Below are 144,179 nucleotides of genomic sequence, written 5' to 3'. Positions count from 1 at the left end.
CGGGACTGGGACTGAAAACCAGCCCTGGACTCTGGTCAGCCTGGCCCAAATTAGCGTAAATGTGACACTTCCACAAATACATATGTTAACCTCTTTTTTGTCATGTTTTTGTTGCTTTTTCATCGCTTTGTCGTCACGTTTTCGTCACATTTTGTTGCTTTTCCAGCGCATTTTTTGTTTTTGGATGCTTTTCTTTTAACCCCCTTAACGCCCCACCTGAACCGAGCACATTTTCTCCAGTTTGGCTTTACCCCAATCCAAAAGCTTCTGGGAAAAAAAAGCTGTTGAAAGAGCAAAAAAAACGGAGAGGAAAACAATGATGGAAATGTGACAAAAAAGTGAGAAAAGTTTGACAAAAAAGTGAGGAAAAATTGATGAAAAAGTGGCAATAATGTCACAAAAATGACAAAAGAAATGACAAAAATTTGATAAAAATTTGACAAAAAAATAACAAAAAAAAAGACAAAAAGTGACAAAAATCTGATAAAAATCTGACCAAAAAATGACAAAAAAATGACAAAAAAGTGACAAAAAAATTACAAAAATGTGACAACAATTTGATTAAAATTGGAGTCTGGTGTGGGAGTCTCTTCTCTTTTTGTGGCTTTTGGAGCCTGTGATTCAGAGGAAGTGCTGACTGTGGCACAGATGGGTCATTATGCTGCCACACCCTTCATTCTCTTCACTAAATCGGAGACGCACAAAGAACTGGACTTTTTGAGGACACTGACATATATGACATTTACACTTTCATTGCATTAGAATTTCAAGAAACCAAATCAGCAAATCCTTGAAAAAGCTCCTCTGACTCCTGTGCACTCGACTGCTGTACTGGAAAGCACCACAAATACTCCGCCTCCTTTTGTTCACTACATGGTTATTAAATATTCATTAAGAGAACTGTACTACAGCAAACTTTCACTTCACAAAATTAAGTAATCATTTTTTATGTGTATTATCAGGCCAGAGCCGTGGGAAGATATTTTAGTTAGGGGGCGCTGAGGGACAAAATTTCCCCCCAAAATACTTTTTCTGTGCATCAATCCTATTTATTAACCTCTTAACTCCCGCCTGAACCGAGAGCATTTTCTCCAGTTCAGCTTTACCCAAATCCTGTAGGCCAGTGTAACGCCTCATTTGAAAGATCTACAAAACTAAATTGATCAGATTTTTTTTCCATCACTTTTTGTTGTTGGGCAGTCATCTCATTTTTGTCAAATTTTCGTGACTTTTTTCGTCACGTTTTCGTCAAATTATTCACATTTTTTTGTCAAATTCTTATCACTTTTTCGTCCATTTTTTTCAATTTTTTGTCCATTTTTTGTCCATTTTTGTAATTTTTTTGTACATTTTTTGTCACTTTTTCGTCAAATTATTCACATTTTTTGTGTCAAATTCTTATCACTTTTTCGTCAAATTTTTCTCACTTTTTTGTCAAATTTTTGTCACTTTTTCATCAATGTTTTCTCACTTTTTTCACATTTCCATCCTTGTTTTCGTCTCAGTCTTGTCGCTATTTTCACACCTTTTTTCCAGAAGCTTTTGGACTGGGGTAAAGCTGGAGAAAATGTGCTCGGTTCAGGTGGGAGTTGAGGGTTAATATTGCCTGCAGTTCACAAACTATCCACTATCCACCCTGGGTTCCCACAGCCTTGTATCAGGCTTACAAGTTGTTATCATTGCACTACTTATTAAAATGGAAGTTTCAGTCTATTTTTAAACACTGTGCCAGGTACACTGCAGCAGGATTTTGTACATCTGAATGCATCGTCTGTCTGAGTCTGTGTGTGGGGGGGGCGCATGCTGGCTCTGCTGCATCAACAATTCAGTTGCTTTGGTCAAAACAGTTTTAGATGGCATAGGCTACAAGTGTGTGAGAGTCAGAGTCCACTTCCTTGTTTCTATCTATTGGCCCGATCTACGTGCTGTTGCTGCACCCAGTGATCCAGACCAATGACTGATACGGATTAACTAGACTAACTCTCCTGTGGCTTTGTCCTGAGCATCAGACCATTCCCAGGGTTTAGACCGCACCGTGACCTCTCATGTTAATGCTTGAATATATATATTTGTATTTAGAATCATCAAGTTCAGTGATACATTGCCTCCCTCTTGTTACCTGTTTGCGCGGACCCCTCCTCACCCGACTGTGGAGGCCCCCCTGTCGGTGCAGCCCCTCCCCTCCTCACCTGTTTGCATAGGCCCCTCCCCTACACACCTGTCTGTTCAGGCCCCTCCCCTACACAACTGTCTGCGCAGGCCCCTCGACCACAACTGTCTGTTCAGGCCCCTCCCCTACACAACTGTCTGCGCAGGCCCCTCCCCTCCACAACTGTCTGTTCAGGCCCCTCCCCTCCTCACCTGTTTGCATAGGCCCCTCCCCTACACACCTGTCTGTTCAGGCCCCTCCCCTCCACAACTGTCTGCGCAGGCCCCTCGACCACAACTGTCTGTTCAGGCCCCTCCCCTCCACAACTGTCTGCGCAGGCCCCTCGACCACAACTGTCTGTTCAGGCCCCTCCCCTACACAACTGTCTGCGCAGGCCCCTCGACCACAACTGTCTGTTCAGGCCCCTCCCCTCCACAACTGTCTGTTCAGGCCCCTCCCCTCCACAACTGTCTGCGCAGGCCCCTCGACCACAACTGTCTGTTCAGGGCCCTCCCCTCCACAACTGTCTGCGCAGGCCCCTCGACCACAACTGTCTGTTCAGGGCCCTCCCCTCCTCACCTGTTTGCATAGGCCCCTCCCCTACACACCTGTCTGTTCAGGCCCCTCCCCTCCACAACTGTCTGTTCAGGCCCCTCGACCACAACTGTCTGTTCAGGCCCCTCCCCTCCACAACTGTCTGTTCAGGCCCCTCCCCTCCACAACTGTCTGTTCAGGCCCCTCCCCTCCACAACTGTCTGTTCAGGCCCCTCCCCTCCACACCTGTCTGTTCAGGCCCCTCCCCCTCCTCACCTGTCTGCGCAGGTCGTCGATGATGGGCTCGTACTTGCTGTAGTCCCTCAGGTCGGGCCCTCCTTTCTCCAGCGCCTGGCGGATCTTGATCTCCAGCTCTTTGTTGGCCTTCTCCAGGTTCCTCACGGTCTCCAGGTAATTGGCCAAACGGTCGTTCAGATTCTGCATGTGCCCCTTCTCGTTACCCATGATTCCGCCTTGGTTTCCACCAGCCATCCCTCCTCCACCGCCCCCCATACCTCCACCCATACCTGAAAGCGTAGACGATCGAAGTATTAGATCAAAACTACAACGAACATTGTAACAACTGGTAACACTAAACTGTCTACCTACAGGATCTGAGACTTTAGACACCAGAGAAGTAACATTTAGTGCTTTTGCTGACTATTGACTAAATGACGGAAGCCCTTAAATCTGCTATTTGCAAATATTCAAAGTGTAATTTGAATCACATGACTGGGATATACTAGAAATGTGCCCTCTGTGTTTTCAGTTTGTGCTTTTTTGCATTGAAGTCAAATCTAGGTCAATTTTAAACCCTTTTCCAGAAACAATTTAGCCCTGATTTGATCTTGACATAGGCTTTGTGATACTTTAAAGATCAAATATTTAATCAAGTGGTCCTTAGTGCTAAAGGTTTGAGTACCACAGCGCTACACAGAAGTGCCCCACCCAGTTTGAGAGTCGAACCTGGGACCTTCAATGACTTTTCCACAGCTATAACTAAGACATCTTTCATCCCCGACAAGAACAGTTTGATACAGAACAGCTGGATAGTTTCTGAGTCTTACCTCCTCCCAGTCCTCCTCCCATGCCGCTGCTGACTTTGTAGCTGGATGTTGCAGAGATCATCGGAGCCCCGGAGCGCAGAGTGGAGGCTGTGGACATCCGAGAGCCCCAGCCCCCGGCCCCTCCATATACGCTAGCCGCTCTGTACTGGGGCCCGGACCTGGTGGAAGACATGCGGGTATTGGTGGTGCCGTAACTCATTTTGGAGAGGGTTCGAGCAGGGAACAGAGAGGTGCAGTCAGAGCTGGTGGCGGTGGCAGCAGTCCTGGCTGAGTGAGGCGGAGAAGAGCAGGAGGGAGGAAGTGGAGGAACTTATAGTGAGTTTTTGGGACCAGCCCACTTCAGAGGAGCCGCCTGCCTGCGCCTCCCTCCTGCCCACTGCAACACGAGGCCGAGCCGTTTGAATATCACCAGGCAACATATGCAAAACAAGCAGCAGGCAATAAGCAAAGCTGTTTAGAACCAAACAAGATCACTTTGAATTTGCAAAAGTGGCAAAAGAAAGTATCGAGGTTAGACTTTACTGACTGTTGAAGCTTTTAAGTGTTGCCCATTGAAGAGCTGCTCTACTTCTGCTGGATTAGAACGGAATCTTACAAAGCAGCAAAGTAATTGGAAACAATAATCATTTAAACCCAGATTAGTTGACCCGCTATGAAAATTACAATTTACAATGACTAATGGTGCGTTCAAGGCGACTGGTACTGGTTAATTTCCCACCTCCCACTGAGAAAAAGGCCTTGTAAAGTCGGGGACCTCGAGAGAGTGCGAGATGAAGACAGTAATGATAAAACTGTAACAAAACCACGGCGTCAGTGAACATTACTTTTGGTCACAGATTTCAACATAACATGTTTTTAATGATATGTGATTTGGAGAAACTTTCATACAACGTTAGCATCGTATGAGCTAACGGTTGTAGAAATTAGCCTGCTTAGTGCACATACGACTTTGTTCACCTGGGACGCTCTAACGTTGTAAGTCGTAATTTTCAAGTGGCACCGTAAAATCACTGCAATAGATAGATACAGACGGCAGCTCTGAAATCGCCCATATATGGTCATGTTTGAAGCAGCTGAGGGATTCCAATCAATCCAAAACTACTTAAACAAATGCTGATGTGTCATGTTAGCATCATGCTACATGCTAACGTTAGCTATGACTACCGTTTTTTTGTCTGCTGTGAAAAAACACCCATGTGGACCTGATTTAGACTTGACTTTTTTGTATGAGATAAATCTGTTAACACTCCACCAGAAAATGGCTAAAAAGATATGTAGCATGTTAGCATCATGCTACATGCTAGCGTTAGCTATGACTGCCGTTATTTTTTTCTTTTCGCTTTTACGGACCAATCTGCTGTAAATAAACATCCATGTGGACCTGATTTAGACTTGACTTTATTTGTATGATAAATCCGTTTACATTCCACCAGAAAATGGCTAAAAAGAGTAAAAAACTGTGTTTCCCAAAACATACTTGTATGACGTGATGCCGTCTGTAACTATAGATAAAGACGGCATCTCGTCATAGAAGGGGGCGTGGCTTCGCCGAGGGGGAAAATAGAATCTTTAGAGAAACACAATTTTTCACTCTTTTTTGCCATTTTCTGGTGGAATATCAACTTATTTATCACACAGAAAGTCAAGTGTAAATCAGGCTCATATGGATATTTTCTCACAGCAGATTGTTCAGTAGAAGTGAAAAAAACGCAGTTGTAGCTAGTGGTAGCTAACTGCTAGCATTAGCCTGATGCTAACATGTAGCATCAAGTTAGCATTCTCCATTATTTATGTATTTATGGGCTGTTGAACCACTTTGCTCCTCTCCATGTCTTTGTATCTTTATTTAGTAGAAAACTATATTCATAATTCAGCATTTGTTAAAGCAGTTTTTGAATAATTTGAGAAAGTTTAGATTTTTTCAAAATTGTTTTCCCCCTTAACTGTTTTCAAACATGACCATATATGGGCGATTCCAGAGATGCCGTCTGTATCTATGCTCAGTGCTGTAACTATACACTAGAAGATGCACGAGGTGAACATTCTGGTTAAAGATGCATAAGATGCATTTTTCTACAAATAAAAAAAAGTTGATTAGTGACCCAGTGGCTGCATGGGTGGTTAGCGTGGCGCCTTTACTTTCAATCCCGGTGGCCTTTGTGATTGTTGTTTATGTTTCCGGAAGGACATATCTCCATGGCTACATGTAGATTCCATCGAGAAACCTACCAGAAAACCTAAAAAAGCACTAATATTGCCTTTTTCTTTGCATAAAAAGTTGCAAAATGGACCTTTAAGGTGTTTTTAGTTATTATAAATACTTGAAACTGTAACTATAGCTTGCACTTTGTACAACACTACCACTGATTTTCTGACAATTGCTACCACTGCTGTACCAGTGCCTTGCATATCCCTGAGCAACATATGCAAAACACCAACGAATCATAGGCAAAGTGATTCGTAGTCGGCCTTTCTCAGGATTCTGCAACCTTTTGGAAACAAAGAAACAACTCCTCCCGAAAATACCCAATTCTTTCCGCACACTAGATTAGTGTGTTTACAGCAAACCCGTGGCCCAGTGTTACACCAGTACTAAACCAGGACTTACTGTAAATGAGCAGAGGCCGGCTCCAGATGGAGAACAGACTGACTTCACCAGGACTTCACCAGGCACCGTTTACTAAAAAGCCAAAGAGCCACAAGAAAAGGGCTTAAACACAGCCACGTGGGTCTGAAACTAAAGGCTCTGGTCTGGATCAACTAGACAAAATAAGACACGTTTTTACCACTGCACATATACAGTAACTAAAACATGCTGATGAAGTTTCAAGGTTTTATAGAGTTCAGGTCAGAATATTACACTTTTTTCGGTTACCATGGAAAAACATTACGCGGTACTACTGTCCAAAGACCAGCATTAGCTAAACACAACATATAAAGCAGAGAAAACAACTCGTAGTATTATTCTACAATGGAAAATCTCCACTGGTTTATTATGGGATGTGTCAGGAATTCCAGAAATCACTTTACCTCAAACTCTGCTTGGTCCAGTATGTTTATTTCTAGTATGAAAACTGTAGTCAGCACTCTTTCCTTATCACGTGGCCTTCAGCATGTGCATCACACAGATGATAGGGGTTTGACAGAAAGAAAAAGACTCACATAGTAAATCATCAGATCAAATCATCTCAAATGACTGATTTCTGTTGAATGGTCTGTCTGACTATTATACTATATCATACAATACTTAATTTTCCCTAATAAACGGCATACACTGGAGTGTGTTTTGTTTCGATATTAGAACCTCAGTGTAGCTCACTTTGGCGCTGGTATGAAGACACAACACATAATGGGCACAGGGTTCATGGCACAAATACAACATTTCTCTGGTTTTTCCCTAAAAGGCAAAGCCAATTACTGCATAGCTCAGTCTGTGGTCACTTCAGCCCAAAACAAACAGAAGCAGCTGCCCACTTTTTCTAAAATGTACGGAGACCCATTATCAAATTACTGGCAGTAAGGACAAATCCTAATCCTAATGTTATCAAAACTTGTAAAAATTAGGATAAATAGACAGATTACGGGAACATGTTGCTACTTCGCTCCAAATATAAACATGCCAGTGATGCCAAACATACTCCTAATGCTTACGGAAATAAAGCACAAGACCGGCTTTAGCTGCCAGTGGTCAATCAAAGCCAAGCAACAGCATCTCCATGGAGACGAGGCCCCTCACAGAGGCCCTTTATCACCAATAACATGCGTACTGAAATCAATGCTTTATCTTATTATATCACACAGAGTAAACATTAATATATATAGCGGTGGTCAAGACACTGCAATATCCAAATAGAAAAGCTCTACCATAGTATAGATACAGACGGCATCTCGTCATAGAAGGGGGCGTGGCTTCGCCGAGGGGGAAAATAGAATCTTTAGAGAAACACAATTTTCCACTCTTTTTAGCCATTTTCTGGTGGAATATCAACTTATTTATAACGTACAAATAAAGTGAAGTGTAAATCGGGCCCATATGGATATTTTCTCACAGCAGATTGTGCAGTAGAAATGAAAAAACGGCAGTTGTAGCTAGCGCTAGCTAACGTTAGCATTAGCCCGATGCTAACATGTAGCATTCTCCGTTATTCATGTATTTATGGGCTGTTGAACCACTTTGCTCCTCTCCATGTCTTTGTATCATTATTTAGTAGAAAACTATATTCTTAATTCAGCGTTTGTTACAGTCGTTTTTGAATAATTAGAGAAAATTTACATTTTTTCAAAATTGTTTTCCCCCTTAACTGTTTTCAAAAATGACCATATATGGGTGATTCCAGAGATGCCGTCTGTATCTATATTGCAAAAGTCAGCCTTCAATCGTTACATTACAATGTTGTAAAAATGTGCAAAGGTTCAGTTTTGTCATTGTTTTCAGCCCTGATTTGGTCCTGATGTAATATTATTGTGTCTTATTTCACACAATTTGATAAAAAAAAATGTTAAGCCTTTATTCTACCAGGTTGGTGCCGTTTTACATGAGAGACCATGACGAGCAGCAACACCGTTTCCGTAACATTCAAAACATTTACACACATTATGTACTGGAGATACTCTTGAATTCCTTCACAATACTTATGGAATATTACAAGTTCTGTTATTGTACAGACCACTATGACTGCACATATTTCTTCTGTTTTTATTACCTAGAATGAATTACCTTGTTAATCCACCAGATGTTTTACAATATTTAGCATCTAGCTGCATTTCTTCTCTGCGCAAAAAATATATACAGTAATGCAACACAATAAAAGCAAACCTGCAGGGTACGAGGCGTATAAAAACAATGTAACGTGATCGTAGGGTCCTGCCCTTCATGTCTTTGGCAGACGGAGAAAAGATGACCCAGTTTTCTATCACTTATCTCCACTGGATCTCATTGTATCCTGATAGTACGCTCATTTACAAAAGACGACATCAGCTTTACCACAATCTTCTCACAGTGAGAAACAGAGGGCCAGCCGAGGTCACGTGAAGTATGATGATTGTGGATTAGACTTTATCAGCTAAGTAAACAAGAAAACATAGTAGCCAGATAGAGATTACAACACTGCTGAAGACGGGATTTGCAAATGAACCAATGGACTGTTGCCCGACTCGTTGCTTTCAGTCACCGTTAAAGGAACAGGCCACCGTTTTTCCATACTGAGATATGTTTTTATCTGAGCTTAGACGAGTTTATGCGTACCTGTCTGGTCTTTGTGCGTGCGCTCAGTCACGCAAAACAACCAAAGATGTTGTCAGTATTCGACCTCTCCCAGTATATTCCTATGGCTCCAAACGGGGGTGAAGTTGGAAGCGACCACGCTCTTCCACGGGCACAAAGACCAGACAGGTGCGCATCAACTCGTCTAAGCTCAGGTAAGAACGTATCTCAGCGTGGAAAAACGGTGGCCTGTTCCTTTAAGGACACAGCTGGGAAAGTGGGGAGTCTGGAGAACTACAGGCCAATAGCCCGAGTGAGTGTGTTGTCCAAAGTCCTGGAGAAAACACTGCTTGATCGTCTCGGTCGGTTTATTGGGACAACAGAAAAAACAGTTATGATTCAAAGCAAAGCTGGGAAGTGATTTATGTATCTTTGGATTAAAGGAGACCCTAATTGGCTTGTTGCACAATGTGGCTATGCTAGTTCCTCTGAGCTGAAGCTGTGGGCGCTAGTACTTCCTGTCCGTATTAATTTCCATTAAGATTAGCTTAGACTCGTTCGAATCATCGGATTTCCTAAAGAATCTTTGGTGGACGGTGAGTTTCTGGTTGATGATCACTTCCTGCAGGTGAACGAGTTGCTGTACAGAGTAAATATTTCCGTGGAGGAGACGTCTGTGTTTATAAGGATCAGTGAGTTTGTCTTGAAGCTAAAGGCTAACATTCATTTCATGCATTATACAATTTGAAATAGTGCCTCAAATATAAATTAATACTTTAATTTTTTTAGCGCTATATATTTTTACTCCATTTTTCCTTGCATGTTAGCCTTTAGCTTCAAGGCAAGCTATCAATCCTTTATGATCACAGGTGTCTCCTCGGAACTCGTTACATCCTACATTAAGATTTGAACACACAGTAAATGATCATCTACCAGAAACTCACCAACTCGCCCTCCACGTAATCTTTAGAAAATATGATTATTATCCGAGGTCCGAGCTCATCTCTATAGGAAAAGAATACAGACAGGAAGTCCAGGCGCTCACAACTTCAGGTCAGAGGAACTAGCATAGCCATACCGTGCAACAAGCCAATTGTACACAAGAAAGAACTCTTCTGTATTAATGGGCTTTTTAGACGCATCGAAGGCGCAAACCATATGCTTTTTTTTTTTAAACTTAAAGGGATGTTTCATGATTTTTGACAAAGTGCCTCATTTCCTAGTTATCCAGAGTGTTGCTGATTTCTGGAGATATTTTTTTTTTGTAATTCATGCAGTTCTTATATTTGAAGAGTTACATGGTGCTAGGCTAGTGCATGTCTATGGTATCAGCTAGCCTGCATTAAAAACAGTCTGACCCGCTCCACAGAGCACCTGAGGCAAATCACTTATAACACCAGACTAACCATATAAATGTCTGTGTTGATAGAATAATTTTTGTAATATAACTGACCTGCATCACATGAATGATCGCGGGGGACTATTTTCTAGCAGATCACTCCGTCGCCGCGTAGCTTATACAACCACGAAGTTGATGCTGCTCAAATATAAGGTCTTTTAAATGCAAAATGGTTCAAATTACTCTATTGTAGAAATGCGCTAGCCTTGCATTAGCCTAGCGCCACATAACTCTCCAAACAGAAGAACTGGATGAATTACAAAAAAAATATGTCCAGAAATCAGCAACACTCTGGATAACTAGGAAATGAGGCCCTATGTCAAAAATCCTGAAATATCCCTTTAAGCAGAGGGATGTACCTGACAGCATCTACTAGTACTCTAACTAGAAGATGTAGGTCAAACGGGGAATACCACCTCCGCCTCCTTTGGGGTCAGCAATGGAGCGCTCCAGGGTGGACTGTTGCCCCCGGTTCTGTTTAACCTGTACATGGATGAGCCGTCCCGTCAGCTAAACCACTGTAAAACAGGATGTGTGGTCGGTGATACCCTGGTCAGTCTTTTCATGTACACCGGTGATTTAATCATTGTTTCTCCCACTAGTGCTGGATTTCAACAGCTGCTGAACGTTTGCTCGGATTATGGACTCAAACATTACATCACATACAATGCAACAACAACAAAAAGTGCTGTATTGATATGTCAGACTAAAGGAGATAAGTTTCCCACATTCCTACTTGTCTGGGCAAAGTCTTACTGCGTGCAATTGGGTCACTCCATTACAATCCAATCCAATCCACTTTATTTATATAGCACATTTAAACAACAAAACGTTTCCAAAGTGCTGCACATGCAACAAAATCAATAAAACCAAAACAATACAAATGAGCTCCACCGCTATACGGGTGTAAAACAATAAATGTGAATAAAACAGTTTAAAAGAATAAATATAAATAAAAACACATTAAAAACTATGAATAAGAATAAAACTCAATAAAAAATTTAAAAAAAAGACACAGGGGACCACACAACTTAAGCGGTGCTAAAAGCCAGAGCATAAAAGTGAGTCTTAAGACGAGATTTAAGGCGAGACACTGCAGGTGAATAGGGATTTTTTTTTAATTTACAGATATTCATTTGAAACTTCTGCTGTAGATCACTGTCAGATTACAGTTAGTTTTCTGTCATTTTATCTTTTCATATAAGAACAAGGTGTTTTATGCCTAAAAATACCCCAAATTTCCCATCTTTTTGGCGACGAAATCTGAATAATGGATAGAGCTACATTCAAATGTATTTTATTGATAAATGAGTCACCAAGACTTTCTCAGAGGGGATTTTGGATATTTTGTTTAGTTTTAAAATAAGCTGTTTTTTAGAGGAAAATTTTGTAAAAATGTAATTTTCGCCTTATTTTTTGACATTCAAAACTCAATAAATGGGGCTTAAGGGATTAGATAATAAAAAATCCCTCTGAAAAAATCTTCCAAATATTGTTCAGTCCAAGGCTGGAAAATGTGAAGTCTTTAGGTCCGACGGACGTGGACATAGTGTCGCCACAATGACAGAAAAATGTGTTTTGAGAAAAAGGCCCTTGAAATTGCATTCTCCCATATAAGTCTATGGGGGAACATTGAATCAGCGCAATATTTAAACATCTTTTTGTGAAGATTAGGCATATTTTTCGATTCCGGGTGAAAGTTTATATGTTCAGAGACCCATTTGGCCCAAAACCTGAAAACTGAAAAAAAAAAGAGTTTTGCCTGTAGTGTCTCGCCTTAAAACACTCCGCGGTGGGGGCCGTGCGGATGTGGGGGGGCAGAGCGTTCCACAGCTTAGGGCCGACAAGGGCGAACGCTCTGTCCCCTCTGGTTTTTACGGTTCGTCTTCGGAACCACGAGCTGGAGCTGGCCCTCAGACCTCATTACAGGCCTTTGTGATGACGAATGAAGTGAAAATGAATGAACCGTGTCCACAGCTTTCAGGCACTAATGAGAACTTTGTATTTCTAATGTATTTGTCGCCTCAACGTCTTCTTTATGGAAACATATATATATAGCTGTCTTGGGTGTTATATGTCTTTCTTATGCTATGGTGATGAGTGATGATAAACCAAGGAAAGGTTTGACAGGGATTTGGACTCACCAGGGAGGTATTCATGAGGTTAAGTTGCAGACAGGATTGCACCATACGTAAAAGGAGGGTCTTAAGTGATAAGGCTCACACCAGCTGAACAGACTGATGAACAGATCTTTAAATCCTGGGTGGGCGTTGGAAAGGATCATGGACTGTTTTCGTAACGTCTGAAGAGACAGATGCATATATACATCTTCAAAACGTATTTGCGAGGACAGCACAGGGTGAAAGCGGGTGAAGAGGGGAGAGATTCAGGATGTTATGTGTGTGATGTCATTATGTAACAAAAGTGTGTGGCACGGTGGCGCAGAGGTTAGACAGAGAGAAGGTCCCGGTGTAACAGGCCAGAGTATACCCCCATCTGGACTACACCCGGGGTTAATGGGGCCTAGGCCATTTCATACCCCGGGTATAAAATAGCCTAGGCCATAATATACCCCGGGGTATATTATGTCCTAGGCTATTTCCTACCCCCCCAGGCCAGATTATACCCCCAATTATAACAGTAGCTTAGCGTGATAGAGTGGGTTGTCCTTTAACAGGAAGGTTGGCAGTTCAAATCCATGCTCCTGCAGGTACAGACTGTTGTTGTATCCTTGGGCAAGACACTTTGCCTGTCTGTGCATGAATGAAGTATGACTGAGTGAGTGAAGGTAGTGAGTGAAGGTACTGAGTGAGTGAGTGAGTGAGTGAAGGTACTCACTACGGGTTAATGGGGCCTAGGTCATTTTATACCCGGGGTATGAAATGGCCTAGGCCCCTTTAACCCCGGGTGTAGTCCAGATGGGGGTATACTCTGGCCTGTTACTCCGGGTTCGATTCCTGGCCTCAGGTGTTTTTGTGAAGTTGGCATGTCTGCGTAGGTTAACTCTGCGCACTCTGGTTTCCCCTACCACTTAAAACAGAGGGGCTGATGGCGCATATTGACAACCTCGACTCCGTCAGTCTACCCCAGTGTGGCTACAATCATAGCTTACCACCACCTCTGAGTATGCTGTGAATGTATAATGACTAGTAATGTTATTCATTGATTTGTCACTCAATATGTTAAATGTTCTACATCTCTTTAGATTTACCATGTGCAGAAGACATTCAACTTTAAAGGAACTGGCCACTGTTTTTTCATATTGAGATATGTTCTTAACTGAGCTTAGACGAGTTGATACGTACCTCTCTGGTCTTTGTGTGTGCCCTCAGTCACTCAGAACGACCAAAGATGTTGTGGAAGAGCGTGGTAGCTTCCAACTTCACCCCCGTTTGGAGCAATAGGAACATACTGGGAGAGGAAAAATGCTAACAACATCTTTGGTTGTGCGTATCAAGCGTATCAACCACAGTTTATGCAGTTTATGAACCACAATAACATTAACACTCACTAAAAACAGAAAACAAATGGGGTAAGTTGATCAAGGAGGTCATTTTCGGAAAAGCTCGGTTTCTATAGAGCTTTAGAGCTTCTACAATTTGAAGTTGGTCTGTTAACAAGGTGGGAAAAAAGCATGGCATGAATCCGAATCAAATGCGTGTTTGCCTTGTTTCATGCTAACACGGGCTAACTGCTTCAGGTGCTGCTCAGGCTCCGCTGTGTCTGTATTTGGAGCCTTTATTCTTCCCATATGGACATTTCTCCCCTGCATTTGACCCATACTTCAACCAGTTCCTCAGGCCAAGTTATCAGAAGCTGTAAGTAAGTTAGGCAAAAACCTACGCAACATGGAAACTCTTTGTCGGCCTTGGAAGACCATCAGACCTGACTCGGAAAAGCAAATCCTTTCTTTGGTGGTATGAACAGTCCATTATAATGTTTACAATATTCACCTTAGAAAACAAAGCAGCTCCGCAGTATAGCTTTGAAAACGTTGGCCTATAAAGCGATTTATGAACTCCCTAAGGCTTTCCGAGTCTCTATTACGTGTGCGGTGTAGAACATCCTTTATGCACGGAGAGCAAAGTGGTCCGCGGGGATTTAACCAGCCTCACATAACTGTATTATAGCCGACACGCCCGCCGAACCACCCAGTCTTGCTTTTCTTTGCCCGCTCGTCTGAGGCAGGAACTGGTCAAATTTCACTCTTTTCTCACAGTTTGCACAATCACAACTCTTTATATTTAAACACTATTGTCCTCCACTGCTGCTGCTATGTCTTTTGGGAGGGATAAGCTGCACACAGGAGGAGGAGGAGGAGGAGGAGGGAAGGCCAGTAAAACTCAGCGAAAACTCGGCCCGGGACAAAAGGGGAAGCGAATTGGAAGGGCATGACTCATAACACATGATGAAGAGTTTATAGTTGTGTTTGTGCGAGAAAACATTTGTGCCAACAGGCGGAAAGCGCAACTGTTGAGCAACGCACCGGGAGACAGTTTTAAATCACGCTCTAATGCCTTAATTTGGGTGTCATGCCACGGTAAAGCTGTGATAACGCAGAAATGGGTGATGGGAAGGGGGGGCGGGTAGACTGGCTGTTGCCATAGAAACAAAGACAGGAAGTTCACAATGCAGAGAAGAAACCCACAAGACTTTTTTTATTGCAAAACGTGGATGAAGAAAAAACTCCTACCCACTCTTAGGAAAACATTTGCACAAGAGCGATCTAAAACATGCACAGTAGGATAACCCCCCCCAGCCGGTTACTCCTGACCTGGCTCACATCTGGAGTCATTTTGGGGGTGCCCTTATTTTGGCTTCTCTTCCCGACCTCGGATTAAAACACTTTTTGAGGACAAGTCGGTGAACTTCATGAACGGCCCCTCCCCCCTCGCTGCCTCGCTCTGATTGGTTTGGCCGAAGAACCCATCGTGGGCGAGCAAAGGAGGGGCTTATCCGACCCTGCTGTAATCTGATTGGCTGCCGGCCCGTCGTTCATGTGTCTTTTTTTTTTTCGACCCTTGTGACCAGCAGAAATTGAGGTCTCTGGTTTCTTAGAAGACGAGCTGGGATTGACTTGGATAAGAAACTTATTTACAATTCAAAATGATGATGCTTTTCCAGGTTGTTTGAGTGTGAGCAATGTGCTGTGTTTCAGAGAAGGATGGTCTGAACTATCCCTTCATTAATGCTATTGTAAGCACATAGAATTTCACACACATTTTATACAAAAAATATAGTTACGGTGACGTTAAGTAAGGATTTTCTAATGCAATATCTCACTAGGTTACACGTCTACCATGTTCTGATCCAAGACTTCTGACTCCAAACTGTGTCTTTTGCTTAATGTTTTATTCATAGTTTTCAGTGACACTGCTTAAAAAGAGAAGTAACCATGGTAACACAGCACCTCGTAGCAGTTAGTTTTAGAGGTTGACCGATATGGGTTTTTCTAAGGCCGATGCTGATATTTCAGCTGATTTTTCCAAATGTCTGGTCTAAACTGTCGAGCTGTGTCAGTGTTGAACTGTGACAGCAGGGGGCGCTTTACTAGGGGCATAGTGCTGATTTACTAAAAACATTCCTGTTTAGTAGGCACCAGAGATGCTTTCTGCTTTCGACACTATCTTGCAACATTAATTTACACAAAAGTGATGTGACCATTACAAACAGATCAGTTATTTCATAAACTAAAATACAAACACTCCAGCAGTGGCCGATTTGATTGTATTTCTTTATGTGATTTAGTCATAGTTTCTCTCCAAGCCTTGATTAATTGCCGTTAGCATTAGCATGCTGCCGCTAGTTCTAGCAAACTGTTGCTAGTCGCAGCATTTTGTGATCAAAGAAAGACAAAGGGAGAGAGGGATATTAAACATCCAATTACACAATGGAGATCATTTTGTTAACTCAAAAATTGGCTGTAAATACCGCAGTTAGCTTTGCCTGTTAGCCTGCTAGCTTCTTCTTCGTGATTCCGTTAGTGTATATTGGTGACTCCGACACAGTGCACGAAAGCTGCAAGTGTGGTTTTCTGGCCAGAGACACCAGGGGGAGATGAAAGACCCTCCAATCATCCCATTAACACCTGTATTACCCCCAGAGGGACTACGGAAAGTATTTATTAAGGTAAACAAGTTAGTTAGTGCTGCTTTAAAACTAACTCAGCGATTGAATTCTCTGCTGCTCTGTGTTTCAGAATGACATGGCGCATGTCCATATTGACTGAGGTTTAGTTGGTGAAACTGTGTTTAACAAACTTGTAGCTAAACAATTTTTATTGCGATGCTTCTCTGAGGCCTAGGAAGTCATGGAGGAACTCAGTTCGAAGCCCTGACTTCACTTTAGATATATACATATATCTCATATATATACACTATAAAAACAATGAAATTACATTAGATGAGAGAGAGCATCAGGTGCTGCAAACTTTTTTGCACACCCCTCGTTACTTCGAAGTTCCAGTGAAGCTACAGTAAGGCATGACACAATACACACATACACAGTACATAGATGGGATAACACAGTACACGTGGATACACATTTTCTACGGCACGAGAGGAAGACCGGTCTGAATGCACCGAGAGGGGGTAGAGAAAAAGAGATGAGGCAGACACAGAGGGCGTGGTCTCGGGGCTGGTTAGGGATGGGTCATGTCTTGTTTTGCAATATGATCCTATTCACAGAGACCTTGAGTAGTGACATCAGTCCTTATCTGGTTTAGCCCCGTGGTTTGGCCTTGAAGGGAAAGTGTTGACTGCATCGGTTCAGCTGCTTCAAACCTCCTTCCAGGAGGTAAATTATTACAGTACTAGTTAAACATTTATAATGAATTATCTTTTTCTTGGTCCAGAGTTTCTCCAGAGTACTTGCAAAAAACGTGACTATCACTTTCAGTCCCAGAGATATCGGCCGATAGCCGATATTGTAAAATGCCCAAATATCTATTTAGTTTTAAAGACTTCTGATAAGTCCAGCAAAATCGATTGGATCGATTGGTATGTAGCTACATACCTAACCTACCATCATCGAGTTTGGTGTGAATGAATAATGCATGACATTTTAAAGCAAAACTGAGAGTCTGGAAAAACGCTATATAAAACTAATGCATTATTATGAGTATTATGATGATAAAGTTGTTATTATTTGATTTTGATTGAGATATGAAAGTATTCAGCCACATTCCATAGTTTGGAATGATCAGGGTTCCGATTAGAATGAAATGAACATATGTGCATACCTTCTATTGGTTGTTTTCAAGTTCTACAATGTGATGATGTCACATGTGTGGGGGCAGGAGCCAGTTAACGGCATTACAAGAACATTTATGAATTACAAAAAAGATCATTAATATCACTGACAAAAAAACAGCAACAAAAGACCATAAATGATTTCAAATTCGATTAGAATAATAAATGTACCATTTTCTCCAGTCCAGAGGAATAGATCTATATATTTAATACAGATCTATATATTTAAAGTAAGCCGTCACTGTGTGTGGGAAAAAATGTGATTGTTTTTGTCAGAAAAGCATTGCCAAAGAAAATCCAGGTTAAAATCATCCAATTCCCATTATCGTGAATTAAAGTGCTTATGACAGGTTTTAATCCTTATGACTTAGTTTGATAGAATAATATCTGTTGTAAGTAATACTTTTTTTCAGTGAAGCAGAATTTTAATGAAGAAAAGTTCTTATTATTTTAAGTTAATGACAAAATAGAGGCAAAGTTCCACCAGAGAATTCTGACTCACTCATTTCTCATAAGTATAACATGGTTGCACGGCAACAATTACATTTGTTTATGTTTACGTATTTCACTTCCCGTCCGTGTCCAATAAGGAAGTGAATCAATAAACAGCACAAAAAATGTCAAACTAATGAAAAGTGGGTAAAATCTTCAATATTATTGTGCTGTCTATGTTTCAGCAGAAATGTCATATGCACCTCAATCAGAGTGATGACGTTACCCCCATATTAATATCAATTTACTCATTATTTTACTGCTAAAATTATGTGGAAAAACAACATCTACGACTGCAGCTAAAGACTGATTTAAAGTATTACATTTTAGCATTAAAAGTACTGTTCCGTTCAAAAGCTGTATTTTTTAATGTACTTGTTTTGTAGACCAGGTTTGGGGGCCCCCCTGCAGGGCCTCTGAGGCCCCTCCATGGGGGCCCCGGACCCTACAGTCTTAACGACTGTTTCTTGTCCGATGGAGATTTACCCATTTTGTTGAAATAAATACTTAAATAGGAGCAGAGAAATGCAGCTGTTGGATAATTATAAAAACGTTTTATAAAATTGTTATTATACAATTGTACAACAAACCTGCGCAGATCAGATGCTTATATATTATATATGAACATATAAAGAACTTTGCACAGATGTAAATACTTCACCAGAGCCTTGAAATACTGATGGTCAAGCAGTGCTGAACTAATCTGAAACGGAACTCATTTTTATGAAACACACTTGGCTTGAAGTCTTTGTTCTATCTTTTTTAATTTACATTCAAATGTGGACAGTAAATCGTCATTACCCTAAACTGGCCAACAGGCAGTTAGCAAAAAACAGTCCTTGCAACCTGTGTTGAATTAAACTTTTAATAAAAGTTTTTCTGTAGTTTATCCACTTAAAAGGAGTGTGAGGTGAAATGCAAACCACTCTTATATAAAGTTAACTTAAAGTGATAGTCTGTAAGTTTAAATGTTTTACAAATTCAATAGATTATGTAAAATGCAGTTTGACGTACCATAAGAAATATAATTTCATTTTTTTTTTTTTCATTTCATTTATTCATTTATTTCAGGCAATGGCACAGAAAGTACAGTATACAGTATGTAAACATGATCCATTTCTACCTGAACGGGAGGGGGAAGAAGATAACTTATTTATCTTCTTTACCTCTTAATTATCAAATAATTAATGAGTGGTGGACTTTATTGTCAACTTTTGAAATCTCTCTCTCTCTCTCCCATTTGTGGTCGTATCTCTTCATTGTTTATTATTCAGAATCCTGCACATACGACACTGTAAATCATAAACATCGAAACACTGCTTTAGTGTCGTGCCTCCATTGATTTAAACACAAGACTATAAAGATGATAATTCAGGATAAACCTATTCTCAAAGCTTTCATTTCTTACATCGAAGCCCCTTTGTTCAAACCAATCCTAAATTTACGGCTTCTTTTTGAGGCGGTTGCCCCGGCGCTGAGGTCACCCCTCGGCCCCGCTGGCTGTGTTGATTCAGCTCTGAGGCATTCCCCTGCAGCTTCGGTGAAACATATGAAACCAGGAAGTGTTTGGCTCACCCTGCTGTTGTCATGGAAACACACACAACAGGAAGTACAAAAACAACCACAAGAATCTATGGCTGGACAAACACTGCACAAGTTTATTTATGCCCCTGGATTCCGCCCTTCCCCCAGTGCCCGAGTGAAAATGAGGAAAGATTAGTCACATTAGGAAGTGAAGGTGAAGCAGTTCGTGTGTTGGCCAGGAGAGGGTGCTGGAGGAGCTTTCTTGAAGAGGAACACAGCTGGCTCACTCAAACACTTGAAATGATTGTTCTTTCTTTCGGATCTTGAGTTTAGGAATACAGTATCACTTAAGAAGCTCTGCCACAGATGACTAAATACTAAAGACTGGATTAACATGTTCAAAAGCCCAATGTTTAGTCTTTGTGCCAGTCCCAAAGCCAGACAAATGGAGAGGGGTTGCTTCAGCAGTCACACTGAACAGTCAGGCGAAAAGCATTTGATCAGCGCATGACCCTGAATCACCGCTCTTTTTTGTCCACGTTGCTCATCGCTCCCGTCCCACTCTTTGATGTCATTTACAGCTGTGACCAGGGCAGAGGTCGCGCGTCGAGCCTCAGCGAAATGTTTCAACTCCCGAGCATTTTCTCTCAGGCATGTCATGTCTAAAAACAGGCTCCAAAAACATCTAACACCGACACTTCAAACCTGCGGCAAGAGACGCCCACCTGTGGGGCTTCGCACGATATTATATATGATCACTCGCGCAATATAACTCAGGTCTTCTATCGGATGTTTTCTGGACACAATTTGATAAAAGAAAAAGAGAAAAAAAAGTATATGACAATCTGCTTTCTTCATCAATGAAGCTGAGAAAGTGGCCTGTGAACATGCAGGGACGCCTTTCAACCACTAGAGGGTGCAAGATACAAAGTTCAAATGGCCTTAACCTGCTACCTGCAGTCCCCCCTTGAGCAGGGGGCTAGTTAGGGTTAGTTAACCACGGCTTTCATTCCATCCAAAAATGTGCTTGAAATGACTTCACCTATCCACAGGCCCATGGGCTAACCATGAAATATTGTGACAAAGTAGGAGGTTGCTTTGTTCCCTTAGTTTATTTTGTCACGTTATTTAGTTATGTTCAGGTATTTATTGTTTCACATTTGTCCTTTTTTTTTTTGCAATAACCAACTAAACAGTTAAGCTAAACTATCCCGGGTTTGTTTTGGTTATTTGTTTGGTTGACATTTTCATTTAAGCATCACACACACTCTATTTAGTTTAACATCTTTTTTTGTGTGTGAAATGTTAAGTTTGTAAAGCAACGCATCAAATGGGTAATACTTACCACCTGGTCACAAAGAGGAGGTGAAGCTTCTTCTTCTTCTTCTGTTAGATTTATTGGCAGTTGGCCACCAGCGTCGGGGCTTTACCGCCACTTACTGGGCTGGAGTGCGAGTCATTAAGTATGGTCAGAGGGAAACAGAAGACACTGATTATGCTTTTAAATTCTATAAATCAACTTAGTATCTATTAAATAACGCAAAAGCTCTTTCTTAACTCTTTTACTGCCATCTCCAAGAAGATGGAGAGAAGAAGAGACCTTTTTCTCTTTATCCAGAACTGAACACAGTCCACTCCTCCGCTCTGCATATTGATGACACTCCACTAACACATGTTTAACCGTTTCAGGCTGGCCACAACCATCACACAACCCTGACTGATGTTTCCCAATCCTCCAAAGAGAATAATTCAGGCCTGTGTGACCAATCCTCAATCGCGACACAACAATTTCTTTCCTGCGCTTTCCGTCTACAATTTTCTTATATGCAACTCTCGCTTGGATATTATACAGATGTCGTCCGGTATCACTAATATCCCAACACTCCTGCCACAACTGTAAGATTTTGGAATTAATGAGCGACTTCCCTTCTGCTCGACGAGGAGGTGTAGCCTCGTTGGGCAGCCATTTTAAAATCTCGGGGCATCCCATGGACCAGTCCGTGTGCAGGGGGGGGGATTGGTTTTTGAGTTTTGTGTTTCTTTAACATTTGTTTGCTTCTGTTCAGTATTTTGTGTTTGAGTGGGGGCCAAAGCCTAGACACATTAGGGGATGAACGCCACGAGTGAGAAATTGTCTGTAAAAGAAACCTAACCTGTGAATGTGAAAGGTTAAACTTACCTCCAGGTAGAAGGTGCCTACCAGGGGAGGGGCTTCCTGCTATAAAAGGGTCGTGCAGTCAGTCAAGAGAGAGACCATGTAGCCGTGTGGATGGGGAGTTTTTCCTGAGTTCAGTTAAGTTCTGTCGTATGATTTTGTTGAGTTTTTTTGACAGTTTTTTTGTTGTAAATATGTACAGTTTGATTTTTTCCCCACGGTGCAATAAATTGGGCTACTACGGAAGTTTTGATTCTGCCTCCTACTTAACCAAAATGAACACAGACGCACAGAGGGAGGAAAGTAGGAGACATCGAGCTCCATAACAGCGTTCTGTGGATCACAAGCTGCAAAACGCTGCTTGTTTTATGAAAATCCGCCGGACATTTACGCCAAAAACCTGCTCTAAAGATGACGGAATAAGTTGTGACTGAAAGATCTTCTTCATCTTCTTCTTCTGCTGCTGTACAAGAGCATCATTCAGTCCATCCTGCTGCACTGCTCGCCCTGTTTTTACACCATGCTGTCAGTCTCCCTTAAAATCACTCACACTGCATCTAAAGTCATCCCCCACACCCAATATCTCACTCAACTCAACGACCAAGCAACAGCCCAGCTCGCCAAATCAATAGTGTCGGACGCTGAGCACTCTCTCCCCTCTGGACGCAGATACTGGACACCGTTCTCAGCTAGCTACCTCATTTATTTGTCATACCTTGTTTAATGTTGTCCTTTGTGCACCCCTTTTGTGTTCAATGCTAAATGTGATGGTGTTGACTCGATGGGCTGTGGGGAAAAAATTCCCGAAAGGGACAATAAAGAATCTCCTCTTACTGTGCACTGTGGTGTAAACACATGGTCAACATGTTATTTGTTTCAGGGAACCAGGGACTTTTACAGCTGGTTTCACTGATAGGACTGGGCTTGGCAGGACCTTCCTTACAACAAAGTCCACAATGCTATTGTGTCTTTACTCCATCGAAAATGAAGTTGAAGAACTGTATGAGCAATACCTATTCTTTCTTTCTGTCTCTTCTTCTGCATCTTTTACTCTCAAACCAACTGAAATCCATAAATCTCCTCTTTGGACTTCCTCTAAATCAGTGGTTCTCATCCAATATGGCACCAGGACCCACCACCACGTAAGGATAGACTCAGACGGCATCGTGTCATAGAAGGGGGCATGGCTTCGCCAAGGTGGAAAATAGAATCTTTTGGGATTGTTCAGTAGAAGTGAAAAAACGACAGTCGTAGCCGAATGCATTAGCACGATGCTAACATGAAGCATCATGTTAGCAATCTCTGTTGTTTATGTTTGTATGTAGCCTGGGAATCCCCATGCTCGAATCATTTGGAACTGCACAACAGTCTGGGGACCATGACCGGAATTTTGGCATAGATTTGAGACCAATCACAGAACAAGGAGGGACGGTAAGACGAAGACGCACTATTCAACATACGCTTGCAGTTTTTTTACGGATCCAACATGACAACAGCGACGCCATCTTTCGATCAAGCTTTAGGCCGTGTTCTAAATAGTTTAGCTCGAAAGTTTACAGCGGGTACGTAATCCGTCATCTGATACGATGATACGATTGGCTGTGGCCTCGTGCAGACGCATGATAGACATTCTTGGTGCTCAATAAACAACTATGAACCAAACCAAACCAAACCTCTCCTACGAGAAAATGAATTGGTGTCCCCAGACTAAGTATAACTTGTGATATTTAGTCTGGCCATAGCCAGACTAGGATTTATGGGCTGCTGAGCCACTTTGCTTCTCTCCATGTCTTTGGACCTTTCTTTAGTACAAACTACATTTATAATTCAGCATTTGTTAAAGTAGTTTTTGAGTAATTAGCAAAAGTTTAGATTTTTCTCCAAATTGTTTTCCCCTTAACTGTTTTCAAACATGACCATATATGGGTGCCTGTATACTGCGACCCCAAAACATATGTAATTTCTCTTATATAATGCAAAATATTGTATTTTCCTCAGATTTTAGTAGAAAAATGGAATCACAATGAAAACAAGCTGAAAACATACTGAGTTGGCCTCAGACTCAGTTGTTATACATTTTTAGAACCCCCTGTTTCAGGGCAGCTCCTCAGCATCTTTCGGTCCATGTACCATGAACCTCCTCTGCATGAGCTGAAACATCTCTGCTTGGATATTGTGGTAGGGAGAGCACAGCCAAACTCTGACTGCTCATGCCGGCAGGTTTTAGGCTTTCCACTGCCAGAACTGTGACGTAACAAAGCAGCAGCTCCTTTCTCGTCCATCTTAGTCATTCCACTGATGCACTGTCATAGACCCAGAATAGGAGGTCGATGCTCCATCACTGACAGGTCTTCACCACTTTAACACTTTACCGCCATTGTTCACATGCATCTAAACCCAGTCGAAACCAAACTTCCCTGACAATGGAAAACCAGGACCAGCTCTGAACCAAGTCCAAACAAGGACTCATCTCACAGAACGGACCAAGAAAACTTGGTATCTGAACCCAACCGGGGACAGCGAGTCAAAGCAGAGCGCCATGGGACGTCTCACAGCTTTCACCTGCTCTCAAAAGTAAACACTCTTAATAAGAGGAGTGGAGTTTTCAAAAGTGTTTTAGTTTTATCGTCTTCATGCCTCTGCGGTGATTGACAACCGTCTCCATGGAGACTCATGGGAAAGGGGCGGAGTCAAATGGTCCGCTCAGAGCAGAGTGAGAGAAAGACACAGGAGCAGACCGGAGGAAAGTGGGAAAGAAAACTCTGAAAACACAACACTTTGGCCTTTGAGAAGCAGCAGAGATGGACAGAAAGTCGCTGCTTCTCCGCTGGGGTCATTTAGCTACGGAAAAGCTAATAATCTGTTTTTAAAAGCATGAATTAGTTGAATTAATTTGATTAATCGCCCAGCCCTACATTATGATGATGATATTAAAACTGAGGAGCTAAATAGCTAAATGCATAGTGTAGGCTTCATAATAATCATACAAAGGTATTATTGCTGCTCTGTTGTGTTGAAAGGTCAAAGGTTGGCAGTGGAAAATACCAGATAAGGCAAGTGGTATTTACCATAACTACGAGAGCACATGAAGGCAGCTTAGCTTTCGATTGAGGCCTTACACCTAGAGGCTGTAACCTTTTAGATTTGGGTAAAGCTGGACTGGAGAAAATGCACTTGGTCAAGGCAGAGGTGAAGAGGTTAACCCACTCCTGCTTCCGACCATTGATATGATGACAAAAGATGTATGAAGTCATTTTCTAAACACCAATCATTCGCCCTGCTGCCTGCAGAGGGCGCTCCAACCTCATTATGAAATGCAGCCAAAACAGTCGATGGAAATGATCATTATCATATTTGAAGTTATAAAAAGTACTAATGGTGAAAAGCTGGTATACGAGGTGCAACTATGCATGAAATGTCCACTTAAACTCTTTCCCTCCAGGAGACCCTGGAACATGGCCATCTCCCTTATATAGCCCTGATACTCGGGCCCGACTCGTCACCACTTGTACTCTGTGTCTCACACTTGGGGACTTTGTGAAATAGTTTCCTCTCGTTGCTAATTGGGACGCTCTCTCCACCCTTCGCCCTCCGCAGCACATTCCCCACCTCTTCAGTAATATCACATCTTCACACAAACCAGCGCAGCACTGGGCTCCTAAGGGACTCAAGGTCACAGCGTGACCTCAGGCTCGGTCTACAGTGGTCAGACACGCACACAGTCTGAACAGGATCTGCTGCAAGAGGAGAAAGTGCTGAAAGTTAGACCGAGAGAGACGGGGTGATGTCATCAAACAAGAATTGCTAAATTTAGCCCAAAAGTATAACAATGAGTCTATATGAGTGAGATGGGGGTTCATGAGAGGGAGCAGGCGGGTACGGTGCACAGACATTTAATCAAGTTGTAATAATGTATTTAAGTGAAGATAATAGTGTTTTTTGATAGAAATGACTATGAGCTAAATATGCATAGTTGTCAAGTGAGATCAATGCATCAGCAAGCACAAGTTCCTACACTGTCTGAAGCATAGTCTAGTCAAGTTGAGCCAAAGTCTGGGGTGTGGTTTGCAGTGTTAATTTTGATAACTTATTTTTAGTTTTAGTCTTAGTCTTTTGACTAAAAGGTAATTTAATTTTAGTCAAGATTTAGCCCCAAAAAAACTTTCCAACTTTAGTCTAGTTTTAGTCGACTAAAATTATGACTAATTTAGTCGACTTATATTTATAATATTCATGATAATCATATTTAATCTTGTTCCTCTGCTTCATGTTTCTGCTCCACATGAACAAAGCTCAGACCTGTTCGTTTGGCAGAGAATTTACATGATCTGAGGCTCTTTCAGACGCTCAATAGAAGTTTGGATGATTTTAGTCTCTCCTTTTCATTTTTTATTTAGTCTTATTATACGGCTCTTCACAACGTAAGTAGAACGCTCCGTTGATTTGAATGGGATTTCCCAACGTTCTACCGGTCATTATTTTCTGATAAAGGACCTCTGAGAAAAATAATGACGCTGCCAATGGCAACGGAGTTCGTGCTTTCGTATCACTCCGCGCGTACGTAGTAGCGGACACTATCTGTCCCCGTCACTGCGAGAGAAGTCGGGGAATCGCTCGTGAAGTTAGCGTGAGTCTGACTTTCAACTTATCCAGAGATTCACCACCATTTCTCCACTCCAACTGCGCCTTCAACTAAGTAGCTAGGCTAGCTATTAGCCTTGCTGCTTCTAGCCTAGCAAAACGTTGCCTAGCAATGCGCAAACTTTTGGGAACTATTTGTCGCGGAAGTCATTAAATAAACCTTTCGACCTTCATAAAAGCGTACGAAGTTTATGTTTTGTGTTCAGTTGGCAAATGGCCGTATAATAAGCGGGATAATGTATAGAACGCTGGTCATTATCGGGAAAATAAGCACCTTCAGGGCGAAACAAGACCCCTCCGCTTCGCGTCGGGGTCCGGTTCGCCCTGTCGGTGCTTATTTTCCCGATAATGACCAGCGTTCTATACATTATCCCTTACTTATTTTAGTCGACTAAAATATCTGGACATTTTAGTCATAGTTTTAGTCTCATGAGAAACTTTTAATTTAGTTTTAGTCCAATTTTAGTCGTCAAAAATAACACTTTGACTAAAATTAAGACTAAATATTTTAGTCGACGAAAGTAACACTGATGGTTTGTTTATGTATATAGGGACAGTACATATACATGAACATATGAGATACAGTGGGAGGAAAAAGTATGTGAACCTGTTTGAATGTTCACATGCTATGGCCAATAACATGTCATTGTTTGGGTGGTGTTAGTTTCTTATATAAAGAGCGTGCACTGTAAGAAATTCCAAAGGGTTCACATACTTTCCCCTCCCACTGTATGTTAATATGTCAGATTTTAGCCGTCTATCGTCCCTGGACAGGCTGATGTGACACTTTACACTGAATGATAAAGAGCAAGACACATCAAAGTCACAAAACAAGACGACTACAGGACAAGGAACAATGGGACCACAAATAACACCAATGATACAAGGAACAATAGGGCAGGCAACAGGGACACGAGACGAGGCAGGACAGAGGACAGAGAAGGGGAAGGCAGACACGGAGAGTGAAAGCGGTTTACATGTCAACAGCAATAATAGCTTTTAGATTACTTGAGAAAATGTGCTGGGTTCAGGTGGTTAAGCGCTTGATGTGGACAACCTTACTGGCCCCCCTGACCTCACCATAGGAACAGAAGGAGTAGAAATGAGAATGCTTAAACGCTCCTTCAGGGCTCTTCTACCTTTCCTTGAACAATATTATTCCTTAAAAGTGTGTGTGCGGCTCCAGGGGATGACATAACCCGATGACCAAACCTGGGCTTGTGCGTTTGACTCCAGGTCGAACACAGAAAGGCCTTTGTGAAAAATGACATCAGTGTTTTTTCTAGATCAACCAAGCAACAGCGCTACACAGGATCAACACGCACTACCTGGCTTCGGGCCTCCACTGCGGGGCGTTTACACAGCTGACACGGGCCGAGCCGGACACTAGCAAAACAAATGGGGGGGATTACATTTTAGATACAGATTATCTACTGGCCCAAGGGGGGGAATCAAAGGGACTTACCGAGGCGTAGGAGGGGTTTGCTCTTGTTCTGCAGCTGGATTGACAACACTATCGCCGCAATTGCAAAGTAGTCGCATTAGTAGTAGCTGCAGTAGAGGTACGAGCGTTAAAGGAACAGGACACCGTTTTTACATACTGAGATATGTTCTTACCTTAGCTTTGACGAGTTCTTTAGGACCTGTCTGATCTTCCCCTGTGCCTTCAGTCACGTAAACACAGCGCAGACGGCGTTAGCATTTAGCCTCTCCCTCTCTCCTCTATAGCTCCAAGGTCAAGATAGAAGCTACCAAGCTCTTCCACGTTTTCTATATTTAAAGCAGTACTAAGTAACGTGTTTACCTTAATAAATCGTTTTCGTAGTCCCTGTGGGGGTGATACAAGTGTTTATGGGATGATTGGAGCGTCTTTCATCTCCCCCTGGTGTCTCTGACCAGAAAACCATGTTTGCAACTTGACTGCCACCGGTCCGGAGAAAGCAATACACACTAATGAAATCACGGAGAAGAAGCTAACAGGCTAACGGGCAAAGCTAACTGCGGGTTAACGTCACTTTAAACAGTATTTACAGCCAAGTTTGAGTGAAAAAAAATATTTCAATTGTATAATTGGATGCACAGTAACCCTCTCTCCCTTCGCCTTTCCTGTCAGCGTAGTATTTACTCTCCAAGACAATTAATAAGTTAAAAAATCGTAACTTGCTACTACACCTGCAGTTGCGCTTATGGCCTCTAGGGGGAAGAGTCTGCACTGTAAAGTGAAGATTACTGCGCAGTAATCTTCACTTTACTGTGCGGATGCCAAATTACTCCTGGTATTATTACGCCTTACAATATAGTTCCCCCTTTTATCTGCTTAGAAAATCCACATTGTTTAATTTTGTGTAATTATACTTTGTAGTGGAACACTTCACGTAACCATATTTAAATAGGGAAAACGTGGAAGAGCTTAGTAGCTTCTATCTTGACCTGTTTTGGAGCTATAGTGGAGAGAGGGAGAGGCTAAATGCTAACGCCGTCTGCGCTGTGTTTACGTGACTGAAGGCACGGGTGAAGATCAGACAGGTCCTAAAGAACTCGTCAAAGCTAAGGTAAGAACATATCTCAGTATGTAAAAACGGTGGCCTATTCCTTTAACCGCCTTAACCAAGTGCATTTTCTCCACTTTTGCTTCGCCCAAATCTAAAAGGTTACAGCCTACAGGCCTCATTCGAAAAGCTAAGACCTACAAAACTAGGGATGCACCGATACCGGTACCAGTATAGGGCCGATACCACGCGCTTGTACTCATGCTCGCACTCATTCATGAGGGCCCGTTACCAGAAACCAATACCACTTGACATGTGGCCGTCGCTCCTACGGGACACACCTCTCAGCTGAGGAGAGAAAATAACAACAATCTGGAGAAATCTTCAGTGTAAATCCAATAATCCACATAGAGCTGACTTTATTACAGACGACACTCCCTGAATCAGAGTCTGTGCTGGATTTAACCAGAACTAAATGTTAGTGCTGCAGCGTGGAGTCTGCAGTGTTTACAACATACAGGCTAACGTCGCTAAATTAGCTAATAGCTAACTAGTAGCTTCTCTTAAAAGTGTAGCCTACTTTACTTAGGGAAATGTAAATGAGTAAATTAACTAATCACTAGCCAATCTGCTGTAAAAAAGGAAGTATGTTGAAGAAAATGCCTTGTACTCGGTATTCGGCATCAGCAAGTACTTAAGTCAAAGTCGCATCGGTTTTAGAAAAAGTGGCATCGGTGCATCCCAATGGCCGCTGGCTGCCCTGCTTTTTGACCACAAACGTGGGGGCTGCCATTGCTCCGCCGTTGCTGCAGTACCTCCATATCGCCGCTAGGCCCCCATTGAAAAGCATTGGAGTTTAGACACGTTAAAAACTACTTTAAAGCCTGGTTTCAATTGTTTCAACACTAGACTAGGCTAGATCTTCCTCCTGAGATAACGCTGGGTTAATAACAATATATGAAACCAGGCTGGTTTTCATAATATGATTTTTTGAAATCTCGTACTTAATGAGGCTCGGACTGTTAGCATTGGAGCAGCGCGAGCTACACGTCACACAAGGGCCGAGTCTACGGTGAAGATCCCGCCCGTATGTCCTTTTTAGGAACATGCTTCGTCAGAGCTGGGGAGGGGGAGTCTGTAAATCCGCCATGAATTGCCCCACGGCCGTGGTCATTCTGGTAAACGGGGAGGAGTGAGCATAAGACGTCCATTATTTTTTACAGTCTATGGTGCATCCCTGTCCCCACATCTTTGCCACATTTTCATTGCTTTTTCTCACTTTTTTGTAGCTGTTTTTTTTGCCTTTTCGTTCAATTTTCATCCTCATTTTCGTTGCTATTTTGACGCTTTTTTCCAAGAAGCTTTGAGATTTGAGTAAAGCCGAAGCTGGAGAAAATGTGCTCGGGTCAGGTGGTGGTGAAGAGGTTAAGCAGCATTATGATCTAAAAGCTTCTTGACCGAAGAGCTACAGTGTAATGCCTGATTTGAAAGCGAAGACCTACAAATGTGACTGAAACTTTTTGTCAAGTTGTCGGCGCATTTTTGTCATGTTTTTTTGTTGCTTTTTCATGACTTTTTCGTGTGGCTTTTTAGTGTGTTTTCGTCTGTGTTCTTTTGTTGCTTTATCATTGCTTTTTTCATTGCTTTGTCGTTGTGTTTTCGTCATTTTTTTGCAGAGCCGTGAGAAGATATATTAGTTAGGGGGTGCTGAGGGACAAAATTGACCCCAAAAACGCTTTTTCTGTGCATATTTCCTATTTATTAATAGTGTTTTTGTAGCTTTTTTATTGCTTTTTTTCATTGCTTTGTTGTCATGTTTTTTGTCACTTATTTGTTGCTGTACGGGAAAACACTTTTCAAACACGCAGCTTCTATTTGACGGAAGTGAGCGGGGAAGTCTTTAGGAGTTACTGCACGGACGTTGTGCTCCTGTATCATTACGCCTCACAATATAGTCCCCCTTTTTATCTGCTTATAAAATCGACATGTTACATTTCTGTGACAATATATTTTACATGAAAACACTTCACGTAACTTTATTTAAATAGGGAACACGTGGAAGAGCTTGGTAGCTTCTATCGTGAGCTTTTTTGGAGCTATATGACATGTGGGAGAGGCTGCGTATGTGCTCCGTTTGCGTGACAGAGCGCACGGACAAAGACCAGACGGGGATATATTAACTCGGCTAAAGTGAGGTAAGAGCATATCTCAGTATGTAAAAACGGTGGCCTATTCCTTTAAAGTTTTTAGATTTAGGTAAAGCTTGGTTAAGGCGGGGGATAAGAGGAGAAAATTGAGAGGCCAGACCGGCCCTAGAGCCAGTGGCCCTTCTGTGCTCTTCCAGAATGGACATACGACCAGTGATAATGGGATTGAAATGGAATGATACCAAGAGTGTGAACACAGTACTTGAGATATTGTTATGGAAACAGAGTGCTTATCTGATTGATTTCACGGTTGCATTTGCATGATCACTGTTTGAAATCTGAATTAACCTCTTACCCCCCCCCCCGCCAGAACCGAGCGCATTTTCTCCAGCTTCAGCTTTACCCAAATCTAAAAACGTCTCGACTGAAAAGCAACAGTGTAATGCCTCATTTGAAAGCTAAGACCTACAAAAGAGTTCGTAACTTTATGTCACGTTGTTGCCGCGTTTTTTGTCACATTTTCATCCTTGTTTCCGTCACTATTTTCACTATTTTCATGCCTTTTTTTTTTTTTTTGAGCTTTTGGATTTGGGTAAAGCCAAACTGGAGAAAATATGCTTGGTTCTTCTGTTTGACCAAACCAGCCGTTTTTATGAAGCCCCGTCAGGCAGCTGCTGTCTTGAGACTGGGCTGTATAAAAAGCGAAAGACGGATTGTCCTTCTGAGTCACTGTTACTTACAACCTCTCACTAGCACTGCTTATAGTCATTCGGAGCGGCTGCATCTGTGTTGAAATTTGGAAGCACATTGGTGAGGGGCGGTGTGGGGGGGCGTCTACGGCACAAATGAGCAAACACTGCTGGTTCTGTTCAGGAAAAACTCTTGAGTCACAACCAACAAATAAATCACAATTTCCACAAGTTGCTACAGAGGGTGGGTTAATATTTGCGAGCGGACTGAAATGATAAGGCTTTTTTACTCCCTATACTTAGTCCTTACAATGAGCTCCGTATGTGTCCTGCGCTGTGCACGCAGGAGGTATCTGTGGAAGTCAAGGGTGGGGCCGATTAACAGAATAGACACAGTTTGTTTGCTCTTCACGGCTGATACGTCAGGAATGTCCATCAATAATGTGAATGTGTGAGCACATGCAGAGCACATGTATGTGGCTCATAGGGTGCGTGCTTTACTTTCAGAAGGGCTTATATAAACAGAACTTAAAGAGAGTGAGGAACGACATGCACTGCTTAAATCCAAACTGCCAGTCTTCAAGAAAAGAGTCATGGCGACGTGTAAACAAGCAGCAACCTGCCGCTGTCATGGTACAGCTGCATTTTATTGCCTTTTTCTGGGAACTGCGTTTGTAGTTTCTGTGCTCCACATTGCTCTGCTGGATGATTTTGTATGTCTTTGCCGTGTTTTTGTGGAGGTTCAGTGGATTTCACTGCTGCAGAGAGTCCATAATGGTTCTGAAGAAAGCGGCTTTTTAACCCCCACCTGAACCAAGCACATTTTCTCCAGTTTGGAATGATCCAAAACTAAAAGCTTCTTGAGAGAATGCGTCAAAATAGCAGCGAAAACGAGACATAAAGACGACAAAAGAAGAAAACGCAACCAAAAAACTATAAAAAAGCAACAAAAACGAGACGAAAAAAGCAACGAAAAAGGGTCGAAAATACGTTAAAAACAACATAAGGAAAAATCTTAGATCACTTAAGTAGGTCTTAGCTTTCAAATGAGATGTCACACTGGCATGTAAGTCTCCAGTCAATAAGCTTTCATTTGGGTAAAGTCAAACTTCAGAAAATGTGTTCAGTTAAAGAGAAGTTTGAGAAAGAAAGTTTGATTACAGTATGTTCCAAATGATTATGCAAATTGTATTTCAGTGACATTAAATGTAAAAAAATGAAACAATTCAATTAAAGTCAACCTTAACCCCCAATACCATCCATGAGTTTCACTGAAAAAGTTTTTTCTGAGTGCTGTGTAACCCTGGATGGTCAGATGGATGGAGTAGTGGATGGTTGGTGAATGGTCACAATGTCCCAACAAGGCTGTGACGTCAGTAAGGAGGGGGCGGAGTCATGGGGAGAGAGCTGGTCGGCCCCTTTAGGATGAATGACCTCTGAAAAATATGTGGAGTTTCTGACTCTCTGCATCACTGGCTGCTATGGGCATAAAAGGAGAGAAACTCATGATGTGGACCCCCTCCTCCCTTGACCTCAACCCTATTGAGAACCATTGGAGCCTCAACAAGAAAAACATCTATGAAGGTGGGAGGCAGTTTTCATCCAAACAGCAGCTCTGGGAGCTCCAGCAAAGAAATCCAAGCAGAAACTCTCCAAAAAATGTTTTATGGATTTAAGTATTTTGAAGCTGCTATCAAAGAAGGGCTCCTATACAAATTAAAAAAAGACAATTTTCAGTTCTTTACAACATATGCATAATCATTTGGAACAGTACATTTCAAGTTGTTTATTATATTTATCAAAAATAATCTCAATCACATTCAAATGATCCTCTAACAGAAAATGATCCTAGATAGAAAATCTGAGAAAAATATCATTTGCATACTAATTTCAAACATACTGTATGATGTAAAAATATGTTGTTTTACGCAGAATTATTTTTGTTAACTTTTGGAAAAATGGCCATGAAATTAGGCACTTTTACAATCACAAACATTGCCCACGGAATACTGGAGGGACTGACCTGATGGCCCCTAACCTTTAACTTATTGCTAACTTTTAACCACAAACAACTTATCAACGTTCATAAGCCACAGAAACCCGGGACACCACGCCTTTAAAGGGAATGGGTTTAAAATGCAGAGGTGTGCTCCTGGAGAAAGTCGGACCCAGCTCATAATGAAACTTACTCATGATTTTACTGCCGTGCTGTGGTTTACTGCGGTTCTCGTGGATGTGCCATATTACACAGGAGTGGCCAGAGCTGCAGGTCTCAGGACCATGGCATCGCTAAACCCGGGCCAATGGAGCTGATTACTCCTATAATACAACTGTTTCATCTATGAATCACCTCAGGGAACCATATTGTGCAAGAATAGTGTAAGAATAGTGCTGAAAGAAGCGAAGATGCTTTAAAATAGGCGCTTTAAACAGTTGTCTCATCGACAAAACAGAGGCGAAGTTTGCGTGAAGCAAACAAAGCACCTCGCTTCAGTCCGAATGACTTGATCCCACGGAGACGGACACTAAGCCCAAATATAGCTGTTATTAGATGTAACTGATCAGAAACTCACTTTAGCTGCAGGGCTTGGATTAAAACACAAATAAAAAAGTATCAAGAGAGCGATAAAAAGCAGCAAAAACAACAAAAATGCAGCAAAACGGGTGACAAAAAAGCAAGAAAAATGCAAGAAAAAAAGAGGTTACTAAAAGTTATAAAAAGAGACAAAAACACAACAAAAATGTGGCGACGTGAAGAAAAATCTTTCAAATGAGGCGTTAGTCTGGTCTACCGGCTGTGAGCTCCAATCGGGAAGCTTATAGATTTTGGCTGAACTGGAGAAAATGCCTTCGGTTAAGATTTTAAATCACATTGGTGGATAATTGTGATGGGTAGAGTAAGGGGTTCAGAGGAGTTCCAGAAGATATAGTGACAATTAGGGTTGTGGCGATGTACGATGTCATCGTCCATCGTGATGAATGAGCAACATCACGATGGAGAGCCACCATCGTGATGCCACGCCCCCTCCTGTCAGAAACAGGTACTGGTCTTCTGTGGGCCTTGTAAACCTTCAAACTTTGCAGGGATTGCACTGTAAATTAAATCACGAATATAACTAATATACACGCTAGTGTCAGTAGCTGCCAGAAGCCAGAAGACATGATGTGTTAGCCGTAATATCAAAGTAAAGACGCTGCGCTGCTCTGTTTGACGCGCGGGTCTCTCTCTCTCTCTAATAAGCTTCACTTTAACACCGCGTGGTCTCGCTTTGCCTCGTACGAAAACTAAACTAGCTAGCTGAGCACGCATGGGTTTCACGAAGGACCGAGAGAGGAGAGAAAGAGGCGGTGCAGGAGTTACGAGCACACGGACCGGGCGGCGCGTGGAGCAGCTTCAAAAACATAAGCTACGACGCAAACTTGTAAATATTGTCCCGCTCACCCACTGTTTCTTAAACATTACGTTAACATTGAGCAAATGCAAATAATAAGCTCCGATTTACATTTGTATTAGAGTGATAAGAGCCTTGGTATTGAGGAGCAGACGACGCTCTAAATCGTTCTCCTCTCAGACTTTACGAACGAGTTTCAACACATTTCTTTTGCAAAAGTCGTGTTCCATGACTGTGTTCAAATCATGTTTAGTTTAAATCCATTTATCCTGCAATCTCACATTTTTCCTAACATAAATAATATGCAGCTTCTATATAGGCTATGTAAATGTCTTTAAAAATGCTTATAATGAGAAATGGACGATATCATCGTCCATCACGATGGTTCACTGTAAACATCGTCAACGACCAATTAAGGGGACATCGCCCAACCCTAGTGACAATATCTCTAAGTACTAGAGCAGTGGTTCTGAAATCTTTCACAGCAAGTAAACATAAGTTTGTTGCTTTATTGACTATACAACGAAACTTGTCCTCTGCATTTGACCCATCCCTCGACGCCACTGGATGACGATCATGTGGAACCAGGCTGGTGGTCAGAAACACCTGGCTGGAGGAGTCTCCTATTGCACATGTTTTCAGAGGTAAAAAAAAACCCAGTGTAACTGGAGGAAACCTATGCACTGGGAGAACATGCAAACTCCACACAGAAAGGCCCCGTCCAGGTGGGAATCCAACCTGGGACCTTCTACACCAACAATACTGCATTACTAAAGGATAAGTCAAATAATGAATGATTAAAGTCTAAATGTGCAGATGATCCTGAGAACCACTTGAAGGAGTTCGAGATCTACTGGGATTGTGTTCTCAACAGGACATTTCTCCGCAGCGTTCGACCCAAGCGCCGTTCCTTCAGGAGCAACCTGTCATTGTTCTCCTGAGCCAGCAGCAGGCTGGAGGCGTGTTCTGTACATTCTAGATTAGGGAATACTAGGAACCTTTGGAGAAATCTAAGCCAGGAATTTGGTAGGTGTTACGGGAAGATAAACTGATATTTTTAGTGAAAATCCTCCTGGACAAACCAAATTGCAGACAGCGCAGATGATTCAAGCAGCAGATTTCGCTGGTCAGACAGGAAGGTCTTTCTGTGGAGTTTGCATGTTTTGATTAAACAAGCTAATAAGCACTCATTTCAATCTGGAATGGCTCCTGTTAAAATAGTTTGTGAAGAGGGTGGACTTTTAGAGGAATGTTTGCTGCTGATTGGATCAAGCACCTCATTGAAGTCAATCACAGCCAATAATGTAGCAAAAGGAATCAAATATTTACTTCATAGCTTTCGTTTTTGTTAATGCTGTGTTGTTAATTGCAATAGATAAAATGCTCAATGTTTTCACCAAATGTAAAGCCGACGTCCTCACAGCAATACTGATACGTGATTGGTCCAATACACCAATGGACTCGAGCGTCACATGAACCGAAAACATGCACAAGCTAATCCTCCAGCTAGGTACTCCTCCTGTTAGCTACGACCCCTTTCACTGCTTCTGATTGTCCCAAAGGGGACCTCGATAATATAACTTGATATTTTGCGTCGATGTCCTACCTGCATCAATACTTTTGATGACATCATGCACATTAATGCTTGATGTCATCAAACAATCAATAATACGTCATAGGAAATATGTGATTTCACAGTGAAGAGCGGTTTAATAGAGGGAGAGAATGCTGTCTTTACAAAGTGCATTATGCAACTTTTTATGTTGATTTTAGTGCGCTTTCCAGTGACCCATGCTTGTATGGGTGGTCAATTTGGCGCCTTTGCTTTCACTGTGGCCTCTAGGACTCTCCAGAAGAGTAAGTCAGTAAGTAAGTGCTATATTTGTCATTGTACAACCGTACAACGAAATTGTGTTGAGGTGATAGTCCTGAGCCACTGTGGGCCAACCTGAGCAGCATGTTTTTGGAGGTGAAGGAAACCGTTGGACCCGGAGGAAACCTGGCTGCCTTCAGTCTCCTCTGATCTTCTGAAACAGTGCAGCGTCTCCTGGGTTACAACAGGGACAAGCTCCACCTCCTCCTTCCTCTTCCTCCTGCGCAGCTCCCTCCGCCCCACAACAGTCTTTCACCATCTTCTGGGAAGAGCTTAGCAGATAATCTGTTTTATTCCCCAGTGAACGTTAGCTATAACAATAGTTGGGATAGAAGGCATGCATGGCTTAGCTGCGAGTCTTGCCTGGATACCTCCTTGTTTGTCCCTTTCTTGTTTCCTGTAGCTCCTCTTGTGATGCCTCCACTGTGCTGCAGGTGTGGGGATTCATGGTGTCTCTACAGTGTCGCACAAAAGTATCCAGTAAAACAATGTGCAACACAGAAGCCACAAATGCAGCTCACAGAAAAATGCCCAAAAAGCAGCTGTACCAAAAGAGAGGGAGGTTGCATTGTCTGTAGTTTTTCTGGTGAGAGTCAGTAGTGAAAACTCTGAAAACAATTGGTCCTGGAGCACACAAGAGGCACCATGTGAACAACCCATACAGCCGACTGAAATGTCAAATACGCATTGATATTAAAACATTTTCCCCATGAAAAGTTGCATAATGCACATTTAAATTATATTTATAAGATTTACTGGTAAACAGGGCTAGAAGTTTGAAAAATGTAGGCTATGTAAATTAATGATGCGCCACTAAAGTATCACCACTTGCATTTGCATATCATATCTACGCATCATATCAAATTGTGGCACCCAGAGGTTCCCCGAGATGCCCATCCCATAACTTCTCTTTTGCACTCGCAGCTTGCTACGCCCTGACCCACTGGCACAAAATCACAGGTACATGTTTCAGAAAGTATTTAAGGAAGGAACATTTTGTTCTAAATACCAAGGTATAGTGTAAAAGCCAGTAGCAGGCTGTCCCTTTCCACTGAGCGGGACGTGCACTGTGCCAGTTTAGTCGCTATAACAAAAGAATGATGGATTTGTCTGTGGCTACAGTCAACACGCGGAAACACTGAGTAAGACTGTGGATACTACAGTGCAGAGTACAACAGCAGGATACTACTGTGGGCTGCAGCTTGGAACAAGTCCATTCAGTGGCAGACAGGACCCATACTTTAGGGAACTGGCACTTTCATGTACGTGTATATTATGTAATCACCACACTCCCTGCCAAGAGGTGTGTATGTAGTCTGTGTGCTATAGGGAACAAAGTGGTGGTAGAATGAGTAGAAAGTGGTAATAATGAGTACACAGTTATAGTAGTAGTTATTGTTGTCATATTAAAATTGATAGTAGCAGTAGTATTGGCAGCCTCATGAATCTTACTCGTGGTGCATGTAGCAGTACTATAAACACATAATGTATTTGTAGTAGGAGTAAAGGTAATATACCAGCTGAAGTAGAAGTACTAGTAATAGTCATAAAAGTTGTAAAGTTTCTAGTCGTGGTACTAGTTGTAGTGTAGTAGTAGTAGGGCTTGCAGTAAATGATTTATTGACCAGGCTCCCAGAGGAGACCCTATTAAGCATGTTTTAGTGATGGGGGAAACTGGAGGACTTGGAGGAAATCCATAGGAAGAACATGCAAACTCCACAAGAAAGGCTCCACTCAGCCTGGGAATCAAAGTAGTAGTAGAGAAAGTACCAGTAGTAGTAGTAGTGCAGTAGTATAGTAGTAGTAACATAAGCAGTGTCAGCAGTCGCAGTAGTTGTAAAAGTACTTGCAGTACTCCAGCAGCAGTACAATGGATGTGTCTGTCCTAGTGGCACTGGCACATTGCATAGTCCTATTATGTAATCACACTCCTCCTTCGCTCCAACAAAGTCAAGTAAATCTGTAACTCGATGCATTTTCTTCTCTCATCCTTACACCGGTCACTCCCCCACCACCACCCTCACCCCCTCTCCTAAAGTGGGCCGTGTCTAACCAAGCCCCCCCTGCAGCTACAACCAATCCCAGCCCAGCTCGGCCTCTCCCCTGCCTTTATAAAAGCGGCTGTCTCTTAGGGAGGCTCTACCAGCCTGCCTGTGCTATCCTCTCTGCCACCACTGGGAACGATGTCTGTCCACGCTGTGAAGACCTCCACCTACTCAACGCGGGCCTCCTCTAGGGGCCCCTCTCAGAGCTTCAGCAGCCGCTCCTTCTCTGGCTATGGGGGTAACGCCGGCCGAGTGGTCCCCAGGCAAAGCTATGCAGTCAGGAGCTCATACGGAGGTGGCATGGTTGGCGGTGCCGGCGGGGGCGCGGTGGGCGGGTTTAAGGTGGTCGGTGGGTATGTTGCAGGCGGGAGAGGGGCAGCGGGCGGCGGGGCGGCAGAGTTCGGATATGTGGGTTTCGGAGGTGGCATGGGAGGGGGCATGATGCACGACATGGCACCTGCGCCCATCACAGCGGTCACGGTCAACAAGAGCCTGCTCGCACCCCTCAACCTGGAGATAGACCCCACCATCCAGGCCGTCCGCACACACGAGAAGGACCAGATCAAGACTCTCAACAACCGCTTTGCAACATTCATCGACAAGGCGAGTATGAGACAAGAACAACAAATAACGCAATGGAATGATATATGATATGGTAAAAGCTAAAAGTAGAAAGTAAAAATAAAACTAGTCGTTGTTGCGGTTTAGATGACTGAAATATACTGTGCTTATGAACTAAAAGTGACTGTTTCATATTGTTCATCAACTGCACAATCACACTCTGGTGGTGTTTAACGGTACTACAGCAGTTCTCTCCAGCCTCCCGTAAACACACAATCAGCCCAACACATTTAGCTTGTACGGCGACATTATGCAATGTTAGTCACGGTGGCTGAACCAACAACATAGTAGTTAATCACCGTTGCTCAGTGTGCCAATTATTTGCCTAAATAGTGGGGGTTGCACTACTATTAAACAACCCGACACAAAAAGGCATCATCAGAGACCCCAAATGGGGCGAGTACCCAATGGGGCGTGGCCGTGTCAGTGTTTAGAACTGAACTTTTAAGCAATTTGGTGAGGTCATATTGAAATCACGCACCCAAGACGCCAAATGAACAATGTTGCCGTGCATGGGAACACCGAGATCGGCAAATCTGATTAAAAAGTCTACGACCATGCGGAGAAATGAATTCTATGATAGGATATGACCGCAGTATGTTCCAAAATAGCTCAAGGTGACACAAATCTGGCAGGCTTGTTCTTGAGAAAATCCTTGTGTGCATAAAACAAAAGCAGCTCCCAGCCTGATGGTGCTGTTTTGAGTTAGCCCCCTCCCTCCTGGATGACTTCAGCGCTCAGATAAGAAGGATCAGGGGAGGTCTGGGGTGGGCCGGGGTGCAGCTCTATGTAAGCAATATCCTGCACAAAAGACTTCTAAAGCCACTTTTTATTGACTTTTCAGATGCCCGAGAAGTTTGTATGAAAATGATTTGGCAAATGAAATCTACTCAATGTGTTGCAGTAGAGTTGGTCAAACATTCCTTCTCATTTGGGTGGGAGGTCTTTGCATCTTGTTGCAGCTTAAGCATCATCATGATTCATAACATATTCCACATAGTGTTTAATATGTTTTTGTGATGTTAAAGTGTTGTTACCTTGATGCATCTTCAATAACGATGGGACACTAAAAAAATCACCAGTTTGATCTTAGGAGAGTCCCATTGAAATTCAGATTATTTTTTAAGGGGAGGTCTGTCCCGATAAGCAGCCAATTGTACAGTTTTAGAGACAGGGGAAATCGGAGCACCCAGAAGAAACCTACACAGACATTGGGAGAACATGCGTAGAAAGTTCCTTCTTGCTGTGTGACGAAAGAGCTAACCACTACACCACAGTGTCACCCAAAGTAACACTCTTATTTGGAAACTTTGAAAATCTCTGCTACTACTGCTTATGAGGCCCATCCTCACATTGCAGAAGCCCTGCTCTGTTGTGTCGCCTTTATGAGGCTGTATAGTCATTAGGGAGATTGTATTCAATACTTATCAATGACAGTCAAGTGGAGCCAACCTAAAAGTGATTAAACTTCGAACGAGACACTGTTATCTTATCAAAGAATATACAGGAGGCTGTATTTGAGTATGAATGGTAGGATTGCCTGAAAAACAACTGCTGTATAAACCTATATTTAAACAGATACTACAGTGACATTGAGTCAGCAGCAGCAGAAGCATGGTCGGACCAAAAACAGAGGCTAGCCATCAAATAGTAAATAGTAAAGAGATAGAACAAAAGCTTATGAACTGGGGCTGAGGAAAACTCAAATTAAACATAATAGTTTGGGCAAAGAAAACAGAAACATCATTATAACTGCTATTCACAGTACAGGTTCATTATAAACCCTTTGGCCAAATGGTGCTCATGTTGAATTTTTTAAGTAACGTTGAGATCAAATTTGCCGATTTAAAAAGAAAATTAGCTTAATCTCCCGGCAGTAAGAGCACTTTGTTGCACATGAAAGCAGCTCTACCACTGTTATGTTGCAAGAGTCGACTGTGAGTACTTCTACTGACTTTGAAACAAGTGAAACTCATAAAGCCCAGCCTCTTCACATACCTAAACAGGTGCGGGGATGCGGTCGTGTTTGCAGAAGGATGGTTTACCAAGGGTCAGGAGGAGTCAGGATGGGGAGGGGAGATAACCCACACAGTGTACCTAGCAAAGAAGCTACTTTGTGTTGAAACATCAGCCAGGAGTTCAATCTATAGGTCACTATTAGACGAAGCAACTGCAAGTCCATTGTATGTTTTGATACAATCTGACCCTAACATGACCAAAAATGTGATCCTATTGTTCACGTGTTTGCTAACGATTCTTCTTCATCTGCAAATGTGTTACATCGGAACAATAGTGAAATCAATAATGTCCACAGTGAGCCCTCTGCTGCATCTGATCCTCTACTCTGCTAAATCTGAACCTCTCCTCTCAGTCAAAATGGCCATGATCTGTGGAGTCCCCCAGGGATCAATCCTTGGACCCCTATTATTCAACCAATTCAACCTACTACTTCCATCGGGTCATCTAATACACAGCAATTACATCCTACCACAACTGTTGAATTGCCTTGTGTTTGATTTGTGTTAACTTGTCTTTCCTTGTCTCTTCCTCCTCTGACCCTCTCCTCTTCCTCTTCTGACCCTGTCCTACGCTTCCTCAGTCCCACGTGAACTTCATGGCCTCCTCCACAACATTTGAATCACCCGAACGTTTCCTTCTTGCAGGTGCGATTCTTGGAGCAGCAGAACAAGATGCTAGAGACCAAATGGAAGCTGCTCCAGGAACAGACCACCTCTCGTTCAAACCTCGACTCCATGTTTGAGGCCTACATCTCCAACCTGAGGAAACAGCTGGACGGCCTGGGCCACGAGAAGGTCAAGTTGGAGTCCGACCTGCACCACATGACGGGCCAGGTGGAGGATTACAAGAACAAGTACAAACAGACTAATGCCGATTCTCGAGCTTATGTCGGAGGGAATTTTTCCAGCATTTCACTGATTGAACTTTGTTGTTTTAGATACGAGGAAGAAATCAACAAACGAAACGAGTGTGAGAATGCCTTTGTGTTGGTCAAGAAGGTACATGGCCTTTGTTTTTTTACCCATTGGTATTGAAAAAAGCTACCGACCCATTTCCGACAGTACTTTACGATGAATTTTAAGTATGTTTTTTCCTCGAATCGGGTTAAATTAACACTATGAAAACGTTTTTTAGCATTTCATTCATATTTTAGAAGTCATTATTCCTGTTCGTGCAACAAGATCGCAACAATGATAAGTGTGACCCCATGAATGTCTCATGCGTCATTGTTTACTACAGGAAACAGATGCAGCCTACATGGCCAAAGTGGAGCTCGAGGCCAAACTGGACGCACTCAGCGATGAGATTGACTTCCTCCGACAGCTCTATGACGCTGTGAGTAAACTTTCAATCGGAGGTGCACAGAGTTTATTAAATTGCCCGCTGCAGTTCAAATGACAAAACCAGGGCAATCTACAAACTTTCTTTTTGTTTATTTTTCACAAAATAATTTTAATTTATGTACATATAATACAACGCCTTACAAAAGAGAGGTTCTTTTCCATTTCCATACTCTGCAAACTTATATGTAGGGCTGCACGATATTGATGCGATACGGCTGTGCAACATCGCGATAACGATATTATTGCGATATTTCACCAAATATTTCACGATATGTTCCATTTTTTTCCAGCAAGTTGTGTCAAAAGAAGACTTCAAAAAACACCCAATCAGGACCAAAACAAGGGTAGAATGTAACAAAGCTAGTAAATGTTCAATTAAAACTGAACTTTGCTGTTTGCTGTTTTGGCAACAGCTTCCTAAATCTTGCTTCTTTTAACGCATAGACCAGGACACACTGAAATGTACTCACAGATGACAAATATTTAAGACACATAAGAAGGAAACCATATGTTTATATATGCACGTACTGTCCATGTACAGGTGTATATAAATATAGCAATGATGGTTCTATATGGGGCAGCATCAGACGGCAGCAACAACCTGTCACCATTCCATTCCATACTTAAGAATGCACTATAAGACAGTTTTCCAAACCTGATTCTGTACCAAAGACTAAGTAAACTTATTTCCTATGTTTGATTATGGTTATGTATCTATATCCTAATCCATGTGTTGATTATGGTTATGTATATCTTAGTTGTACCATAATGAGCTGGTCTCAGTGAACAAACCGGAATGTAAAAGAACGGCAGCTGTAAAGTTTGTAAATACGTTTAAAGGGGTAGGCATAAATAAGCATTGTTTGCTTCAACCTACTCCCTTTTGGGCATTATTGTGTTTCTTTTCTTTTGTAACAACTTTGAACTTGAAATTGCTCAAATAAACTAAACTAAACTAAACTTTTACACATGACTTCAATGCATGAGTTTGAGTTTGCAAAAAAACTGGGTGGATCTCAGTCAGATGAAGGCTATGGTGATGTTGCGATGTATTGTGGCTTCTCGCGATACGGATATTGCATCAGCTAATATCGCGATACGATATTTTTCGCGATATATTGTGCAGCCCTACTTATAAGGAATTACATTTGTCCGGGTTGAATCGTCCTGTTGTAGCTGCTAATAGTCAGCCTCATCCAGGTGGTCATCAAACATAGAGGAACAGTATTTGGACTTGATCATCTTAATGCGAGACGTAATTAATAAATATGAATATGTAGATTCAAATAGAGCAGTGAGAGAGGTATAGAGGCATGTGTCCGAGTACTTCTCTGTGAGCAAGTCCTTTTACCTCTTAACCCTCACCTGAACTGAGCACATTCTTTCCAGTTTGACTTAAAAAATCTAACTTCTGTGTCAAAATAGCGACAGAAATTAGACGAAAGCGAGGATTAAAAGCCACATAAGAGGAATAGAAAAGGGACAAAAACATGACAAAAAAGTGACCAAAATGCAACAAGAAAAACTACAAAAGTGTGACAGAAAGGGGACAAAAAGCAATAAAAATGTGGCAAAAACACAGGTTAGTAGGTCTTAGCTCTCAAACGGGCGTTACTCTGGCCTGTAGGCTGTAAACTTTTACAATAGGGTAAAACTGTACTGGAGAAAATGCACTTGGTAAAGAGGTTAATCAAAATATTCTCTTCCGCTTCATGTGAGTTTAAATTTTATTAAATGACAAACCTTATATTAACTTACTATACAGTAATTCAATATCTCAAACTTCTTGCAACTCACAGTTTAAACCTGAGGGTACTGTGGAAAAAAAGAGTATTTCGTCTTGATTTATCTTGATTAATCTACTCGTGCTCCATGTTAGAGGGGGGACGATACATTTACAAGACGCATCGCAATACTTATTAGGGCTGGGATTGAACTTTTACATTGTAAAAACAAATGCATCATTGTTCTACTTCAAACTCCAAAACTATTTGCTTTGACTGTACAAGAAAATGACGATGATTAATTCCCAAGCCGGTTATTGAAATTGACAAACGTTGAGATTGAGATTTCGATTAATTGCCCAGCCCTATGATTTATATTGCAAATCAATATATTGGAACATAAGTATTGTGATTCAATGCCATAGGGTTTTACTCTCGTGTCTATCAATGTGCACCTGATATAAAATAACATAAAAGGCCCTGAGAAGTATTTGAATTGTGCTGCCCTCTTTTGCTGTACGGACCAGCTCTACTGCACAGCAAAAAGTATTTAACTAGATCAGTATAAACATCTCAATTTGAGCATAATAATAAAAATTTTAGTTGTTTTGACTAGTTAAGAAGTTGTTGGGCATTTGTCCTAAATTATTTCACTTGTTCTGAGATGTTTCTGACTTGTTTCGATGCATTTCGTCCTTATTTCAGGTCCTTTTCTTTGCCAATGGGGTAAGAAAATTGGTCTTGTCCGTGGTGGGACAGGCAGCAGCAGAATTTAAGCACCATGGTCTTACCCCACCTCAAAATTAAAGAATGCAAATAAATAAATAAATAATAATAATAATAATAATAATACTAAAAAGAAAATTAACGACAAATGTAGAGGTGGATATTAGCCAGGTAAAAACACTGCTTGATCAAGTGAGCAGACCCTCTCCTCATCTGGTCAGTGGGTTGCTCTGAGGTGATGGAGCAGTCCTTGCTCTGCGAGTTGCCTCCCCAGGGTCGGGCAGCAGCAGAGTTTAAGCCCCTGGTCTTACATCCACTTCAAAAGGGTATTGAACTTATAAGTAAAAATGATTAATAAATAAATAAAATAAAATTATAAGCATTGTATAATTGGAAAGAAATGTCTATTTGATTGATTTTACTATTCTATATTTTTGTTGTATGACTATTACTATTAATATTATTATTAGTATCTTTTTGTTTTTCTTTTTTGTTTTTTTTTTGCTCCTTTCTATGTTGCCAAACTCTCCTTCTCTTGTGTTTCCCCTATAAACATATCCAAGTCGCACTTAGCATTTCATACAGGCACGCACACACATGCACACATGCGCACACACACACACACACACGCACACACGTAAATGTTTAAGATAGCACTTCTAACTTGTGCCCTTTTTTTGTTGTTGTTGTATAGAATTTGTTTTATGATTATTATTATTATTACACGTCAGTGGACTTGTCTACTGTTTTTGTATTGTTCGTCTGCACTACCTTAAATAAAAAAAAAAAAAAAGAAAAAAAAAGAAAATTGGTCTTATCTCATTGGCAATTTTACTTTCTTATTTCAAGCGAGATTTACCCTAGAACTGGTCTGAAATGTCCTCAAACAAGCAAAGTAAACTTGGTCCGATCAGGAAAAGTGTCTAAATGAGTGAAAACCGCTCAAAACAAGATACATTTCCTCAATTCAAGTCATTTAAGCCAATGCTTGATATTTACTTTTTGTAATGTGTAATTAAGAGTTGTGTATATATTGTTGATTACAGGAGATCAGTGAACTCCAGGGACAGATCAAGGACACATCTGTCGTCGTGGAGATGGACAACAGCCGTGACCTGGACATGGACGCCATCGTGGCCGAAGTCAGGGCCCAGTACGAAGACATCGCCAACAAGAGCCGCGCCGAGGCCGAGACCTGGTACCAGAGCAAGGTGAAGCACTGATAGCCCTTTTCCACCAGGCTGGTGCCGGTGCTGGTTCTGGGCCAGTTCCAGTTTCAGAACCGGTTCTTTCGTTTTCCACTGAAAAAAAGCTGGCTCTTGGTTCCAAAATCTGGTGCCGGTTGGGAACCAATTAAAAGCTGGACCAAGAAACGAGCACCAGTGATATCAGCGGCCGGGGGCGTGGCTCTCTCCTCCAACAAACAATCAATATTAGAACTTCCTGGAGAAGCCAAAACCGTCTCTGTGGAGGAAACTGTTGTTTTGCTTTATGCTCTTCAGCTAAAACAAGAGTTAGAAAGAAGAAATCAAAATGTTAGCGGCTGCTGTGACTGAAACATAAACTTATTTTTCTGTATTTTATACCAGAAGTGGCTGTAGTAAGATGTTGCTATCCATTTTTGATGTTGACTTCCCAAAGAGTTGCTATGACAATAGGCACAGCTCTCATTTTGGTGGAAAACCAAGTCAGTATGGAACCAACCCGGCACCAGAACCAGCTCTGAACCAGCCCAGAACCAACACCTTGGTGGAAAAGCCCTATGAGAGGCCACTATATTAAGCACGACCATGCTAATACAACAACCAGGGTGCAGCAACTTGGTGCTTGGACGTGATTTAGTCCAGAAATTATTCCAGAATTTGCAGCTGTAGCGATTGATTGATTGTATAGATTAACATTAGTCTAGATGTAGCTCAATAAACTAGTATTTACAAATGGAAATATTCTTCGAGTTGGGGTTAATCCTGAGTGGTTCAACAATCTTCAATAACATTTCTGTATTGTTCCCTGTATCCAGTACGCAGAGATGCAACAGTCTGTCGGGAAATACGGAGATGACGTGAAGTCGACCAAAGCCGAGATTTCAGAAATCAACAGGAGGATCATGAGGCTCCAGTCGGAGATCGAGATGGCAAAGCAACAGGTAAAGGGCTCTCGATCGACAGCAGAATGTTACTGTGGTTTTCATAATGATCATTTACAGTATGAGCTGACACTCAAACCTAGCAATCAACAACTAATAATCAACCATCACTACTGACTGGACCACTAATAATCAGCTTACAACACGGGCCTACCTCGACTAACGCGGCCAGTGACTGCAAATCCTGAGATACCACTATACCCATCACAAAAGCCCTCGGTGTCTGTAATATGGGCCGTTTCTCCCGTCAGAGAGCCAATCTGGAGGCGCAGATTGCCGAGGCAGAGGAGCGCGGGGAGATAGCCGTGAAAGACGCCAAACTCCGAGTCCGGGACCTGGAGGGGGCCTTGCAGAGAGCCAAGCAGGACATGGCCAACCAGGTCCGACAGTACCAGGAGCTCATGAACGTCAAACTGGCCCTGGACATCGAGATCGCCACCTACAGGAAGCTGCTGGAAGGAGAGGAGAGCAGGTGGGTCTGAACCTCGATCATATTTTCTCCAGTTCAGCTTTACCCAGATCTAAAAGCTTTTGGACTGGAGAGCAACAGTGTAACGCCTCATTTGAAAGCCAAGGGCCTACAAAACTGATCCTACCTTCTTTTTGTATTATTGTTGCTTTCCAGGCACGTTTTCTCGCTCTTTCGTTGCTTCTTTGTTGGTCACATTTTCGTTGCATTTTCATCCCCGTTTTCGTTGATGCTTTTTTTTTCCAGAAGCTTTTATAGTTCATTGTGAAGCCAAACTGGAGAAATTGCGGTTCCGGTGGAGGTTAAGAGGTTGAAGAACAAGAAAAGTTGCTATTGTATGAATTGCTGTGGGATGCACGATCTGCTTTTTTGAGCTCCCGATCCGATATTTTGACTCTTCATCTGGCTGATACTGATCCAATACAGTCTTTTTGTATTATTATATTTTTGTATAATATATATAATTATATATTATAGCCTGTGGATATTACAGTAGTTTTACCATTTTTTTTTTTAATAAACATGCAAGAGGTTTTGGCTCTAGCTTTGAATTTTAAATTAGAACGATTTTCAGAAGCAGGTGTTAGCGACAGGTTAGCGATAGTAGACACATTCATTTATATCAGGGGTCCTCAGACTTTTTTCTCTATTGTTCCTGACTGTGATGGGGGGCCGGACCGGGTTGGCTATAACATAGAATTGTATGACCCAGAGCAAAATGCCTCTTTGTGAAGTAGAGATGACTCGCCTGCACAGTCGTCCCCACGACTATATCCACAAGATCAACACTTGATTCAGGCTCATATTTGTTTCACTGTAGTGGTTTGCAAGAATAGTAATCAGGTCTTCACACTTTCATTAATTACTACGGGCCATAGTTTGAGGACCCCTGATTTATATCCTCCTGTGTGATGTGGATGTTGTTCTGTTATGATGGATTGTGTGATTTTATTTTGGCAGCCATTTGAATTCTGTTTTGAAATGGACACTTGTGCAAGACACAATAATAATAATAAATCGGATCAGTATCCTAGCTTAGCGATAGCATGAAGGCCGTGAATCTGCGGTCCTGGATCTGCAGGTCTACCCTCGAAGCGCTGCAGATCCATGGCCGCTGATTCACGGTCATCCGATCCAATCCGATAATCTCAAAATGCCCGGATCGGCTACCGATGCTGAATATCGGATCGGTACATCATCCCTGCTTGTGGCGAGGTAAAAAAATAACCAGAATTTGTTACGACTACAAAGAGTCCTGCACAAATAATCGATATCAATCAAAGGGGTGACTTTATTGGTCGCAATTAACTTGATATCCAATTGGGGTTTCTCTGGGAAAAAACACGGTTCCTCTGTAGTTTTGATGTCTATGAATATGATCAGAAATACATGGAACTAATCAGTCATCACCAATCAATTTACTTTAAGCAGGAACCATCTCTAATGCCGATGCTTCTCTGCTCCCTTTACAGGTTGCTCACCGGAATCAAGACCAACATCTCCAAGCAGACGTGTAAGTGTCTGAGTATCACCCAAGCTATAGAAAAACTATACAGAAATGTTGCTATTGTAAAGCTACACTGCATGTTTGCCTCTCTGCAGCAGTGAACTACAGCGCGTACGGTCTGGAGAGCTCGCGCACTCCCTCCTACGTGTCCTGTTCCTTCGGAGGGGTGAAGGCCAGCGTCGGCCCGGTCATCTGCCCCGAGGTCCCCGCTGTGAAGAGCACCTCCGTGACCAAAACCGAAACCGTCATGGTGAAGACCAGCGAGGACGCCGCGGTGGAGCAGAAAGCCGCAGAGCCCGAGGTGCAACAGGAAGAGAAGGAGGTCGCGAAGGAGGAAGCAGCAGAGGAGAAGAAGGAGCAGGAGCAGGTGGAGGTGGAGCCGGCGGATGAATAAATTGGAATGAAATTTCAATAAAAGCCCTATATTAGAATTTAACACTTATCCTACACTGAGAAATACTTCGCCAAAGTGCCTGGGTGGTTCTCAAGTGGTGGTTCTGGACTCAAAGGAGAATATATGCTAGTGCCAGGTTATTTGGAGGCTACATTTCAAAGCACTGATGAAAATGGAAGAAAAAACACATCTCTCCTTAGCACTATACCTGATTTTTTTTTCTAGTAGTGGATTTTTTGTTTGTTTGTCCTCCTTTCGTAAACCAGGGGTGTCCAAACTTTTTTTTTGGGCTGCATATTTAAAGCAGTACTAAGTTTACCTTAATAAATCCTTTCCGTAGTCCCTCTGGAGGTAACGCACACTAATAGAATCACGAAGAAGAAGCTAGCAGGCTAACGGGCAAAGCTAGCTGAGGGCTAGCACCACTTAAACAGTATTTACAGACAAGTTTGAGTGAAAAAAAAAAAAGATCTCCATTGTGTAATTGGATGTACAATATCCCTCTCACCCTTTGTCTTTTCTGTCAGCGTAGTATTTACTCTCACGGACATGTTTCGGATTAAAAAACGTAACTTTCTGTGACCCTGCAAGTTGAGAATATTCGGTTTCTTACAAGTATGTTACAAAAGATAGGAATTTAGGACCACAAATAACATATTCATTCAGTGGCTTCCTCTTTCATTGTTTGTAATAAAAAAAACAGGTATAGTGCCGTTAATTAGTCAACCTTGACATAGATGTCAGGGGACACCGGGTCAGCGATGCTCATACTTGCAAGTGTGCATTTCGTCAGCAGAAGTAGGACGCTTTTTGCACTCCACAACAACCAGTTTTACCATCATAGACTTCCACACAGCACTGAGGTTTGACTTTAACATTTAGGCGTAAGGTTCATGAGACCAGTCGATCACCACTGCCTCTTACTGAGAGTCATTAGTACTTTTTACCAAATGCATCGGATTGTAAATGTGAAACTGTCAATTACACTTAAAGATGAAAAAATGAAGTTCTGTCTCCTGCGCCACACTGTTTACCCAGAAGATGGCGCTGTTGTATGTCTTGTACCTGCTTTACTCAACACTGTAACTGCTCCTACTGAATTGAACCTGGACTTCTGCCCGTTCGAAAAATAAACTTCTTTCACAAAATGCGGATCTTATTTTGTGTCGCTTGTAAAGAAACTTTCGGTTGATTTTAGAAGCTGAGGAAAGAGCTGAGATCCATACTGCAGTTACAGCAGCAGTAGAAGTACCTGCTGTCGGAGCTGCAGAGACCAGGAAGTTGTAGTAGTTTACTAGGCGTAGGCTAAAGTAAAGTACATTGACATTACAAGTACTAGTAATCAGGGTGAGGCATCTATTTATCCATTCATTCAAGCGCAGACAAAAACGTGAAGCTGGAAAGTGACGAATACTGGTGTAATAAAAACCTTGTGTAACTGTGCCCTATTGAACTCTAATTTGTCAAAAGTTGTTTGGGTTTGGTGAGTTTAGTAGCTGCTCCAAAAGTGTCATGGCAATAATGGGGGTGGCTTTAGTAGTATTTGCAGTAGTAGCCGTGACAGTAGATGATGCAGTTGAAGTGGCTCTAAGAATGGAGCAGTAATAGTTCTGAAAAAGCCATGGCCGTAGTAGTGAGAGTAGTTCCTTCTCTGACGCGCTCACACTCTTCCTTTTCTGTGCTGACATGTGGTATGTTCAGGTCAGCCCAGGTCATTTGTCCTTCAGGTCTCTGCAGCTCACACAGGTCTGAGCTTGAGCTGAAAAACTGGGCCAAACCTGGGGTTTAACTCGGGACTACATCACAGTTTCGCTGATGTATGAAACACAACAATGCCTATGTTAAATGCCTTTATCATAACTGCAAAATAACAACTACAACTACAGCAGTTAACACACAAATCCTAGTGAACGCCTCATTTGAAAGCTAGGCTAAAATCATTTTCGTTGCACTTTCATCAGTCTTTTGGGGACTTTTGTAACAGGCCATCCAAATCTATAGAACTTGCAGTAGTACACTGGAAAAAGTGAATATCAAGCATTGGCTTAAATGACTTGAATTGAGGAAATGTTTCTTGTTTTGAGCGGTTTTCACTCATTTAGACACTTTTCCTGATCGGACCGAGTTTACTTTGCTTGTTTGAGGACATTTCAGACCAGTTCTAGGGTAAATCTCGCTTGATAAGAAAGATAAGATACGAAAGTAAAATTGCCAATGAGATAAGACCATAGTTCTTACCCCATTGGCAAAGAAAATGACCTGAAATAAGGACGAAATGTATCGAAATGAGTCAGAAACATCTCAGAACAAGTGAAATGATCTAGGACAAACGCCCAAGAACTTCTTAACTAGTCCAAACAACTAAAATTTGGATTATTATGCTCAAATTGAGATGTTTATACTGATTGATCTAGTTAAATACTTTTGGCAGTGTACCTCAACAACTGCTGGAGACGGCTAGAGTTCCCGGATAGAGGAACGATTGGAGGTTTGATCCCAAATGCTTATGATAATGTAACACTTCTCTCGCCATGCCTTGAATGCGTCCTTGACCGGGACTGATGGGATGAAAGATGACAGTCCAATACAGGTAGAAAAGCTCTGTTTAAACTGGAACATTAACTTGCCACTTCCTGCTGTGACTTCACATCAACCACGCGCTTCGTCGACGCACCACGTTTTTTGGTTGCTAGGGTTCGCTCATTCGCTTTATTAAGAACATAATTGTGTCATTATCCCCCTCGGAGACAAACAGGCCTTGCCCAAAGCTGCGTTTCCAGTGTAATTACAGCAACTCCGAAACATGCTCTAACCTGCTCGAGTTTAACCCCCACGGCTAATGGAAAACGCACGGAAACAAAGCAACGTTATACTCACTGTTTTCTAAAGCGGCTTTTGGATATTAACCGCTTAGAAGTTAATTTTGCACTCCCTCATCCAAAACAAATGAAATGTTTTCATAACTGCACACATGACATCATATCACGGCTGCAGACATGACTCCACCCATCTATCAAAGTACTATCAAGTGAAGTAGCAGCAATAGCAGTCAATGAAGTAGTACTACGACTCATGCTGCTATACTATTACCACATCTACTACTACACATTTAGAGACTGAGGAACGTAACTGAGAGTTTGGTGATATGAGCTTGCAATGTTCTCCACCTTGTTAAACATCTCATGAATGCATTGTATCAAAAACAGCCAACCAGTGATTCTTGACCAGCAGCCAAGGGAGTGTCCCTTTGTGCCTGCAGAGATACTCTACCAGCGGGGTGGGGTCCAAAAGCCTAAGCTGCAGGTGGATTAACATTTACGTTTGTTTTTCTATGACTGAAAAATGGTTGGTTGCATATTTGGAGAATTTAAATTGAATATAATTGTAACTGCCTGCAAATTGCTAAATTCCTGGGTATGCACATCACCAACCGACCGACCTACCTACCTACCTACTGCAGTCCACAAACACTTCATCACTGGTCAAGAAAGGACATCAAGTGCACTTTCTACAAAGGAAGGCCATTGTTTGTATAGTGCCTTCCACAGACTTGTCACAGAGGGCTTTAAATGGGGCACCGTGCCGCCCCTCTACAGACGGAAAACATCATTCAGGTCCATTCAAGAACACTGAACTGTGCCCCCATTGTGCATATTGGGAAGATTTTTGATTTCATTTTGTGACTGTTTGCACTAAGGGTTTGAGTGTGATGTCATTCAGTTTCATACACTTTACACGTGGTGAATGTGACAATAAAGCTAACTTTGACTTCTGACTTTGAAATTGCCTTAACGTGCATGGAGTGGCTGATTCTTCTGTGTGGTGGTTCCCAAAGTGGGAACTACATTTCTGACAATTTGATGTATTTTCATTGAAAACAGCCTATTTTAGTGGAATTCAGCCAAATATCAAAAACATTGTCCACAGTCTCCACACCAACCCAGATTTTAAATGTTTTGCACTTAAATTATTATAAATGCCCATTACATTTTACAGAAGGGGGTCCGGAGCTCAAAAGGAGTAGAGAGAAGTTCAAAGAACTTATATAAACCCACTCCTTATCTCTCATTTATAGCAGCATCACATAATCGTTCTGCATGCACTCATGTGAGCAACAGATGCTATGCATGAGTCTATGCTTGTGCATTAATGTGAGTCATTGATGATTGTACAACGGGGCCTAGTTACTCTTTCTAATGTGAGGGAATCTTTTAGTGACAAAAGCTTCACGTTTACATGTCAAACAGATGTTTGGGTTTTGCGCACCTTCTTCTTCAGAATTACTTTATTAGATATTTGTATGACATCTTCGTTGACAGAAATCTGGTTTGGTGCCCATACTTAAGTCAACTGAAACATGAACCAGACTTCGCTCTAAGGGCCTGATTTACAAAGCCAGGAGCTAAATTGCGAGTGATACTTCGAATTAACAGAGACTTTTTTTATAGTGTGTTGCTCCTGATTCATCCTTCGAGACTGTGTTTATTATTAGTGGTGTAAATGAGAAAGCACTGTGGCCTGTTATTGTTTATGAGAGATGTAAATCTTAACTTCACCTCGTCTTTGCACCACTTCAGCACAAACTTTTTTTGCACATGTGCAAAAAAGTATTTTGCCATATCTACTCATGTCTGACCACTAGTATAAGCATTGTTGACAATGCATTGTGACCTTTAGTAATGCAAAGAAGTGACCCCAGTGCACTATACCTTTTGCCTGACAAACACAGACGTATAGAGCCACTTACATAAGATGAGGTAGTACTTGTACCTGTGAATACATGACACACATACTGTTCTCTCCACAGAGGGAGGGGCCAGGTATGTCAGTCAGCTCTTTAGAGCAGCTAAACTTGCGCCGCACCCCATACTTCACAACCGCACATCTGTGAAAACTATTGTATTCTGTCACACCATTCATTTCTGCTGTGGCTGTGCTACTCAAACAAGCTCCGCACAAAGCAGCGATTGTAGAGAAGCAGATTAAGTAAAGAAACAACCGTGGAACATAAAGGGATGGGTGGACTCATGATGGGTTCACTGTGTGTATGACTGAGGTGGAAAATGAATTATGTCCCATGAATATGTCAGTGGAAGTCTCAAAAGCGTCAGCTCTGCAGAAAAGTAGTAGCTGTCCAAAGTGCATCTCGCCTAAGGTCAAAAGACGAAAAGTAGGCAACAGTTGGCGGCACAGCGTGCAGAATCCCTCAGGTTGCATCTTTTGCTTTTGGCAGTTGACCCATCACTCAGTGCAATGGAGACACTTAGATACTAAGCTCATATGCAAAATAAGTAGCACGTGCAAAAGTGGATCAGCAGCAGACACATTCATGCATTTTTAATCACGTCGCATTCTCTTCTTTAAATATCAGATTCAGGGCCCTAATACTGCAACACTGGCAATTTCAAATGGTAAATTTGGTGCAGCATGTCTATAAAAAGCTATATTATTTTGTTAGCACTAGTCTTGATAAATGACTGGGATATGCAAACTGCACACAAAAAGGCCCCACACGGTCCGTGATGGAACCTGGGAGCTTCTTGCTGTGAGGTAAGAGCGCTAAGCACATACCTACAGTATGGTAAGATGAATGCCAAGGTTTGAATGGCTGGGAATGAAGAAGAGTAGAGGACTCCTGATACAGGACTTTTTGGGCTGAAAACTAGGCAATTGTGTGCAAATAAAACTTTTACATGGTGGTGTAAACACTGATCAATCGATTGCGGCTCTACTCATCACGCAGTTTGTTTTGTTTTGTATTGGCCTGTGTTACGCTCACAGGGCGCTGTGTGCTCCTTAAGGGAAGCTTTTAATAGCTACAAAATCCAGTATATTTATAAACTGTTTGATCCATGCCAAAACCTCATGAGATCTCTCCAGGGCATCCAATGTGCTCGTGTTAACTGTCAGATTTAATGCTCGACATGGAGACGACACCAGAGGCACTTGGAAAAGGTGAAAAGCTAATTTGTTAAATCCGGGATGAGTATGAACAGATCAGAAACAAGTTATTAGACAGGGAAGACTTACGGCTAAGATTTATTTGAGGATTCGTCTGCAGTGAAGGGTGGAGATAAACTGCCATTGTGTTGTAAAGGTGTGTCTATAAGAAACTACAGTAGGAGAAACTAGATACTTAAATGAAATAAATAACTCTGAGGAGATTTTAATCAGGCAAATGTAGCCAGTGGTTTGTGCCCATGAAGCAGTGTTGGTAAAAGAGAAGTAGCACTGGTAGTGGTCGTATTCAAGTGATATATCTTTCTAAATAAGATTAAATTATTTTGGACAGCAGATGTACTTTAACGGTTTTATACAGCACTTTTCTGGACATTTGCATAGCATTGTTTATTCACTCCATAATTGTTATGGTAAAGAAATGATCGTGGCCACAGCTTCCCTGGACAGAAGCAATGATTTAAACTTTAAGACGCCCTGAGTCCTTGCCTCAAGTGGAGGAGTTCAAGTATCTCGGGGTCTTGTTCACGAGTGGGGGGCGGATGGAGCGTGAGATCGATGGATTGGTGCGGCGTCAGCAGTGATGCGGTCGCTGTATCGGTCTGTCGTGGTGAAGAGGGAGCTGAGTCTGAGGCAAAGCTCTCGATTTACCGATCGATCTACGTTCCCACCCTCACCTATGGTCATGAGATCTGGGTCATGACCGAAAGGACAAGATTGCGGATACAAGCGGCCGAAATGAGTTTCCTTCGCAGGGTGTCTGGGCGCACCCTCCGAGATCGGGTGAGGAGCTCAGTTACCCGGGAGGAGCTCGGAGTAGAGTCGCTGCTCCTTCACGTCGAAAGGAGCCAGCTGAGGTGGTTAGGGAATCTGGACCGGATGTCTCCTGGTCGCCTCCCTCGGGAGGTGCTCCAGGCATGTCCTATTGGGACTCGTAGAAGGCTCAGGGCACGCTGGTGGGACTATGTCTCCGAGCTGGCCTGGTGTCGCCTCGGGGTCCCCCCAGAACAGCTGGAGGAGGTGTTTGTGGATCGGGAAGTCTGGACATCTCTGTTGAGACTGCTGCCTCCGCGACCTCCGTTCTAGATAGATAGTGACAGTGCTTGTAGTAGCAATAGTCTTATATGTTAGAGTAGCAGGGCCAGTGCATAAGTAGTAAAAGTAGTAGTTGAAATACAAGTACTGCAAAGTGAAGTGCTGCCAATCCATTACACAATATGTTATACTTCACTGTCTTCAACAAGTTACAACAGATGCTGACGTCATCAAAAACTTTAAGGTCCTCGCGATGATCTAGACCTGAGACATGAACAAACCGAGACTTGGAATGAAGTGAAAAGTAACGATTCTCAGGGACCCTGAACCTGACATGGATCAAATGTGACTATTTCAGATTTTTATCAATCAGGCCGAGCTTATACCTAAAGGGCAAAGGTGAAGTAAAATGCAGGAACGAGCCAGAGTTGCCCTTGATACATGCGGCGTTATGCTGGGCTTGTATTGTCTTGTCAAGTCTAATTGCTGCAGAGAAACCTTAGCTAAGACTCAGGCGGTCAAACTAAAATCATGACGGCACTTACACCCGAGGGAAAAAACTCACCGAAGCCAAGTTTAGTTGCTTTCTATTAAATGTTGCAAAAAGCTGAATTGTAAACGTTTAAGTAATAACAACACTGCACTGTGCTTTCTACCATGTTGTTTCCCCATCAATAACCAGGGAGGGAGTCTCTCATTTGTCAGGGATACGTCAACTGGGTCAAGAACGTCATGCCAATTTTGAAGTAATGGATTTTAATAAATATTCAATAACATTATTTTAAAAAGGTGCATGTGTTGTTAGGCTCCAACTGGGGGCCAAAGGGGAAAGGCCTCCCTCAGAAACAATCATCTTTTAAACATGAGCTGGTTTTCCACACAGTCTGAAAGATACATTTAACAGATTCTTTTTGTAAGTTTCTTTGTCCGTGGTTCCCCTTTGATGCCCCAGCCCCCGTATACTCGGATTCGCCTCTGCTCAAAGAAATTTCAGCACAGCAGGTCTGTCGCTGCAGAAAATATAAAATGCTGCACAGACTTCAGTGCAGACACCTGTACCTGCAGCGACATAGAAAAGGGTTTTGCGGTGATGTAATAAAAGTATTACAGTGTTACAGAGCCTAGACACTCAAAATACAGCTCGGTTTGAACATATTCCAGGATAAAACATTGAACTGACACAGAGTCAGTTCTGAAAATTGTATAGAATTGTACCAACATGTCCAATCAACATTCACTCTGCTCCCATTCATAGAAAATGTACACACGATTATTTCATTTTTGAAGTATAGAGGGTTTGCACTTACTATCACTATCATTTCAAACAAAGCCTTCAAGAAAAGAGCGAATTGAGGGTCAAAAAGCACATTTTCATAATACTGTTACATCATCTCCATTTAGAGACTGTTATGTTATTTCTGACAGTGACTGATTCTTCATTTTGTGTGTTGTGTAATGATGTGTATTCGTTCTTGCTTACAGGGAGTTAGGGCTTCTGAAAGCACCGCGAGCCAGAGTTTGAACCCTGTCAGATCTGAGGCCGAGGGCACTCGTGCTGTCAGTTCTTGTCTCCACAGTCAATTTAAAATGATGTGAAATTCTAGTGTTACAAAAGTTTGGCAACAGTTAAGTAAGGATTAAACAACGAGGAGCCGTGCATTCGACGGTTATAATGCACGACGCGGAGTCAAGAACACCACGATGCGCAGCGGAGTGCATTATAACGTCTAATACACGGCTCCTCGTTGTTTAATCCGCTTATACCAGGGTCCCACAAACGTAACATTTAAAATAAGTATTTGTTTCATTTACTAAACTCACTAAATATGCCAGACCACCGGGACTATTTTGTGTGGGTTATTAGCCGGTCACTGAAGGCTGGTCTCAGAGCGAGTCATTCTCCGCAGCTATTACGAGGATCTTAGTCAGGCTCAACGACACAACATCAGCACAGAATCACAACACAACAGGACTAACCCGGAAACACTTTTCCGTGGAAGTAAACACCGATATGCGGCACTCGTGGGCAGGAGTTATTTCACTTTGACGCTGTTTAACCTGAAGCTAGCTAGCTAGCTCAACCAGCTCAACTGTTTATGGAAACAGCTGCGGTGGAGTCGCTCACACCTGGGCCCCCCCAACTGAAACTTTTATGATTGACTTTACTAATCCAGACTAATATGCTTAAATGCAGGATCATTTTATGTACGCCTGAAAATGATGAATAGTGCCTTAACCGTTTTCAATAGAAATGTAAAGCTCATATGTTATTAACAGTAGCTAACCTAGCTGCTCGCTCTCCTCTACTTCACATTTATCAAACATTTTGTTTTGGCCCAAAACGTTGAAATTAAACAAAATCCATCTCATACGTTCCTTTCAGTCACTAATTACGTGTTTATCTGATTCAGCTGTGTCATGCGTTGCTATGGCGATGCCCACAGCGGAGTGATATCCCAGTGATTTAACTACCGGACTACGTGTGCGGTTATACCAAAATAATGCACGCTTGTTAGCACCCACCAGCCAATCAGAATCGAGTATTCACCCAGACCATTGTATAATATTGTTGAAGAAGGAATGACAGTGAAGTATGGAATTCCCTTTCATTTACACCAGGGTTCCTGAATTAAAATTCGCAAAGGTCCAAAACAAAAGCAGTTAATTTATAGTTATATGTGTATTTATTTTTAGCCGTTTTAACATACAATGATAATCACTGTGTATTAAATGTAGTTAAATAAATCCTGTTTTTTTGGGTCGTAACAACACTAAACACATTATGGCTCTGAAACAGGCTATAAGAATTCCTATATATTATTTACAAAATGTTGCCAATGAAGTACTGTGTTTCTCCTCTTTGTTCAGTCCTTAGACCTGGTTTAGTCCAGGTTTAGACCAGGTTCAGGTTGGCTTGCTGCTCTTTATTTTAGAAAACGATCGAACACAGCGGTACTATTTGCAGTTAACAAACGTGCTTATTTAAAAAGACAATTACAGTCTTCTCAGTTTGAAAACTTTAATGAGCTGTATTTCAGTCTTCTCTTTCTCCTTTCTCTTTCTGTTCATGTGGGCTGTTGTTCCCGCTCTGCTGCAGAGAAACAGAAAGAGAAAGACCACCGGCTGTTCGTCTGAGGGGGGTTTACTGTCGGGTCCAAAGTGCAGATCCAAGGTTCAGGTCCGGACGGGTTTGTGTGTGGGTCCAGATCTAGACCGAAGTCCGGCATTCTGCAAACATGTGCAAAACAACAATGTCTACTATATCAATATCTAATAATAATCTTGAATCAGGTTTTGTTGCCGCAAATTTAGTTTTTTCCCTTTTTTTTTACACATAAGTTTTGTATTGAGATCTATTTTAGTTTTATGTACCTGTTCATTTTTAATTATAATTAAGATTATAATGTATCAGACATTGTTTTTTTTTTCTGATGATGATGCAATTCTCACAGACATCTAATGACACTGATAAATGTCCCTAGTGACTGTGTGTTTACCCGTTTACAGTGTGTGTCCAGGGGGCGGGGCTTAAGGCGTGAGGCAGTAAATACCTCCAGCTGATCTTATCTGTCAGGTGTTTTCACTCCTACCTATAACACCAAGAATGATAGTAAAAAATTAAATTCAATAGTTCCACATGAACTACTACAAGTGAATAGGGTGCAAGCCTTGGTGATCCAAGATGGCGGTCATTTGATTTCAAAGGATTGTGCTCAGTGGTGTCAAACTTTCGTTGCTCTGGGCTCAAATGGACTGTAACCTTTACGCTACACAGCAAACTGCACACACTAAAGGAGAGCAGGACTTCAAAAATGTTTACTTAAAGGGGCTAGATCCAAGTTGGCCATTTTATACTCACTACTGCCACCTCAGGCCTTACGCGTAACTGCAGGTTCTATATAAAGCTCGTGCATGACGACAATTCGAACCCGAAGAAATAATTTTTTGAGTGACAGTGCAGGATTTTAGAGGCAGTTGTGATGAACAGGTCTGGGCTCATTCTACACATTAGGACATGGCTGGAACATGTAGGGGGGGGGAAATTTTACATTTCTAAGAGAGAAAAACTCAAGGATAAAATAGAGGATAAAATTGGCCATACTCACGAAGAGAAAAAGCAGTCGGCGCACTGTGAAAAAGATCTTTTCTGGGCCCAAATGGATTTCCTGCTTCAGTGTCACGGACTAGATACAAATCGAATCCATGACAGGTCTTTTGGAGTTCTTTTACATTCATGGATGCAAATCACAGTGACAGGAAGGGAAACTGGACCACTCCTAATGCTGCACAATATAATGGCATGCAATCGAATGTGCCACAGTGACCAGACTCAATCTCACCTCTGCTGAAATGTCTCCATGAACCTTGTATCATTATTATGTTTTCACCACATTATAACTCTAGGAAAAGCCCTATAAACAGATAAGTGGCCACCATTCTGTGCCAACTGCCTAAAACCTTCATTCATAATTGATTAGGGCTGGGTACTGTTAATTTTTTTTCGATACCGGTACTTTAACGATACTTAGTTTTCGGTACCGGTACCTGAACGATCCTTTTTTCAGTACCGATACTTAATTATTTTTCATTTAGAACCATAAAACAGAAGAATAATGTTCATTTATTATTTTCCTTCCATTTAATTTCTTTTACATTTGTCTTAGTTGTTTGAGATGAAACTTCCTTTGGCGGAAAAAAACTTTCCGCGTTTCTTATTTTTCCCCCCATTTTTAACAATTTAAAAGAAAAATGTCCCCCCTAAATTTTTCGTCAAATTTTCCCCCAATTTTTTTGGTGTTTTTTTTTTTTTCACACAATTTTCCCATTTTTTTCTAATTTTCCCCAAATTTACCCCCCATTTTTTTTTCTTCCATTTTTTTCCACGTTATTTCCCAATTTTTCCCACTATTTGCATTTCATGTTTTTTATTTACTTGTCTTTCACTTTTTTTTTTTTTTTTTTTAAATTTGTATAACCAACAGCATAAAAACTTGAATAAAAAGATTTTATATTTCTTTTCGGTACCTGCTTTCGATACTTTTATTTTTCCGATACCGGTAGTACCTAAACCTTCATTTTCGATACCGTTCTGGTATCGTTTAACGGTACCCAGCCCTATAATTGATACGCCACATTCATGTGTATGCCACTGCAAGATGAAACCATGTGAAACAAAAGGGTACAGAAAGAGAAAAAAAAGATGACTAATGACCCCCAAGCCACTGCTAGTCACGCATACATGCTATGAAAAATACAGTCAGACCATTGTAGTGAAGGCTATTACAGTTTCATTCCTAGGAACTGTGCTTCTGTTATCAGGGTTTAACATCACTAGTAATGTCACAAAGTTATAACTGTCTTCTACAGAAAACATCCGAGTTATGAATGGCCGCTTTTCTCCGTGTCGTGCGTCACATGTCGAGATAATTTTACGGGCTGCAAAGTTCTGAGAGTGTGCGTTTATGAGAGAGGGTTAATGAGTGTCTACTATCGCTGGTCCTGAAGGTGTGAGGCCACAGTAAATAGGGCGGGGAGCTCAACTCACTTTTCCTCATGACCTGTTCAAACAGCCATTATTACCATGGGCAGAGTGACTGTTGTTCCTCTTACGCAATTAGAGTTTGCATTCCTCAAAGACACAGGCAAAAGGGAGTCTGCTCATTCACCTATCTTTACATCAAGGAACAAGTTCTATATCTTTTACCCCAATTCAAACTGTATTTTTTATAGGGTTAGCATGCTTTATCCGCTTGGAGAAATCTTCATACATGTATTCTGAAAAAATATACAAGCTAATATATATCAAGCTAAAGAAATCATAGAAAAGCCTTTGCTATTTGAGCCTGCTCATACAAATGGGGGCCTGATTTAAGCTGAATGTTCTAATACAAACATATGGGGAAGTATATTTTGCCCGTTTAATGGCATTTATAAGGTTTAGGTGGTTAAAGTAGACTTCATTGTTCCCGTGGGGCGACCCGGAGCAGTGGGCAACAGGGACCCATCTCTAGATGTAAGGCCAAGCTCACGGTCAGAATCACCTGGCTGGAGGATTTACCTATTGTACATGTTTTTAGAGGCGGGGGAAACCAGAGTACCCAGAAGAAACCTACACACACGGGGGAAAACATGCAAACTCCACACAGAAAGGCCTCGTCCAGGTTGAAATTGAACCCGGGACGTACCATTTCTGTGGTTTCTTTATCCTTACAAGATTATAAGATGTTTAGTGGCCATTGGATGTGTATCTGACCAAACAAAAAGCAGAAACTTATCTGAAATTAGCATTGTGCTCAGAGGCTAATTCGTGACTAAAGTAAAGTCCCAGAGGGTCTGTCAGTTCATTCATGATTTATAACCTCGTAAATGTGGTCGATGGGTTGACAACAGCTGAAAACATCTGGATTGTTTACAATTTGCAATGTTTGGTGGCAAATGTTAATGGTTACATGAAAGATACATTGAGCGGGCTAACGGACTCTGTAAAGTATCCCGGACTAGCCGACTTGCTAACTGTCCGCGTACATTAAAGCAGTACTAAGTAACGTGTTTACTAGGGCTGTGCAATTAGTCGAAATTCGATTACGATTTCGATTACAACAGTAAACGATTACAAAATTAGCATAATCGCAAAAAATCGATTATAATTTTTTTTTTCAATTTTTTTATTTTTTTCCAAATTTTTTTTTCCATTTTTTTTTTCTCTTTTTTTTTCTTCTAATTTTTAATTTTGGGATTTTTGTCACTTTTTTGCAGGATTTTTGTAATATTTTTGATGGATTTTTGTCTTTTTCTGCTGGATTTTTGTAATTTTTTTGATGGAATTTTTTTCTTTTTTTGATGGATTTTTGTCACTTTTTTGATGGATTTTCATATTTTTTCTGCTGGATTTTCGTATTTTTTTGCTGGATTTTTGTCTTTTTTTTATGGATTTTTGTCATTTTTTTGCTGGATTTTTTTCACTTTTGATGGATTTTTTAAAGGCAACAAATAATCGTTTGAATAATCGTGATTTCAATTATGACAAAAAATCGTGATTATTATTTTTTCAATAATCGAGCAGCCCTAGTGTTTACCTTAATAAATCCTTTCCGTAGTCCCTGTGGGGGTGATACAAGTGTTTATGGGATGATTGGAGGGTCTTTCATCTCCCCCTGGTGTCTCTGGACAGAAAACCATGTTTGCAACTTGACTGCCACCGGTCCGGAGAAAGCAATACACACTAATGTAATCACGAAGAAGACGCTAACATGCTAACGGGCAAAGCTAACTGCGGGCTAACGTCACTTTCAACAGTATTTACAGCCAAGTTTGAGTATAAAAAAATATTTCCATTGTATAATTGAATGCACAGTAACCCTCTCTCCCTTCGCCTTTCCTGTCAGCGTAGTATTTACTCTCCAAGACAATTAATACGTTAAAAAATCGTACCTTGCTACTACACCTGCAGTTGCGCTTATGGCCTCTAGGGGGGAGAGTTACTTAGTACTGCTTTAAGATCAAACGCAGCTTCTCCTTTTTTAGTTCTATGGGTTTTGCAGCAAAATTGAGTATGCCATAGTCCCAGAACAATGACATGACATTTATGACAGATGAAATAGTCATGTCTGTGGTTGCCAGGGAGGAGCTTCACAAAGAAGAGTGTCATCACAGTCAGTGCGGAGTGGGGACAGTGTTTGAGGGAAAAAAATGAAGACAAAGTTCAGGGCACGGACAGACAAGCAGTTGACGCCGTGCATGAAAACTCCCTAAACAACAACAACGGTAATCCATGACGTATTTTGCACAGACGGTAGCGGTAATCGTGATAAACACCCATGAGTCCAGTGGAAGAGAATGAAGAGTGTGAGTAATTGGGTGGGTGGTGTGTCACAGGAATGTCTCGATGCTAGAACAAACCTGCACGGACAAGCCCACTGTAAAGCTCTGTAAAGGGACGGCCCAAAAAACATCCTCACGCACTGGAAGTCTTGGTTTAACTGACGTACAGATGCTGAGTATCAATGCTACGATCTTCTCTGAGTCCTGTATTAGGATGAACTTTATTTGAGTAAGTTTTCATCATTGTTATGCAGTGACTTATGTGATGGATTATTCATTTCCAACATGAAAGTTGAGCAACAAATAACAAGCAAATAATGTAAATGCAGAGTAAAAGTTGTTTTTTGTTGTTAATTTAGGTCTGGGAATCGATGAAAACAAATGAATCACAATTCATTTCAGCCAGTCATTGATTGCAGTTAATCACAATTATTCACAAAATCACTTTCCAAACTTTAGTCAACAATAGAGGTTATGCGAGTGATGTCATGGCAGCTAGCCTTGCATCACAGAGTGGCTTCAGATAAGATCAGATAAGATAATCCTTCAATGTTATTCATGGAGTTTCCACTCAGTTTGCTGCTGTTAAAGGATCTATTTCTGTTTAGATTTGAAATACGCAAACCCTCTATAGAGATATTAGTGTTTAATTTAGTGGGTGCACTCACACATTTGAACCGTTCTGTGCTCTAGCTCGTTCTGGATTCCCCGAATGGCCCGCACGCACTTGCACAAACAAACCGAGTCACAGCCCGATTACGTCATCCTGAGGAGCTGTTTGTAACGTGTGCGGCCGATGTGCCTGCATGTTTAATATCGAGGAGGAGAGGCAGCTTGAAAAAAGTCTTACAATAATTTACTATGATACTATACTATGATCTGATAAATACTCGTGCAGCATTGCAACTTTTCCAAAACTATTCCAATAATCCACAATTTCCTAATAACGATTGCTGAACTCTGCACCTTCTGCACAACTTAAGTGACTTTCTGATCAGTTAAATCCATTTTACTTGTTATATTTGCGCAGAGGAAGTCATGTCCATATAGGCTTCATCTGACAGATAAATGCCGCGTGTGCGTTTATCAAAGGTTTATTGACCCGGAGCTGAAGCTCAATGTTAATGAGTGAAATCAATCCTTTGGTCTGTTCTCCTCGGAGTCTCATCTATAAAGGGCTCTTATCAGAGTTAAGTGGACTCAACAGCAACAGGCAGGTGTCCGTGTTTATTTGTTTGATTATACAATTATTTTTAAATGACGCCCATTTTAGGTCTTTTCTTATTCCCCAGATTCTTTTTGGTTTAAAATGATCTAAAATGCAAAGAAAAGTTAGATTATTTATGTAAAAACATAGAAAAGATCACAACCGCGAAATCCGGTATTTTTGCCCGCAACAATCACGGAAAATGCCCCTCGAAATCCTGGAGGGACTGATTAGTGTCTCTCCACACTTGTCTGAACCCTGTACGCAAATGTAACAAATAGAAATGATTTGATAGATCAGAAACTGTCACTTTGGATGCGTGAAGTTGCAGAGTTAAGGAGAGTTGACAGGAAATTGCAGCTACATAGTACTATGTAAATATATAGTTACTACTATTATATAGAAGAAACTATATAATAGTTGCGCAACAGGTGCAGGATTTTTGGAGGGACTGAATGTTGCTTTGAGCCCTGTTCATGAGATGCTCCTCTTGGGTTTTGGACAAAGCAAAACACGAAGAGCAGATGGTGATGGAAACAAGACTTCGTGCTAATACCGTAATTGGATGGACAAGTGTGAGTGCCATCTGAGTGATTTTATTTTATTTTATTTCATTAGAGGACACATGGACAGGAGCAATATGCGGGGTTTGCTTTGTCATGTCCCTGCAGCAGCAGAGACCACAAGCCCCGGCCCTCAGATTAAAGGGACGGGTCTTTGGGGCGGAAAATGCATCACTTATTAGTTCATTTTAACGCAATAAATGTACTATTTTAACACAATGCGTTAAAAACATTGGCAAGCATTTCAAAATGAATCACCAAACATTACTCTCCACCAGCAATACGTAACGTCTGTGCCACGAGGAAGTTAACGCCATGTTAAGCCACATTTTGTAGTAATAGTAGAAGATAGTTGAAAAGGAGATAAGTTCACCTAAATTGTTACTTTATATTTACTTTTTATAATAATAATGTTTTATTGTGCTGCATTTTGTAATAACTTTACTAACCATCAAGCAGTTTTTAATGCAATATTGTTAAAGCAGTACGAAGTAACTTTAATAATTCCTTTACGTAGTCCCTCTGGGGGTAATACAAGTGTTAATGGGATGATTGGCGGGTCTTTCATCTCCCCCAGTGTCTCCAGAAAACCACAATTGCAACTTCGCTGCCTCCGGGTCGGAGCCACCAATACACTAACAGATAGATAATGACACTAATAGAATCAGTCGAAGAAGAAGTTAACAGGCTAACGGGCGAAGCTAACTGCGGGCTAGCGCCACTTAAATAGTATTTACAGCCATCGTAACATGCTACGACACTTGCAGTGGCGCTTATGGCCTCTAGGGACATGAGCTACTTTAATGGTACATACTTTACCATTTAAAAATATTGACTTTTACAAATCGTTGTTCATCGTTTATAATCACCAAAAAAGCTGCCATAGTCACAGCTTTCACACACGCACTAAGCTCAGGATTTTAAAATGACACTAAATGACAAAACCTAAATGTGGCTCGACATGTGAAAGTCCCAGTTGTCTGTAAGTGGTCTTTTATGACTGAAGCCTATCCCAGAAGTGTTACATGTTTAAGTTACGCTTCAGTCTGACACCTCTGCTCTCGTTGCCTCTTTGTCCAAAGTGATGTTCTTGACAACTTAATTGTCAGGTGCCATTTTGGTCTTAAAGTTAAGTGGAGTAAACAAGGGGACTGAGTTAAAAAGGTGAAGATGGAACAACAAAGAGTATTGGGAGCAGTCAAAAAGTTCTGAAACTGAAAACCTGTTTAATAAAGCTAACCATATTTGTGTTTTTACCCCCCCGGGCCTCCCATGGTTCATGACAGGTTCAACCACTGTGCACTTTATTGTGTTTGTAAAGAGGAGGGACTTTTAGTTGAGAGTGTGCAGCTTTTTCGTACATTTTGTTTTGTTTAGAAAGGGGCTTGTTTTTGTCAGCCAATCTCAGGCCATAAGTCCATCGCACCAGATTATCACAACCAAACGAACGTGGCTTTCAAATCACAAATTGCTGGATTGGAGGTTCTAGAATGTGATGATGTCACAGGACCCAGTGGCGGGGCAGGAGCCAGTTTTTCCTATTAAAGGAACAGGCCACCGTTTTTCCATACTGAGGTATGTTCTTACCTGAGCTAAGACGAAGTGATGCGTACCTGTCTGACCTTTGTGCGTGCCCTCAGTCACGCAAAACGACCAAAGATGTTGTTAGCATGTGGCCTCTCCCAGTATGTTCTCATAGCTCCAAACGGGGTTAGAGTTAGAAGTGACCACGCTCTTCCACGGGCACGTACAAAGACCAGACAGGTACGTATCAACTCGTCTAAGCTCAGGTAAGAACATATCACGGTATGGAAGAAGACCAAAGATGTTGTTAGCATTTGGCCTCTCCCAGTGTATTCCTATGGCTCCAAACGGGGTGAACATATCTCAGTATGGAAAAACGGTGGCCTGTTCCTTTAACTGCATTACACTTTCACAATTACAAAAATGATCATTAATATCAGTCACTGAGTCCATGATCTCTCTGTACAACACCAAAAATGTTACCTCTATATAACATTATAGGCCTTTAGAACGCTCTGATGTCACCTGAAACCGAGCAATAGATTAAAAAAAACAAAAAAACAAAACAAAACTTCCAATGCAGGTGTACCAAACAAAAAAAATGTTGAAAGCTCTGCTCTGGGCACAACCAACAAACCCACAACATAGGTTTCTTACAAATCTATTATCCAGTTACTTTCCTCGTCTGTGGGGTGACATCATAGCAGAGGTTTACAGCAAGCTCCGGGAAACCGTTCATTTGGTTGCTAAGACTTTTTTTTTTTTCTTCATCCCTTCTCTGTCTACATGACTCGGAGCATGATGATTCCTGTCCAGCGGTGACTCATGGCTAAGCTTGGTGCCAGCGTTCCCAGGCCTCTCTCTTCTCTCTCGCTCCCTCCCTCCCTCCCTCTATCTCCACTGCCCTGCAACAAGTGTCAAAGTCCACAACCCCGCGGCCATTTATCACTCATGTTCTGCAAATATTGTGTGCACTGTAGTCTTTACGCCGAGCCAAGAATGTGTTTTTCGACGCTGGGTGTAAAAAGTGGCAGGAGACGTTGGTGCAGCTAAGGAGAGGGGGGTGTGGGTAGTATCACTGTCTTTTTTTGTTTGTTTACAAGACGCTTCCATAGCTGGGGAACCACATTCTCTCATCGCATTTATTTCCATGCCTGACTTGCGAGTGGCTTTAGGGTGTGGGCCTCTTTTTTTTTTGGCAGGTGGTGAAACAGTGAAGCGGAGATTAAAAGGTGCTGCAGACCACTCCCTCGGTGGTGTGACACACCCACACAGGAGCAGGATGCCAGGACAAGTATGGGGTGTGACTGCAGACTCGGGACTCGTGATCATACTAAATAAGGAGAATGAATGAAAAGTGGCACCGACGCCACACCTGACCTACATGAACGGTGCAAAAGTACTGAAAAAGTCGTCTCAAGTAGAAGAAAAGAAAACTTAAAGGGATAGAGGGCCTCATTTCCTAGTTATCCAGAGTGTTGCTGATTTCTGGAGATTAGTTCTTTTTTGTACCTCATGCAGTTCTTATATTTGAAGAGTTTTGTGGCGCTAGGCTAGTGCAAGGCTAGCGCATTTCTATGGTATCAGCTAGCCTGCATTAAAAACAGTCTTATAACACTATATCACCTATAACACCAGACTAACCATATAAATGTCTGTGTCAATTTTTGGAATATAACTGACTTTGCATCACATGAATGATCGCATTTTGAGGGACGATTTTCTAGCAGATCACTCCGCCGCTGCGTAGCTTATACAACCACGAAGCTGATGCTGCTCATATATACAGTAAGTTCTTTTGGTGAACTGTGGAGTGTGTCAGACTGTTCTTAATGCAGGCTAGCTGCTACCGTAAAAATGCGCTAGCTTTGCACTAGCCTAGCGCCACGTAACTCTTCACATATAAGAACTGCATGAATTACAAAAAAAATATCGCCAGAAATCAGCAGCACTCTGGAACTAACTAGGAAATGAGGCCCTATGTCAAAAATCCTGATATATCCTTTTAAGGTATTGACAAGTATTTCATCCATCCACATTTAACTTGTATTTGTTTTTTACTCGTGTGCAGCCTGAAAGCAATCCCCATCACACTGCACACTGTCAAAATATGAATGGCCGTTTTGAATTAAAATGGCCGTGTGCGAGTCTGAAGTGAAGAAAGGTGCAATGTTTCCATTACAGTACACGAGAGAACAAGAGATTGTTTCGCTGGCATGACAGTCTCCTGCCAAGGCCTTCACAAACCCATCTGTCGAGTCACACCACATTTCGCAGCGCTCACATTCCTTCGTGAGCTTTTAATGATAGCCCTAAACTAAATCATGTTTGTTTATTGGTAGCCAAGTTTTGGTGTTACAATACTTGCATTGCGCGGCACACATTTAGACAAAGATGCGACAATTTCTCCAGCCCAAAGCAATCAGCTTGCAACAGCTGCGGTGCATGTTTCTTCCTGTACTTGTGGAAATTTGCATTTTGTGTGCAGCTTCTATGTACAATTATCAGAAGAAACTGGGTGCATGCATGTCAATAATCTTATGACAATTCTACTCTGACTACTGCGGCACTTTCCCATGGCTGTGATGTTGGTTTAATCAGAAATGCTCCGCCCTGGAAGAATGTACTACACTGGGCCATGGGTATGACACACAATTCTCAGAGTAACTCATTCTTTAAATGTGATATTCTGTATTGTTTAGTTTTTAGTAGTGGATACTTTACATAAACAAAATATGATCTATATTTGTTAATTGTTATGCATTGAATCATTATTGTAGACTGCTCTTGCAAACGTGCCAATAAATATTAATGCTAAGAAGTGTTGATAGTAGACGCACGATCACATGAACGTCATCGTACTGTTGTCAAAGCAGAAGTAAAAGTACAACTTTTGTCAAGAAACATGTACAAGAGTTGAATCCTCCAGCCAGGTGAATCTAACCATTAGCTTTGCTGCACATCTAGAGACGGGTTCCAGGGCGCCATGTGGTCGTGAACTGCTCCTTACGGGGTGCAGTATTACTTTACTGCAGATACATTATAATATGTTACGTTCAGGAAGTATTCAGTGTTTGTAGTGAAGCTTAAAGAGGGGGAATTATGCTTTTTTCAATCACATAGCACCAGTCTATATCACACTACAATGATGACCAAACCTTCTGTTGGTCTGTAAATGCAGTAAATTAGAATAACTGCCTTGTATAAAATAGCTCTCTCAAAATGGCTGTAGTGAATGTCTTGAAATAGGCCTCTGTCTCTTTAAGAACCTCTGACCCTTTCCGACACGCCCCCTCCACAGGCTGTCTGTGGCATCAGTGGGGAGGGGGTTCTGCTGAGGAGCAGTGGTTGGTTACTCGGCTGGTGACGAAAGCTCGGAGGCGTCTCCAGGAGGTGGGGGCGTTCCTAGGAGGACTCAGGCAAACCTATGCCTAAAATGGCCGCCATCAGAGTTTTTACAGATACTTCAGGCATGTTTTTAATGAGGAAATGACATAATAACATGATGGAAAGCTTGAAAAAGTCGATTTTGCATAATACCCCCCCTTTAAGCCGTCAACTGGACTGGGTTTGGTTTAGTTAATGGAATGAAATGGAAGTTTATTTGTATCGAGCTTTTCACATGACACAAGTCGCCCAAAGCGTTTCACATAGTGTCGGAGATTTGTTCCTCACTCACTCCACACGCGGTGGTGGTAAGTTACAGGTGCAGCTTCAGTTTCCCCTGGGGGACACTGTCGCGACTGCACACATCTGCACCGATGTGCCACCTCTCATTCATGCACACACATCAGTCATCCCTATTGTACATGTTTTTAGTGGTAGGGGAAACCGGAGTACCCGAAGGAAACCTACGCAGACACGGGGTTTACATGCAAAGTCCACACAGGAAGGCCCCGTCCAGGTGGAGCTGAACCTCTTGCTGTGAAGCACGAGTGCTAACCGCTGCACTACTGTGCTGTTGAGGATGGTTTACTTCTATTCATTGCAGAGGTTGAAGAAGGAGCAGCGTTTGGATTCCACAAGCAAGACCTACCTGTCAGGCCGATTTGGCCAAGCATCTCAAACAGATTTTCACATCTATGGTGGGAAACTCTGTTCACACTGGCTACGTGTACATGCTTATACACAATCTGATATTCATATACTCTGATTTCTTTCAGATCTTTCACAGGTGTGCATAAACTAACCAGGAGAATAAAGCAAAGAGGCCAAACTAATGTCAAAAAGACAATGATCAAAAGATATTATTAAAAGACTGAATAAATAAATAAAAAACACAAAAGTTATTCATGAAATAAATCTCAAATTTGTTCAAATTTGTTTGTGAAGTACAATGACGGGTCAAATGCAGAAAAACCTGTCAGTGACCAGACTTTTACGGTCAGTCCAAAAACACTTGTGTTGATTACCTGTCCCGCCCTAATGTGTTTCACCCTGCTCCTTCTGTATTCAGACCCCTGTGTTTTCCCTTGTCCTTGTCGGTTCATTGTATTTCTGTTGGTACACAGTGTGTGTCCTGTTCTGTGTGTTCCTGTGCCTGCTAGTGAGTTCTTTTTACAGTCAGTTGTTGGACTTGCCATTAAATTTCCTTTCAACTTGTTTTGGCTGTTTTGCATTTGGGTCTAATGCCCACCTCATACATGACAGGAGGCTAACTCTGCCGTGTCTTATACAGTGCATCACTTGACTCCGCCTTGTGCATTGAAACTAAATTAATTAAAATTAATTTATTATACGGCTCTTCACAAAGTAAGTAGAAGCTCCATTGATTTGAATGGGATTTTCCAACGTTCTACCGGTCATTATTTTCTGATAAAGGGCCTTAAAAAGAATAATGACGCTGCCAATGGCAACGGAGTTCGTGCTTTCATATCACTCCGCGCGTACATAGTAGCGACACTATCTGTCCCCGACACTGCGAGAGAAGTTGGGGTACTTGCTTGTGAAGTTAGCGTGAGTCTGACTTTCAACTTACCCAGAGATTCACCACCATTCCTCCTCTCCAACTACGACAATGACCAGCGTTCTATACATTATCCCTTACATAATGCGCAGCTGCTTGCTGTTTAATCCTTACGTATCAAAGTGCTGAAACTGCTGCATAAGCCAAGGCCCATAGTCACAGAGACACCAGACAAGAGGAATAACAGAGAGGGGTTAACTGAGGGCAATTGAAAAAATGTACATGCAGTGTCACAAATGTTCTCCTGCATGATGTCCACAAAGCTCTTTGTGATACTGAGTATTTAGTCGTCCAAGGTCCTTGTTACATTTCAATCAAGAACTGTTTTTATTCTTTTTATATTCAGCGCAAAACATGCAGAGTAGACAAAAACATGACACAGGTCTAGACTCTGTTCCATTGAAAGATGGGTCGAAAGCAGAGGTACCTTTTTGTACTGCCTGTGTACAACACTTTAGGCAGCGATGGTTGTTTTAAATGTGCTTTATCAACACATTTGACCTTGACCTTACATTAGTAACATCATTTATATAAATCACTCGAGTCCTTTACATTTTAGTTGATTATCAGGTTTCAGCGTTGTCCTGGGGAACCCGGTCTTTGATTTGTGTTTCGACATGTGAGCTGTATGTTCAATATAGGTGCAGTGATGGTATGTGCTGTGGAAAGGTGTGGATGGATGCCTAGGGCGACATGGTGACAGATTACTCCTTAGATAAACTGCAGTGTGCTTCAATGATAAGACTTGTTGCATGGTGAGAACTAAGGTGTGGTAACATTTGCAGTCGTAGTAGAAACCAGCAGTTTAAATCCAGATGCTACATACACATGTTTGTATAGTGTTGGGGACAATGCAAACTCCACTGAGCCCTCATCCGTAAGCCGCTGCCATTTTATACTGAACGGGAAAGCTGATCACAAAACTGTGCAGTGAGAGCATTACAGAATTACAGAAACATCTCTCTCGGCTTTTGTTGAGTATATTCGGTTCTCTGTCTTACTTGGATCAGTGCAGGTTGTGCCTTTCATTCACATGGAATACGCCGGCATTAACCACAGCGCCGCACCCACTCAGTACACAGAGCTGCAGGACTCTGGGAGGACACGGGCTAAACAAGTCACTACAAAAAAACTATGCCCTGCACTATGGTCACTGATGCTACGGTTGTGCTACGGAGACTACAATTCCAGCTTCAATCCCGTGCACAAGTACAGCTTTTGAAGCAAAGTTCGTGACTAGTGAAGGTAGACGGGGCATCGCTGCAGGGTGGCGGCCACATCTGTCAGTTTGCCTCAGGGCATCTGCACACGCCTGACAATGCAATACTGTGTGTGACTGTAGTGTGAAAAGAGTGAATAATGCATTAAATAAACAATACGAAGTTGAACTGAGAATCAAGCTCCGTTTGTTTTTTTTGGAGCAGAAAACAAACGATACTGCAGGATCAGTAAATGCAGCTGAGTTGGAAGGAGTAGTGGTGAGAAATACCAAATAGTATTCTGCTTTTTGTTCTCATTTTGTAGTAGTATGATAAGTATTTAAGCAATGGCCCCACCTCCGCCAAGATTTAACAATAGTCTTATATAATCCGGAGGCATCTTAACAGGCTGCAGTGAGGGCGCCATAGCCTGGAGCCTGTGAGCTCTGGCTGGGGAATGCAGCAGTGAAACTGAGGGAGGTGGCACTTTCACTCAAAACCATTGGACGTTCCCTCCAGCAACTTTAAAGACATGAGAGTGCATTTGCTGTACGTGACTTTGCTGCATCAACACTGAACTGACCTCCATTTGAACTTGATCTAAAAAGTAAAAAATACAAAAAGATAAAAAGTTGACTATTCCACTAAAACAATTCAAATACCCCCCCAAAAAATCTGCAAATGGGTGTCATAACATTACGTTCCGCCAATCTGAATCCTAAATGAACTCCAGGATCATGAAATCTGTAAGAACGCTGAAACCGCTCTTTCAAATCGTCCTTCATTTTACAAGTCTCTTCACATGGCCTTCAGAAGTACATTAGCAGAGGGTCGCAGCATTGTTTGACCCTGCCCTGCACAGGTCCTGCCTGTATGCATCCGAATGTGTGTCTCCAATCAATGGCAAGAACGACATCTTAGCAGCCTGTATTTGATTTGCAGAATGGCCAAAACGCTGCAGCTTGCATACTAGGTGGTACATTTGCATAAGTAAACGGACACATATGTTTTAATATCTGTTGTTTTGCTGTGTTTTTTCCATGCCATGAAGGAGGGTATAAAGACAGGGCATGGTCGGGGCCATCTGCTGCTTTGGACTTTACATCTGCTAGTCTACTCCATGGGTCAGCCCTATGTTCCCCCGTCAACAGAAGTGGGGGAACATAGATGCATTAAGATTAGGCACCAGCCCACTATCCTTAAGGTTAGTGGCTAGGGCAGGGTCTGGGTTAAGGTGATTGATACATGTATGATGTTTCACTTGTGATTGGTTGATGTATCAACTCACCAACGGGGGGGAAAAAACGCACCCGGGGAACATAGGTACGCACCCGTCTACTTCACTGTTTGATATCTGACTGATTGTTGATTTGCGTGGTTCCTTGTTTGATCAAATCAGATATTCTTGTGACGCTCTGTGAGACAACGGTTGTTGTGATTTGGGGCGCTACCAAAGACGGCACGATATGAAATCTCTGTGATTTTGCGTCACATGGATATTTCGTCTAATGGAATATGACGAGACGACTGAAGACTGCATGCCTCTCAGTACACTGCGTTCCAAATTATTAGGCAAGGTTTCCAATGAAACTCATGAATGGTACCAACAATTCCAAGCAATATGGGAAAGAAAAAGGATCTCTCTGCTGATGAAAAGCGTGAAATAGTTGAATGCCTTGGACTAGGTATGAAAACCTTCGATATTTCAAGAAAGATTAAGCGTAATCATCGTACTGATAAGAGCACACATGGGATGGGCAGATAAAGCCACAATAAGGACGGTTTCAGCCAGACAAATACATCAGATTAACCCTCGACTCACATTAAATCCGGTTACGGTCCGGTACGGCATCCGCAAACTTGGAAAGTCATTAAAACCAATGTTGCACACTCACACTGCTCCGCGAAGTCCGGGTCCGGCTACCGAGGCCATCCGACGTCAACGGAAAGAAGTCTATTTTTGCCGGACACCGAAGCCCCAGCGGATCAAGCTGACAGGAAAACACGAGCCAAGCAGGAAGCAGTGTTAATTTTGACAAGAAATTTTAATTTAGTTTTAGTCTTAGTCTTTTGACTAAAATTCATTTTAGTTTTAGTCAAATTTTAGTCATCTGATTTGTTTTAATTTTAGTCTTATTTTAGTCGACTAAAATACCAAACAATTTTAGTCGACTAAAATACCAAACAATTTTAGTCGACTAAAATACCAAACAATTTTAGTCAACTATATCAATAGCAGATTTACTAACAAACTAAACCTACTGTGATTTATGCATGTATACGTAATATATAAAACACAAACTTATCTTTATTTTGTATCTTTATTTCAATTCAATTCACAGCTTTTATAAACACTGTAATGGTACTGTAGTGTAAACAATAACTAGCTGCCAATTCACAATCATTAAACAAAAAATTAAGCTAGGTCCAGGACCTTAAAGCTGAACCTGAGCTGAACAATAAGTGCAAACAACATCTTTAATTTAAATCTAAAGTGCACTGAACATTTTCTTCTTGCTACCACAATGCTGGCAATTCAACAACCACAGATCACTAACTTACTTGCCTCTATTCATTTTCAAGAAAGCACTTCGTGCTAAAGTGACTTTTGCTCTGTTTCGCTTTCCTCTCGTTAGGTCACCTGTGACACTGAAAACCCTCTCTGCAAAAGCTTGCGATGCTGGCATTGCTAACAGATCTAATGCTAATGGTTTCAAACTATGATAAAAAGTGTCACATTTCCCAAGCCAAAACTGGATACCTGAATCACAAGTAATGGGCTGTGAGAGTTCTTCCTTGTATTTGCTTAGCTGCTGCCTGATGCTACATGTGGCGGACTTTGGTTTAGGCTTTGCACGGCATTTGGAAAGAAATCTGAAGACTGGCTGCTTTGAGGAGGATGGTGGTCCAGGGTCAGGGTCAGGGCCAGTCACATCCTCCACATCATCCTCAGGGTGAGTATCTTGACTCTGGGTGCACTGGACCACATACCCCTCTGCCTGCTTAAAAAGTTCCTGAACAATGTCATCGGCCACATCAAGGAGCGCATCACAAACAGTCGGGTTTAGAAAGAAAGCAGCCGCAACAAGTGGAGAGAACCTTTCATCTGAAGCATCTAATACCCAGGCAAAGCGCTGGTTCAAGTTGACTTTCATTTTTCGCGCTAGAGTGGCAAAACTATGATTTGTGTTTTCTTCAAAATCAGTAAGGTGGCTATGCAAATCTAAGAGAGCAGGGACGATCAGTGACATAGACATCGTGTCACTCTGAAGAGTCTGTGTGTGTTCGGCAAAAGGCAACAGGAGTTCATGCAATGAGCTGAGCTTCTGCCACTCACTAGAGAGTAAATTGTCCCACCCCATCTCATTCGCTATTTCGCAAAGAGGATCTTTAACTTTGAGGAGTCGTGCAATCATGTAATATGTACTTGACCAGCGCGTGGGACAATCATTCACAACAATTAGGCCACACTTATCCAAAATCTTCTGTGTCGCAACAGACGACTTGCGAAAGAGCTTCACAATTGATCGTGCTTTGTCAAGGGTGCGCATCACACTTCCCTCCTTGTTTAGCATGTGGACCACAAGCTGCAGTGTGTGAACCACACATGGCATCCGCTCCATATCCATGTCCTGGTAGCTACCAAAAAGAAAGCAAATACATATCAGGTAAATGAGGTAATGTTAACTTGCTGTCAAATGAAATAATGAATAAAAATGGCTTACCGATGGTCCTCAGTCTCCTCCTCTGAATCACTTTCACCTCGGGGGGACTCTTCTTGGTCATCTGAGCTAGCCTCGTCTTCTTCTTGAGTACTGTGTTTAAATGCTGCTACCATATTGCTACCATTGTCCGTTATTACAGTCACTATTTTGTCATTTGAAATGCCCCATTCTTGCATGCACTTATCCACGCAGGCCTTAATAGACAGGGCAGTGTGTGGATGGGCAACTTGTTCAAGAGCGAGCAAGATGTGTTCTGGTTTGTTTTGATCAACACAAAAAAAGCAACAACTTATGGCAAGGAATGATGCGGTCAGTCCCTTTTTAGTCCATAGGTCAATTCCAATTGACACTTTGCGAGCACCACACAGTCTTTTCTTTAACCTTGTAGTTTCTTCCTCGTAGTGTTTTTCAATCAGATTGTTTATCTTTGTTTTCTTTGGCACTGTCAGCTTCTTATCAAATGTTTCTATCATGAGAATAAAGTCTTCATCTTCTACTGTAGTGAGTGGTAACCCTGTACGTCCAATCCATCGCGCTATAGTCTCCTCTTTTATTTGCTGTTCTCTGGCATCGCTCTTGTACTTTGTAGTACCTAACAGTGCTTCTGCAATGTTTTGATTGGATATTTTTGACTTTTTTGCGCTTGGTTCACCGTCTTCATCAGGAGACTTCCGTAGCTGTGACATAGAAAAAAGAAATACTTTAAATACTTTCATATACATTGAAATCTACTTTTAATTGCACAAGCAGTAAATATTAAACCATTTCCTGGAATGTACAGCAATAAAAAACAAATAAAAGGGTGAAAAACGAAATATTCAACAAGTTATAAGGTATTCCTTTGTCTAGCAATATTGTGTGTTTTAAACACCACAATATTGCTAGATTGGTATGTGTAAATGACAGGATGTGAACAGTCACGTTTCACATGACTAATCTAGAAACATTCGTGATAATGTCAACAAGTAAACATTGTGTAATATGCTAAATATGAGTATTAATCAAATGTATGTAGCATACTTTTACGTCTTCGTATGGCGCTCTCCTCTTACTCGAAGGAGCTATATAGCTAGCTATATTATACGCACCTCGCATTAGTAGCGTACTTTAAGTTCGTAATATTTAATGTTACAACATCTACGCATTTCCAATTTTGTTTAGCTCGACAATAAACAAAAAAACATCGTTGTGAATTTACCTTCGAGAAAATGTCCGGGTGGCTCGTCTGTAAATGTCTTTTCAAATTGGTTGTGTTCTTGCCACGAATGCCCGCTCCGCATGCTTTACACTTTGTTTTGTTTTGTTCGTCGTCAAACGTGAAGTGAGCCCACAAGTCTCCTCTCCTTTTTCTCCCGGCGTTGGACATTTTATCGCTCTTTTTGACATCGTTTCTCTCTTCAAATGCGGTCTTCCTGGAAGCGCGGTCAAAGACTGACTGCGTTCGTTTCACTTCTCAATAAGCCAGGCTCTGATTGGTCCTCCTCTCGTGCAGTCTCGCCTATTTCGTTTGCCGATTGGTTCTTTTGTTCATTCCTCACATCTCTCCTGTTTTCTGATTGGATTTTCGTCACAGTCTATTTTCGTCTCGTCCTTTATTCGTTGACGATAATGTCAATCAATTTAGTTATAGTTTTAGTCTCAATCAATGACGTCTATTTTAGTTTTCGTTTCGTTTTCGTCCGCAAAAATATATTCGTGACGAAAATTATGACGAAAATATTTCGTCAACGAAATTAACACTGGCAGGAAGTCAGGTCTCGTGAGGAAAGAAGATCCGGTGTATTTCAAAATAAAATCGGTCTGCTCGCTACTTATTTGGTCTCGTTTACCACCTGTACACGCGCGTAACGTCGTAAATGTAAACATTTCTCCATTACCAGTGACACGGGGCAGTAGTGTGTTGCAAAGCATCCACTTCACTGGGGAGAGACGTTGTACTGGCAAATGCGGCTTTTGTTTACAAAAACTATGTATATACAGGGCTAATCGTCACGTAAACTCGCTCCAAGCGGGCAACCCGCGCGCACTTGTTTTCGCGAGTGCCGTTTCTGTGCCTGGCGCAGCGTCTGGCGCCGGAGCTGGCCACAGTGTCAGCCGGACTCACTGTGAGTGGTAGTTTGGGGCAAACCCGGACCAGATCAGAACCGGACCCGGACTGTAGTTAATGTGAGCCGGGGGTAAGAGAACAGCTGCTACAAAGCAGCATACAGGTATTTGAAGCTCCTGGTGCCTCTGGAGTCTCCCGAACATCAAGGTGTAGGACCCTCCAGAGCAGGGGTGCCCAAAGTGGGGCCCGCGGGCTGCATGTGGTTAATACTAACTCTCCTCCATTCATTCTCAATGGTAAATAAGGATCCAGTACACTTTTTGACCACAAGCGTCAAATTGGGGGCGCTGTTTCACTCCTTTCGCAAAGCTAAGGAAAAACTGTTGTGGTGTCTTGGTATTATCAATCACAGAGTGTTGTAGCATCAACTTTCACAGTTTTCCAACTTTTATTGCAAAGGCTGTTGACATCAACAACAGTATATGTTAAAAATTGACTCATGAAAGAATTGATGCTGAACTGACATATCAAAATAATCTAATGTGGCATTATTTTTGGGTGAACGAATGAGGTAAAGTTACTGTAGGTGCTGTAGATACAGGTGTTTTTTTGCACTAAATTGCTACAATTGTCTAAAATTAGGCTTTTGCCATAATTACCATTCGTTTTAATATAGCATGTTATTTGCATAGATAGAATCAAATGCAAATGTAGGCTACTGAAAAAATAAACAGTAAATAAAATAGAGTAAGTTTATAATTTGCAGTTAAATGTCTTTTTCGTGCTTGACATCGCCGTGTTTGGCCCGCGACTCACAGGCACTTTTTCATTTTGGCCCTCAGAGACAAAAAGTTTGGGAACCCCTGCACCAGAGGCTGCAGTTCTGCATAAACCGTATCCCAGCGGGGGGAGTCATGTTTTGGGCCAGAATCATGGGCAGAGCTTTTGTTTTTCCTATAGGGAAACTATGCAAGGTCCCTTGGGCCCCCGCAGCCACAAGGGCCCCACATCTCAGTCAAACTATGGTGTTGTTACATTGATTAATCAACGCGTTGTTACGGGCCTATTTGTCTCAAATATGAGTTGAATCCACACGGTTCTCATGCACGCAGTAACTTACAGTAACTCTGGTTCTCTGAGTGTGCACAGTATAAAACGAATTGGGCTAATTCTCAGTGGTGAGACAGAAATAACCATCAAGTGCAGGTTTCAGTTAGTTTTAAATCAGCGGTTCCAAAACTGTGGGTCAGGGACCAGAGGTGAGAGAATGTGACCATTTGCCATTTACCATTTTAAAAAGTTGGGAAATATATTAGCAGCAGTCCTAAATCCCAGTCTCACAGTCGCTTAGTGGTTAGTGGTTCTCACACAGAGGGACGGGGCCTGAATTGAGGTCATTATGTTCCCCTTCTGCCCTGCACTACTGCACAGTGGAACTGTTTTTTGCCGTAAATGGACTTACTCTTCGTCGAATAACCATGGCATGCGTACCGTAGGGCCCCCGTGTGGATTTTTGCTTAGGGCCCCAGAAGGGCCAGCACCGGCTCTGATTATGGGTAGAGAGCTGGTCGGCCCCTTAAGGCTCCCTGAAGGTGTGAAAATGATCTATATGTCTATATATCTTCTATGGTACAAAAAGAAGAGCAGCGCTTTCCCTAACAAAATCATCTTCATGCATGACAACACACCATGTCCTGCTGTAAAGAATACCTCTGCATCATTGGCTGCTATGGGCATAAAAGGAGAGAAACTCATGATGTGGACCCCATCCTCCCCTGACCTCAAACCTGTTGAGAACCTTTGGAGCCTCAAGCAAAACATCTATGATGTAAACTCACAAGTTTAATGGATTTAAGAATTTTGAAGCTGCTCTCACACAAGGGCTCCTATGTTAAAATATATCTCGACCTGTTAAGATGTTTTTGGTTGAAACGCCATTGTGCATAATAACTTTGTAACAGTAGATTTTGAGTACTAACTATATTTATTTTTGAACCATTGGGAGTTTTTTTCAATCACATTCAAATAATCCTCTAACAGTTAAAGGCTTGAAAATGATGCTGACTGTCATTTGAGTTGACAGTTTAGAAAACTATCATTTGCATAATAATTCGGAACCCAGTGTAAGGACGCCGTGGATCCTGACTTTGTCTTCTATTCTTCCAATATAGCTGAACGTACATAAACTAATTAATTTGACATAAAATCAGTGCCGTGCCGTGACCGCATTTCATCACCACACTGCCACATTATTTGATAGACGTACATCATGTCGACTCTCCCGACTGCACACAAAGGCATATAATGTAGGTCTGTTACTTTGTGTCTAATCATGGAGCAACAAGCACTTTCAACTGTTTTTAAACCAGCAAACCAGTGTAGATTTGCAGACAAGCGAATCTCTGGCTTTATACAATCACTGGCTATAGCCTTCTCAATAATGCGACTGGTTTGGATGGAAGCGGCCTCACCCTCGCTCTATTGTCTCTGATTTATGTGCTTGCTGTAAGAGTCAAGTATGCACACGTACCCGAGCAGAAGAACGACACGTACAGAGGGGCGTGCTGCACTTACCGCGCGTGCCCTTTAGTGTGAGCCGAGGATTTTTTCGTAAGACGTTCAAAGGGATAAATTTTGTCTGCAGATTTTTTGAGCTTTGGAGCAAGGTTTCACACGGTGGTAGAAATTAAAGGCATGTGCATGTGAAAGCAGTAGAAAGAATGCAGAGTCACCTATGGCGTGGAGCATGTTGCAACCAGGTGTGGTGGCATACATCAACAAGAGGGACAGCCAAAATAATACAGATTAAATAAAACTATCTATTTGCAAATCTCTTTTTACAACACGGCAAATGATGAAAAGCAGAAGTCAAAGGTGTAATTATAGGTGGCGCTGGCATCGTCCCATGAATGTGTTCCAACTTAATTAAATTCTTCAAAACCTGTTTGTCATATGACTTTGTGTCTCTGGATTTACTTCACTTGAAACTTTGCAGGTTTTTGTCTGAAATTCCATGAAAGAAAAAAAAAAACATGCACAACAATATATATATAAAATACATATCCACAGTAATATTTGGTTCTGTAATTTGACAGAGGATGGTGTATCAGTGAAGTTATAACATGCATGAAACAAATAAATACATACGTTTATAGAACATCAAATTGCAGTGCTGTCTAATTCATACATGCATGATCACGTTTGACACATGCATTTAAAACGTTCTTTTTATGTGCGCCTGAACTCTTATGATTTCTCTGAAGGTTGTCTTGTTTTGCACTTTCTGAAATAAAACTGGTACACCTTTACTTACTACATAAAACGTATAACTTATGAGTCTTTTTAAGGCTGGTTCAGAGTTTTATTTTACTACTGCAGCTCCTTCCTTACTGTAGGGCCAGCTTTGGTTAGTTTCTCTGTGTCGTTGCTGCAGGGTGTGTGGAGACACTCCTCTACCTGTCTGACTGGCTGGGCCACTCTAACCCCTCCACCTCCACTCCCCACACACAAAAGTGAGAGTACAGGTTTGCTCAGAAAGCTCCGCCCCAAAGCTCCTTCAGGCATAAAAACACAAGCACCGTGCAGCCACACACTCAGAGGCTTTGGCTCTCCTTTGAAGCACCTTCTCCCTCTGCTCTCAGCTCCAGCCCCAAAACAACCACAGCAAACATGTACCCGATCCAGTCGAGGAAGGCCATGTCCGTACAATACGGAGGCAGCACCCGGAGAAGCGTCGCTCCTACCAGCAGCTACTCCGTGAAGAGGACCATGACCTCGAGTGGTTCTTCCTATGGTGGTGGCGGTTCTGCCTATGGTGGTGGCGGTTCTGCCTATGGTGGTGGTTCCTTTGGAGGTTCTTATGGAGGTTCCTATGGAGGCAGCATGGGTGGTGGTGGCGGCAGCATGTTCTCCATGGGCATGGGCGGCAGCGGAGGAGGAGGAGGGTATGCACCCATCACCGCAGTGACCGTGAACCAGAGCCTCCTGAACCCCGTTAATGTAGATATCGACCCCAGCATCCAAGCCGTCCGCACCCAGGAGAAGGAGCAGATCAAGACCCTGAACAACCGCTTCGCCTCATTCATCGATAAGGTGAGTTAGGCCTGCTGGCCCTCATGCAGTAGCTAGTGGATATTCTGCATAGCATTTACTAATGAGTTTATTTACTTTAGTTAATGACTATACTTTTTTTTGATTTTTACCGTTTTAACTTTGACAAACTGATCCGCTGGTGGGGTAAAAGCAATAATAATACATTTGCCGAGAAGAGCAAAATTGATAATTTTGTCCTAAAGTAAAGCAAGTCAAAAGTGTTAAATTATGTAAAATGCATTCAAAATATTGAAGCTAATGCAATTAATCGTGTGTCTGAAATGAATCAGGCGCAAATGATACATTTGTGTAAAATAGGCATCTTAAACTAGTTTTTTCAAAAGGACAAAATTCACAGGCAAAAGCTGTTATCTTTGTCAATAAGTGACATCCTTTATGGTTATCAGTTGTACAGAAAAATGTATGTGTGAAAGTTGATCCACTGAAGCTTGGCTTGCAGAAACCTCCCAAATTTTTCCAGAGAAAAAGGAAACGTCCGCACACAGCCACTGTTCAAACAAGGGTGGGGTCAGACAGTGACTCATCCACGGAAGAAAAATAAGCATCTATCTCTAGCTCCGAACCCTTACAGTCCAAAGTCTCTAAAATGCACATTGCACCTGTCACCTGGCTGCAACAGGAATGCACACACATGAAGTTGTAAAATACTTATGTGTAGAAAGAGTATTGTGTTGTAGCAGCCAAAAAGTACATTACCATATAAATGTGCTGTGTCCAGTGTGGTTTAGCTACCACAATTAGTTCTGTGTGACCTAAAAGTAAAGGAAGCATTAAAGATCACTTACAAATTTACAAAGAATAGAGATAGTAAAAATGCTTACTAACTTGGAACAGTTGGGCGTGGCAACAGGAGGCCTGGCAGACTGCCCAGTCAGGTAAATGTATTTAAAAATGTGATATGACCTTAAGAACATAGGGCACACCCATTGGATATCTTTTGTTTCTTAACAAAAAAAAGTCTTTATTGCACAGAGACTGGCAAGAGACAAAGATAAAATAATGAATTGTACAACTTACACAAGAGAGAACAAGAAACTAAACAAAAACTAATTAGATAAACTCATCTCAAAACGAATGAAATATATATATTTTTTTTTAACAATTTTTCCCTATTTTGTTCCCCATCGCAGGTGCGCTTCTTGGAGCAGCAGAACAAGATGCTGGAGACCAAATGGAGCCTCCTTCAGGAACAGACCACCACTCGCTCAAACCTGGACGCCATGTTCGAGGCCTACATCGCCAACCTGCGCCGCCAGCTCGACGGCCTGGGCAACGAGAAGGTCAAGCTGGAGGGAGAGCTCAGGAACATGCAGGGCCTGGTCGAGGACTTCAAAGTGAAGTAAGTGTTCCTTTGGTTCCTTACAGATGCCAGTGATCAACGTGATTTTGGGGGTGGTTTCTAAATGTTTCTACTTAAAACAGGTATGAGGATGAGATCAACAAGCGTGCGGCTGTGGAGAACGAGTTTGTGCTCCTCAAGAAGGTGAATGAAAAATGTTTAATAACATGTTAAAGTTGTGGGATGTCATGGGTCTGGGGAAAGGAAATAATGTTCAACACCAAGATGCAACAATGACCTAAACAGTTTTGTTTCAGGATGTTGATGCAGCCTACATGAACAAGATTGAGCTGGAGGCCAAGGTTGATGCCCTTCAAGATGAAATCAACTTCCTCAGAGCCGTCTACGAGGCTGTGCGTATTCACTTTCATCAAACCCTGTTCAATTGAGTTTGTGTTACACATTTCTTTCAGTCAGTCAGGATAAAAAAAGAAAGTACTAATTCTTACCAAGGAAAAATCTCATTGGATATCGTTACAATAATGGCTGTTTTGTGATTGAACAAGTCTAAACCCCACAGCAGTCCTATAATATCCAAAAAATATTGCTTTGTTATTTCTTATAAACACACAATTTACTGTATATTACTTTCCTCTTGCAATTGTAGGAGCTGCGCGAACTCCAGGGACAGATCAAAGACACATCTGTCATCGTGGAAATGGACAATAGCCGTGGCCTGGACATGGACGCCGTTGTGGCTGAAGTCCGAGCCCAGTATGAAGACATCGCCAACAAGAGCAAGGCTGAAGCTGAGTCATGGTACAAAACTAAGGTATGACCATTTAAGAGTTTAAAGGATTACTGACCTAACAACCTAATCTAAATTGTGTTTTTCTTCTCTTCAAAAGTTCGAGGAGATGCAGCAGTCTGCCGGCCAGTACGGTGATGACCTCCGCAACACCAAGTCTGAGATCGCAGAGATGAACCGCATGATCGCCCGCCTGCAGAACGAAATCGAGGCAGTCAAGGGACAGGTGAGGAAAACACACATCCGATTCAAAACCAACCCAGAACAAAGGACTGTTGGTAAACCTTTTCTATAATCACAGAACAGTGTATAAATGATAGATTTTGTGCAAAAGGCTAACTGTATGTTTCTCTACAGAGAGCCAGCCTTGAGGCCCAGATTGCCGAGGCAGAGGAGCGCGGTGAGCTGGCAGTGAAAGACGCCAAACTCAGAATCAAGGATCTGGAGGATGCCTTGCAAAGAGCCAAGCAGGACATGGCGCGCCAGGTCCGTGAGTACCAGGAGCTCATGAACGTCAAACTGGCCCTCGACATTGAGATCGCCACCTACAGGAAGCTGCTGGAGGGAGAGGAGATAAGGTAGGTCCCAAACAATTCTCCCCTATGCTTGCTCCGTGAATCTTCAGAGTTTCTCTCACCAACAAACTCCATGTCTTCTTCAACTGCAGCCATTGATCTCTTCGGTCTTTCTGTGGGCCTCCTGTTTCCTGACAACTCTCATCTCAACCTACTTCCCATATTTCCATGCCTTCTCAGAACACACTCTGTACTTATTTATCTTATTCTATTCACTTGACTATCTCCAAAACACCAAACTTTACCTTCATTATGAACAAAGAGAAAACAAATATCTTCAGCTCTGCTTTCTAAGTCTCACTGTCTACAACCACACCATTATGTATTTAGTTTGAATTTAAATTAATGCCGTGTATCTGATGCTTTTAAACAGAATCGCCGCCGGACCCGCTCCATCCATCCTTCATGTCCAGCAGTCTACCAGCAGCGGTGAGATAGTAAAAACATCATGTGGTTCTGCATGAATATAAAAAAATCTAATGGTACGTTTCTCTTTTCTGTGCTGCAGTGAGCTCTGGATTTGGAGGATCTGGAGGATCTGGAAGCTTTGGCTATGGCGGCGGCGCCAGCAGCGGTGGCTACGGAAGCAGCGGCGGCGGTAGCTTCAGAAGCAGCAGTGGCTACGGAGGCAGCAGTGGCTACGGAGGCAGCATGGGAGGAGGAGTAACCAAGACTTCATTCAGCCAAGTATCCAACAGGAGATACTAAACACGTCTCCGAGCTACATAATCATCTTGGGTTAAATTTTCCAAAAAAAAACAAAAAGTTGACCATGTATCCGGCTATGTTACAGATTTGAGAGCACAGTCTTTAAAAGGGGGTGTCTGAGCTTCACGAGTTGAGGGCCAGCATGTGAGGCAATGCAATTGTTGCACTGTCTTCCAAGTTCAGAGAGAAAAATAAAAACAAAGCTTTTATGAAACAAGATCGTCAATCTTAGTTAGAAAAATATTTAAAATTATGTACAGCTCTGGGTGCAATGTCCTAGACTAATCAGATCATTGTAATCTTAAAAAAATCTGACTGTTTACATTTGTGGTGCATACTTTGACAGATTAGTTGTGGCACTTTTTTTTGTACTACTTTTAAATGTTTTTCTGCCAAGGTTCAAGTTCTTCAAAAGCTGTTGTGACCAGATTTATTCTGCCTTGTCTGACACAAGAATGAACATCCAATAAATCTGAGAGTAAAAATGATACAAGTCTGACTTGTTTTTTCAACAAACTACATGGACACCTTTGTTTTTATCTAAACCTACTACTTCATAATATGAGCTACAGTCCTGCATATACCATTACATACTGGGAACACCACTCACAATCTGCAGTTTTTGCTGAAACACATTTGGCTCGCTAGAAGTCCAAATCCATTCTCATTTTAATATAATAAACCATATACCTATTATATACTTCGCAATATTACACCTTTAAAGGGATATTTCAGGATTTTTGACATAGGGCCTCATTTCCTAGTGATCCAGAGAGTTGCTAAGTTCTGGAGATATTTTTTTGGTAATTCATGCAGTTCTTGTATTTGAAGAGTTACATGGTGCTAGGCTAGTGCAAGGCTAGCACATTTTTACGATATCAGCTAGCCTGCATTAAAACAGTCTGACCCGCTCCACAGAGCACCTGAGGCAAATCACTTATAACACCAGACTAACCATATCCATGTCTGTGTCGATAGAGTAATTTTAACCATTTTGCATTTAAAATAACTTAGAATTGAGCAGCATCTGCTTCGTGGTTGTATAAGCTACGCAGCGGCGGAGTGATCTGCTGGAAAATAGTCCCTCAAAATGCGATCATTCATGTGATGCAAGGTCAGTTATATTCCAAAAATGATTCTATCGACACAGACATTTATATGGTTAGTCTGGTGTTATAAGTGATTTGCCTCAGGTGCACTGTGGAGCGGGTCACACTGTTTTTAATGCAGGTTCGCTGATACCATAGAAATGCGCTAGCCTTGCATTAGCCCGTAAGTGAGCCCGTAGACTCACTTTTGCTTCTGCATGAATTAAATAAGAAAATATCTCCAGAAATCAACAACACTCTGGATAACTAGGAAATGAGGCCCTATGTCAAAAATCTTGAATCATCCCTTTAAACTCAAACAGGAAGAAAAGCTACTGCATAGTCTCAGAAGCTAATGGGGATCTAAATCAACAAACAAACATCGGAAATGGAAAAACCTAAAATATAAAAAGTAAATCAAATAAAAGAAGAGGGCAAAGGTCATATGGGGTGAGGATTACGAAACATAACACTTGCTTCACTTTGTTCTGTGTGTCTACTGTAATTCGATGCAAGTTTGTTGGCATCGCAAAAGAAAGGACCAAGTTCAAAGCTAATCTTTAAATGAGTAAACTGATACGCCTGTAAAGATTTATCTAGCCCAAGAATTAAGATTGTGGAGAAAGAGATTCCTTTCGTTTTGTCCATTTATCAGCTGTAACAAATTAAAAGACTATGATGTGGCCTCTCACACAAATGCAATGAATTATAACTGTGGAACGATTACTGCATCAAAGGTCTAATATATTCCAGTCAGTGAAACCAAAAGCATGTAGATGGAGGTGATAAGTAACTAAGAGGACACTTTAATTTATGAACAATAATAGGATATGTTCACACATGTTTGTCTATCAGGCTCAGTTCTCTTGGTTAATCAGGATCCATCATTGGTCTGGATCGTCTTCACAGGACACAGTAACCTGCAATAGCCAAATGAGTCAGCATGTCAGGGCTGAACTGATTGATTACTGAAATCCCCAGATCAGAAAAATACTATAAATTCAAATCAAATATTGGTTTTACTGATAACAACCGTCATGTAGATTTTTTTTTTTATGGTGATAAAGCCAATTATCCAAGCAGAATGAACCGCACATGACGAGTTGTCATATGGCGAAAACCAGTTTGAAAATGAACATAAAGGACTCTGGCATTTCCACCTGCTACAGTCAAGGCCTCATCAGTGCTAGTGCAGTTCCAGTACTTAAGGGGAGATACTACAGGCATTTTTTTTTCAGTTTTCAGGTTTTGGGCCAAATTGGTCTCTTAACATATAAGCTTTCACCCGGAAACAGAAAATATGCCTAATCTTCACAATAACATGTTTAAATATTGCGCTGATTCAATGTTCCCCCATAGACTTATATGGGACAATGCAATTTCAAGGGCCTTTTTCTCAAAACACATTTTTCTGTCATTGTGGCGACACTATGTCCACATCAGTCGGACCTGAAGACTTCAAATTTTCCAGCCTTGGACTGAACAATATTTGGAAGATTTTTTCAGAAGGATTTTTTATTATTTAATCCCTAAGCCCCATTTATTGAGTTTTGAATGTCAAAAAATAAGGCAAAAATATTTTTTTTCCACAAATTTTTACACTAAAAAACAGCTTATTTTAAAACTAAAAAAGAAATCCTAAATCCCCTCTGAGAAAGTCTTGGTAACTCATTCATCAATAAAATGAAACCATAAATTTGAATGTAGCTCTATCCATTATTCAGATTTCGTTGCCGAAAAGATGGGAAATTTGGGGCATTTTTAGGCATAAAACACCTTGTTCTTATATGAAAAGATGAAATGACAGAAAACTTGCAATGTATTTTTTTCTCACATTTATGCCAGTGATCTACAGCAACTGTTTCAAATTGATTCCCTATTCACCTGCAGTGTCTCGCCTTAAAGCTCAGTGACTGAACTCTTCGTTCATAGCTTTCAAGCAAGAAATATATAGATTTTTGCAACCTAACAATTAATCAATACATTGTCAAAATAATCATCATATAATTCCATAATTACCAATTATTGATAATTGTATAGATTATTCTCCATTATTCCAATTTAATCGTTTAAAAGTCTACCTGGAGACTCGCCTTATCTCCAGGGGACGTCTCGGACACATCTAATAATAATAATAACAATAATAATGGCTTACACTTATATTGTGCTTACAAGCCTGAATTAACAAGTTTCTCAAAGCGCTACACTGTATCACTATTTCTTTATGCTGTACTTGTTCTCCAACTAGTCTCCAACTAGTCTCCAGGCCAGTGATGTAGGCCCTTCAACGCATCTGAGCAAGCATCAGTTATTCAACACTTCATTAGCCCTCTAGACTGGTATTATAGTTACTACTACTATCAATGCTACTATGCACACATTAGGAACTGTATGTCTCTTAAAAATAAGCTTGAGTAAATGTTGAGTGATATTCTTCCTTGGCTTGATTCCTCCCATTAGAAAGGAGTGTCATCAGCTGTTTTCCTACAGGATATCCAGCTTTCTGCACCTCAAGCTAACACACTTGGCAGGCTGGGAGTCAACTTGTCAATCTTGATGAACAATTATGGAGCACAGAAGAAGCCAAATCTATAAATAAAACAACTCTGTCTCTTCAATCAAAGGGCGTCAAGCTGCAACAGATCTGCCCTGAATCCATGTTAACACTTGCACTTCCCATACGAGCGATCGCTGTTATTGTTTACTTACGCAATTTTCGCCGGATGTTTTGGTGAATGGTCGGCAACAGCTGATGCATCCAGGTCTCTAACTCAGTTTTATAAAATGATAGATCTGTTACGGCGCAAGAGGAGCAATGCCCTGTTTATGGACAGTTTTTGCTTATTATAGGATTTTAATCAAATGTTTATCAAATATGAAAATGTAAAATGCCTACCACGGCCAACGGATGTGACGACATCGCGATCGCTCGTATTTTGGCGATAATTACATGTAGTGTTTAGTCGGAGCAGGAACTGTTCCTGTGACTGAGGAGGGACTCGGGGGGTTTCAGAGACTGTCCCCATGAACTGTTTGGAGCGAAAATACCGGCAATATCCGTGACTTCTTTCTGATAAGAGTAGATAAAACAAAGTTTAATACTGAGCACATAGTGTTTAAGACAATTTCAAAATACAAACTCATTTTAAACACTAACATTTATGCACTCTATATTTTTTATTTACATTCTTATACATTCCTTCAGCTGTCCAGGAAGCATAACTACAGGTTTATAAGGTCTAACACTATACTCCAAAAACCAGGATTCCTTTATTACCCTACAATGATAAAGGTATCAAGTCCAATCGTGGGCATCAAACCTGTATACTGCACTTTCGATATGAAAAGCATCTCGGCACACCTTGAAGTAGGTGATTTAGGTGTAAAATTCATATGAAAACGAATCAACTTACTATTCCCGATAGATTAGATTCTTTATCATCAGTCAACACCATCACATTCAACATTCAACACAAAAGAGGTGCACAAAAGATAAACAAAGATAACTTTAAACAAGGTATGACAAAGAAATGAGTGAGGTTGACAATGGCGATACCTGATGATGAGACAAAACTCCTGTGTCTGTGTCCAGAGGGGAGGAGCTGGAAGACGTTATGGAGAGGGTGCTCGGTCCAAATAGATAAGTTGTGTTTCCACCAAAGAAAATGTCCATCTGTCTTAAATTCGAATACAAGTCAACGAAATGATACCGTTATGGTCGAAAACTATAGTCAAAAACAACGCCTGGGCGCAACAGGCGGCTGAATGGTGCAATAGCAGCATCTACCCAGCAGAGGGCGCACTGTGCGTGTGATTTCGCTCGAGGTGCAAGCTTTTTCTGTTCTTGTTTTGTTTTCGGCCACGTTAATTTACCATGTTGGAATTAGTTCCTTGTTCTTACTTGTAATGTCAAAAATAAATTCTCATTAGGTGAACTACACGCTAAAGCTACGCAAAAGTATTTTAACTCTGAAGACTCGCAGCACTGTAAATGCTGGACAAGCAAAAAACTATCCCTGAGTCGGGTTTTACATTTTTTCTAAAGAAAATCCGGTGTGTCTGCGTCTCTGGTCAGTTGGTCCCTGGTTACAATACTCTGTTACCATGAACGCAGCAATGTTTGAGCTCCTGCACATTTGAGAAATATTTTATGGAGTAGAGACAATCTGCGACTGATGGGTGACTTTTCCTCTTTTCTCTTCTGTCCACTCCAGTCCACGGTCGGCATTGCCAATGCCAACAGTCACGAGTTCTTTTTTATTCACTACTAAACTTGATGTGAAAAATGTGTTTCCATCTTCGAAAATGCGCATTAACACCTATCTGCAAACATCAAAAACCACCTCATGCCAGTGGATACATTTATATCTGAATTAAGCGCTTTAGTTTTGACATTTGGAGTTTCCATCACTCGCTACTTAAAGGGGCTGGAAGCAAGTTCACCATTTTATACTCACTACTGCCACCTCAGGCCACATGTGTAACTGCACCTTCTATATTAAGCTCGTGCATGACGGCAATTCGGGCCGAAGTGACACATTTTTGAGTGACCGTACAGGATTTTAGAGGCAGTTGTGGTGAACAGGTCTGAGCTCATTCTACACATTAGGACATGGCTGGAACATGTAGGGGGAGGAAAATACTTAATTTTAACATTTTTAAACTCCTTATAGTCCCTTTAAGCAAATCTTCAAAATGTGCATTAAAATCCAGTGATGGAAAAAAAGTTAGAGTGGGTTTAGAGTAAGATATAACATAGATTCCAAGTATTATCCATTTACCATCAATGTGCAAATAAGCAATGAGCAAAGGATACATTAATTTAGTTCAAGAGGATTAGAAACCTAAGAAAATATTAGCCTAGTGTGACCAGAATGAACCGACCCCCTCTATATTTTTTCAGTCTGGAACCCCGGCCCCCATTGCCGGCATCAGAAAAATGAAAACAAGCCTACAAATGGCGCACGAGAGAGAGAAAGAGCGTGTAAACAAACAAACAAGTCTCCAATCGGCGGTAAATGACCAAAAACACATCAAGAGTCCGTGAGTTTTGTGATATAAAATCCTGCACGAATATTAACGCAAAAACGCTAATAACGCGGCTTCGACAGCACTGATTGGTTTACTCTGCTTCCTGTTTGCTTGCGTATGCACCGCTGTGAGAAATGGAATTGACGCAGCGGTGGTTCACAAGAAAATACAGCAAAAAGAGACATTACATTCTTACCGTCCGCACAGGTGACATAGTGCATATCATTTAAATAAAGGTAAGTCTGCTATAGGTACCTGTTTAAACAATATCTTTATAAACATAATATTCACATGATACAAGGAAAAAACAGACTAAATTCTGAGAAGAGTGGACCGGACATCACAAAGATCAGTAACTGGGGTGATATGTGTGTTCACTGCCTCCTGCAGGATTTGAACAGTAACTGCAAACTATTTGAATCAAATTGAGCGAAGATTTGCCCTGATCACTCCGCATCTCATCTCTGCTACCCAGGCAGAGAGCTCTTTTCTAGACTCTGTTTCACACAGACACTGGACAGAGACAAAGGACCACCAGGGAAAAGATCTTCGATAACAAATTAAAGTGGGAGAAAAATACAGACCACATTGTGTGCTTTCAGGTGGACAAAACGATGTTGTCTGTCGGTACTACTGAGGCGCAAAAGAACTCCCTCAGAAAAATAAGTACAGTCGCAAGCAAAATCCTATCCTAATCGAGTTCTGGATGGAGATCAAGCATTATCAGACTCAAAATATCCTCTGTTGAGAGAGTTTGATACATTTTTCCTTTCTGTGACTGAGGGCTGCAGCGTTTGAGAGAAAGTCTCAGAGTGCTTTTTATCATCGTTTGTTTTCTGTGAGGCCTCATAAGACAGTGGTTTACAGGTGAAACTCGAAAAATTAGAATATCATACCAAAGTTAATTTGGTTCTGTACTACCACTTAAAGCAGTACTAAGTAACGTGTTTACCTTAATAAATCCTTTTCGTGATACAAGTGTTTATGGGATGATTGGAGGGTCTTTCATCTCCCCCGGTGTCTCTGGACAGAAAACCATGTTTGCAACTTGGCTGCCACCGGTCCGGATAAAGGAATACACACTAATGGAATCACGAAGAAGAAGCTAACATGCTAACGGGCAAAGCTAACTGCGGGCTAACGTCACTTTAAATAGTATTTACAGCCAAGTTTGAGTGAAAAGCGTAGTATTTACTCTCCAAGACAATTAATAAGTAAAAAAATTGTAACTTGCTACGACACCTGCAGTTGCGCTTATGGCCTCTAGGGGGAAGAGTTAGTACTGCTTTGAAATGTGAAACTAATATATGATATAGAGACATTGCATGCAAAATTACAAATGTCAAGTCCTTATTTGTTATAATTTCGATGATTTTGACTGATAGCTTTAAAATCTCAGAAGATAAGAATATTACATGAAATAAATATATATATATATATTTTAAACAGAGAAATGTCTGTCGGAAAACTTTCAGAGCCAGTGCAGATGAAGCCCATTGTCGTGGTGTTTAAAAGGCTTGGTCCACACGTAGCAGGGCATTTATAAATCTGCGTAAAATAAATCAGTGTAAAGTGTTCCTTCGGTTATTCATGTCCACACGCAAAGGCAAAACAGGAGAATTCCCAAATCTTCACTTTGGCTGGAGTTTTTAAAAGGAACCAACGGTTGACCTCAAAGAGAAGAGAGCGGCGAGCCCCCTTTGTGCAGGAGCATGTGGAGGCAGGGGCGGACTGGCCATATGTCCATTCTGGAAGAGCACAGACGGGCCACTGGCTCGAGGGCCACCGGTCCCGCCTCAACCGAGCTTTACCCAATTCTAAAAGCTAAAAAGAAAAGCATCAAAATAGCGAGAAAAAGAGGATGAAAAGTCAAAAAAAAAGGGGGAAAAACACAACAAAAAATGATAGAAAAAAAAGATTAAAAAAAAAAAAAAAAAATATGAGAAAAATGTGGCGATGTGACGAAAAGTTTCCGGCACTTTTGTGGGTCTTAGCTTTCAAATGAGGCGTTACATTGTTGATCTCCAGTCGAGAAGATTTTAAATTTGGGTAAAGCCCAGTATAAAAAAACATGAATCTAAAAGGAATTCCGTGGAGTATGGTGTACCACAAGGTTCAATTTTGGGACCATTATTATTTATCATTTATTTGAATGATTTTGCCTCTGTTTCTACGACCACCTTTCCCGTTCTTTTTGCTGATGATACCGATCAAAAAAATAATAATAAAAAGCCGAACTGGGGAAAATGCACTAGTTCATGTTAAGGCGGGGGTAAGAGGTTAAAATATGTATTTGTGGAAGTGTCACAATTCTGCTAATTTGGGCCAGGCTGGTCAGACTCCAGGGCTGTTTTTCAGTGCCAGTCCGCCCCTGTGTGGAGGTGTGGTTTGAGACGCAGCTGAATGAGCCGCTGTGGCCCTCCTATCGCGGCGCTCTCCTGTGTATTTCCGGAGGCTTCTTTCCGGTCGCCAGGCAGCATAAGGAATGAATGGAAGCTCGCCGCTCTCTTCTCTTCCGCCTCTGTAGGTGTGAGCACAGTGTGAAGGAAAGCAAAGAAACAAAATATATACGGAAACAGCGCTTTACAACGGCTGTTTTTATGAGATATTTCGCCGACAAGCGAGACAAACACAAAATCCAAAGTAATAAAAAGACACTTACTGTTTGGTGCTTTGTGGGATGCCTTTTTGGTGCTTGTTGTACGTGTTCTCTGCCCGAGTCCCAGCTGACGTGGAGAAACTCTTGGCCCCCGCTGTCGTTCCCGCTGCTTAGCTATCGGAGTTCTTCATGAGGAAGCGGCGCCAAATATCCGTGATCAATAAATCCACTTCATTTTGTCTCATTTGGACATTTCGCGAAGAGGAATATTTGTTTATCGGGTTAGTGGAGCTGCACTTCTGATTTGAACATCTTACCCATGTGCAGTTCCTCCGCAGCGCCCCTTTCGTTTTCCTCTGATTGAGAAAAACGAAAGGGGCGCTGCGGAGAAACAACGGGGCCTGAGGGGCGCACTGTCATTGTAAATCGGATTTTGATAGACTGATAGTTGTGTCAATCAGGTGTGCAGTCTGACCACACAAATCTGTGAGGCAGGCCCTAAGGCGGAGCAGTTTCACAGAGGTATTTAAGGCCTTTTTTGAGTAGGAAACTCAATTGTACATTATACAAATGAATTACAAATTAACCTCTTACCTAAACTGATCTTTTTCCTCGCATTGTTTTTCACCATCACTTTTCTGTCGTTGATTTTGTTGATCTTCTGTCACTTTCACGACACCCGGAGTTGGTCCACCACCGCCATGGTCCTCGAGTGCCACGGTAACAACGTCCCAAGCCCACTGAGTCACGTTCCCTCTGAAAACCACATTAGAAGTGGAATATAATGGTTTAGGTCTTTCAGTTTGTTGCAAATATACTGAAATATTGCATGTAATATTGCAGAAATGTGTGAAACAGGACCAGCTTGGTTCCTGAAGGTTATGAAAACTGCTTATCGTCCTGGTGATGTTGAGAATGCATTTGGACCACGCTAACAATTACAAAAATGTATGAACTCTGATTGATATTTTTCTTATTTAGAATTAATTGACGTTTACCTCTAATCTTCCACCTGAACTGAGCACATTTTCTTCAATTCAGCTTTACCCAAATCTAAAAGACTACAGTGTGTGTAAGGGTGGGAGATATTGACAAAAATATCTTGATATCGTCGATATTCAGACGATATTTCTGCAATCTTTCGAAGAAATGTGTGCAATCTGGCAAAGGTCCAGGTGGTCTTTTGACTTGCTGTATCTGACCTATTATTATATAGAATCACTAGTACATAAAGATCTGAGGCATTATTGATTTAAACATTAGGGCGGGGCGATATGAACATAAATTTATATCACGGTATGAAAAAGAAACATCAATATAGTTGGCGATATAATATAGATCAGACCCAGACGTACATGTAGGGAAATGATAATAGGGGTTATGCGCTAACGACTTCCGCATTCCATAAGTGTGTAAACCACTTCCGGTCACCGTGTTATCTAATAGGAGCAAGAACTTTATAAGAGCTGAAAACACTGTCACTTGTTTTGCACATTGGAAAACGGGTCAAAATAGCTCCACTACGTAGAGCTACACATTCTTAGCTGCTCAAACGAGAGATTCCGGGAGTAAAAGTTGCGTATTTATTGAATGCTAACGCTTGTGGAGCCGTAGCTATCATTAAGCTAGCTTTAGCCGCCTCACCCGAAGCACTTTATTTAAATTCACGTACTGCCCACGGACGTGTATTTGCATTGTCTGTGATCACAAACAATACACAAGAGCCAGTTTTAATAAAGTATATTCAACAGGAGACTTCGAACTGACGCGTTATTGATTTAACCGGACTGTTACGATGCTGTGGCTGTTCTTCTGTAGATACATTAAGCCTGTTCTGAAGCCTTTTCACACACACGCACGCACGCACGCACGCACGCACACACACACACACACACACCCCTGTGGATACGATTTTCACATGTTGTATGTATATTTCACTAAAGGCTAAGCTGAATTTATGAAACTAAACTGGTTTAAATGATGCAGCCTCCGCGGTGGAGCTGCCTGTGTGTCAGGAGCATCTCTCCCCATAAACTGACTACGAAAGGCACGGGCACACAGCCTCTAACCAGAGAGAAAAGATACGCGCATATGGGTCAGCCATGGGTGTAATTTGTCAGGTCATGGTCATGTGCATATCTTTTCACTGTGAAATCTTCCACAAAGGTTTTACTTTAGGATCGTAAGGAGGAGGGCGAGCAGCGCCTTTACGAAACACAACTGGTTTCGTATTGATCGGTCAAATATTTGCGGAGGTCTTCAAAATTTCGGATTGAACTGAGCAGCATCCGTGTAATGGGGTTTATTTACGTGCGCCTTTACCAGTTCAAGGGAAACACGCGATGTCTGGCACTTTATAGATCATGGCACAAGGTTAAGACGCAGAAGATTTCTTACCGGGCGGTCGCCATGAGCGCGGAGCTCTTTTACGCACCACGACATGTGAAGCTTCGCGTAGCAAGTCCCGAAGAGCAGCTCCAATCAGGTAAAAGACACCAGCCTCCCACTGTCCACACAGGCGTGTTAAAGTCCAGAGCACCTGCTCCTCCCGGTGCAGCTCGGTCTTTATGAGACTCGGACCTGCACCGACCGCACACTTCCAGATGCGCGTCTGTACAGCATTATCTTTGTCCAACATTTAGAACATTATTTAATCATTTAAACGCATTCATAACTATCATAAAAATATGAAGATTATTTTAACATTCAGAAACTTTAAGTTTTTTCTTTCAAATTTGAGAAACTTAACAAGTTTCAATGTCACGTCTGCAAAATTAAAGAATATGCTGCACATGACGCACACACAGCTGGAAGAATATATAGACTATCTTATAATCTTGTTGAACAGTTCAGCAGAGAGCGTTTATAACAAAATACAGGCTTTATTGTCCTCTTGTTTGGGAACAGGCATTACGCACAATAGTATAGTAAATTTAACTGGCCAGGCCCTACATGAAAGATGATTTCGGAAACGATATAATTGCCTAAATGTAACGTTGTAACGAACCCACGTCACCCCCAAAAGGGGCGGGCACAGTTCATGGCGGCGCCCACACAAACTTCCGGAATGAGGTGAAAAGGCCAGAGTAACGCCTCACCTAAAACACAATCAAATTCGGTCTTTTTCCTCGCTTTGTCGTCTCCTTTTTGACATCTTTTACTGACTCTTTTACTTTGTCACGTTTTTGTCGCTCTTTTGTTGCATTTTCATCCTTGTTTTCGTGTATTTTTTCCTTCTATTCTGACACTTTTCCCAAGAAGCTTTTAGACTTGAGTAATGCCGCACTGGAGAAAATGTGCTCGGTTCAAGTGGGGGTCAAGAGGTTAAAACCACTGACTGATAAGTTAGCATAACTCCATTCAAAGTCACAGGCTAGTTTTGGTTCAAATCATGCTAACATCCCCTTTAACGCAGCCCTTTAAGTCTCGTATTGTGTCTTGAATGTACGTCGGTGTAGACATCTGTTATATTGGTCCTTACTGCATACCATACTCATGTTACCTGGAGTATCCAGTAGAGGTCGCTGTGACGACAGCTAAATGGTTTAACTGAATGCAGTCTGTTAGCACTCATTTTAGATGCTGCAAATAAATGGCTTGGCATACACCATGGACTGGTTATTATAAACGAATCTACATGGTGTCAGAAGAGGGATTCACCGCAAAGTCTGCACAGTCCATGAAGACAGTTGGAGCAGCCGGCAAAAAGAAAAAAAACACATTTTTCACCACCGCGAAAAATCAATAATGGCGGATGGATTCCGGCGTCCAGATCCTCTCGTCTTCGACGGCAATGTCGCTGAAAGCTGGCGTAAGTTCGAGCAAGAATATGACATTTTCATAGCCGCAGCCCATAGTGACAAAAATGCCAGAACTAAGGCCTATATTCTCCTCAATCTGGCGGGACCGGAGGCCATAGAAAGAGAGCGATCATTCACGTATGCCCCAGCAGTAATGAACGCAGATGGCGTTATCGTAACAGCCGCAGAGTCAAGAGAGGACCCCGCGTGTTTGAAGAAGAAGTTCAAGGAGGTTTGCATTCCTGAAACCAATGTTATAATGGAGAGACACAACTTCAACATAAGACAGCAGAAATCAGGAGAAACGACAGAAGCATATGTGAGCATATTAAGAAACATGGCAAAATCTTGCAACTTTGGAGCATTACAAGACGAGCTAATCAGAGACAGATTAGTGTGCGGTATCAGCAGTGACAGCGTCAGACGCTCCCTTCTCAAAGAGACTGAATTGACACTTGCCAAAGCAGTGCGCATTTGTCAAATAAACGAGCTCACCGACCAGCACAGCAAAGCCCTCTCTACTCCGAAGCACATGACTTATGCTAGTGTGGACACTGTAAAACTAAAACACAGCCACACATTTAAAAATACCAACAAATACAAGAAAAAACAAGAAAAGGTCTACACAAGCATCTCGAGCTGTAAGAATTGTGGTGGTTCACATCCAGCCAAACGTGAGCAATGCCCTGCATTTGGACAACAATGTCACATTTGCAAGAAGTACAACCACTTCAAAAATCAGTGCAGGTCTGCAAGGCCATATCAAAGAGGCAGGCAGGTGGATCAAATCTCACCAGATTCTTCTGATAGCGCAGAGACTTTTACCATTGAACATTTGACACTCGAGGGTGAAGACGGCCACAAAAAAGAAGGCTACTGTTCAGTAACAGTTGGACATAAGGCTCTCAAACTAAAAGTTGATACAGGAGCAAAATGTAACGTGATTTCCCTGGACACCTGCAAAGAAATTTGCCCCAAAGAGAAGTTGCAAACCTCAAACAAGCAAACAAATCTCATTGCTTTTGGAGGAACAAAGATCAAGTCTGCAGGCACAATCGTTCTTAAATGCAAACTAGCTGAGCAGTCCTATGACCTACTTTTTCAAGTCGTGAAGCAAAATGTTCAGTCCATTGTGGGACTAAAGGACAGTGCAAAGATGAAACTGGTTAGCTTCAGCAAGGAAGTTTTCCACATTGACACAGCTCAGACAGCAAGCTTTGAACAACAGGTATTTGAGGACTACAAGGACTTATTTAAAGATGAGCTTGGTGATTTGCCGGTTACCTACTCGATGAAGCTTGCACCCAATGCAACACCAGTTGTCAACTCTCCACGGCGCATTCCTGTGCCAATGCAACAAAAAGTGGAAAAAGAACTACACAGAATGCAGCAACTTGGAGTAATCGAACCAGTGGACGAGCCAACTGAATGGGTTTCGAACATGGTTGCCACACACAAAAAGGAGGTAGACGATGTACGTCTTTGTATTGATCCAAGGGATTTAAACAAGTCACTTATGAGACCCCACCATCCTATGCGCACGGTGGAGGAAGTGGCAGCACATATGCCAGAGGCCACTGTCTTTTCTGTCCTGGACGCAAAAAGCTCCTTTTGGCAGATTAAACTGGATCAAGCTTCGTCTCTTCTCACCACATTTGCAACTCCTTTCGGCAGGTTCAAATTCCTGAGGATGCCATTCGGCATTAATACAGCCTCCGAGGTGTTTCAAAAGGCCATGGAGCAGATTTTCACAGGATATCCATGTGCAGTGATCGTAGATGATGATTTTGATCGGAGGAAAAGGAGTTGAAGAACATGACCGCAACCTCAAAACAGTGTTGGAGCGTGCCAGACAAGTAAAGCTCAGATTAAACCCCAAAAAGTGCAAATTCAGGCTCAAAGAGGTGAGCTATGTCGGTCACATCTTCACCGATAAAGGACTCAAAGCAGATTCGGTTAAAATTGCTGCAATAACCGACATGCCTTCACCTGAAGATAAGGCTTCCCTACAGCGCTTCCTAGGCATGATCAACTACCTAGGGAAGTTCATTCCGAACTTGAGTGAACTGTCAGCGCCACTACGTCAACTGCTTCACAAGGATGTGGTGTGGAGCTGGACCCAGCACCAACAGGATGCGTTCATCAAACTCAAAACATGCATCTCCAGCCCACCAGTGCTTCAGTATTACAACGTGAAAAGGGCAGTAACCCTCACCTGCGACGCTTCTCAGTATGGCCTTGGAGCTGCTTGTCTCCAAGACGACAAACCTGTTGCATACGCATCTCGGACTCTTACTGAAACAGAGAGAAAATACGCGCAGATCGAGAAGGAGTTACTCGCAGTTGTTTTTGCGTGTTACAAATTCTATGACTACATCTATGGAAAGCCAGTGGTAATTGAAACCGACCACCAGCCCTTGGTCACCATTCAGAATAAGCCCTTTCACACAGTCCCTGCCCGTCTACAAAGAATGATGCTGAGACTACAGAAGTTCAACCTGACTCTGGTTTACAAAAAAGGAAAACATCTCTACATTGCGGACACACTCTCTCGCACACCAAAGCTGGATACTCTCCCTCAGCAAGAGGAGCAGCGTGACTTTGAGGTAATGTCACTTCAGCTCATTTCACCACGACGTATACAAGAGCTTGCACAACACACCAAAGCAGATACAACTCTACAAGTACTCACCCGCTACATCCAGCAGGGGTGGCCCACACGAGTGAGCAGTGTTCCGGAGGTGATCAAACCATTTTTCAGTTTTCGAGATGAACTGACTGTTGACAACAATGTTGTTATGAAAAATAACAGAGCAGTTGTTCCTGCATCACTATACGACGTGTATTTGCTGGAGCTACACAAAGGACATCCAGGCGTGGAGTCTACCAAAAGGAGAGCAAGAGACACTGTATATTGGCTCACAATAAACACGGACATTGAGGACAAGGTCAAATCATGCAGCGTTTGCAACAGCCTAAAGCCTCACCAGCAAAAACAACCACTGAAACTTCATTCCATTCCAGATCTCCCGTGGTCTTCCACAGCCACAGACATATTTGAATGGAGCAATAACCACTACCTGGTGCTTGTTGATTCTTATTCCGGATGGTTTGAACTGGACAAACTAGAAAATCTAACATCAGCCTGCACAATCAAGAAGCTCAAACGTCACTTCTCAGTGCATGGAATACCACAAAAACTCTACTCTGACAACGGCACTCAGTTCACGAGTCAAACATTCCGTGACTTCGTTAGGTCATGGGAGTTTGAACATGTCACGAGCAGCCCTGAGTTTCCTCAGTCAAACGGACTCAGTGAGCGAGCTGTTCGAAGTGCCAAAAGACTTCTCGAAACAACAAAAAGAGATGGAACGGATCTATACCTAAACCTACTTCTACTGCGGAACACACCTCGAGACAACATCCTCGGTTCACCAGCCCAGAGACTGTTGTCGAGGCGAACAAGGTCAACTCTCCCTGTGTGCAAGAAGTTACTCAAACCAACAGCCAAGGCGACAAATGCTGTCAAAGCCCAGCTCACAAAAAAGCGCAGAGCTCAAAAACAGCATTTTGACAAGTCAAGTAAACCACTCACTTTGTTAACATCAAACCAAGTAGTGAGATTACAAACACAAAAAGGACACGACAAAATAGGAGTTGTACGTCAAATTTGCAAAGAACCTCGTTCTTACATCGTGGAGTCCGATGGAAAACAATACAGACGTAATAGACAACACCTCCTGCCTGTGAACGAACAACTACCCGATCAGGTCATTACGCAGTCAAATGAAATGGACATGTTTCAGCACATGGACCGTTCAGAGACTGAAAACCCGGCAAACGACACACGTGAAATGACTGACAATGCAAACCCAATACAAGACAAAAACCAGCGTGAACAAGAAACCAACAAAAGAGTGACCACTAATAAAAAGGACATACCAGTTGCTAGCCCTGTACAAAGTAACGATAACTTGTACCGAACCAAAAGTGGCAGAGTTTCCAGACCAAATCCTAAATACGTAGATTAAAGTGATTGTACACAGAGTATTGTAATGTGAAAACTTTTCTGTTATGTTTAAGGTTGAAAAGTTGCATTTGAAATATTGCAATGTCTTTAAGTTGTGATAACTGTTAACTGAGAGAAAAAAAATTATAATAATAACTTAAAAGGAGGGATGTAGACATCTGTTATATTGGTCCTTACTGCATACCATACTCATGTTACCTGGAGTATCCAGTAGAGGTCGCTGTGACGACAGCTAAATGGTTTAACTGAATGCAGTCTGTTAGCACTCATTTTAGATGCTGCAAATAAATGGCTTGGCATACACCATGGACTGGTTATTATAAACGAATCTACAGTCGGCAAAATAACAACTTTGAAAACACTTTGAGAGTTTAAAAGCCGAAAATTACCTGCTCCGTTTGACACGACGAGCTCCATCTTCAATTGAACCGGATCACAAGCACTGATATCCCTCCGCCTCATTAGCTCAATGTGACCGCACTACCTCATAGTTATTTAGTGTCATCCGCAGCATCAGAAAGAAGAGCCTACACATTTATGCTTTTAAGTCTTTTATTATATCATTTATTTATCGTTTGTGTACCGTTTTATTGCTTTTCATTCGTTTCATTAGATGTTTCTGAAAATTGGTTCTTTTGGAGACGTGTTTATAGAACTAACTGCACTACTTTTTCACACCACAAGAGGGAGGCACAAATTGTTCTGTGCTTGAAACTTGCTAATACACTGTCCTCTCCCGCTACGGAAACACTTTATATTCAGGGGCGGACTGGCCATATGTCCATTCTGGGAGAGCACAGAAGGGCCACTGGCTCTAGGGCCACCGGTCCCGCCTCAACCGAGCTTTACCCAAATCTAAAAGCTAAAAAGAAAAGCATCACAAAAACGAGAAAAAGAGAAAAACACGGACAAAAAAACAACAACAAAAATGATAGAAAAGCGAATGAAAAACTCAACAAAAATGTGACAAAAAATGTGACAAAAATGTGACAAAAATGCAACAAAAATGTGACAAAAAATGTGACAAAAATGCAACAAAAATGTGACAAAAATGCAACAAAAATGTGACAAAAAATGTGACAAAAATGTGACAAAAAATGTGACAAAAATGCAACAAAAATGTAACAAAAACTCAACAAAAATGTGACAAAAAAATGTGACAAAAATGTGACAAAAATGTGACAAAAACTCAACAAAAATGTGACAAAAAATGTGACAAAAATGCAACAAAAATGTGACAAAAAATGTGACAAAAATGTGACAAAAATGCAACAAAAATGTAACAAAAACTCAACAAAAATGTGACAAAAAAATGTGACAAAAATGCAACAAAAATGTGACAAAAAATGTGACAAAAATGCAACAAAAATGTGAACAAAACTCAACAAAAATGTGACAAAAACTCAACAAAAAAGTGACAAAAACTCAACAAAAATGTGACAAAAATGTGACAAAAATGTGACAAAAATGCAACAAAAATGTGACAAAAACTCAACAAAAATGTAACAAAAACTCAATAAAAAAGTGACAAAAACTCAACAAAAATGTGACAAAAACTCAACAAAAATGTGACAAAAAATGTGACAAAAAATGCAACAAAAATGTGACAAAAATGCAACAAAAATGTGACAAAAAATGTGACAAAAAATGCAACAAAAATGTGACAAATCTCAACAAAAATGTGACAAAAACTCAACAAAAATGTGACAAAAAATGTGACAAAAATGCAACAAAAATGTAACAAAAACTCAACAAAAATGTGACAAAAATGTAACAAAAACTCAACAAAAATGTGACAAAAACTCAATAAAAATGTAACAAAAACTCAACAAAAATGTGACAAAAACTCAATAAAAATGTAACAAAAACTCAACAAAAATGTCTGGTCAGAGTCCAGGGCTGTTTTTCAGTCCCAGTCCGCCCCTGTCTATATTTTGATATATTTCAATTCATTTTACTTTATGTGAGTCAAATAAACGGACAAAGCGACGATTTTCTGTGTTATTTAATATAATATAAATGTGCAGAGTATACATTCATAACAATGACAGTGCAAAAATGCATTCACATTTCTGTATTTTAATCAGACTCATACAAACAGTCTGACAAAATGTTGAACTGTCACATTTTCTAAGCGATAAAAATAACACCAAATGCTCTCAATGCAACCAAATCAGTCAGCAGTTCTCAGCTGGTGGCTCAGGGACCAAACATGCATAGCTCTTGTTTACAGTCACACAACAAGGTAATATATGCACAATTGAATGACATGTTATTTATTGTAAAAAAAAAAGTTTTCTAAAAGCGTGCGTCTTTACTGTGAGGACTCGACACACGCCCACATTTCAATCACCCTTTGTTCTCACTGAACAGCTTTACTACGGCAATACGTGCAAGGACCAGCTGCCTCCAACATGCTATTGATTTAGTTACTCTTTCAGTGTTAGTCAGTTCAGGTGGTGACGAGGGATGTACTGATCCGATATTCAGTATCAGTCAGGCTTTTTTAGAGTATCGGATTGGATCGGATTTGATGACTGGACGGGTCCGATACAAGACGGCCGTGAATCGACTGGAGCCGCTGCAGATCCAGGACCACAGATTCACGGCCTTCATGCTATCGCTAAACTAGGATACTGATTTGATTTATTTGATTTGATTTGATTTATGTTCATTATTGTGTCTTGCACAAACGTAAGTGCCCACGAGACACATTTCAAAACAGAATTGAGATCAGGGTTAATTTTGTCGAAAGTGATATTTTTGACGACTACAATTGGACTAAAACTAAATTAAACGTTTTTTATGAGACTAAAACTGTGACTAAAATGTCCAGATGTTTTAGTCGACTAAAATAAGACTAAATAAAAATGAAAGGGAGAGACTAAAATCATCCAAACTTCTATTGAGCGTCTGAAAGAGCCTCAGATCATGTAAATTCTCTGCCAAAGGATCAGCTCTGAGCTTTGTTCATGAGGAGCGACTCCATGAAGCAGAGGAACAAGATTAAATATGATTATCATGAATATTATCAATGCAAAGTCGACTAAATTTGTCTTAAATTTAGTCGACTAAATTGACATAAAATTTTAGTCGACTAAAACTAGACTAAACTAGACATTACATTTTAGTCAAAAGACTGAGACTAAAACTAAATTAAAATATGTTGTCAAAATTAACAGTGATTCAGATGTCTGCAAAAACTGTACAATCAATCATAACAGAACAACATCCACATCACAGAGGAGGATATAAATGAATTTGCCGACTAACACCTGCTTCTGAAAAACGTTCTAATTTAAAATTCAAAGGTAAAGCCAAAAAAAAAAAAGGTAAAACTACTGTAATATCCATAGGCAATAATATATAATGATATATATATTATACAAAAATATGATAATACAAAAAGACTGTATCGGATCGGTATCGGTACAGTATCGGCCAGACGAAGTGTCAAAAATATTGGATCGGGAGCTCAAAAAGGCGGATCGGTGCGTCCCTAGTTGTGACGTAGCAGGAAATGCCTGGAAAGTTCCACAATATGGCTTATATACAAAAAAATCACATGAGAATTAAAAAAAAACCCGTCCCCCTTTATTTGAGACGACTTGTCATTCGAGATTCCCTTCAGTCACATTCTCCCGTACGCAAAGAAACCACATACCAGCTGAGAACTACTGAATGAAACAGAATACACTGCAGTTCTACAAAAACTACTGAAAGCCCTAAATATATACAGTATATATATATTTTTAACTGATATTAATGTAATACATTGTACTTTTAAAAGCACCACTCTGTCTTTGTACTGGAGTAATTATGTTTTGAAGTGACAAAAGCATTAGTCGAGCATGATTTTGGACGCTCTCCTGCTTCATTAACAACTAACAAGAGTTTATGTGTTGAATAAAAAAAAGAAATAATAATCTAAATTGACATATTGTTTGAAATAATACTCTTCCAGTTAACTTTATAAAACAGACACGGTTAAGCAAAGAAAAAAAAAGAAAAAGATTCTTAAGTCTTAATCCAAGAAAAATGTGTTTTTACTCAAACTGTATTCTAGTCAATCCACTTTTTATGATAAATTTGTGTGATTCCTGTTGATTCCGGCGCGATTTTTGGCTTCTCCGTCCGTCAAATTCTTGCACTCATCCACACATGGCGGATCTACTTCCCGATGATGACGTTCCGGTAGCCCTTGACGTGGCACAGTCGGTTGCTATCGAAGTCGACCACCAGTTTCCTGAGCCCCGATCGCGTCGGGGTGAAGTAGATCTTGGCTTTGGCTTCCTGACCCGGCTCCACCGACTGTCCCAGACTGAAACGCAAATGTTTAAACGGGGGTTAAGGACACGGAGCTTTGAAAGAACGAATAAAAGCGACGGACGGAGATAAAGTGGGCTGCGGCAGCTGCGTGTTCTGTCTATGTAAGGATAAAGCTTCATCAGTATTTATACTTGTGAAGACGTTTGCCAGAAGTAAAATATACACAAAGCAGAGTTCTTCACTAAGTGACCTGGCAGCTGAAAGAAGATAGTGCTGAGCTTTGGAGATGCACTGTTTACAAAGCAGCCTAATGTTCATTTATTATATATTGTAGGACCAGACAAATGTGTCCTTAATAAACCATATCTAACTTAGGAACAAACCAGATCCATCACAGGTCTTAACCAGGCCTAAACCTGGACTTAAAAGGCGAGACACTGCAGGCGAATAGGGAAAAAATTAAAATTTACAGGTATCAATGTGAAACTGTTGCTGTAGATTAACTGGCATAAATGTGAGAAAAAAATACATGGCAAGTTTTCTGTCATTTCATCTTTTCATATAAGAACAAGGTGTTTTATGCCTAAAAATGCCCCAAATTTCCCATCTTTTCGGCGACGAAATCTGAATAATGGATAGAGCTACATTCAAATTTATGGTTTCATTTTATTGATGAATGAGTTGCCAACACTTTCTCAGAGGGGATTTTGGATTTCTTGTTTAGTTTAAAAAAAAGCTGTTTTTAAGTGGAAAAATTTGTTAAAATTTAATTTTCGCCTTATTTTTTGACATTTAAAACTCAATAAATGGGGCTTAAGGGATTAAATAATAAAAAATCCCTCTGAAAAAATCTTCCAAATATTGTTCAGTCCAAGGCTGGGAAATGTGAAGTCTTTAGGTCCGACTGACGTGGACATAGTGTCGCCACAATGACAGAAAAATGTGTTTTGAGAAAAAGGCCCTTGAAATTGCATTCTCCCATGTAAGTCTATGGTCAAACATTGAATCAGCGCAATATTTAAACATGTTATTGTGAAGATTAGGCATATTTTCTGTTTCCGGGTGAAAGCTTATATGTTCAGAGACCAATTTGGCCCAAAACCTGAAAACTGAAAAAATATAGTTTTGCTTGTAGTGTCTCCCCTTAACCAGGAATAAACTGGGAGTAAACCAAATCTAAACCAGGACTACAGGAAACCAAACCTAGCACAGGTCACAGTTACTAAAAATTGAGACACCTTAAAATGAAGGCCAGGCTGATCACACACCGTTATTAACTGTATTTTATATGTTGTTCTAACTTTGAATTTGATGTAAAGAAATTTGGTGAAACCTTTGTTGTCATAAAATGTGTTACATTAAACTATTTGACTTGGCTGTTACTGCTCCATATGCTTAAATATTATACTGTTAATATTTGGAATAAAATGTGATTCAAATCATGAATCATTATGTATTTACTGGCTAGATGTATGTATGTTCCCTTACTATTAATGAGGAATTAAGTGATATATACAGTATATGGGACAAGACCCTGTGGAAGGCCCAGGGCACGCTGGTGAACAGCTGGAGGAGGTGTGTGTGGATCGGGAAGTCTGGGCATTTCTGCTGAGACTGCTGCCCCCGCGACCCGGCCCGGATAAAGCGGAAGAAAATGGATGGATGGATGGATGGATGGATGGATGGATGGATGGATGGTAAGTGATAAATAATGTGAATTGGCATAAAGGGAACTTCAATTTCTTGGTTCTTGTTTTTTCAACAGTAAAACTCCTCATCCTGTATGTACGGGCCTTGGTCCGAGTGGGAAGTGCAAAAGTTCATCCTTTTCATTCGTCTCCTCTCAAACGCGGATGATTTCCATAAGTAAGGGACATGTGTAGCATGTCTGCAAGGCATTTTAAGACACTGTGGACAGTGTGGGCACTTAGACATCGTGGACAGTGTGGGTACTTAGACATCGTGGACAGTGTGGGTACTTAGACATCGTGGATAGTGTGGGTACTTAGAAATCGTGGACAGTGTGGGTACTTAGAAATCGTGGACAGTGTGGGTACTTAGAAATCGTGGACAGTGTGGGTACTTAGAAATTGTGGACAGTGTGGGCACTTAGAAATCGTGGATAGTGTGGGCACTTAGACATCGTGGACAGTGTGGGTACTTAGACATCGTGGACAGTGTGGGTACTTAGAAATCGTGGACAGTGTGGGTACTTAGACATCGTGGACAGTGTGGGTACTTAGACATCGTGGATAGTGTGGGTTCTTAGACATCGTGGATAGTGTGGGTTCTTAGACATCGTGGATAGTGTGGGTACTTAGACATCGTGGACAGTGTGGGTACTTAGACATCGTGGACAGTGTGGGTACTTAGAAATCGTGGATAGTGTGGGTACTTAGACATCGTGGACAGTGTGGGTACTTAGAAATCGTGGATAGTGTGGGTACTTAGACATCGTGGACAGTGTGGGTACTTAGACATAGTGGACAGTGTGGGCACTTAGACATCGTGGATAGTGTGGGTACTTAGAAATCGTGGATAGTGTGGGTACTTAGACATAGAGGACAGTGTGGGTACTTAGAAATCGTGGACAGTGTGGGTACTTAGTAATCGTAGATAGTGTGGGCACTTAGACATGGACAGTCACCTCTCAGAGATCACGGTGCCCCCGGTGAGGTTGGCGCCCTCGATGCTGAAGCAGCAGTTGTTCAGAGGCTCAGGCAGCGGGTTCTTTAGGCTGATCTCCGCGGCCAGTCGGCGCTTCTCCTTCGGCTCACCCAAAATCTAAACAATACACAGAAAATGCTCTCTCTGTTACAAATATAAGCACTGCAAAGAAGCTGAGACTGAAGATGTGATGGCGCCATTTCTGCCTCTGCTAAAGATCCACACATAACAGAGAGGCATTACTGTGCGCTATTACCACCGCTACTGCCATTGCTAGTACTACCACTTCTTCTGCTGCTGCTAGTACAAGTACTGACCCGGACTTTGATCTCTGGGTTGGTCAGCACTATGGTCCTCACAGTCATCATAGCCTCTCCTGTGCTGTAGTCCAGCAGCAGAGCAGCTAGGCGGATCAGGTTGTCCTCCGTCAGCTCCGAATCGTACTTGGAGTAGTTCAGCCTCAAGGGAACTCGTCTCTCTAAAACACACAACAGACTGGCGTCAAGTCCTGGTTAACATCAGGTTTAGTCCTGCTTTAGACATGGTTTAGCCCTGGTATAGTCCTACTTTAGCCCTAATTTGTCCCTAGTTTACCCCTGGTTTAGTCCTGGCTTTGTCTTGATTTTGACCTGGTTTAGTCCTGGTTAAGTCTTACTTTCATTTAGAGTTTCGCCCTAGTATAGTCCTACTCTGGCCCCAACTTGTCCCGTTTACTCCTGGTTTGGTCCTTGTACCTGTTTTACACCTTCTCTGGTGTTTTTGCTCCAAATGGTTCATGGGGCCAGTACCTGAGACCCCCAGTCGCTCTCCGTTTACAGGAACCAAACCACCAGAGTTCTAAAACAGTTCCTCAAAAAGCGGTGCTTAAAAAGTAAGAACTGCAAACCTGCGGTGCGAAAACGCCTTATGTTATTCAACCCTGGTTTAGTTGTTAACAAGTGCAAATTTAGTCCCCTTTAGCCCTGGTTTAGCCCTCGTTCAGCCCATCTAGTCCTACTTCATACAGATGTGTAGGAGGTTTGACCTTTGCAAAGGCGAAAACAGAGATCAGTTTTGCAGTGCGAGTCTGTATTATCATTTTGTTTGAAGATACTGTGCATTTGAAAGACTTGTCAAACATGACCTCATCCGGAGCAGGCGGCCTGTGTCTGGACATGTTTGATAGTCTACCAACTGCAAAAAAGAAGAATCAGAATATCCCACAGTGTTGGCCAAAAAGCACCATCGCTAAAGTAGTCAGTAAGTCAGCGCCCCAATGACGAGTGTTCAATCACTGGGGTAAATCTTTTGTCTTTCTTCACAGCATTCAAACAAAAATCTACCTTTTTTTTTCAATTGTGTCAAAAAAGAAAATGGTAGTAATAACAAAATGAGCAAATATGAGGGGAAAAACTTGGGAAAAGAGAAGATTTTTTTTCGGCTCCTGCTTTTGATACTTTATTTTTTCGATACCAGTAGAAACTTTTTTTCCGATACTACGCTGGTATCGTCTAATGGACTCTGCCCTCGTGTGCAGTTTCTTTATTTCTTTATTTAAGGATCCCCATTAGTCTTTACCAACGCAAAGACTACTCTTCCTGGGGTCCATTCTCATTCAAAAGACCTTATACAGTCAAAGGGTAATTTATACAACACACATCGACAATACAGATTTCCTCATTCAAATAATTGAGGTAAGAGAAAAACAAAACAAGGTGTATTACAATACCCAAAGCAACTTTAAGTCAGGTTATTTATTTGTATTTGACTGATTACATGTTTCTTTAGATTTATTTTAAAAGAAAGATGATTTTTTAGTCTCTTAATTTCCTGAGGTAGCATATTCCAGTGCGAGGTGGCTCGGTATATAAATGTACTTTTTAGTGCATTAGATTTTGGCCGAGGCAAAGTAAAATTAGTAATAGAGGCTTGTCTTGTGCTAAAGCCATGTCTGTTACAAGTGGGCTGCAGTTTACAGAACAGGGTAAAGGGTTTGTGTAAGGTCCAGATTTTATGCAAAGACAACACAGAGCTACAGTCCAATCTGTCCTTGACTTTCATCCATGACAGTTTTTGATGCATAGCAATTGTATTTGTTCGAAAAGGACAACCCAGGGCAAGTCTAGCAGCCCGATTCTGAGCTATCTGGAGTCTGTCAAGGTGTTTTTTTGCAGCACTGGACCACACAGCGGGACAATAGTCCAAGTGACATAAAACTAAAGACTGTAATACAAGTTTTCTTGTTTCTAATGACATAAAAGGGGCACTGCTTCTTATTAACGAGATGTTCCTACTCATTTTAGTCACAATGTTATTTATATGTGTCGTCCATGACAGAGTTTGATCTAAAGTTACTCCCAACAGTTTAATCTCTGTCAATGTTCCAACCAAATAAATAATAATGATCAGTTTATGGATTGTGCAGCTTTAACTCCAGGGCTGTTTGTTAACGATGGAATGACATTTTTAAAAGCTATATCAGTACTTAAAGAGGGGGTATTATGCTTTTTTCAATCACATAGCACCAGTCTATGGCACACTACAATGATGACCAAACCTTCTGTTGGTCTGTAAATGCAGTAAATCAGAATAACTGCCTTGTATAAAATTGCTCTCTCAAAATGGCTGTAGTGAATGTCTTGAAATAGGCCTCTGTCTCTTTAAGAACCTCTGACCCTTTCCGACACGCCCCCTCCACACGCTGTCTGTGGCATCAGTGGGGAGGGGGTTCTGCTGAGGAGCAGTGGTTGGTTACCCGGCTGGTGACGAAAGCTCGGAGGCGTCTCCAGGAGGTGGGGGCGTTCCTAGGAGGACTCAGGCAAACCTGTCCCTAAAATGGCCGCCATCAGAGTTTTTACAGATTACTCAAAAATACGTGAATGTGCCAAGGCAACACTTCAGGCATGTTTTTAATGAGGGAATGACATAATAACATGATGTAAAGCTTGAAAAAGTCGATTTTGCATAATACCCCCCCCTTTAAAACGCCTCTTTACCTCCCCCTGGTGGCAGCTCCACGTTGAGCAGGTCCTTGAAGCCGCAGTTCCCTCCCATGACGCCGGTGTAAGACACGGCGCACGAGCCGAACACCAGCCGGCACTTCTTCTCCGAGTACCCCGTGTTGGAGACCAGGGCGAACACGTCGAAGTCGCAGCCCTTCCTCATGTCCGGAGACACTTTGATGGCCAGGTGCAGCCCGTCTCCCTGCTGCTGCTGTTGGAGGAGCTTGTTCTGGTGGTCGGCCTTCGTAAAAGCCTCTCTCTCCTCCGCCGAGCCTGGACAGCAGACAGTCATTGTGCTTTGGTTGTTTTAGGGTTTTATATGTGAAAATGTCCTCATGAGCTACGTTTATATTTAAACAATAATGGTAAGCAATATATTTTTATATTAAATGAAGATAAAAAAAAAAGTGGGAAACAAAACAAGGATAAAATGTGTTCGGACTTGGGGGTGAACACTGTCTGTTTTCACATCTTCTCTCTTTGAAATGCTTTTAGCCACAGACAAACCAACTCATAGATTGTCCTAGGGCTGCTCGATTATTGAAAAAATAATAATCACGATTATTTTTGTCATAATTGAAATCACGATTATTCAAACGATTATTTGTTGCCTTTAAAAAATCCATCAAAAAAGTGACAAAAATCCAGCAAAAGTGAAAAAAATCCAGCAAAAAAATGACAAAAATCCATAAAAAAAAAGAAAGACAAAAATCCAGCAAAAAAATGACAAAAATCCAGCAAAAAAAGACAAAAATCCAGCAAAAAAAAGACAAAAATCCATCAAAAAAGTGACAAAAATCCAGCAAAAAATTACAAAAATCCAGCAGAAAAAGACAAAAATCCAGCAAAAAAGTGACAAAAATCCAAAAATTAAAAATTAGAAAAAAAAAATTGAAAAAAATAAATAAAAGAATTTTGAAAAAAAAAATTATAATCGATTTTTTGCAATTATGCTAATTTTGTAATCGTTTACTGTTGTAATCGAAATCGTAATTGAATTTCGATTAATTGCACAGCCCTAGATTGTCCCCCCTGAGCAAACGGTCTCGCACTAACCGAAAAAGGAAGTTACATGGAAGAAAAGAAAAGCAATGAACTATTGACGACCATTTTGAGTGTAGATTTCTATAATCTAGTCATGATTTGCACAGTCACATGGGACCTATGATTGAGCTGTCAAGACAATGTCAAGACAGTATAAATAGTAGTAGTAGCAGTAGTACCTTCTGGATACTTGTACAGGTGTGTTATGTCCTCTCTATCATCGCTGCCCACACTCTTGGTGCTGATCTTCTGCCCCACAAAAGTGGTGGTTGTGACCTTGGACACGCTTCCGTCTTGCTTCTTCATGTAGGTGACCACGTCGGCATTTACCTCGGCGAACACGAAGGGGGCGTCGTACCTGAACGTGAGCTCCCCCTGCTTTATGGCCCGCAGAGGCACGGGACCACAGCAGAACACCTCTGGAAGACAAGGACCATCTCACGTCAGGTTTAGGCTTCAAGCGAACACAGGATTAAACCGGACGTGGGCCTTTCTGTAGGGAGTTTACATGTTCTCCCCGTGTCTGGGTGGGTGCCCGGTTTCCCGCATTAACCCAAAACATGCAGGCTAATCCTCAAGCTAGGGGCTCCTGAACATATGAGGTTTGCATTACACTCTTGCAACCAAATTTTAACTTGTAGCAATATTTTGAAAGGTTTGAACCCCAAAAACCAAGGCAACTTTTTCCTGATTTTTACACTAATAACTATTCTTTTCAATAACCAAACAAGATATACCAAATCTCTATAAATCTTTATAAATCCTATGTCAACAAACTAAAACCATAAATGTACACCTGGCCCTATCCATTTAGTGGTCGAAAATATCGGCAATTTTGCCCATTTTTATGGCTAAAATAATTTGTATCTGAAAACATTGAATGATTGAAAGCTTTCTCATATGTATATCATCTCTTTTGAGTAAAGTTCAGAATCCAAGGTAGCCCTTACTCTCACTCCTCTCCTGAGGTGTCGGGTCATAGGCCTGCCACCCGTTGAACTCTGGGTTTTTCAGATCGGGCCGAGTCATCCAGCTCTCCACCCAGCAATGGTAGTTCCTAAACACAACATGATTAATGATGAGGAGCAGAAGAGGCAGAGGAGAGGGTCAGATGGAGGAGAGGCAGAGACAAGGCAAGACAAGTTTATTTGTAGAACACAATTCAAATACGAGGCAATACAATAGTTGTGGTAGGACACATAAGTATAGGTTGAATAGAATAAGAGGGGTCCAAGGATTGACCCCTGGGGGACTCCACTGGTCATGGTAATTTTGTCTGAGAGGAGAGGGTCACGTGGAGCAGAGGAGGCAGAGGAGAGGGTCAGATGGAGCAGAGGAGGCAGAGGAGAGGGTCAGGTGGAGCAGAGGAGGCAGAGGAGAGGGTCACGTGGAGCAGAGGAGGCAGAGGAGAGGGTCAGACTGAGCAGAGGAGGCAAAGGAGAGGGTCAGGTGGAGCAGAAGAGGCAGAGGAGAGGGTCAGATGGAGCAGAGGAGGCAGAGGAGAGGGTCAGATGGAGCAGAGGAGGCAGAGGAGAGGGTCAGATGGAGCAGAGGAGGCAGAGGAGAGGGTCAGATGGAGCAGAGGAGGCAGAGGAGAGGGTCAGATGGAGCAGAGGAGGAAGAGGAGAGGGTCAGATGGAGCAGAGGAGGCAGGGGAGAGGGTCAGGTAGAGCAGAGGAGTTAAAGGAGAGGGTCAGATGGAGCAGAGGAGGCAGAGGAGAGGGTCAGGTGGAGCAGAGGAGGCAGAGGACAGGGTCAGGTGGAGCAGAGGAGGAAGAGGAGAGGGTCAGATGGAGCAGAGGAGGCAAAGGAGAGGGTCAGATGGAGCAGAGCATTCACTGTGGACTGTACCAGATCATTTCCTTGGACCCGACTGGTTCTCCGTGCTCATTGATGTAGCGCTCGATCAACAAATCAGCATTTGAGTCGTGGGCTGAGGCGTAGTTAGTCACCACTCGGCAGGGGATCCCTAACGCCCTGGCCACTGTAGATGAAATAGAACAAGTCTTATTGAATTGCATGTATAAAGTTTTGTGGGCACAGATGATCTGGAATATGCAACTCATTTTGTCTTCCACCTGGCTGCCATCTGGTCATTGTTGGACACAGTTTTATGTCTTTTTGTCTTAAATTGTTATTAACAACATTAAACCACCACAAAGGATATCTTTTATGTCCACCACAGATGTGCGGGAAAATACTTCTTAACAAATATGCTGCTCAACAAGAGAAGAATAATCCTAAAAAGCGCAGAAACATCATATTACGTAAAAAAAGAAAGAAGAGAAACGCGTGCTCCAGCTGTAAATGTATACCGCTTATGATTTCTATTACACACATTTAACCTACATTGCATTAAGCCTATATTTTGAAATAGCTTCATGAATACAGCCAATACAGCCTATGGGTGCTGCTGCCGGATGCTCTCTCATCGAATGCAATTTCTCCATCTGTGAGATCAATAAAGTATCATCATCATCTTATATTATAAGCTCTTTATGCCGCATACATTTACATCTACAGCATGCATTACTCTTTCATAAATAATCAATATTATTCAAGTTTTAACAAAGTAAATAAGTAGGAAAATGTAACAATGACAATGAGGCTGCTGAAATAAGTAACAGTTTGGGATTTTGAGAAAGAAAAGTATGTAGTAAGTATGTAGAAAAATACAAGACAGGCTGAACTCTTGTGACAATGAGTCTCAAGAGGTGTTTGAGGATATTCAGCTCATTTTACAGTGTTGCATTAACGGCACAGTAAAGACTGTCTGAGCTTATGCAAATTGGCCATGTTTTGTTTATAGGTGAAAACAGAACTTCGCAAAGTTCCCTTCATTTGTTGTTACAAAAATATTTAAAACAGGGAAACAGTGTGCACCTGCTCGGTTCTGTTCAACCTAAGCGTGGCTTTGCGTAAATACCATCGCGCAAATGATTGATATGTATCTTTGGTCAATTTGTCATAGGCAGACAGTAATTCTGTAGGCTTTCTAGTGGTTGTATTGCATATACTGTACTGAATATCATGTAGACTACACCACTGATGGCAAACCATATCAATGCGGTTCTAACTCTAAATGTGACAATATTTGTGAATGAATAAACGTGGGAAACCGGCCGATATCTCCAGCTCGGTAGACAAATCATCTTTTTTACCATGAGATTAACAGCAAGACTTTAAGGGAGAAAACTATCTCAACATTGACCACTGCGTGAAAAGCCAATTTTTTAATCTGCCGCGTCTCATCTAAAGCAAAGACAGTCTGCTGGTGTTGGATAGTGTCTTGATGGGGCCAAAGATCTAAATGGGAACTCACTACAGGTCAAATATTGGCCTACGCTGAACGTTAAACATTCTCCTTGCGTGTGTTTTCTGTTGTACATGCTGCGGTAGATAAGGTGATATCTGACCGGAGCAGGCAACTGCGGCGAACACCCAGCACTGGCCGAACTTCACCGGGGCACAAGCCTGAGTCTCCCAGTTTCGCAGGATCTCCACGCTGCCCCTCCAGAACATGGGGCTCACTCCTCCGTCGAAGTCATCGGTCCAGTTCCCGAGCAACACACCGCGGTCGTCATTACAGTTCACCTGCGCAGACAATAGGGGGAGTCAAGAGCAACACGGCCCCTTTCCAAACATGGGCATATCTTTTAACTGCTGCTGTAGTTGTTAGGACACATAATACATCACAGTTAACTGTTTGTTGTGTGCTATGTGTGCTCTGTGCCCCAGGTGTGAGAAACTTGGTATGCCCCCTTGTCCCAGTTCACAGACTACAAAAAGTGAAAATCAAGCATTGGCTCAAATGACTTGAATTGAGGAAATGTATCTTGTTTTGAGCGGTTTTCACTCATTTAGACACTTTTCCTGATCGGACCAAGTTTACTTTGCTTGTTTGAGGACATTTCAGACCAGTTCTAGGGTAAATCTCGCTTGAAATAAGAAAGTAAAGTTGCCAATGAGATAAGACCAATTTTCTCACCCCATTGGCAAAGAAAATGACCTGAAATAAGGACGAAATGTATCAAAACGAGTCAGAAACATCTCAGAACAAGTGAAATAATCTAGGACAAATGCCCAACAACTTCTTAACTAGTCAAAACAACTAAAATGTGGATTATTATGCTCAAATTGAGATGTTTATACTGATCTAGTGAAATACTTTTTGCAGTGCAGTCTCGGGAGAATGTTTCTGGATCTCGATGAGGTGCTTCTCCCTCTTGCGATGGTCCAAAATGGCCGACTTTAGCCGGTCTGGTTCTGCTTGACGTCTGTTGACTCGTCTGCTTGTTTTGCCTCACATAAAACGACGACAGACGTTTATACGTAGTTGAAACTGGCAGATCCTTTAACATCAGGAAGAAGGAACACCGGGCAGAGCCACCAAACAACAAGCGCAACAAGAACGTCACTCCAGTAACCGCAAAAGAGAGAACCACCCAGTGGGTTGGGACAATGCCCATGTCATTGGCGCCGAGAGCAACAACTCCCAGCGTTGGATCAGAGAGGCCATCGAGATCCGGAAACGCTCTTCCCAAACTGTGAAACTGGATGAGGGAGCAGGCTTAACTCTGCTTGGAATATAATATAAAGTCATGTCAAACTGGACAGATTTTAGGCGGATTTTTGTAGCGACATTTAGACTTTATGCTTTTGCTGCTTTCCCAAATTCAACAAGTCTCTGTTTTTATTTGCAAAGTGTTTCTACTATACAAATGGTGATGTTTATAGCAGGTCATCAGTACTCTCTGGGAGGCGCTCGAATATCCCTGGTAAGCCTTGACCCCACAAGGTCAGGTCTTGTGCGTTAGAGTCTCTGGGCTGAGTGGGGCTTTGGCCAAGGCGTCCCAATTCCTCAGCGCGTCTGGACCTGAGGCAGAGCTGGTGCCACACTCTCTCTTCTGCCGAAAGCCTCTACATGCCACCAAAACATGTAATCCAAACATGTGCTCGTTTGACTTACTGACCATAGCACTGAGCACTCTGCAGACGTAGATGGGGTTTCTCCTTCCAGAGTGGTCTTTCCCAGGGTTCCTCAGACATTTGGGATTCATGTCCAGGATCCGGAGACACACGTCCAGGATCCCGCTCTCAAACTGCAGGGAAAACAAGAGAAATGCACTGAAAATGTGGGTGACCAGTTCAGTTTTCTTTGAATTGAATTAACCGTGTTTCTAGTGGTGTGACGAATTGTTTTGTCCCATTTGTGGAAACAATCATGTGCATCTGATTGTTGCCGTGAAGGATTTCCATATTCGGATTCTGCACATATTTGAAAACCATGACGGTATGCTTCTAATAAATTCAAATCTTGGGTAAAAAGTTGTGTTCTCATTCGTCTCGCTCCCTCCTATTGGCTGACCTTCAGAGTGGCCTCCTCCTCCTCCTCACACTCATAGATCTCCCCGTCTCCCTGTCAGGTGAACGCCCGTGTTATCTACTGCCCCAGCGCGAACTCAAAACTCCTTGGCACCGGTTCACCTTCTCATCCAGGACAATGTGCTGATGCTGAAAGTATGTAATGCGGTAATGGAAAGTACTCAGACAGTCTCATGGTGAGGGGCTTAATCTGCAATGTATATACTTTGTTTTCTTCATGATGTTGTGTGAATTACATATTGCATTAGTACTTATTTGCAGTACCTGTCCGTAGTTCCTGGGTGTGGGGATGAGGTACTTGTATATAGTATTTGCAGTACCTGTCCGTAGTTCCAGGGTGTGGGGATGAGGTACTTGTATATAGTATTTGCAGTACCTGTCCGTAGTTCCAGGGTGTGGGGATGAGGTACTTGTATATAGTATTTGCAGTACCTGTCCGTAGTTCCAGGGTGTGGGGATGGGGTACTTGTATGTAGTATTTGCAGTACCTGTCCGTAGTTCCAGGGCGTGGGGATGGGGTACTTGTATGTAGTATTTGCAGTACCTGTCCGTAGTTCCAGGGCGTGGGGATGGGGTACTTGTATATAGTATTTACAGTACCTGTCCGTAGTTCCAGGGCGTGGGGATGGGGTACTTGTATGTAGTATTTGCAGTACCTGTCCGTAGTTCCAGGGCGTGGGGATGGGGTACTTGTATATAGTATTTACAGTACCTGTCCGTAGTTCCAGGGCGTGGGGATGGGGTACTTGTATATAGTATTTGCAGTACCTGTCCGTAGTTCCAGGGCGTGGGGATGGGGTACTTGTATATAGTATTTGCAGTACCTGTCCGTAGTTCCAGGGCGTGGGGATGGGGTACTTGTATATAGTATTTACAGTACCTGTCCGTAGTTCCAGGGCGTGGGGATGAGGTGCTTGTATATAGTATTTGCAGTACCTGTCCGTAGTTCCAGGGCGTGGGGATGGGGTACTTGTATATAGTATTTGCAGTACCTGTCCGTAGTTCCAGGGCGTGGGGATGGGGTACTTGTATATAGTATTTGCAGTACCTGTCCGTAGTTCCAGGGCGTGGGGATGGGGTACTTGTTGCTGCCTCTGAAGATGAGCCCGTCCTGAGCGAGAACATACTCTGACAAATCCTGCTCACTCTCCATGTGCACCGCGTCACCTACAAATACATGAAAACAATCAACAAAAGACTACAGGCCAAGTAGGATTGTTTTTTTGTTTTTTTTATTCATGCAGATTAGATTTCATTCCATTAGTGATGCTGATTGAGGACCTCTTGATAGAGGAAACTTAAAATGAGTGGTTTAGAAAAGGTTCTACAGTTGAACTTGGTTTGCTCAAAGCTGCACATGAACACAAGCACAAGTTTGACTGTATGTGAACCTGATGGGGGACGGGGTGTGAGGAACAGAGAGAGAGGCCTGTGTTTTCACACAGGATACACACTTGAAATACTTTTGTTTTTTCTTACAGACCATCATCGCATATCTTTGAATTTCTATTTATAAACCTGTACTAATCCTTTTCTCAAACTTGGCCACACGATCGCCTGAGCGACAGTTTGATTTATGAACAGTTAACCACCTGTGCACTGGGGCTTAGAGGAGGAGCCGAGTGCAGGGGCCCAGGGTCCACATATGACATTACTGCCGCGACTGCAGCTACTGCTGTTACTTCTCAGTAGTACATATTTTTGAACCTTCAGTGGGCTCTAAGGGTTTGATAGTGTTCAGTGATTAGCTCTACTGACTGACCGGGGTTAAAGTTTGGATAGTGACAATAATTTTTATTGCGTCATTATAGCGTGACAGACATTCACCAACACTAAATTGGTGATTTAGTGCTAGACTGGAGGAATAATCTTATGAAAGATCGACAGAAGCACAGTCCATTACGCACAGAGGGAAGAAGCTGTAAGTTTAATGCGCCTCAATATAACAGCATTTATTATGAAATCATGAACTTTATGGACATAAACTAATCCATAAACAGAGCCTACTCTCCTTAAGTCCACTTTAACCACTGACTACACCCCGGTAATCTCAATAATGCATCAACTTCAATTTCATGCATCATTCATTCAGAGTGTTTTTTTGAAGTATTTACTAATACTTTTTGTCAGACAGACACAAGCTATTAGTTGTGCAGCCCTTCTACCACTATCACCATCACTATTACTATCACTATTACTATCACTATTACTGCCACTACTACCACTACCAACCTTTGCACCAGGGGTTGAAGAGCAGGATGAACTGGATCTGGGTGGAGGCGCCCAGAGTGAGAGTGTAGCGTCCGATGGGGGCGTTGGGAGCAGCGCAGAGGGACAGCGCCACCATGTCTCCGGGAGGACTCGTTACAGCTGCGCTCCAGCGGGACGTGTTGACGCTCGGGGAGAGGCCGAAGACTGCCCTGGTGCCATACTGCTCCACGGGCTGAGGGCCTGAGACGCAAGACACAGGACAGGACAATACATGAAGTCAGATCCAAGACAGACTTCGACTTTTTCTAATCTGCCGTACGGGGCCTTATCGTCCCTCATCCCACAATAACCACTTGTGGTCCAGGGAAAGTGTTTGTTTCGGGACGATTTGAGCTGGATTTGGGGATTTGGGACATCTGGTCACCCTAGATGAGACACAAGCTCAGTACCTCCAGAGTTCAGTCCCTAAAATCTGTCTGTGAAATTGTGAGTTACTGGAACCCAACTCTTTCTGCAGTCTTTGCAACTCAAGGATGGTCAGGCCAATTCAAATACTTGTGTTTTTGGTTTGAGTCCAGCTGAACCACATCACGTTTGTGGAGAATTCTCTTGTCCCCGAGGTTCTGAATGCTTTCCTCAAACTCCTTCCTTCCGAATACATTTTTTCTCTCTTATCTCTGATTAAACATGCGCTTCCTCATTGTACGAAAACACATTTCCTGTTAAACTGCCCGTGCTGATAATATGAAAACTGCTTCATGGAAACAGAGCTACTGCTACGCTAATGCGATCATTTGGCATTATTGAAGTTTGAAAACAAAGGACGTGGTTTTGTAGGGCGGAACAATGTAGGGAAAATTATCTTATTACAATATTTCCAACAAGTACTGCTTTCAGATATTTATATGCTAAAAACTAACTTTCCGAATGTGTTTCTCTTCTTTGTCTCAGTGGACCAGGCTCTTTGAGGAGCTTTGCCATGGCGAAAGTCCATGACACGATGATGACTTCCTTTTCCTCTCACATCAACATCAAAACAATAAGGGTTTAAGAGGAGGTGCCCTGAACTCCCTCAACCGCAGGAAAGGATCGCATCAAGTTTTCCCGACATCAAGGCCTTTAAAGTGGCCTTATCCTGCATAATTCTGCATTACAACACTTTTGGGGCACCTCAGCTTTATAATTATGAATATTATTGTTTATTTTTGTGGCAGTTTAGCGCTCAGAGGGTTTATTTAAAGCAGAACTAAGTAACCTGTGCCCCTAGAGGCCATAAGCGCCACTGCAGGTGTCGTAGCATGCTACCTTTTTTTACTCATTAATTGTCCGTGAGAGTAAATACTGCGCTGACAGAAAAAACATAAGGGAGGGAGGGATATTGTACATCCAATTACACAATGGAGATCATTTTTTTCACTCACACTTGGCTGTAAATACTGTTTAAGTGGTGCTAGCCCACAGCTAGCTTTTGCGTTTGCTTCCTCTTCGTGATTCCAGACACGAGGGGGAGATGAAAGACCCCAAAAATCAGGATTTATTAAGGTAAACAAGCTACTTAGTTCTACCTTAATAATATAAGTCATATCTATTCAAAATCATATGTAATGCACCTCAAAACTACACACAATACTGGTTTGGTAATACTTCTTCATGTATTGTTTTTGTCTTTACTTTTAAAATTATTTACATTGTAGAGTATGAGTAAGGCTTTATATTAACCTTTGAACCCCCACTTTAACCGAGTGCCCTTTGTCCTGTTCGGCTTTACCCACTCTGCAAAAAGTACCCTACTAAAAACAAGGAAAAAAATCTTAAAATAAGACAGTTTGTTTTGTTTTAAGGAAAAAATTCTGCCAATGGGGTCAGCATTTTTTTCTTGCTAAGAATTCTTATTTCTAGAATATTTTTCTCATCATAAAACAAGACAGAAACACTACATTTAAGAATAACAATAACAAATAAACAGCTCGATTTAAGCAAAATGTCCTCAGAAAATGGGATAATTTAAGGAAGACATTCTTATTTAGTGAAAAATTGTGGGGTATTTTACTTAAATGTTGCTTGATTTAAGTACAATTTTCTAAATGACACACATTTTTGAGCAAAATGTTCTTAATAAATGCTAATATTTAAGGAAAATATTGAGGCTCTAACTGCTGTGCCACCGAGCCGCCCACTTCAAAGAATGGAATGTATTATCTAACTGTGAGAATCAGTTCTTAAAGTAAGAGTTGTTGTGATCTTAGTTTTTCTTAAAATAAGAAAAATATTCTTTGTCTAAAGCTTTTTATTTCTTGTTACAAGAAAAATAAGCATGTTTTTGAGCAAATATATCTGAACAAGAAATGGCTAGATTTTATTTCCTAAAACAAGATTTTTTTTCTCAAGAAAACTTTGCTCAGTGAGACATTATTACTTTTTAGGGAAAAAATAAGAACTTATTTCTTAAAGTAAGATGTTTTTTACTTGCTTAGAATCCACTTTTACTGGAGAGCTCACAGCCTATAGGCCAGTGTAATGCCTTAGTTTAAAGCTAAGATCTACAAAACTGACCTGAACCTTATTTATTAAATTTATTTTTTCCACCTTTTTGTTGCTTTTTATGCCATTTTTCTGTTGTATTTTTGTCACTTTTTTGTTGCTCTTTTATGGCTTTTTTATACGCTCTGAGTCTATTTGTAACATGATTGCTCCTCTCCAGATGCTGCCTCCATAACTCATGAAGAAATAACACAGCATCCATCAGGACGTGGGCCTCACCGGTCTCGGCCACACAGGTCAGGGAGCTGGCGCCTGGCTGGTACCCTCCCGAGCGGAGGTACAGGCTGATGGAGAAGGGCTGCCCTCTCCTCACGATGAGACGATCCACTCCGTTCAGATCCGTGCGGTGGTCCACGTTGTTGAACTCAAACTCCAAACACACGCGCTCGATGTCCAGCTCTGCAAACACACACACACACACAAATACATTCTTATTCCAGCAGGGGGCAGAGTGCTGATGTTTGTAATACATCCAAGGCCTAAATATATTTTATCTGCACTTCATCCATTTGTTTGTGTCTTAACTTTTGCACTTTTTAGTTCCGGAATTCCTCACTTCCGAAATACGTGCTTGGTCAACATTGAGTCGAGTTGTGGTTTCGCACATAAATATACAAATATACAAGTATTTCCTAGCATTTTGACACCACAGCAGCAGTATTATAACACTCACAGAGACCCATGATATTCATTTCCTATTGCTGTCTAAAGGCCTTCCTAGTTATTATATTTTATTACTATGAAGGGTCACACCCAGAGCACATGGCTACTTAATATGCACGAGCAAAAGGACTTACTTTAGCTCCGATTACCGCTGTTTGTTAGAGTTCTTCTGACTCTACTCTAAAGATGACATGGAAGCAAAAGAGGTCATTCTTTTCTTGGAGTAAATTCTGTTTTAGCAGCTGCTGTAGAGGTTAGCACTAGCCAAGTTAGCATTTGCAGGTGTGTTGCGATAGATACAGACAGCAACTCGTCATAGAAGGGGGGAAAATAGAATCTTTTAGCCATTTTCTGGTGGAATATGAACTTATTTATCACATATAAATAAAGTCAAGTGTAAATCGGGCCCATATGGATATTTTCTCACAGCAGATTGTTCTGTAGAAGTGAAAAAACGGCAGTTGTGGCAAGCGCTAGCTAACCGTTAGCATCAAGTTAGCATTCTCCGTTATTTATGTATTTATGGGCTGTTGAACCACTTTGCTCCACTCCATGTCTTTGTATCTTTATTTAGTAGAAACGATATTCATAATACAGCGTTTGTTAAAGCAGTTTTTGAATAATTTTTGAACATTTTTTTCTAAATTCTTTTCCCCCTTGACTGTTTTCAAACATGACTATATAGATACAGATGAATCGCCCATATATGGTCATTTTTGAAAACAGTTAAGGGGGAAAACAATTTTGAATTTTTTTGAATTTTCTCTAATTATTCAAAAACTACTTTAACAAACGCTGAATTATGAATATAGTTTTCTACTAAATAATGATACAAAGACATGAGGAGGAGCAAAGTGGTTCAACAGCCCATAAATACATAAATAACGGAGAATGCTAACTTGATGCTACATGTTAGCATCGGGCTAATGCTAACGGTTAGCTAGCGCTTGCTACAACTGCGTTTTTTCACTTCTACTGAACAATCTGCTGTGAGAAAATATCCAATTGGGCCCGATTTACACTGGACTTTATTTATGTGATAAATAAGTTCATATTCCACCAGAACATGGCAAAAAAGAGAAAAATTGTGTTTCTCTAAAGATTCTAATTTCCCCCTCGGCGAAGCCATGCCCCCTTCTATGATGAGATGCCGTCTGTATCTATATGGGTGATTCAGGGATGCCCTCTGTATCTATTAGCCCATTAATTCATTATAGAACCAAGGTTATGACTTTACTACAGGCTGTGAGGCAACGTGAGCAATTGTTGATGCACCAGCTACACAAATACAGCGGATTTTGGCTTCAGAGGTGAGAAGGTCAATTCCCAAGTCATTGGTCACGTCCACGTCCTACCGTTTGAATTTGATGTCCTCTGAAGCCTGAGTAGACGCTGCAAAGGCATCAGAGTTCTGTTCCTATATTGGCATCCGCACAGTAAAGTGAAGATTACTGCGCGGATTTCGAACTACTTCTGGTATTATTACGCCTTACAATCTAGTTCCCCCTTTTATCCGCTTAGAAAATCCACATTGTTTAATTTTGTGTAATTATACTTTGTAGTGGAACCCTTCACGTAACCATATTTAAATAGGGAAAACGTGGAAGAGCTTGGTAGCTTCTATCTTGACCTGTTTTGGAGCTATAGTGGAGAGAGGGAGAGGCTAAATGCTAACGCCGTCTGCGCTGTGTTTACGTGACTGAAGGCACGCGTGAAGACCAGACAGGTCCTAAAGAACTCGTCAAAGCTCAGGTAAGAACATATCTCAGTATGTAAAAACGGTGGCCTATTCCTTTAATATATGTCTTAGGGGCCCCATTTAAAAGCTAAGGACAGGTTCTCGTTCTGTCCCAATAACAAAATGTCTTCTTTTCTGTGAACACTGACTGTCTTGTTCATTTTAAAGCTCAATATTTTGTTATAAATTATTGAATAAATATGGCTCCATCTAAACTGTGAGCTAGGGCTGTGCAATTAATCGAAATTCGATTACGATTTCGATTCCAACAGTAAACGATTACAAAATTAGCATAATCGCAAAAAATCAATTATATATATATTTTTTGCAAAGCAGACTTGCGTTATTTCAGGCCGCTGGGATTATTTTCCCTTCGCTTTTCACGTGCCATGGCTCATGCTTTTGCCTGACATAAAAACAAACAGTGCTGTGTGATGATGTCATCAGGCCGCGCTGCTCAGTTTGCTTGCGCAGGTGTGAGGGCTGGCCAGCAGGGGGCAGGTGTGAAACAGAGACCTCTCTTCAATCAAGGCGTACTTGAAATCCTTTGTACTTTTATGACTGTTCAGGAAACATAAAATATCATCATAGTGTTTTGACTTGACTTTTTTTAAAGGCAACAAATAATCGTGATTTCAATTATGACAAAAATAATCGTGATTATTATTTTTTCAATAATCGAGCAGCCCTACTGTGAGCTGTTACTGTCCATTGCAGTCTCTCCTGGTCTGGGAATCAAACCTGGGACCTTGTGGCTGCCAGGCAGGAATGCAGACCACCCGCCCTCCTTCTGTATCGACATTCTTCTCCCGGTCTGTCTTCTGTCCTGTCCTGTGGTATTTGTCGTGGCGGTGATATTTAAGTCCACACTTGACCTGGTTTAGCCCTGTGTGTGTCGTCACCAGCCCACTGCCAACTGCTCGTCATGTTTAAAACTAAAACACGTGTTTTAAAACTAAAAGAACGCCGTCCCGGCCGAGCATAAACAATTGTGACATTTGAGAATGTTATCAAGTGTTTGTAGAGGAAGAAGCAGGTCAAATTCATGCTTTTTGATGCCATTTCGATGATTAAGGGGAGGCACTACAAGTGAAAAGGGGGAGAATAACATGAAAAATAAAAAATATTACATCAATTTGGAAGATAATGTATTCCAAGTCAATACATATTTTTAAAAATATAAATATAAGACACTTTAAGCATAAGACAATGGCCCAAATTGCCAAAAGTTTCAATCACAAAATCAAAATAATGCTTGGAAGTTTAAATGTATGGTTTTATTTTGTTGATATCTTAGTTACAAAGATTGTTTCAGAGCGGATTTGTGTGAATCATTGAATAAATCTGTAAAATTTCAAATTCTGCCTGGTTATTTTGGGTTTCAAAGGAAGGCGATACAAGGTGATGCATTATGTATCTCAAGAAGCCACAATATATCGCAGCATCACTAAAGTCTTCATCTGAGATCGACTTATTTCGCAAACTCATACAAAAAAGTTTTAGATCCTGATTTAGTGGGTTTTTTTACTTTTTGACTTCTGCTAGCTGAAAATCTTGCGTTTTGGGCTTAATTTGAATGGAACATATCATGTTGAAATGGTTTGGTAAAATATCACAATAATATTGTTAAGATTATAAATTACTTCAATCCAGGGGCGGACTGGGACTGAAAAACAGCCCTGGACTCTGACCAGCCTGGCCCAAATGAGCGTAAATGTGACACTTACCACCCGCCTTAACGGAGCACATTTTCTCCAGTTTGGCTTTACCCAAATCTAAAAGCTTCTCGACTGGAGAGCAACAATGTAACACCTCATTTGAAAGCAAAGACCTACAAAAGTGATTGTAGCTTTGTCAAGTCGCCACATTTTTTGTGATATTTTTGTTGTTTTTTTCATTACTTTTTGTGGCTTTTTGTTGTGTTTTTGTCACATTTTTTCTATAATTTTTCGTAGTGTTTTTGTGTTTTTGTATATGCAAAGTGGTTGTTTTATACTCACTACTGCCACCTCAGGTCTTACGTGGAACTGCAGTTTCGATATTAAAGGGATATTTCAGGATTTCTGACATAGGGCCTCATTTCCTAGTTCTCCAGAGTGTTGCTGGTACCTAGAATAATTTTTGGAATATAACTGACTTGCATCACATGAATGATCGCATTTTGAGGGACTATTTTCTTGCAGATCACTCTGCCGCTGCGTAGCTTATACAACCACGAAGCTGATGCTGCTCAAATATAAGGCATTTTAAATGCAAAATGGTTAAAATTACTCTATGGACACAGACATTTATATGGTTAGTCTGGTGTTATAAGTGATTTGCCTCAGGTGCACTGTGGAGCTGGTCACACTGTTTTTAATGCAGGCTAGCTGATACCATAGAAATGTGCTAGCCTTGTACTAGCCTAGCGCCACGAAACTCTTCAAACATAAGAACTGCATGAATCACAAAAAAATACATACACTCTTTTAAACTCTGTATAGTCCCTTTAATAAAAGCTATAAAAGAAAATATCCACACCAACAAGCCTGGGCCGCATCAGAAACAGGACTTTGCATGACTTCATCTGCACATCTGGAGTAGAGCGCAGCGGGACACACCTCTGGGCCGCCTCCCTCACTAAAGAACAAGAACTGCATCGCAATCCGACTGAAAACATGTGTAAAGAGGAGTTCTCTGCCCGGTCTCTTGTGTTCAAATCAACAGAGGCCAGTAAAATGTCTGGTACCATAGAGGGGGAGGTGTGAAGGAACGGGGATGCTTTTACCAGTGTTCAGTGAAAGACGCTGCATAAGAAGATGGACTGTGATCGAGGCTCAGTCAGTACATTCAAGCACACAGGAGAGTAACCGACTGCAGTAACTTCACATCTTAGTGACAGAATGGAAAGCATGCGCCGCTCACACAGACTTTTCTTAGAGGAAAATATAGTCTCGATAGGAGGGGTGCCCAAACTTTTTGTCTCTGAGGGCCAAAATGAAAAAGCGTCTGTGGGTCGCGGGCCAAACACGGCGATGTCAAGCGTGAATAACATATAACTGCAAATAATACTAGTTACTTTATTTTCTTTTTTGGTATACCTTTGCATTTAATTCAATCTATGCAATTAACCTCTTAACTCCCGCCTGAACCGAGAGGATCTTTTTCCTCACGTCATCAGATTTTTTTTCCATCATTTTTTTGTTGGGTATTCAACCCATTTTTGTAACTTTGTCATTTTTTTGTCAATTTTTCATCAAATTTTTGTCATTTTTTTGTCAGTGTTTTCTCACTTTTTTGTCACATTTCCATCATTGTTTTCGTCTCAGTTTTGTTGCTATTTTCTCACCTTTTTTCCAGAAGCTTTTGGATTGGGGTAAAGCCAAACTGGAGAAAAAGTGCTCGGTTCAGGTGGGAGTTAAGGTTAACATGCTACAAAAGCCTAGTTTTAGTAGAACAAAATCAATTATTGCAGCAATATAGAGCAAAATGTAAACAACATCACCTGTGCCTGCAGTACCTACAGTGACTTTAGCTCATTCATTTCTTTAAGTCAAAGAAAATGCCATATTACATCATTTTGAGAGTGTCAGTTCAGCATAAATTCTTTTATAAGTCATAGATGTCAACGATTTTTGCAAAAAAAAGTTGGAAAACTGTGAAAGTTGATGCTACGACGCTCTGTGATTGCTAAACACCAAGACACCAGAACAGTGTTTCCTTAACTTTGCGAAAGGAGTGAAACAGCGCCCCCAATTTGTCACTGATGGCCAAAAAGTGAAGTGCATCTATATTTGCCATTGAGAATGAATGGGAAAGAGTTAGCATTAACCAGGTGCGGCGCAAAAGTAGGTCACTCTCTGGCGGGTCAACCTAATTGTTCCGGCGGGCCAAATTTGGTCCGCGTGCCCCACTTTGGGCACCCCTGCTCTATAGTATAGGAGTAGTAGAAGAGCAGTTGTAGTCAGAGAAGGCAGCATGTCATTATGAATGCAGCATATTGATAAGGGATTTTTGAGCAAAAGCACCATTTAGTACTATTTGTATCATCAGATATCGAAGCAGATACTGGAAAAACATACCGCATCGGGGGTCGATTCCAAATACCCGATACTGCACCTATACCTGTTTTGGATCTCACCATTTTAAAAGTAGTGCAGTGGTTAGCGCTTGTGCTTCACAGCTAGAGGGTCCCAGGTTCGATTCCCATCCTTTCTGTGTGGAGTTTGCATGTTCTCCCCGTGTCTGTGTGCGTTTCCTCCGGGTACTCCAGTTTCCCCTACCACCAAAAACATGTACAACAGGGCAATCTTCCAATCAGGTGTTTCCTGTCTCCACATCCGGAGATGGGTCCCTGAGCGCCGGCCCACGTTGACTCAGTGCCATTGAGGATGGGTCAAATGCAGAGAACAAATTTCCCACACAGGGATTAAAGCATACCTTGACCTTAATGCTAGCAGCAAATATTGAAAGCTGGGACAGAAACTATGATTGGTTCCATGCCCACCTTAAAGGGATATTTCAGGATTTTTGACATAGGGCCTCATTTCTTAGTTATCCAGAGTGTTGCTAATACCTGGAGATATTTTTTTGTAATTCATGCAGTTCTTATGTTTGAAGAGTTTCGTGGCACTAGGCTAATGCAAGGCTAGCACATGTCTATGGTATCAGCTAGCCTGCATTAAAAACAGTCTGACCCGCTCCACAGAGCACCTGAGGGAAATCACTTATAACACCAGACTAACCACATAAATGTCACATAAACACATAAATCTGCCTGTTTATGGACATTCTGATGTTGCTGGAATGATAAACCCAGATTCAGTGTTGTAATCCTTTGGTAAATGTTGTTTCTTGATGCCGTTTTGAAGCTTTTCCTCAGATGGTAAATGCAACTATTATTTTTATTCACGCAAAAGTACAGTTAAAAGTTAAAAGTACTGTATGGATGAAATACGCTAAGTACAATTACACATTTACTTTAAAATGTTACTCAAATTCACGTACTTGAGTAAATGAAATTGAGTACTAATCGAGTTTTTCTGATTTATTATTTTGGATACAGACGGATTGTGCAGGATCACCGGGAAATGTAAATGTTTATTACATTGATTACGGGGTCGGCGTATATAAGCTTCTAGCTTCAGCCGACTCCTTTTTTTTGAGCTCCTGTGAAAGAATAATGTGGATGTGAATGTTGTAAATAATGTGAAATGTAAACTGCTCAAAAAATAAATAAATAAATACAAATAAATAATAAAATGCATTTTGAGGGACTATTTTCTAGGAGATCACTCCGCCGCTGCGTAGCTTATACAAACCACGAAGCAGATGCTGCTCAAATATAAGGTATTTTAAATGCAAAATGGTTCAATAATTCTGATAGGCCCTAGACTATGGTAGGTCCCTGGGCTCCAGCCCCCTGTAGATCGGCACTTTATGTGTTATTTATATGAATATGACCTAAAGCCTGATATAGTCGAGTATGTTTAGTGTAGCCTTGTTTAATGTTTTTCCATCCAGTTTATTGAAAGATACAGTAATTGATCCGTAACATCTGGTTTGCAAGAAAAGATGAGACTTTATTGATCTCACACTGGAGAAAAGAGGATCATTCACTTAATCACTCACAGCAGCAACTTCTAAGAAAGTCTCTAAGTACCGGTTAATATCGGATCCCAGCAACTCCCAGTTTCGGCATCGGCGACCAAAAATACAGATTGGTGCCTCTCTAGTTTGTAGTAGTAGCAGCAGCTTTAGCATTACAGTAGTAATATGTGAGATATCTGCAGTTGTGTAAGTTCGCAATCTGTTTTTCATGAGCCTCACATTGACGACGACGCACGATAAATCACCCGCAGACACCTGAACATGATCAAACCCATGTGAGGGATCCGCACCGAGGCCAATGAACGCCCGGACTGGTTCTCATCAGTCTCAGTGTCGGGATTGGAGCAGGTACTCAGGGAAAAGTGCGCTTTCTAAAATGCACTGACCTCCATGGACATTGTTTCCTTGCACCGACAAACAGGAGGATTTCTGGACGTTCAGAAACCCTGGGAGATGAGTTCATACTTTGCCCTTCGAAGTCGTCCCTCCCCCCCCTTTCATAAAAATCCATACTTGCCTGTTCAGTGTCAAACTGCTCTCCAGAAGCGTCCACACACTCGAGAAGCACCTGCCCATTCATCTGCGCTTACGTAAAAGCCGAACCTTAACTCTTCGCAGACTTTCTTCAGAAACAGGTGTCTTAATGACGTAACCCCGATCACACAGGCCCTTTGATGAATGCTGTGAGTATTAAATATGTGCACTGTGAGCAGAGTATGATCTTAAAGCACTCACGAAAGCTGTGTTAGTGTTTCTCCAGAGGCAGGGCTGAGAGAAATCCTAAAATGGAAATGAAAACAGGATTGGCGGAGTCATGAAGTCCAGAGCGAAAATGCCCTTTGAATGAGAAAATAAACAGGTTTACTCCCAGCAGACGCACAGGGCAGTCACTGTGACCGAGCTGTTTTTAAAAAGGGATTATTGTGAGGCCGGGAACCAAACATCAACACAATTATGATTCCTGCTAATGCGGTGGAGGCATGGTCACTCACAGGACCTTTGAAGTCCAGGCAAGAAATTAAACTGATGTCAGTGCTGCGTAACGCCTGAAGCAATGAAGTGCAACACTCCCACACGCACCTCAAAATATGCTCCAGTGCCAGCTCCAAATGTTAAGCGTCTCAAATATATGAAGGGAATCTTTAACCTGGAGACTCAACAAAACCCAGCTGACTTAGAGAGAAGAGCTTTTATGTTGTGAGCCTTAATAATGAGAAAAACGTGAGCATTTTTTAACCAGGCCCACATGAAGTTCGTGGTCTCATAAAGGGACCAAATGTTTGCCGGCAAATTTCTTTTAATAAAAATGTGTGCCCTCTGCTGACGTTTGGTAGAACTGCATTTTATAATACTAAGGATGTTCATGGTTAACTGATTAACTGTTACAATTAACTAACTGAGTTAAAATATAAAGCCAAAGAAGAAATCACATGATACATCGTAGTCACGGTGATAATAACACTCATGTGATCACTTTATGTCCTCTATTTAAAGCGCTCAGGTGGACTCCGCCTGGAGTCAAAGCACTCTGGGAAATAAATAATTTTGCTTTGATTATTGCTTTTTTCTCAGTGAGCTTCACAATGCCGTCACAGAAATGGCTTTGGCTTCAGTTAAACCATTTCAGGGACGACCTAATGAAGCTCATTGAGAAAATGCCAAAAAATAAAGGGTGGCCATTTGAAAGAATTAAAAATATAAAACATATTTCTAGTTAATTCCATAGACATAATATTAACACATTGAAATGAAATAATTAGTTTTTGGCCCCCATGCGTTGGAACAACGATCTCCACACTCTGTGCTTCAGGTCGCTCTTTATTTTTTATCAGTCGGCCTCATAATCGCAGACCAATGAGGTCAACAAGCCGACAGTTTTGTCTGATCTAAAAATAAACCTTGTGTCAGACGCGAGCACCGTTTACCGCGCGTCACCGCCGCATCCTCAGCTCGCAACGCATTTGTGTCACAATATTTCAGCTCTATGTTCGCTTAAAACAACTTGAAACTCACGCCCAGACATTCTCATTATTTTTCTTAAGCCTCTGTTTTCAGCCACAGCTCAGTGAAGAGAGTGAAATGAGGGAGACAGTTGTGTTTCATAAAACACATGATATCTCTGTTTCTAGATTTTGAGTTTGATCAAAACTAGCCTCTGTTTAGCTTAGAAATTCTCAGAAACTGAGGCACGTAGAATTAAATGGTTTTCACCTGCTGAGAGCTTAGAGTCTCCCCTTTCAAACTGGTCAGAGCATGTGTCCATAGCTATAGCATAGCATGTGCTGTGGTGCTACAAATATCATGAAAACATGAAAACAGCGCGACACTCAATGTGTTAAAAGACTCCATCTCCTTAATCCTCCATGTTTACCATAAAACCGGATTTACAGACTCCTCCTGCTGTGACAGAGCATGTTCCTAAAAAGGGCATAAAGGCGAGATCTTCATTGTAGACTTGGCTCTCACGGGGCGTGTAGTTCGGTCGTAGCCACGCCCGCGCCGCTACCTTTCATGCTAACGGCCTGTCAATCAAAGTCCGGCCCTCATTAGTATACGAGATTACTACAATATTTCTTACAATTAAAGAAACCAGGTGGGTTTTTGTAACTAACCCATTAATACAGGAGGAATATCTAGTTGTAGCAAATTCCCCCAAATTAGGAACCAGGCTTTACAGTTGCTTAAAACGTGTGGAAAGTACAATGCAAACTAATACAAAACTAGCTTGTTTTGCCGCCCACATATGGCGGTACGGCTGCAATGGCTGACAATGTCGGCCCCGAGCGTCGCAGTCTTAAAGCAGTGCAACCAGCGGCCATTGGTTATTTCACCCTCTTTTGTTTCCTACATCAGTGGTTCCCAACCTTTATTGTCCCAGTAGTTCAGTTGTTCCTTTACACTCCAACTACCCCTTACCTCAAGGATCAAGATTTATACAACGTGATCAACGAAACTCAAGAAGAGTCAGTGTTTAGTCAAGTGGCGTGTTCAAATTGAAGCTCTCAAATTCAAATCTATTACTGAAAAACACTGTTAAAATGAACTTTGAAGTTTTACAAAAATAACAATGGCCAAGGCGGGTATGAAGAAGTGGCCAATGCCTAACATAATACAGGACCTTTAATGTTCTACTCTGTTCACGGGGGTAAGGAAAGTATTTGTTAAAGTATTCCTGAAGTATCAGCAGTGCTGTGTTTTGTGGGCTCATAAACCCGAACAGGAGGAAGTTAGTTTGGACTCCAGCTGCTCTGAGCATGTAGCAGTCACACAGCTCCCACTGGGACCACCGTTCCACACATTCTTATCATAGATCTTCTACCCAATCAAAATCACTGTATGAATGAGCACATTTAATATAACCAAAACAAAAACACACGCGCAAAAGTACAGTCTTAGTTTAGTTTTGCTACTTTAGTTCTGTTTTGGTCCTTTTTTGATGGACAACTCCTTATTTAGTACAAGACAACACATTTACAATATCGAGTTCATAGAAAAAGAAAGAAAAAAGGGGGAAAATGTGGAAATATTGGGGGAAAACTAGGGAAAATTTTAAATGGATTGGGAAATTAAGTTGAAAAAAATAATTGTGAAAGTATGAAAAACAAATGGGGGAAAACGCGGTAAGCCCTTTAGTGTATTTTTTGAGCGACAAAGCGATGTAAATTTAGATGTTTGCACATTTCTGATGGTTTGCAAAAATATGACTTTATTATCGTTACCGAGAAAGTTCCCAAAAATACTGAGATGGTAATTTTTGTCAATATTCGTCCAGCCCTAGTTTTGAAATGGTTTGATAAAGATAATAAGTGACCTTTAGCAAAACCCCGCCCCAAAACAGTCATTGTCTAATAATACCTCATAGCAACCAGACATTCCTTCCAATTGCTATCCATAGAAAGTAATGGAGTGCTGCATGTTTTCTCCCCTTTTCAAGCCAAAACAAAAGCTGAAAACAGTGCCTGTGAACTTGAAAGCCAAGGTGAGACTTGTTCACCGTCCGTCTTTTCGTTTGCCAAGAGTTTCATGAGCTGCTGTTGCTGGTCATTGTTACAAAAAGCTGTTTCTGCTGCTGGAATATCTGGCACGTTTACATTCTAATCATGACTAATATGTTACCTTGCAGAAAAACCACAGCTGCGGGGGAGACAGAGCCACTGCAGCCTCTCTCTACCACATTTTAATTCAAACGGAATTAACATAAGAAGTAAAGTTACCCGGTGCATGACTAGTCCACTGAACTGGGCATTTAACTCACTGACTGCCAATGACGTCTATAGATGTCAATTAGGTTTCTGAGTGGGGACTGGCGCAGTAAAGCGTAATGCGCATTCCATGTGAAGATCTTCCTTGTAGACATTTTTTATTGAGTCAGCAGGTGGCAGCAGTGCTCTTTGGATGCAATCACAGGCAGAAGCAGTAACCGCGGCTACTTGTTTTGATACACCGTGATCTCAGACAAGGGAAGGACTATGGCAACGAGAGTAGGAGATGATCCAGAGAGTTTTGGTTAGCGGTGGATCTCGTTTGCCGGGCTCTGCCATACTCTTCCCTGTCCATTCCATGTAGAGAGTTAGTCTGGTCACGGAGCAATTGGAGCAGTTTGAAGGGGCGGGCCTAACGCGCACAGATTGTCAGTGAAATAAACCAATTAGCGATTAGCGGACGTGACGACAGCTGTGTCCAATTAAAAAAATATGAAGTGAATATAAACTCACGCGGAGAACGCGAGGCAAAATCCTTGACTACTTCATCCATGATTGGTTTTGGCTGATGTTAAAGGAGCTATATCATGCTATTTTAGCCATTCCAAAGTTAAGTATAGGCATTTATATGATATATTGTACCTCTACCATTATGGAGCACTCATTTTTGTGATAAATATAAGTGTTTTCTGGAGGTATTTTTCGAACCCGGAAGACAGAACGCTTCGATTCAGTTAACTCCGCCCCCTCTCTCCGCGCATACTTTACCGTAATATAAATAAACAGCAATAAGTGAAGTCACTTCACGATGCAGTTATACGGAGTTGTGATCTGCCACACAGCTTCATAAATGGCTAACACACAAGCTAATATGCTAACACACAAGCTAACCCGCGTTTGGATTGACTCACCCTCTGCTCCATCGCTGTTTACATTATGGGACTCGCGTTGGTTATAAAAGTTAATCCACTTTGATTCTGGCGATGGTTCCCCAAACATCCATCAGAGACAGTCACAGAAAAACAATATTTTGGTGATAGTCGCTGAATCCCGGAGAAAAAAACAGCTGAGTGGCCTCTTCCTGAAAAGGGTTGAATATAAACTCCTCGTCCTCGTAGCCAAACGCGCTTCTTTTTCTCCGTCCGTGACATTATCGTTAGTTAAGAATGAAGAACAGATGTCCAGAGTAGGTAACGAGCTCCATCTTCACAGCTGCAGCGCAAACATGACTGATCTGTTCAGACGCTCAGGGATGTGTTTGTTTTGGCCACAGCTGACCTGGAAGCACCTCGGGCACTTCCTTTTTTTTTTTTTTTTTTTTTTCTTTTCATTTTTTACTCTTTGTTTCTCTCTTACGACAGAAATAATGAAAAAGCTGTTTTACAAATTAAAATCAGGCCGTAAGCATAGAATTAAGACATTGCATTACAGACGTCGAGCACTTCCGTTCCGTTGTTACGACACAACTGAACACTCAGTCGTTCACCAGGAGAGGGCGGAGCCTCAGAGAGCAGGATTCAGGAGGATTACTGAGAGCTGCGTGAATGAAGCCACAAACCACTCTGGGGGTGTTTTTGATAAGGAAATAGCATAACAACATGGCTAAAAGCTCCAAAAAGTCGATTTTGCATGATATAGGACCTTTAACGTTAATTAAACTAAAAACATAGGAGGTGCAGCGAGAGACGTAGCCTTCTCATTTCTCTGTGACGGTCGTGATTGGTTCGGCCTTAGCCGCCAATCAACAACTTGTTTACCGTGCGTGGCCAGACCCACTTTCTTTCGTGCAGAAAGAAGGTGGGTGTGGTTTATCAGGCTCGGTTCTCGTAGTAAGAGTGCTGAGTCATGGTGGAAGAGGAGGATCAAGGAAGCAGATAGGTATTAAACCTAAAAAAGCCGCTGACTAGGATGCTAATAATGCTAACCCTGAGCCCGAATCCGGAAATAGAGTCCGTCGGCGCCTTTCATCACAGCACACACGAGAGAGAAGCAGTTTTTTTTGCTTCTCTTTAGTGTGCTTCTGTTTTATAGTTTGAGGTGTCACTAAAGCAAAAAATATTAGCATCAAAGTGTTCAAAGTTGACATAGACCTAGAACTCAATTTTCTGTGGGTCTTGAAAAAAACAGTCAAAATCCTGGCAGTGGGCAGCGCTCTGGTTTGAAAATGGCAGGCAGTCAATGAGTTAAGGTAGCTCCAGAAATGTTTCCCGATTCCAGATGTGACAGATGCTTTAGCCTTGCTAGTTGTAGCGTCCCCTTAGTTGCATGTCTTAAGTACATTTCTTCACTGCACATTGCAACCGATTTTTGGTATTGCATCAAAAGGAGACACGCGCACTTCTCTCCCATTACGACATGCGTTCAACTCCACTCGTTGAGGGAGCGAGCTCACAGTTGCAAAGGGGGCGGGGCTTACAATATACATTTAATAGATCGCACTTGCCGCCATTTCTTCTCATATTGCTATCTTGCATCTTACGTGTTAAAAAAAGGTGCACTTAAACGCAATTTTAGATGATTTGTCACAATGATAAAAAATAAGGTGTATTGTAGGCTTGTACAAAATATGTGAAAATAGCCATGTCCGGTAGAAGGATAATTGCAACACTACTTTAATTACGTTTAAACAAAAATCGTCAACTACTGTGTTTTTTCATCAAATTGTGTTCAAACAAGATTGACAAAAAAAAGAAAAAAATCTGGACCTAAACAAGGCTAAAATTGATCTAAATGAGAGAAATAGATATAGACGGCATCTCTGGAATCGCCCATATATGGTCATTTTTGAAAACAGTTTTGAAAAAATGAAATTTTTCTCTAATTATTCAAAAACTACTGTAACAAACGCTGAATTATGAATATAGTTTTCTACTAAATAATGATACAAAGACATGGGGAGGAGCAAAGAGGTTCAACAGCCCATAAATACATGAATAACGGAGAATGCTAACTTGATGCTACATGTTAGCATCGGGCTAATGCTAACGGTTAGCTAGCGCTTTTTACAACTGCCGTTTTTTCACTTCTACTGAACAATCTGTTGCGACAAAATATCCTTTTGGGCCCGATTTACACTTGACTTTATTTATGTGATAAATAAGTTCATATTCCGACAGAAAATGGCTAAAAGGAGTGAAAAATTGTGTTTCTCTAAAGATTCTATTTTCCCCCTTGGCGAAGCCACGCCCCCTTCTATGACGAGATGCCGTCTGTATCTATGCTGACTAAAACTTAGCACATTTTAGCACAAAATGTTCTTAATGTCAGTGCGATGGAAGACCTTGGTGATTTTGCAACATATTATGGCTTCAAGAGCAGCAAATCTCGTACTAACTGATACTGACACAACAACAAGTGCTGCCCTCACGTATAAATACATGAAAATAAGTGTGAATCAAACACCAAAGTACTACAAAGCATTTCAAAAATACATCTTCAGATCTTTGAATGAGTGTACACCGGGGGACGATATAGTACTTGAAATACCGCAGTAGTTTGAGGTATTTATACGCACTGCAGCCTTCAGATCAGCTGTTCCGCTACGGTAGCACGTTAATGAGGTGTAGCTACAACAGGGGCACAAAAATACTTCAGGTCCACCTCCGGGACCGACTGTCCTTACATGAACGTATGGAGTTTAGCCACGAGTTATCCAAGCTACTGCTACTACTACCACTACTGCTACTACTGCTGCTACTACTGCTACTACTACTACTACTACTACTACTACATTTTGTCATTTCTTTTGTAGTAGGCAGTGGACCAGAAATGATACTTTTCACATTTAAACTTGCAAAAATATAAGTTTTCTGTACTAATACGGCCACTTCATGACAAATGGTTTAAAAGTACAAGGCCGTGGGAACCCAGGGTGCTGAGGGCGCTGCAGCACCCCCTGGTGGAGAGTTTGTGAACTGCAGGCAATATTAACCCCTTAACTCCCACCTGAACCGAGCACATTTTCTCCAGCTTTACCACGATCCAAAAGCTTCTGGAAAAAAGGTGAGAAAATAGCAACAAAACTGAGACGAAAACAAGGATGGAGATATGACAAAAAAGTGAGAAAACATTGATAAAAAAGTGACGAAAAATTATTGACAAAAAAATTACAAAAAAATGACCAAAAGAATTACAAAAATGTGACAAAAATTTGACGAAAAATTGAGAAAAAATGGACGAAAAAGTGATAAGAATTTGACAAAAAAATGCGAATAATTTGACGAAAAAATGACAAAAATTGAAAAAAAAAGTGAGAAAAAAATTTACGAAAAATTGACGAAAAAGTGACAAAAAAGTCACGAAAATGTGCCAAAAATGAGACGACTGCCCAACAAAAAAAGTGATGAAAAACAATCTGATGTGAGGAAAAAGATCAATTTAGTTTTGTAGGTCTTTCAAATGAGGCGTTACACTGGCCTACAGGATTTGGGTAAAGCTGAACTGGAGAAAATGCTCTCTGTACAGGCGGGAGTTAAGAGGTTAATAAATAGGATTTATGCACAGAAAAAGTATTTTGGGGGTAAATTTTAACTAAAATATCTTCCCACGGCTCTGTAAAAGTATATAAGGTTGAGAGTATTGGCCTGTCACGATAACAGAGTTTGAAGTTCGATTTACTGTATTGAGCCTTGGAAATATTACGATACACATTATTATTGACAAACTTTAACTCTAAAACGGAAAAAAAAAATGACAGAAAAGTTTTGTTTGAAAAGTACTTCTCTTAACCCCCTTCTGAATGGAGCGCATTTTCTCCATTTTGACCTTACTTTGAAGCGTTTTGGGAAAAAAACGTCAAAATAGTGACAAAAACGAAGATGAAAACAGCGGCGAAAACTTGCCGGAAAAGCCATAATAAGACAAGAAACACACGACTAAGGAGTGATGGAAAAAAGCCACAGGAGATCCACAAAAAATGTGACAAAAAAGTGACAAAAACATGACGAAACGGCAAAACAAAACAAAAAACGTTAAAAAAAAAGCAACGAAAAATTCAGACAAAAACATCAGCAAAACGCAATCAAAAAGCGGCGAAAAACAACAAAAACACGACAAACGCACAATTGTGTCAAAAATGCGACAAAAAAATGTGCTTTCAAATGAGGCGTTACACTGGCCTATAGTCTGTAAACTCCAGTCGAGACGCTTTTAGATTTGGGTAAAGCCGAACTGGAGAAAATGCGCTTCCTTGGCTAAAGTGGGGTTTAAGAGGTTAACAAATTCCAAGGTAAGGCGTGTTTATTTAAATACTGCGCATTTCGTAATTCGCACACAAGGCAACTCCGTGCGCCTCCACTATAAACAGAAAATGCAGTGAAATACATAGGCTGTAGTATTAGTATTAGCCTATCGTCTGTACATTAATTTGCAATTTAATGTACATACGAAATATTGAGGGTTATGGTTGTTAACCCCTTAACTCCCACCTGAACCGAGCACCTTTTTCTCCAGTTTGGCTTTATCCCAGTCCAAAAGCTTCAGGAAAAAAGCTGTGAAAATAGCGACAAAACAGAGACGAAAACAATGATGGAAATGTGGTGGAAAAAGTGAGAAAACATTGACAAAAAAGTGACGAAAAATTGATGAAAAAGAGGCAAAAATGTCACAAAAAATGTCACAAGAAATTGACAAAAAATGACAAAAATGTTACAAAATGTGACAAAAAAAATACAAAAATGTTACAAAAAATGACCAAAATGTAACAAAAAAAATGACAAAAATTTGATGAAAAATTGACGGAAAAATGACAAAAATGTGACAAAAAATGACAAAAAAAATTACAAAAATGTGACAAAATGTGATAAAAATGTGACAAAAAAATTTACAAAAATGTGACAAAATGTGACAAAAAAAATACAAAAATATGACAAAAATGTGATAAAAATGTAACAAAAAAATGACAAAAATTTGATGAAAAACTGACGGAAAACTGACAAAAAAATGACCAAAATGTAACAAAAAAATGACAAAAATTGGATGAATAACTGACGGAAAACGGACAAAAATGTGACAAAAATGTGACAAAATGTGACAAAAAAAATACAAAAAAGTGATAAAAATTTGACAAAAAATTACAAAAAATGGACAAAAAATGACAAAAACATGACGAAACGGCTAAACAAAAACAAAAAGTTAAAAAAGCAACGACAAAATTTGACAAAAACATCAGCAAAACGCAACCAAAAAGTGTTAAAAAAAAGCGTCGAAAAACAACAAAAACACGACAAACGCACAATGAGGCGTTGCACTGGCCTATAGTCTCTAAACTCCTTGTTACAGCTTTATAAACTTTATACATCGCTGGTGTTTGCCTAAAATGACCACGACATAAGCACGTTCTGACCGAAACAAACCCTGCAGGTCATCTCCATCCATCTCGGGCGATAGTTTTCGGACCTTCATCGTGGTGCAACAGTAACATTTGGAAAAGCTAGCTTTGCCTTTGTTATCAAGTCAAAGTATCCGAGCCTTACCTTGTGCCATGCTTGCGTCGGTCTCCTCGTCTCTTCTCTTCCTGCGGTGTTTGCTGAAGTAGGTAGTACCGAGATGCGTAGTGTGTACCCTGAGCGCGCGCGTGCTATTTGTACTCCCCTCCTCGCGCTCGGGCTCTGGGGGTGGGCGTGGCGCGGGGACCTGACGCACACGACGCACACACAGGAGTTTCTTCATTCTGATTCTGATTCACTTCCACGGAAAATTACAGACACCGAGCGTTTTTCTTTTGCAAGGACTAATTTCATTCATCCTTAACATTCAATTATGACTAGTGAATAATATGGCTACGGATAATGATTTGTCTCAGAGACGGTTTTTCC

At 41.5% G+C, this 144,179-nt stretch overlaps 4 protein-coding genes across 5 annotated transcripts in view; 2 read left to right on the top strand and 2 right to left on the bottom strand.

The window, feature by feature from the left end:
* Nucleotides 1-4,051, bottom strand: part of LOC306982301 (keratin, type I cytoskeletal 18-like) — a 12,237-nt gene extending 8,186 nt beyond the window's left edge. Inside the window, exons 1-2 of the mRNA XM_079582212.1 lie at nt 3,751-4,051; nt 2,960-3,210 (exon numbers count right to left, since the gene is read on the bottom strand). Coding sequence (XP_079438338.1) covers nt 2,960-3,210; nt 3,751-3,949 — 450 coding nt within the window. The 5' untranslated portion in view covers nt 3,950-4,051. The remainder of the gene's footprint in view (nt 1-2,959; nt 3,211-3,750) is intronic.
* Nucleotides 4,052-39,131: 35,080 nt separating this feature from the next.
* Nucleotides 39,132-50,264, top strand: LOC306982330 (keratin, type II cytoskeletal 8-like). Its single transcript, XM_079582246.1, has 9 exons — nt 39,132-39,652; nt 42,334-42,542; nt 42,627-42,687; nt 42,929-43,024; nt 46,529-46,693; nt 47,503-47,628; nt 47,880-48,100; nt 49,570-49,610; nt 49,700-50,264. Exons 1-9 carry the CDS (start codon nt 39,188-39,190, stop codon nt 49,996-49,998), a joined length of 1,683 nt encoding a protein of 560 aa, XP_079438372.1. The 5' UTR covers nt 39,132-39,187; the 3' UTR covers nt 49,999-50,264.
* Nucleotides 50,265-83,649: 33,385 nt separating this feature from the next.
* Nucleotides 83,650-87,975, top strand: LOC306982290 (keratin, type II cytoskeletal 8-like). Of its 2 annotated transcripts, none has more exons than XM_079582189.1 (9): nt 83,650-84,135; nt 85,287-85,495; nt 85,579-85,639; nt 85,753-85,848; nt 86,103-86,267; nt 86,344-86,469; nt 86,601-86,821; nt 87,192-87,247; nt 87,345-87,975. In XM_079582189.1, exons 1-9 carry the CDS (start codon nt 83,713-83,715, stop codon nt 87,524-87,526), a joined length of 1,539 nt encoding a protein of 512 aa, XP_079438315.1. In that variant the 5' UTR covers nt 83,650-83,712; the 3' UTR covers nt 87,527-87,975. The 2 variants fall into 2 exon arrangements, with proteins under 2 accessions (XP_079438315.1, XP_079438314.1); XM_079582188.1 differs by having other exon boundaries at nt 87,327-87,975.
* Nucleotides 87,976-108,187: 20,212 nt separating this feature from the next.
* Nucleotides 108,188-143,897, bottom strand: tgm2b (transglutaminase 2b). The gene is made up of 13 exons (XM_079582176.1): nt 143,838-143,897; nt 125,392-125,571; nt 122,653-122,871; nt 121,469-121,587; nt 120,009-120,137; nt 118,452-118,629; nt 116,887-117,019; nt 115,986-116,092; nt 115,215-115,454; nt 113,986-114,264; nt 111,328-111,488; nt 110,991-111,127; nt 108,188-108,395 (listed from the first exon to the last, which is right to left on the bottom strand). The coding sequence occupies exons 1-13, from the start codon at nt 143,845-143,847 to the stop codon at nt 108,245-108,247; spliced, it is 2,043 nt and encodes a 680-aa protein (XP_079438302.1). The 5' UTR covers nt 143,848-143,897; the 3' UTR covers nt 108,188-108,244.
* Nucleotides 143,898-144,179: the final 282 nt, after the last annotated feature.

Source organism: Gobius niger (assembly GCF_951799975.1).
Source record: "Gobius niger genome assembly, chromosome: 24".
In the NCBI taxonomy this organism is placed as follows: Eukaryota; Metazoa; Chordata; class Actinopteri; order Gobiiformes; family Gobiidae; genus Gobius; species Gobius niger.
Note: the sequence above shows the minus strand (reverse complement) of the source record. Positions and strands in the feature narration are given on the sequence as shown.

Bases quoted from the DNA above. Each gene is read 5' to 3' on its own strand.
- LOC306982330 (XM_079582246.1), top strand. From the start codon at position 39,188: ATGTCTGTCCACGCTGTGAAGACCTCCACCTACTCAACGCGGGCCTCC. The intron at 39,653-42,333 runs GCGAGTATGAGA...TCCTTCTTGCAG, and splicing joins TTGCAACATTCATCGACAAG to GTGCGATTCTTGGAGCAGCA. The intron at 42,543-42,626 runs GTACAAACAGAC...TTGTTGTTTTAG, and splicing joins GTGGAGGATTACAAGAACAA to ATACGAGGAAGAAATCAACA.
- LOC306982290 (XM_079582188.1), top strand. From the start codon at position 83,713: ATGTACCCGATCCAGTCGAGGAAGGCCATGTCCGTACAATACGGAGGC. The intron at 86,268-86,343 runs GTATGACCATTT...TCTCTTCAAAAG, and splicing joins AGTCATGGTACAAAACTAAG to TTCGAGGAGATGCAGCAGTC. The intron at 86,822-87,191 runs GTAGGTCCCAAA...GCTTTTAAACAG, and splicing joins CTGGAGGGAGAGGAGATAAG to AATCGCCGCCGGACCCGCTC.
- tgm2b (XM_079582176.1), bottom strand. The intron at 120,138-121,468 runs GTACTGCAAATA...TTTTCCCTGCAG, and splicing joins CGCCCTGGAACTACGGACAG to TTTGAGAGCGGGATCCTGGA. The intron at 111,128-111,327 runs GTCAGTACTTGT...TGTATTGTTTAG, and splicing joins ACCCAGAGATCAAAGTCCGG to ATTTTGGGTGAGCCGAAGGA.